Source organism: Drosophila ficusphila, unplaced genomic scaffold, assembly GCF_018152265.1.
Source record: "Drosophila ficusphila isolate 14025-0441.05 unplaced genomic scaffold, ASM1815226v1 contig_291, whole genome shotgun sequence".
NCBI classification, from domain to species: Eukaryota; Metazoa; Arthropoda; class Insecta; order Diptera; family Drosophilidae; genus Drosophila; species Drosophila ficusphila.
This window is the reverse complement of record NW_025064195.1, coordinates 1-119,628: the sequence shown is the minus strand read 5'-3', so window position 1 is coordinate 119,628 and position 119,628 is coordinate 1. Positions and strand designations below refer to the sequence as shown.

The following is a 119,628-nucleotide window of genomic DNA, read 5'->3' as shown; positions in this document are numbered from 1 at the left end:
TTAGTGGGAGTCGAGCTGAGACAATGGGAGCACAGCTCTTAGCCTTAAATGCCTAGAGCAGCTAGCTGCCTGCACTGCGAAAATAATTTTTAAATTAGCACGAAATCAGCAAAAGCTTAAGCCAGCCAAATAAATTCTAAACTTTTATAATATCTTTTAAAAAATTATAATTACGTTAAGTGTTTCTTTACCTTAGTAAAGTGAAGTGATATTTTTTATGAAAAATCAAAAGAGCTGCAGGCTTTCCAAAAATAATACAAAGTTAAATTAAGTAATGTTGGTTATGTATTACTTATAATTTGAGCTTCGCATAAAAAAGAGTAAAATAAAATAGATAATTAATCTTTAAAGAAAATATATCCACATTTTAGTCGTCCTAATCCGAATATTTTCTTAGAATGTAGAGCAAATCGGTCTGAGTGTTCGATGCTGGAAGCTCGTTAGTGGCAGCATCTGGCGTGGCCGAGATTATGATCAGCATTGTTCGCTTGTCGTGGACTCACATTAGTTGCAGCAGTTGCTCAAATCCTCCTCAGCTTCCCCATTCGGAAAACCCCTTTATGTTGGCCACGCACGTGACTTTTAATCACGCGCGCATAAAATTTCATGCGAAATCTTTGTCTTGGCCAAAAGGAGCAACTGCTTCCGAGTGTTTGGCTCATTACGGCGCCGGAGAAATAAAAGTGCGTGAAACCTAAGTGAAAAAGTGGCCGGGGCAAATGAAGGTCAGCCGCTGAAACTTTACGACTTTAGCGAAGTTTTTGGACCAGGGCCAGAACAGGACTCTATTCCTTTTGGCCAGTCAAAGGAACAACTTCCGCTTTAGCAGAGGTTAAAGTCAAGTGTGGGCCAGACAAGTTGGGTCGGGGTTGCCATAGTGTAGTCACTTCCAAACGCCTTCTGGATAGTGCACAGTAAGAAAATGTAAGTGATATGATTTAGCATATTATTAAAGTCAAATGGTGTTTTCGTCTTGGAATAAACAGTTTGATTTACATTAATTTCAAGAATGTCATATTCTTCAAATAATATTATAATAGATTCTAATAAAAATGAGTGTTGCATCAATAAAAAGATTTCTGAATCAGGGGCAGTTATTTTATAGGGTCAGATGATGGAAATCATTGTTTTTAATTGCATAATTCAGAACTCAAATAATAACATTCACATGCAAAACATATAACATACAAAACTTTTGAACAAAATTGCGCTTAATTGTTTGGTTTTGATTTGATGCTATTAAGGTAATTTAGAAATTAAAATAATTAAATTTATTTGTGAATGGTATATAAAAAATAGAAATAAATATTTTCGGTGTTCCAGACTTGACTCCGAGCCAATTACAATTCGTTTTTTAGCTGTCAGCTCCACTCAACTGCCCTTTGGCCACGCCCACTCGCTGTAAAAGGGGATCCCGCCCCCGTTTTGTCTGCGTTTTGTAATTACTTTTGTGCACGTGCCACAGTACATGGATCTGGATCTGCCTTTAAATTTATTTCTGCATTGCGACAAGTTCAGGGTCACAGTCGGTGAATCTCTGCCACTTTCAGGCATTTGGCTGAATTTAATGTTTAATTTTTGCATTTGTGCAATAAAAAGCGTAAATTAATAATGCATTTTCAGTTAATTAATTTGAAAAAACAATGCAATTTATAGTTGATTTAACTAAGGGAATCCACAGGGAGCGAAGCCATAAATTGTTCCGATTCTCTATGATGTGTCGACTGCTTGTTAATTTCTGGCAATAAAAAATATGACGGTCGTTCCATTAATTACGTCATTATTTGCGTATTGTCATTGGGCCCAGAAATATCTGGAACTGGAGAGTCCTCGCGAATCCCTGCGACCGGCCATCAATAAAATGGACGAGCGATAAAGGATTACAACTGACAGCGAAAATGGCCGCGAAACTGATTAATTTATGGAAAACGAGAAGACTTTCAGCTGCGATGAAAGGCGAGTGTGAAAACAGGATTTCCCACACTGGCCAACAAGTTTAAGGTCAAAGGCGAGCTGGGAGCAATTAATTTTAAAACAATTATAGGAGGATATCCATCAGACGAAGTTATTTCCTGCTGCTCGGTGTCACTTTTGAGCTTTGTAAAGATGCATCGTTATTTAATTTAATATGATTCGTAATTTGCAGCTATAAATTAATTGAATTAAGCCCATTTAATGAAAACTTGTTTGTGCACTAATTGCACACTGAGGAGAAGGGTAAAATCGAGCTGCTGTCTGCGATTGATTTGGCTTTGATTTGTGGGAAATTTAAAAGGAATGGGAGTATAAATGAATTGTTACCTTTTTAAACCAACAAATAACATTTAATTTCCCTACTGCTCGTATTTACTGAAAGAGAGATTTAATTTTCTACCCCTGGTACTAATTTCTTCTTAAATTAGTACAAATTGTAAAAACCTATCAAAAACTACAGTATTAAGTATCACACTTTATACAAAAATGAACCTGTCACTCACCGAAAAGAATTAATCCCTTGAAGTAAAACAAAAGCCCTTCCATTTATTTCAATCCCGGCCATTACGGAAGTTTCTATAAATAAGTTTCGTGGCCAACAGTTTGACCATTATTATCAGTATCTGACAAGGATTTCATGCTGCGAAGGCAGCAGGAAAAATAAATGTAATGTGCCGTAGTCCTTTTCATTACGATAATGAAATATTTCAAGAGCAGTTTATGGGGATTACTTGCTCAAATGTGCGGGGCGCATGCAAAAAGTGGATCCCGGAGTCCGGACAACCGTGAAAACACGGCTTCACGGTAAAACCCGCTGTGCAAACGGCGGGCTGGCGAAGGATATGCGGCGCAAAAGGACATGCGTGCAAATATAATCGGCGAGGAAAAAGCCGCAACTATAACACGAGCTGTAGACTCGAGCACGCCAAGGCAGGGGCATAATTATGGCATTATCACACACCCACATGCGAGTTTTCCCCACACGCCAGCCCGCCCACCCACGGAAAACTAACGATAATCAATTGAGAAATGTTTATAATGAAGTGGCGCGGCCAAAGGGTTTCTCCACCACAGCGCTAAGCTCTACACTGGGATAATCGATAATTTCTTAGGAAAAATAATTACAATAATTTTAAAATATTAAAAATAAAACATTTTAATGGTTATTTAATCAATTTACTCCTTTAGACAGATATCTACAACGCATAGAAAATACATAAACACATATCTAAAGGCCCAGTAATTAAATTTCCAAAATTGTAACATTTTGAATGATGTGTAAAATAGCTTTTCCTTTTAAAATTTAATTTGGGATGCATATAAAAATAAATATTTAATACAGAAGTGAGACTTACTTAGTCATGATATCTTAATTAAACAAAACACTGTAACAAAACAATGATATTGTAATTTGGAAGCGCCCATCAATGTGCGTAATATTATTATGGTATCGATTGTTTCAGTAGGTTCCCTACATTTACTTTAATTTTCTGTTTGGGCAGTGTAACCTCCGCGTTATTGTGAGTAGCCTGGTGGTAAGCACTTCATTTCCCCTAAAGCCCCCTTCTGGAGCCCCTCCCCTTTTTTGTTGCGAGGGGCGTGTCGGTCAAAAACGCCTAGCCAGCAATCTAGTGATAGCGTGCCTGCCCGCCAAACGCTCATTGACCAGCCCCTAAGCCACCTCCCCTATCCTCCCCCTCCCCCCTTCTCCCCTTTCCCCTACAAATGTGCTAAGTATACGTTGGCCAGAGAGATAAACTTGGCCAACACACACGCAAGGTCCGAAACCGCCGACCACAGCGGGTATTTGTGTGTGTGAGTGCGCCCCATTCATGACAACGTCCATCATAATTCATTGGGTATTGAGCTGGGTCCTTCGGATGGGAAATGAAGGGATGGCATGGAAGGGAGAGGGGGGTTCGAACCCCTAGCTGCATTGTAATGAAATTAGCATACACAAGACAAAGTTGCCAGTCGCGCATTCAGCGATAATTGAGTTTAGAATTAGGAATACAGTATCGGACACTGAGATAAAAACAGACAATTAATATATTAAAAAAGTTTTATAGCCCTTTTTTCTACTCCTGTTTATATCAACCTATCCTAACTCTTAGCGTAATATAAGAAACAATTAGAAACAAATTCTTGCTCTTTAAAAATTCCATCTTTAAAACACCTCCTAATAAGTAAAAATCCTTAATTGTTTTTAAAAGTTTCTCAGACTTCGGCAATAATGTGAGCATAATCTTAAACTTAAACTTTTTTTTTTTTTTTGATATAATATGCAAAAGTTTTATTTATAGTTTTTTTATAAGGTCATTTAAATCTTTCGTTCACTGCAAAGCAGTGATATTTAAAAAGGGCAGGGCATTGAAATGCAAATGCAGTCAGTCCGTCGGACTGAAGGACAAAAAGACCGACAGGAAACGGGCCGCAGCTTCGACGGCTCAGCTGGGTTAAATTCGCAGCGCGGGTTAACCCATGATGACACCGCCACCGAAACAAAGAGACGCCTCGGGTGAAGTGAGGTGATCCACCAGCAGGAGCTAGAAACCAGAAATGAGGAACCCGAACCAGAAGCCAGGAGCCGCACAATTGGCAACCTATTTTCCAAAGCCGCTGCCGCATCTAATTTATGCCAAGAGCAATCGCAACTGCAAATGCCGCCTTATAAACGAGGTGAACTTTTCGCTCTGCCCAGAAGTTCAGAGGGCAATAAACTGCGGCATTTGTTTATTGTTTAGTGGGTCTAACAAATGAGTTCATGGGAAGTTTCAGCCTGAATGGGCTTTAAATTAGTTATTCCATTTATTATTCCCTTGCACTGGATATTACAATTGCAGTCAGAAGTTTGCAACGCAGTGAAGGAGACACGTCAGACTCCATAAAGTATATATATTCTTGATCAGCATCACGATTTGAATCGAAATACGTCTGACCATCTGTCCGACTTTCGGTTTCCAAAAGTTGTGTAGTTGTTGCACGCAGATATAAGCCGGAACGGGCCGGATCGGCCGACTATATCGGAAAGTTCCCATATGATGTTGATAAGGTCGTTATTTTTCATCAGACAAGCAACATTTTTTAAGTATAGAGTTTTCTAATGACTATCGAATTTTGAATAAAATTTCATTAAAATCAGAGGACTACTTATATCAAATAGCTGTCATATGAAGAAAAAATTGAAAATTAATAGAAAAATCCTCATAGTTTCGAATTTGTTTGGCGTCTATGTTTTTTTTTTCAATCTTTTTTTTTCAAATTGTAACAATGCAATACTTTTCTATTTAAGTGGCAAAAGTAATTTATCTGCTAATTTTGTTTTCATTTTTTCCGAATATCAATCATTCCGTACCCATGTTACTTTTCTACACTCATATAAATTTCAAGCTTTAACTACCCAATCTTATTTACACGCTTTCTTTGCGCTTGAAGCATTATCTGATCTCTTTTCAATTGCGCTCTTTTCCCAAACTCCTCGACCTCTTTCCCGGCGAAAATCAACATTCAAAGCGTTTTGCCGACTGTTTTGGACAAAGCGTTTGTTAGAGCAATCCCTCCTCTTTTTCCCAAAAGGCTCCACCTCTCGGGAATACAAAACCCCCTGGCAAGTGTCACTTAAAGGCATATCGTTTGTTTTTTTTTTCCTTCCCGAGTTCTTTTTACCGAAACTGCAATTCGAGAAATGCAGCCAACTTTTTTCTGCCAGTACCAAAACACTTTTCTTTCTTTCATTTCGGTTCTTTTGGTCCCTCTCTCTGCGCTTTCAATTTGTGTGTACATAAATTTCGAAATGGACTTCTCGTGTTGGGGCCCCCGACAGCAACAGCAAAAAATGTTTAAAAAAAAAAAGAATTCCGAGGAAAAAAGCGAGAAAAATAAATAAAGAATGGAGTGGTTCGGCGGAGAAAGCCCGAAAGAAATGGCGTGCGGAAACAAGTGGCCATGACTGCAGTAACAACAACAATAATAACAACAACAATAACAACAACAAGAACAACAACAACGACAGCTGGAGATAGTGTTCCGCGAGGCAACTGCATAAATAACGCAACAAGGACCCTGGACAAACGCCAATCGAAAGTTGCGTTTTGGGTGGCTGAAAAATGTACGAGGCTTGCTTCGAAAATTCCCGCAACAAATTTCAAAGTGCATAAATTGTTTCAGCGAATTTGAATATATTCTAAAACTCTCCAGTTCCAACAATGTGGGCCAAATTCTTGGTACTAACTTCGTTTGTCTGCCTTAAAGGGCAAAGCTTTCCTTCTGATTGTGTGGCGATTTCCCTGGTCAATGGAGCGTGAAATTACAGAGGGGAGTGCCAATGGAAAGGGGCTGTACTTGTGTGAACATGTAAATGCTCACATAACCATACAAAACACGACACCGAACGAAAAATATTTGCCTTTGTTCGTCATATAATAAATATTACTACGCCGAATGTATAAAAAAAATATAAAAAAGAGAAAAAAAGAATATTTTCAAAAATAATATATCTTGTTTGTTACGTTGTGAAATGGTAGAATGTTTTAGGTAAAATATTTTCAAAATTATATATCGACTCAAAGCTTAATTCAACCATTATTTTAAACCAAATATCGATCTGTAGTTTTTTATCGACAATATATTTACAATTAATACAATTTGTTTCTTACTAAAACAATTGTTTACATTTTTTAACAAGTATTTTTTAACCTTTTTAAAAAGTTTACACAATTTACCTTTTACAATGTGTAGTTTGTTTGTTGTTGAGTGCACTAAAGTTCAAATGTTAAAACCTTCATACCACTTAAGACTTTGTCGCGTTCTGCTTGAGTGGCAAAGGGTCCGGTTCAGAATGAATAGTCGTATAAGTTCAGGAACAACTGAGACAACCGAAAGTCACACCAATTGCGATCGAGTGGGAAACCGGAAAGTGTCCATCGGGCGTGAAACGAGAGGTGAGGAAACTATGCAATCGAAATGCCATAAAACTAATAAAACCTAGAGAGCAATCATATCAAGCCGCGACCGACGTCGATTTCCACAGTTGAATTGATAATTGAAATTATTTGTGACGGAATGCGATAGCTCGTGGCATCCAAAATCAGGCCATAAAGGGTGAAATTGCTCGTTAGCCAACCACGTGACCGTTAAGTGGGTGCAGAATCTGACTCCCGATTCCCCGATTCTCGATTCCCGATTCGCCAATCCCAAATCCTGCAGCCGACATATGTATGCACATATGGCTGTGGGCTCCGGTGTCATCATTACCATGACTAGGATTACGATTACTGTCATCGCCCTGTCATCATCACAAACACACGCAGACTTAGCGAGCGTCTTTATGGCTTTTGGCGCTCAAATGATAAGGAAAGTTTTTGCTAAACATTTCCCGAACGGGACGGGGCTTATGTCCGTGCTGGAAACATATGGCATATTGCCAGGCGAAACATTTAATGGTCTGCAAAATGGCCGGGGCCAGGACATTAAAAGTTGCTTAACCTTCATTAGGCGCCTGATTCCGAGTCGGACTGACGGCGAGATGAAATTTAATATGTGTCAGGATCTGTCGGCGGGCTTAATACCCCATTTGTGCAGGACCACGCTGCATTTAAATGATATGCCAGAAAAAAAAAACGTACAAATCACCGCAAGTTGGCAAGCAAAAGAGGCTTTAACCAGCAAGGGGTGATGTTAAACATTATTAAAGAGGGGGTCGATGGGCACTAGGCAGGCAAACTCAATTTCAAGCTTGTTTCATGGAAGGACGACCACGCCCAGCCCCGCCCACCACAGGCGCTAATGCGGCGACATGGCATTATCCTTTTTCTTTCGCGACTTCTCTCCCGACTTTTCCGACCGCCGCTGCACTCTCCTCGGCTATTTTGATAATCAAATTTGCGCAAACAAGCGAGTGGCGTGAATTTGCCAACGCCACCGGAACAAGGACGAAACAAGGACCAAGGATAATGATAATAACGGTTGCGCTTCGTGCACTTGTGCAATTACATTGGCAAAAGTTGAGGAACTTTTCCCAACCCGAAAAGCTTTAATTTCTTCTTCCGCTTGTTCCATGGGTTTTTATTTAAGAAATTGCAAGTAGAATTAGTTATAAAATTATCCGAAAAACATTTTTGTTCATTTTATCAAAAGTTAAAAAACAATTACCATTATTTTAAATTATTTGGCAATTTTTTACAAAGTTTTTTAGCTGTTTTTATAATGACAAGACATAAAAGCCATAGCACCGCTTAGAACCAGCATGTCTTTTTAATTTCATGGTCTTACATCAGCAAACCTATAAAGGGCTCTTATTCGTTCCGTGCCACAATGTGGGTTAAAAACCAGCATGCGACTCGTTTTCTATACCGCGCTCTTTGCGCTTTTAGCACTTCACCAAGTGGTACCAAGTTCCGCGGTTGAAGGTAACCTAGAGATGACTTAAGCCAATCAAACCTAGGTGAAGTAGCCATAGACAGTTAATGTAAATTCCCATTCTTCTTCATTCTTTTCAAGAGCAATCACAGGATCAATCGCTGTCATCTTTAAAATCAGAAAATCCACAAGCCCAATCCCAAGTTCAAGAACAGGGATCAGGTCAATCGCAAGCTCAATCGCAATCACAATTACAAGTAAGTCCTTTGGGGGAGTTCCAGAAGGGAAAAACTCCAAATTGATATTCGTCTTAATTTTATTTTAAAGCCACGGACATGTGGTAGTTGTCAAACAGATCGACTGGTATTTCTATCGCAAGATGACATCGTATCTGACTCCAAGCTGGATACGGTAAGTAAGACTTTCTCAAATGGAATTTCTTTGAAAGGCAGTGACAGCCCTTGTTTTTCTAGCCAGGATTGATTCAAAAGTACGGATATCCCGTAGAGACGCACTTCGCCATCACAGATGATGGCTACAAACTGGGCATACATAGAATTCCTAGGCCTGGAGCCACAGCAGTTTTATTGGTCCATGGCTTAATGTGCAGCTCGGCTTCATGGGTGCAGTTTGGACCTTCAAGTGGTCTGGCCTACATTCTGTATCGAAAGGGATTTGACGTCTGGATGCTCAATACCAGGGGTAATATTTACTCGGCGTTCCGCGACCATGTCCAAAAGAGCGAAAAGGAGTTCTGGGACTTTTCCTTCCACGAGGTCGGCAAGTTCGATATACCCGCTGCCATCGATTTGGTCGTGCTAAAGACCGGCCAGCCGAGTATCCAGGTTATTGGACACTCACAAGGATCCACCGCCTTCTTTGCGATGAGCAGTGAGAAACCAGAATATGCCCTCAAGGTGAAGTTGATGCAATGCCTGTCTCCAACGGTCTTACTGCGTAGGGCCATCAGTCCTGTTCTGAAGTTCATAAAATTTTTCAACGGCGGCTTGGGGGTAAGTAATATTAGGTAATAAAAATATAAAAACTTTAACTGGTATAAATGGTAATTTATTTTGCGACTTTTTAAATTATTTTAGTTTTACATTATTTTTATTTATTTTTATTTTACTAAAATAGTAAAATATTGAAACTATAATACACAATCAATATTTTTTATTTGTATAATTTATTTTCATTGGTACACAAAAATAGTTTAATTCATGATTAAAACATTAAAATTAATACGAAAAGTGTACATTCTAAGACGTCTTTAGAGCTGTAAATTACTTTAAATATTTCGAAAAAGTATAGCCAGTGGTAATATTTTTTATTTATTTTTTATTAATTTTTTTTAATTTATTTTTTTATTTCAATTTAGACGATGATAAGTATGTTGGGCGGGTACAAGGTCGCATTAGCCAACAAGCTCATTCCAATGTTCAAAAGTGTCATCTGCTCCCACTCCAGAATAACGAATCGCATTTGCGCCATCTTTGAATTTATGACCTGTGGCTTCAACTGGAGGGGCTTCAATGAGGTAAGCCATTGGTTACCCTTAAAATAATTTCAATCAATAAACGAATTTTTATTACTAACAGACACTCAGCCCGATTCTGGAAGGCCATGCCTCGCAAGGAGGCTCCGCCAAGCAGATCCTGCATTTGGCCCAGTTGGTCGGTCGAAAATCCTTCACTCGTTATGATTTCGGAGGTATCCTAAATCGCATGAGGTACAAAACGCTGGATCCCCCCAGCATACAACCTCTCGCAAGCAATCAGTAAAGTGGCCCTCCATTATGGAGCTAGTGATTGGCTATCATCCGATGAGGATGTAAAGAATCTTGAGGCGAGCCTCCCAAACGTCATCGAAAGCAGGAAAGTTGCCGCCGAGAGATTCTCCCACTTCGACTTCACAATCTCGAAGGACGCTCAGACCTTGGTCTATGATCGGGTTGTTGAAATCTGTGCGTCGAACCGCTAGATGTTGGAGAAGACATTATTATTGTTAGCTGTAAAACCGCTTTTAAGTTTGGGCACCCAATGTATTTCATAACTCAGAATTTAATAAAAACAATAAAACAAACCATGATTTGTGTTTATATTTTTAAAGCAGGTATTTCGGTAAGAAAAAAAACGTAAATTTTGGGAAACCAATTTCCTAAAAAACAATTTCCCCCGTATTAAAATTTGAGAGAGCCAACTAGAAGCCGACGAACTTTGTCAAAATACAGACGAAACAAAACATTCATGCTGATACTAGATTCTTGGTGAATAAGACAAACGTAACAATTCAAAATGTCAAATAGTCGGTAGTAAGAATTTTATATTATGGTCCATTATAATTATTGCATAATACTTTAAGAGGTTCATGCATATCATTAGTAGACCTTTTAAACTAAGAGGCCACCAGGCACTAGGTAATTATATTAGGCACTGAAAAAGGGAGTCGACCCTGAAACTCAGCGTTTTATTTCCACGTGAGTGAGTATCGTAGAATTCCTTTGAACACCTTTTCATAAATTACAGAGCGGCCTGGCTTTATTAACATTGAAAGTTATATGGTCTGAAAACTTGAGTTTTCGGTCCAGAAGGATGCCAAGGTCAAAAACTTGATGAATTATTTTCAACACCTGACCACCAAGAGTATATGTGGCGTACTGTGGTTTGAATCGAAATAATATCATGACATAACCTAGTGCTATTTAAGTCCAACAAGCTTTCACAACACAATGTTTGAAAAACGTTTAGATCTAATTGTAAGTCTGATTTGCCAGAAAGAGAATAATGGACAACTTTATATTGGCAAAGCGTAAAACCGTCATTTTAAAAAAACTTATATATGAATTAAGCCTTTTTTTTCAGGGATTTTCGAAGCCTCCTTTTACTGATCGTGACCTTTTTTGCACTTTTGCTTAGTGATGCAACATTGGCATGATAATCAACTTAACTGCTGTTGAAACCCCAATTCAAGCATGGTTTTTTTAATTTCAAGGTATTTTATCTTGGAACATATAAAAAGGGGCCCGTTCGATTTGACTTCTAATATAAGTTGTCATAAAAATGACGATCGCATTTAAAACCGCGCTCGGTGCTTTTCTTTTACTTGGACTAGTGGTATCCAGCTTGGGTCAAGTATGGAATGAAGTCCCAACGATTGAGCAGTTTCAGTCACAGTCAAATCAGGTAATAATCCGAGTGCAACTCAGTTAAAAGTGAGCTAAGTCCTCAATAAAATGTTATATTTTAATACCAGAACTATGGAAAAGGAGACCAAAATCCGGAAAGCTCTGCCCTATCGCAATATCAATCGCAGAGAAATGTGAAGTTTGTGCCAACTCTCCAACCGAGACCCCTGCAGTTACAGCCCGTAAATTTTAAAAAGGAGCTACCTTTTTTGCCTTACGATGTTATCCGGGCACCAGTACTGGACATTAATCCACGCCCGTTGCTTGTGCAACCAGACTCGCAATTGATTTTAAAATATCAAATCGACTCTGCAAATCAGTTGAGGAAATCAATTCAGTCCGAGTTAAATTCACTTAGGGATCAGAACAGGATCCAACAATCCATTATAAATCAGTTAAAGTCACAGGAACCCGTTCCAATGGGAAAATCAATTCAGTCCGAGTTAAAATCACTCAGGGAACAGAACAAAATCCAACAAGCCATTATAAATCAGTTAAAGCCACAGGAACCCATTCCAATTTTTTTCAGCTCCCAGCCAAAACCAAAACCAATCAATTACCTACTTCCATCGCTACCCGGGACAGCACAGCCTCGAACACCTCAGAATTCCCGGTACCCAGTCCCCCCAATACATCCTGATTATATCGGTTATTTTGGTGTAGACAGAAATAGAGAAATAGATACTGCTCTTTTGGAAAAGCAGTTGAAACTTATGAGGACCCTTCGACAACTTACCCAAAAACGTATTGCTTTTAACGAAAAGAAAATGTCTTTAACGCCTTCAGAAAGAATCTCACAAAAACCGAGTGGACGAACGCAATCAAAGTCCCAATTAAACTCTCAGTTACTAGGATCACTGTATCAAACACAGGATCAATTAAACTCACAATCCAACTCTCAATCTCAATCCCAGTTTAACTCAGGAGCATCTGATATCAATTCCCAGTCACAGACTCAATCAAACATTCAATCACCCGTCTTTCTGTTACCGGCTCAATCAAATGTCCAATCGCAGTCACAATTGAACTCTCAGTTATTAGGTTTAAACTCTCAATCACAGGATCAATCAAACTTACAATCGTCTGGCTCACTGCCTTACTCTCAATTTCAATCCCAGTTAAACTCAGGAGCATCTGATATCAATTCGCAGTCACAGACTCAATCAAACATTCAATCACCCTACTTTCTGTTACCGGCTCCATCAAATGTCCAATCGCAGTCACAATTAAACTCTCAGTTATTAGGATTAAACTCCCAATCACAGGGTCAATCAAACTTACAATCGTCTGGCTCACTGCCTTACTCTCAATTTCAATCCCAGTTAAACTCAGGAGCATCTGATATCAATTCGCAGTCACAGACTCAATCAAACATTCAATCACCCTACTTTTTGTTACCGGCTCCATCAAATGTCCAATCGCAGTCACAATTGAACTCTCAGTTATTAGGATTAAACTCCCAATCACAGGATCAATCAAACTTACAATCGTCTGGCTCACTGCCTTACTCTCAATTTCAATCCCAGTTAAACTCAGGAGCATCTGATATCAATTCGCAGTCACAGACTCAATCAAACATTCAATCACCCTACTTTCTGTTACCGGCTCCATCAAATGTCCAATCGCAGTCACAATTAAACTCTCAGTTATTAGGATTAAACTCCCAATCACAGGATCAATCAAACTTACAATCGTCTGGCTCACTGCCTTACTCTCAATTTCAATCTCAGTTAAACTCAGGAGCATCTGATATCAATCAGCAGTCACAGACTCAATTAAACAATCCATCAGATTTATTTTGGATACCGGCTCGATCAAATGTCCAATCGCAGTCACAATTGAACTCTCAGTTATTAGGATTAAACTCCCAATCACAGGGTCAATCAAACTTACAATCGTCTGGCTCACTGCCTTACTCTCAATTTCAATCCCAGTTAAACTCAGGAGCATCTGATATCAATCAGCAGTCACAGACTCAATTAAACAATCCATCAGATTTATTTTGGATACCGGCTCGATCAAATGTCCAATCGCAGTCACAATTGAACTCTCAGTTATTAGGATTAAACTCCCAATCACAGGATCAATCAAACTTGCAATCGTCTGGATCACTGTCTAACTCTCAATTTCAATCCCAGTTAAACTCAGGAGCATCTGATATCAATTCCCAGTCACAGATTCAATCAAACATTCAATCACCCTACCTTCCTCAACTATCACCTTCACAAATAATATTGTTACCCCGAGAATCATTGCTGTCCCTGGCTCAATCAAACATTCAATTGCTATCAGAATTGAATTCTCAGTTATTAGGATCAAAGTCTCAATCACAGGTTCAATCAAACTTACAATCGTCTGGATCACTGCCTTACTCTCAATTTCAATCCCAGTTAAACTCAGGAGCATCTGATATCAATTCCCAGTCACAGACTCAATCAAACAATCAATCACCCGACTTTCTGTTACCGGCTCAATCAAATGTCCAATCGCAGTCACAATTGAACTCTCAGTTATTAGGATTAAACTCCCAATCACAGGTTCAATCAAACTTACAATCGTCTGGGTCTAACTTTCAATCTCAATCACAGTTGAACTCAGGAGCTGATATTAATTCCCAGACTCAGTCTCAGTCAAACTTTTAATCACTTAACCTGCCGTTCCCGGCTCAGCAAATAGCAAATCGCAGTTGCAATCAATCTCACACCCTCGATCACAGTTTCAATCAAGTTCCCCACATATACACAAAAAAAGGGGCTAAAACTGAATTTTTATTGATTGGCTAAAAAAAAAAATTGTTTTCTAAATTTGTTTGTATTTTGTGTTGTAATGTTTTTATAAAAGCTTAAAAAAAAATTTTTTAATATACTTTTCCTGTATTTAGTTGCTTTAAAAAATGATTTCAAAGTTTGTATGATTTCGAAACTTGTTTTTCAATAAATAAACATTATTGATCTTCATAATAACGATTTTTTTACTGGTTCACCTAAGGACAGACTTAAAGCACTTAACTGTGTTATAAAATTGCTTGCCGATTTTTTTTTTTTTAATTACAGCTGATTATATAATGACAAGCGATAAAAGCCATAGCACAGCTTATTACCATGTCTTTTTAATTTCACGGTCTTATATCAGCCATCCTATAAAAGGGTCTTGTTCGATCCGTCCTGCAAAGTGGATATAAAACCAGCATGCGACTCGCTTTCTACACAGCGCTCCTTGTGCTCTTAGCACTTTACCAAGTGGTACCAAGTTCTGCGCTTTTAGGTAACTTTGAGGTTCTAGGCTCCAGCTATCGAACCAAAGGGCCAGATAATGGGATTTTATTTTTTCTCTAGCGCTACTTAAACCAGTGACATTTCTAACGGAGGGCGACATCATATCTGACGCCAAGCTAAATACGGTAAGTAAAACTTATTATATATATCTACTAAGGTATTTGGTACAGTTTGGTTCAAATTCAACTAACAAAACTGTTGGTATTACAGAATCTGTAGAGTACACCTTCAATTCGGTTTCTCACTGTGACCCCGAAAATTTCATTAAAGTTTTAATTTCTTTGGAAGGCGTATCAGTGACAGTCCTTGTATTAAATCTATATCCCACTGTTTTTCTAGCCAGGATTGATCGAAAAGTACGGATATCCCGCAGAAACGCACTACGCCTTCACAGAGGATGGGTACAGGCTATGCATACATAGAATTCCTAGGCCTGGAGCCACAGCAGTTTTATTGGTCCATGGTTTAATGTGCAGCTCAGCTTCATGGGTGCAGTTTGGACCTTCAAGTGGTCTGGCCTACATTCTGTATCGAAAGGGATTTGACGTCTGGATGCTCAACACCAGGGGTAATATTTACTCGACGTTCCGCAACAATGTCCAAAAGAGCGAAAAGGACTTCTGGGACTTCTCCTTCCACGAGGTCGGCAAGTACGATATACCCGCTGCCATAGATTTGGTCGTGCTAAAGACCGGCCAGCCGAGTATCCAGGTTATTGGACACTCCCAAGGATCCACCGCCTTCTTTGCAATGAGCAGTGAGAGACCGGAATATGCCCTCAAGGTGAAGTTGATGCAATGCCTGTCTCCAACGGTCTTACTGCGTAGGGCCATCAGTCCTGTTCTGAAGTTCATAAGATTTTTCAAGGGCGGATTTGGGGTAAGTAATAGTAGGTAAGGGAAAATTAAAAAAATTTAACTAAATAATGGTAGTTTATTTCGACATTTTTAAAATTATTTTAAATACGGGAAAATAACTTATAGCAACCATTAAAAAAAAATTAAAATTAAAATAGTGAAAATATTGAAACGATAATAATGTTTGTGTAATTGTGTAATTTTTTAATTCACGGTAAAAATATTAAAGTATTTGCGTATCTTCGTAAATAATATGCAACGTGTTCATTCTTCGTAGTTTTCAGAGCATTACATTATTTAATATACTTCGAAATAGTATAGCCAGGGAACAGCATAAAGTTATGAAAAAGTATATGTTCTTTATTATTCAATTTTTATATAATTTGTTCTTCTTATTTCATTAAAGATGATGATAAATCTGTTGGGCGGGTACAAGATCGCTGTAACCAACAAGCTTATTGGAATGTTCAAAAATCTCATCTGCTCCCACTCAATAACGAGTCGCATTTGCGCCACCTTTGAATTTGTGACCTGCGGCTTCAACTGGAGGAGCTTCAATGAGGTAAAACATTGATATCCCTACAACTTAATTTCAATGTATAAACGAATTTGTATTACTAATAGACACTCACCCCGATTCTGGAAGGACACGCCTCGCAAGGAGGCTCCGCCAGGCAGGTGCTCCATTTAGCCCAGTTGGTCGGCCAAGATTCTTTCATTCGTTATGATTATGGAGGTCTCCTGAATCGCATCAGGTACCAAAGCCCGCAGCCACCAGCTTACAACCTCTCGCAGGCAATCAGCAAAGTGGCCCTTCATCATGGAGGTGGCGATTGGCTGGGATCCGATGAGGATGTAAAGAATCTTGAGGCGAGCCTCCCGAACGTCATCGAAAGCAGGAAAGTTGCCGCCGAAGGATTCTCCCACTTCGACTTCACAATCTCGCAGGACGCTCAGACCTTGGTCTATGATCGGGTGGTTGAAATCTGTGACTCGAACCGCTAGATGTTGGAGAACACATTATTAATTTTAGCTGTGTAACAGCTTTGGAGTTTGGGAATCCAATTTATTTAATAACTCTGAATTAAATAAAACAAGTTTCACCATGATCTGTGTTTAAAATGTATTATTATATATATGTAGGCATAAAAAAAAAAAACTTGTGTAGGGGAAAAACGTTAATTTTGGGAAACTAATGCTGAAACAGAATTTCTTCTTATTTAAAATACTAAATAAACTAAGGTGTTCTTTTTGACCTAAAATGAGTCAAGCTGTTGCCAACTAAGATTAGGTTAGTTAACATATTTTTTAATGTTAAGCTTTGCTGAAGAAAGTTTTGGAATAAAAAGAATACTTACTCAATGAAATCCCTTTAATTTATTTTTAAAATATTTTATTTCTTTATTCTATTAAAGAAGTTTTTGTTACTCTAAACACATAGTTCTCAAATGTTTGTCCATCCCAACTTTGCAATCTAAATCGTCTATGTTTTGGGATAATGGGCATTTTTTTAATGGCTAATTTATAAATTGACACTTTCAAAAACTTATACAAGGAGTAAAACCTATTTCAAGGAGTTTTAAGCCTTTTTTTCCTGATCGTAACCTTTTTTTACAGTTTTGCTAAGTGATGCAACATAGGCATGACAATTAACTTAACTGCTGTTGAAACCCCAATTCAAGCATGGAGTTTTGAATTTCAAGGTACTTTATCTCCGAACCTATAAAAAAGGGGCCCGTTCGATTTGCCTTCTAAAGTAAGCTTTCATCAAAATGACGATCGCATTTAAAACCGCGATCGGTGCTTTTCTTTACTTGGACTAGTGGTATCCAGCTTAAGTCAAGAATGGAATGAAGTGGCATCGAATGAGCAGTTACAGTCACAGTCAAATCAGGTAATAATCCGAGTGCAACCCAGTTAAAATTGAGCTAAGTCCTCAATGCAATGTTATATTTCAAAACCAGAACTATGGAAATGAAGACCAAAATCCGGAAAGCTCTGCCCAATCACAATTTCAATCGCAAAGAAATGTGAAGTTCCTACCAGTAATTGTAAATAAGGAGCTGCCTGTTTGGCCTTACGATGTTATCCGGAAACCAGAATTGATCTTAAATGAACCACAATTACCGAATATCGCCGACAGTTATCCTCGACCTTTGCTTCTGCTACCAGACCCTAGATTGGTCGTAAGATTTCAAATCAGTACTGTAAATCAATTGAGAAAATCAATTCTGTCCGAGCTAAATTCACTTAGGGAACAGAACAGGCTCCAAAAAGTCATTATAAATATGTTAAAACCGCAGGAACCCATTCCAATAATAGGTTTTATTAGTTCCCAGCCAAAACCACCAAGCCAGTACACCATTTTTCAATCTCAAACACCTCAGAATACGAATTCGACTGTGAAACCCACTCTTACGAAGCCAGTCCCACGCATTTTACCACTTACACTATCTGATTATCATTTGGAAATGGACAGAAACAGGGAAATTTATATTGCTCTATTGGAAAAGAAGTTGGAACTTCTGAATAATCTTCGAAAATACGCCCAAAAGCCTATTGCTTTTAACACAAAGAAAATATATTATCCGTTACAACCGAACTCACAGTCACAGTCTCAATTACAAGCCAAGTTAAGCACACAGTCGACATTACCACTTACCAATTCAGATACACTTCAGTCATCTGGGTCTTCGTCGCAACCAAACTCAAAGTCGGTAGACTCACTGACCCCGTTAGAATGGAAAGCATTGTTAAAATCTTTGACTTCCAAATCACTATCTAACTTCATAAAAGATCAGTCCAATCTCCAGTCCCAGGCACAGTCACAATCCCAGACTCAATCAAACTCACAATTACCTCAAACTAATTCGCAATCGCAGGTGCTTTCAAACATTCCACTTCCTATCCAATTCCCTTCACAAAGTATCTTATTACCAGAATTAAACTTACAATCATTGGAGCCAACCAATCTGCGGCCACCTTCAAATTTAAAAACTCCTATCTTTACCTTCCCAACGACTTCAGAAACTAACATAAAACAGCCGACAGAACAATCGCAATCGCAGCTACAATCAAACTCTCAGTTATTAGAATCAGAGTCTCAACCAGTGATTCAATCAAATTCACAACCGACTGGCTCACCGTTTAGCTCCCAACCTCAATATCAATTAAACTCAGGACCATTTGATATCAATTCCCAGTCACAGACACAATCAAACATTCAATCAACCAACCTGCCGATCCAACCTCAATCAAATGACCAATCGCTGTTACAATTGAACTCTCAATTGTTAGGATCTAAGTACCAATCACAGGATCAACCAAACTTACAACCGACTGGGTCACCGTTTAGCTCACAACCTCAATATCAATTAAACTCAGGAGCATCTGATATCAATTCCCAGTCACAGACTCAATCAAACATTCAATCACCCGACTTGCCGTTACCGGCTCAATTGAACTCTCAACTATTAGGATCAAAGTCTCAACCAGAGGAAAGACCAAATTCACAACCGACTGGCTCCCCGTTTAGCTCACAACCTCAAAATCAATTAAACTCAAGACCATTTGATATCAATTCCCAGTCACAGACTCAATCAAACATTCAATCACCCAACCTGCCGATCCAACCTCAATCAAATGACCAATCGCTGTTACAATTGAACTCGCAATTATTAGGATCTAAGTCTCAATCACAGGATCAACCAAACTTACAACCGAGTGGGTCACCGTTTAGCTCTCAACCCCAATATCAATTAAACTCAGGACCATCTGATATCAATTCCCAGTCACAGACTCAATCAAACACTCAATCACCCAACCTGCCGATCCAACCTCAATCAAATGACCAATCGCTGTTACAATTGAACTCTCAATTATTAGCATCAAAGTTTCAATTACAGGATCAACCAAACTTCCAACCAACTGGGTCACCGTTTAGCACTCAGCCTCAATATCAATTAAACTCAGTAGCATCTGATATCAATTCCCAGTCACAGACTCAATCAAACATTCAATCACCCAACCTGCCGATCCAACCTCAATCAAATGACCAATCGCTGTTACAATTGAACTCTCAATTATTCGGATCTAAGTCTCAATCACAGGATCAACCAAACTTACAACCGAGTGGGTCACCGTTTAGCTCTCAACCCCAATATCAATTAAACTCAGGACTATCTGATATCAATTCCCAGTCACAGACTCAATCAAACACTCAATCACCCAACCTGCCGATCCAACCTCAATCAAATGACCAATCGCTGTTACAATTGAACTCTCAATTATTAGGATCTAAGTCTCAATCACAGGATCAACCAAACTTACAACCGAGTGGGTCACCGTTTAGCTCTCAACCCAAATATCAATTAAACTCAGGACCATCTGATATCAATTCCCAGTCACAGACTCAATCAAACACTCAATCACCCAACCTGCCGATCCAACCTCAATCAAATGACCAATCGCTGTTACAATTGAACTCTCAATTATTAGCATCAAAGTCTCAATTACAGGATCAACCAAACTTCCAACCAACTGGGTCACCGTTTAGCACTCAGCCTCAATATCAATTAAACTCAGTAGCATCTGATATCAATTCCCAGTCACAGACTCAATCAAACATTCAATCACCCAACCTGCCGATCCAACCTCAATCAAATGACCAATCGCTGTTACAATTGAACTCTCAATTATTAGGATCTAAGTCTCAATCACAGGATCAACCAAACTTACAACCGACTGGGTCACCGTTTAGCTCCCAACCTCAATATCAATTAAACTCAGGACCATCTGATATCAATTCCCAGTCACAGACTCAATCAAACACTCAATCACCCAACCTGCCGATCCAACCTCAAACAAATGACCAATCGCTGTTACAATTGAACTCTCAATTATTCGGATCTAAGTCTCAATCACAGGATCAACCAAACTTACAACCGAGTGGGTCACCGTTTAGCTCTCAACCCCAATATCAATTAAACTCAGGACTATCTGATATCAATTCCCAGTCACAGACTCAATCAAACATTCAATCACCCAACCTGCCGATCCAACCTCAATCAAATGACCAATCGCTGTTACAATTGAACTCTCAATTATTAGGATCTAAGTACCAATCACAGGATCAACCAAACTTACAACCGACTGGGTCACCGTTTAGCTCACAACCTCAATATCAATTAAACTCAGGACCATCTGATATCAATTCCCAGTCACAGACTCAATCATACACTCAATCACCCAACCTGCCGATCCAACCTCAATCAAATGACCAATCGCTGTTACAATTGAACTCTCAATTATTCGGATCTAAGTCTCAATCACAGGATCAACCAAACTTACAACCGAGTGGGTCACCGTTTAGCTCTCAACCCCAATATCAATTAAACTCAGGAGCATCTGATATCAATTCCCAGTCACAGACTCAATCAAACACTCAATCACCCAACCTGCCGATCCAACCTCAATCAAATGACCAATCGCTGTTACAATTGAACTCTCAATTATTAGGATCTAAGTACCAATCACAGGATCAACCAAACTTACAACCGACTGGGTCACCGTTTAGCTCACAACCTCAATATCAATTAAACTCAGGACCATCTGATATCAATTCCCAGTCACAGACTCAATCAAACACTCAATCACCCAACCTGCCGATCCAACCTCAATCAAATGACCAATCGCTGTTACAATTGAACTCTCAATTATTCGGATCTAAGTCTCAATCACAGGATCAACCAAACTTACAACCGAGTGGGTCACCGTTTAGCTCTCAACCCCAATATCAATTAAACTCAGGACTATCTGATATCAATTCCCAGTCACAGACTCAATCAAACATTCAATCACCCAACCTGCCGATCCAACCTCAATCAAATGACCAATCGCTGTTACAATTGAACTCTCAATTATTAGCATCAAAGTCTCAATTACAGGATCAACCAAACTTCCAACCAACTGGGTCACCGTTTAGCACTCAGCCTCAATATCAATTAAACTCAGTAGCATCTGATATCAATTCCCAGTCACAGACTCAGTCAAACGTTCAATCACCCAACCTGCCGATCCAACCTCAATCAAATGTCCAATCGCAGTCCCAATTGAACTCTGAATTATTAGGATCAAGGCCTCAATTACAGGATCCATCAAACTTTCAATCGTCTGGGCCACCGTCTAGCTCTCAATCTCAATTCCAGTTAAGCTCAGGAGCATCTAAAGCTTTGCAATCGCAGACTCAGTCAAACGTTCAATCACCCAATCTGCCGTTACCGGCTCAATCAAATGTCCAATCGCAGTCCCAATTGAACTCTGAGTTATTAGGATCAAGGCCTCAATTCCAGGATCAATCAAACTTACAATCGTCTGGGTCACCGTCTAGCTCTCAATCTCAATTCCAGTTAAGCTCAGGAGCATCTAAAACTTCGCAATCACAGACTCAGTCAAACGTTCAATCACCCAATCTGCCGTTACCGGCTCAATCAAATGTCCAATCGCAGTCCCAATTGAACTCTGAGTTATTAGGATCAATCCCTCAATTACAGGATCAATCAAACTTACAATCGTCTGGGTCACCGTCTAGCTCTCCATCTCAATTCCAGATAAGCTCAGCAGCATCTACAACCTCGCAATCACAGACTCAGTCAAACGTTCAATCACCCAATCTGCCGTTACCGGCTCAATCAAATGTCCAATCGCAATCCCAATTGAACTCTGAGTTATCAGGATCAAGGCCTCAATTACAGGATCAATCAAACTTACAATCGTCTGGGTCACCGTCTAGCTCTCAATCTCAATTCCAGTTAAGCTCAGGAGCATCTAAAACTTCGCAATCACAGACTCAGTCAAACGTTCAATCACCCAATCTGCCGTTACCGGCTCAATCAAATGTCCAATCGCAGTCCCAATTGAACTCTGAGTTATTAGGATCAATCCCTCAACTACAGGATCAATCAAACTTGCAATCGTCTGGGTCACCGTCTAGCTCTCCATCTCAATTGCCGTTAAAGTCAGCAGGATCTACAACTTCGCAATCACAGACTCAGTCAAACGTTCAATCACCCAATCTGCCGTTACCGGCTCAATCAAATGTCCAATCGCAGTCCCAATTGAACTCTGAGTTATTAGGATCAATCCCTCAATTACAGGATCAATCAAACTTACAATCGTCTGGGTCACCGTCTAGCTCTCCATCTCAATCCCAGATAAGCTCAGCAGCATCTACAACTTCGCAATCACTGACTCAGTCAAACGTTCAATCACCCAATCTGCCGTTACCGGCTCAATCAAATGTCCAATCGCAATCCCAATTGAACTCTGAGTTATCAGGATCAAGGCCTCAATTACAGGATCAATCAAACTTACAATCGTCTGGGTCACCGTCTAGCTCTCAATCTCAATTCCAGTTAAGCTCAGGAGCATCTAAAACTTCGCAATCACAGACTCAGTCAAACGTTCAATCACCCAATCTGCCGTTACCGGCTCAATCAAATGTCCAATCGCAGTCCCAATTGAACTCTGAGTTATTAGGATCAATCCCTCAATTACAGGATCAATCAAACTTACAATCGTCTGGGTCACCGTCTAGCGCTCAATCTCAATCCCAACATGACACAGGAGCATCTGAAATCAATTCCCAGTCACAGACTCAATCAAACATTCAATCACCTGTCCTGCCCTCCCCTGCTCAGTCAAACGTTCAATCACCCGAACTACCGTTACCGGCTCAATCAAATGTCCAATCGCAGTCCCAATTGAACTCTGAGTTATTAGGATCAAGCCCTCAATTACAGGATCAATCAAACTTACAATCGTCTGGGTCACCGTCTAGCTCTCAATCTCAATTCCAGTTAAGCTCAGGAGCATCTAAAACTTCGCAATCACAGACTCAGTCAAACGTTCAATCACCCAATCTGCCGTTACCGGCTCAATCAAATGTCCAATCGCAGTCCCAATTGAACTCTGAGTTATTAGGATCAATCCCTCAACTACAGGATCAATCAAACTTGCAATCGTCTGGGTCACCGTCTAGCTCTCCATCTCAATTGCCGTTAAAGTCAGCAGGATCTACAACTTCGCAATCACAGACTCAGTCAAACGTTCAATCACCCAATCTGCCGTTACCGGCTCAATCAAATGTCCAATCGCAGTCCCAATTGAACTCTGAGTTATTAGGATCAAGCCCTCAATTACAGGATCAATCAAACTTACAACCGACTGGGTCACCGTTAAGCTCTCAACCTCAACATCAATTAAACTCAGTAGCATCTGATATCAATTCCCAGCCACAGACTCAGTCAAACGTTCAATCACCCAATCTTCCGTTACCGGCTCAATCAAATGTCCAATCGCAGTCCCAATTGAACTCTGAGTTATTAGGATCAATCCCTCAACTACAGGATCAATCAAACTTGCAATCGTCTGGGTCACCGTCTAGCTCTCCATCTCAATTGCCGTTAAAGTCAGCAGCATCTACAACTTCGCAATCACAGACTCAGTCAAACGTTCAATCACCCAATCTGCCGTTACCGGCTCAATCAAATGTCCAATCGCAGTCCCAATTGAACTCTGAGTTATTAGGATCAATCCCTCAACTACAGGATCAATCAAACTTGCAATCGTCTGGGTCACCGTCTACCTTTCCATCTCAATTGCCGTTAAAGTCAGCAGCATCTACAACTTCGCAATCACAGACTCAGTCAAACGTTCAATCACCCAATCTGCCGTTACCGGCTCAATCAAATGTCCAATCGCAGTCCCAATTGAACTCTGAGTTATTAGGATCAAGCCCTCAATTGCAGGATCAATCAAACTTACAATCATCTGAGTTACCGTCTAGCTCTCCATCTGAGTTCCCGTTAAACTCAGCAGCATCTACAACTTCGCAATCACGGACTCATTCAAACGTTCAATCACCCAATCTGCCGTTACCGGCTCAATCAAATGTCCAATCGCAATCCCAATTGAACTCTGAGTTATCAGGATCAAGCCCTCAATTACAGGATCAATCAAACTTGCAATCGTCTGGATCACCGTCTAGCTCTCAATCTCAATTCCAGTTAAGCTCAGGAGCATCACAGACTCAGTCAAACGTTCAATCACCGAATCTGCCGTTACCGGCTCAATCAAATGTCCAATCGCAGTCCCAATTGAACTCTGAGTTATTAGGATCAATCCCTCAATTACAGGATCAATCAAACTTACAATCGTCTGGGTCACCGTCTAGCGCTCAATCTCAATCGCAGCTTGACACAGGAGCATCTGAAATCAATTCTCAGTCACAGACTCAATCAAACATTCAATCACCTGTCCTGCCCTTCCCTGCTCAGTCAAACGTTCAATCACCCGAACTACCGTTACCGGCTCAATCAAATGTCCAATCGCAGTCACAATTGAACTCGCAGTTATTAGGATTAAACTCCCAATCACAGAATCAATCAAATTTAGAACCGTCTGGGACACCGTCTAGCTTTCAATCTCAATTTCAATCGCATTTAAATTCAGGAGCATCTAAAACATCACAGACACAAACTCAGTTAAACGTTCAATCACCCAATCTGGCTCAAACAAATGCCCAATTGCAGTCACAGGTTAATTCTCATTTATTAGGACCCATATCTCAATCACAGATCCAATCAAACTCACAATTGTCTGAGGCACCGTCTAGCTCTCAATCTCAATCCGAGTTAAGCTCAGGAGCATCTAAAACTTCGCAATCACAGATTCTGTCAAACATTCCATCACCCGAACTGCCGTTCCCGGCTCAATCAAATGTCCAATCGCAGTCACAAGTGAACTCCAAGTTATTAGGACTACAGTCGCAATCACAGAATCAATCAAATTTAGAATCGTCTGGGTCACCTTCTAGCTCTCAATCTCATTCCCAGTTAAACTCGGATGCATCTAAAACCAATTTGCATTCCCAGGCTCAGTCAATCGTTCCATCTCCCGAACTGCCGTTACCGGCTCAATCAAATGTCCAATCGCAGTCCCAATTGAACTCTCAGTTATTAGGACCGAAATTCCAATCACAGAATCAATCAAACTCACAATTGTCTGAGGCACCGTCTAGCTCTCAATCTCCATCCCAGTTAAGCTCAGGAGCATCTAAAACTTCACAATCACAGACTCAGTCAAACGTTCAATTACACAATCTGCCGTTACCGGCTCAATCAAATGTCCAATCGCAATCCCAATTGAACTCTGAGTTATCAGGATCAAGGCCTCAATTACAGGATCAATCAAACTTACAATCGTCTGGGTCACCGTCTAGCTCTCAATCTCAATTCCAGTTAAGCTCAGGAGCATCTAAAACTTCGCAATCACAGACTCAGTCAAACATTCAATCACCCAATATGCCGTTACCGGCTCAATCAAACGTCCAATCACAGTCACAATTTAGTTCTCAGTTATTAGGACCAAAATCTCAACCACAGGATACATCAAACTCACATTTGGCTGGGCCAGCGACTAGCTTTCAATCTCAATCCCAACATGACACAGGAGAATCTGGCAACAATTCGCAGTATCAGACTCAATCAAACACTCAATCACATGACACTGCTCAATCAAACATCCAATCGCAGTCACAATTGAACTCTCAGTTATTAGGAACAAAATCTCAATCACAGGATCCATCAAACTCACATTTGGCTGGGTCACCGTCTAGCTCTCAATCTCAATCCCAGTTAAGCTCAGGGGCATCTGATATCAATTCGCAGTCACAGACTCAATTAAAAATTCAATCACCCGACCTGCCGTTCTCGGCTCAATCAAATATCCAAACACAGTCACAATTGAACTCTAAGTTATTAGACTTGCGATTCCAAGCGCAGTCCCAATCAAACCCTCAATCGATCGCAAAGGAACCAGTGGCTGCAATTAGTCTTCAACCACAACCTGGAAAACAAAACAGTCCATTGTTAGAATTACCGTATAACTCGAATCAATCACAAACAGTAGATTTAAAGCCTGCCAAAAACAAAGTGGCTCTCTACAGTCCATCGAATCCACCACTATTCTTCTCGCAGGCCGACATTTTAGATGACTCAAAGCTAAAAACGGTTCGTTGAAATATAATATTTTATCCACAACCTAAGTATTTAGATGACGTTATCAAACTTAAATGATAGATTGACCTTGTTGAAAAATACGGTTATCCATCGGAGACATACTCGTTGAACTCAGAAGATGGCTATATTCTCAGCTTGCATCGGATTCCGCGTCCAGGAGCTCGACCCATTTTGCTGGTTCATGGTTTGATGTCCAGCTCGGCTTCGTGGGTGGAAATGGGCCCTCAGAATGGACTAGCCTACATCCTTTACCGAAACGGTTTCGATGTGTGGATGCTGAACGCCAGAGGCACCATATACTCCCGCGGGCACACTGGTCCTAAGTTGAAGCCACGAAAGTACTGGGACTTTTCGTTCCACGAGATCGGAAAGTTTGATGTACCCGCAGCCATTGATTTCGTCCTGAACCGCACTAACAAGCCGAAGATCCTATACATTGGACACTCCCAGGGTTCCACCGCCTTCTTTGTGATGTGCAGCGAAAGGCCAGGATATGCCGACAAAGTGGAACTCATGCAGGCTCTTTCACCAATGGTTTATCTCAAGGAAAACCGCAGTCCGGTCCTGAAGTTCCTTGGCATGTTTAAGGGAAAATTCGCGGTGAGTTAAGTTCATTTTTTTTTTTTTAAGTTTACCATACAAAAAATGTACTCCGAAATCTCTGGAGATTTTTTTTTGTGCATTTATATACTCTATGTATATATTTTTTGTTTTGCTATACACTTTTTCGGTTCATCTTTGCAGATGTTAATTAACTTACTTGGCGGATACGAGATTTCCTCAAAGAGCAAGCTAATCCATCAGTTCCATCAACACATTTGTTCCACTTCGGAAGTAGCGAGTGAAATCTGCGGCATCTTTGACTTTGTGCTCTGTGGATTCGACTGGCACGGCTTTAATAGGGTAAGTCCAAAATCAATCACTTAGTAATTGTATTATTTTCGAGTAAAATACCTCTTAGACCCTCACCCCAATTGTGGCTGCCCACGCTTCTCAAGGAGCCTCTGCGAAGCAAGTCTACCACTACGCCCAACTTCAACATGAAAATGGTTTCCACTATTACGACCATGGAGAAGCTCTGAATCGGGTTCGCTACCAATCCCCCGTACCACCGGCCTACAATCTGTCACGTGTGACATCAAAAGTGGTGATACACTACGGAGGAGGCGACTGGTTGGGAGCCGACTCAGATGTGCTCCTCCTGCAAGAGCGCCTTCCTAATCTTGTCGAGAGCCGAAAGGTGAAGTACGACGGCTTCTCCCACTTTGATTTCATGCTCTCGTCGAATGTCCGTTCGCTGCTCTACGATCACGTCGTAGCGCTCTTGCCAGTCATTAATAATTGACATTATTGAAGAACTAAGGGATTGACTTCTAGCATATTTTGCGGTTAATGTTCCAGTAAACGAATTAGCAAATACACAAAGCAACAATAGTCTTTGCAACTAAATGTAACATTAAACGTGAAAAAATAAACGAAATTAAATAAAGATTATATACTTTCTTTGCAAATATTTATTAAGAGTTCAAAAACTGGTAGTTTGCAACGGTATTTGCACAATATTTTTTAATTGTGTTAATTACGTAGCTTTTTATTTTTTTTTTCATAACAAATCTTTTCAAACAAATTAATTGTATAATCATTTAAGCCGTTTTAAAGAATGCAGACCTTTACATAATGATGGTCTCTCTGGGGTCCTGGCCACAAATTTACTGGCTGCACTGAGGCCCTGGGCCCTTTCCATCAACATCACTCACCGAACGAAGAGAAATCAATGCTTACGAGCAGCGCCAAAAATTTGCATATCCCTGGCCGCAGGCGTTTCCATAAATTTCGCATCCTGAACGCATATTTACACGCCGCGGGGCCAAGTTTTCAAATTAAGTTTGCAATCGAAATGAGGCGCGAGGAAGCCGGGACCAAGGCCTTAAATTGCTCACGTGTGTGACACATTTCTTTCGGCGGAGTCACGACAATGCCGGAAAAGCGGAAGCGGAAACGCGAAATGTGAAAAATGCGCAGAGCAAACAAAAGATGGCCGAGGGTGGTGGTGCGAAATCCAGGGCGGTGGAACGTGTCGCTTAACAGCTCCACGTACACACGCCGCGAGGCACAGGCCACCCACAAAATCAGCTCCACCACTGGCGCCTTAGCTATTTTCTATCTAGTTTTGTCTATTTTTAAAAGTAGAGAGGTTCACAGTTAAAATGTAAAAGAAAAACTTATAATCTAACTATAGTAAATTTATTGTTTATTTATTTAATGTTCAAAATTGTTTTGTTTTATTTTGTTGTTCAAAATTAAATATCATTTAAGCTCTAATAAAAAAGTAAAAAATAAAATTTATTCAAAAATGAAATTGTTGAAAACTTAATATTATATTATATAATATATTGTTCTCTTTAAAAAGGTTTAAATAATCAAACAATATTTTTTATATTTCCAGGTAAAATTCCTTTAAAATGGAACCCAAAAAAATATGCATCATCAGCGAATTACTTGCCAATTGAACTTATTAAACAAGTTTTAATCCCAAGACTGTTAAAATCTTAATTTTAGCTATTTGAGGTAGTTTCTAGTTGGCAGCACTACTTTCCATATGATAGGCCCTACTGGGAGGGGAATTTCCCACTGTAAGCCCCAGAAGGCCCGGCGTACGTGTGTTATTTAATGCTTATCTTTATCCTTTTCCCATTAGTGTTATTGATGTTGGCAGTGGGGATCGTTGTCAGCCTGCCCCGGAAACTTCCCCACAGGTGCGACGTCCTTTCCTCCCCGATAAACTTGCCCTCCGGTTAAGCGCTGACAATTGATGCCAAGGATACTCCAGCCAAATCACGCGCTTAACATTATTTTAATGTCCCCAGGCAGTCACATATGTATATTCGAGTCGGCATATTTTCCCTCTTTGTTTCACATGCTGCGACTTTTCCGGGAATGTTTAAAGCCCGGCCAACTCATTTTCCCGGAATTTGCGTGTGCGTAAAGAGGACCCTTGGGGACAACCGTCCTCTTCGCATTGAACAGGGTCGCGTCCTTGAAGGATTTAGGCTTGAATTTAATGGAAATTCTGCTTAAATAAATCACGAGATGTCTTTAGGAAATATATGTATGAGGAGTTGTGTATTTTAGGCCTTTGCGAAATTAAACTATAAATTGTAATATCAAACATAAAAGGTTACAAGTTAATTAGAGCAGGAGTTCTATATTTTAAACCTTAAAAAAGTAAAAATCAACATTTAAATATTACTTTATAAAGTTATACAAAAACAACCATTAACATATAAATTATAATTTAACAGTACAATTTCCCCACACTTCCTGCCAGTTTTCTAAGAAACCCCACTTTGAACGCTTTCCAAACACTGTCAATTTGCCAATACTAATGGAAAAATGCACCACTGCGAAACGATAACAATCTCGGCTGGCTTTGACATTTCATCTATATCTCAGACAAGGCCGGACAGAAATTGTGTTTTGTTATGTAGCTTTCGACTGGTGGAGAAACCGTTCACACATTTTAAACACCGATTCCCATCAAATTTAAATGTCTTGCCAACATTTCGTATTAAAATAGTAGCACAAAAACTAAGAAGCGGTCGAGGAATTTGGCGCGACGACCCCAAGTGTATTGAAACCCCTTCTGATTTCAACGACCATCCAGAGTTCTCTATTTTCTATGTAAAGCGACTGGCGAAGGAGTCTTTAAAAAAAAAAAGAGAAAAAAAACCAACCAGCAAAGAAACGCATCGAACGGAGCAACGAAGTCGGACCAGATGTGCTAGCTAAAGGACGTGGTCCACCGATTCCCAGACGAGTCCAAAATAAACGCATAAGAGATCCCCGAAAGCATTGGTAATTATCCGGTTTCCAGGACATGTGGTCCCGCCGATACGAAATGAGGCAGCAACTGCCTGTGCCGCTGGTCCACGAGCAGATTGCGATGCAGTGCGCCAAGAATATTGTGAGGAAGGTCGCCGCCCTGCCGCAACCCCAACCCCGTTGCCCCTCGGGCCACCTGCCCGTGCTCGTCGAGCTGCGCCGCATGGACGATCCCACGGTGTACTACTACCAGGTGAATGTGCCGCCAACCGGCTGGCCTCCGAAGGACGATTCCCAGGACGAGGAACAGCCCCAGCAGTGGGTGCTCCCCGGAACTCTGGAGTCACTGGGACTGCGTCTTCCGCAACCGGAGAGGCCACCGTGTCCCATGCACGGACGTCCCATCCTGGAGGCTTTCCCGGGAAGTTCCCTCGAACCCTGGACACCTGCTCCGCCATCTCCCTTGATCATGACCCAGTGCTCGATGCACCACATATTTGGCCAGAATCCCCAGCGCCACGGACTGGATGTGGCCTCCCTCACAGATCCAGTAATGACAACTGAACCTCCGGATGCCGTGAGGGGTCACTTCGTGGCCTCGCTCTACCAGCAGACTGTCAGTCCCCTCAACTACTCGGATATTTGGGTGGAGGAAACACCACCAAGGAGCCAGGAGAGCGCTCCTCCACGAGCCCAGCCTTGCCATACCGAAAGCAATGAGTTTGCGGCCAATAAGAAACCACAAGCCGTAAATGGAGTGAAGGCCTTGCCGAAACCTCCAGCAGAGAAAAAGGGCAGAAAGGCGGAACTTTGCCTGGACAGCAACAATGAGTACGTTCCCAGGGAGCAGCTGCATCGTCCCAAAATCAATTACCGCTCGAACGGAGTACCAAATGGGGTGAGGAGGGAGCAGCACTACAGCGTGCAACATCCAAGCCGAAAACCAGCAAGTCAGCAATGCCAACAAAGCCAACAAAGCCAGCAAAGCCAGGTTGTGTCCCCGCACAAAGGACTCAACGGCTACAAGGATCTTCCCGGCTACGGATACGTCAGCAAGGAGAGCGGAAAGCCCAAGAACGGCTACAAGCCAAGCGACCAGAAGATGGCCTACTCCGATCAGGACAAGGTCCGCAGGCAAATGCAGGGACAGAGAGCGGTTCCAGTTCAGATCCAAGGACGAGTGGCCATGATCGAGCCACGAGTGCGCCAGGAGGCGTCCATCGAACAGCAGGTGAAATCGTCCTTGCCGAACTTCACAGGTGAGAAGAGGCCTTCCACTCATTAAATTCTGAAAGGTAGACCAATCGATTTTACTGCTTTAGCCGGAGTTTATTACAAATTTGTTCATTTGTATAATTTATAAATAAAAGAGGCTTGTACCTAAAAAAATTTTATAAAATAGACCGACTTTAAATTAATTCACTATTTTCGATGTATTATTAAATGGTTAAGATCCGCCTGAATTATGCATTTCTTCGAACTGAAACAGGATAAAATATGTGTTTTAGTATTATCGGTAATATTATGAATGAACATATTTTTGAAAGCCTTTAGAAACAGTTCTTTTATTAAATTCTAGAATATTAAATAAGTAAATATTTAAAGCAAAACTACTTTAAGCTGTATTTTTTTATAAAACATTCTGTGTTGTTGATCTAAACAAGCATGACCATAATTAGATAAATTAGTTCCTATTATATGTAATTTAAATGACAAATAAAAGTGAAAACTTTTAAACCACGAAAAAAGTGAAAACTTTTAGATGGGAGAATTAGTTTGCTCTTCAACAATATATAACCGCAACTAACTATTCAATCACTAAAATTAATTATATACATTTTTTTAAACCACAATTACTACCTTCAGATTGCCTTTATACTCAACATTAGTAACCATGCATATTTTAATTAATCCACAACCTCCTCCCCTCAGATTTAACGGAATCCACGGCTGCCTCATCGCCGATTCCCAAGGAGCTGCGGGCGCTCTTCCGCGGCAACTACTGCGCATTGTGCCACACGGTGATCCGCTCGAAGCAGAGTGCCCTGGACCACTACGCCTCGCGTGCCCACGACCGCAGGATCAGCTCCTGGCTGATTCGCCAGTGCCTCAGCGGCAGTTCGGGCACCCAGAAGAGGAATGGCGACGTGGAGGCGGAGGAGGCACTGCGCTACCTGCGCACCGCCCGTCCGGAGGACTTCTACTGCGAACTGTGTGACCTCAAGTTGACCTCGCTGATGCACGCCCGGCAGCACTTCTTCGGGCGGAGGCACCGCCAGGTGGCCAGCCAGGCGGCGCGTCCGAACGGCGAGGGCTACTTCGATGCGGAGGGCAAGTGGGTGCGCACCAATGCCAAGCTGCTCATGTGCGAGCTGTGCGACGTGAGCATCACCTCCGAGTCCCAGATGGCCATGCACATGGCCGGGGCACTCCACCGCCGGCGGGTGCACTCCGTCCATGCCACCAGATCCGCTGGCGCCTCCAGCGTGGCCATGGGCCTGGCCAGCTTCGATGGCTCGTTGGCCCCACTGCGTCCGCTGGCCCTTCAGATCCTGCAGGCACGCCAGGAGGCACGGGCCGTGAACGATCCGAGTGCCGCCTTCTTCTGCGAGACGTGCAACATCACCATGAACCACCACAAGTCGGTGAAGCAGCACGAGCAGGGCAAGATGCACCGCCGCAAGATGCACAGGCTGCCCGGCCAGCAGTTCCACCACCAGTGACCTTGACCTTGGGGGACAACGCGGTGCGTGGTGGTGCACCCCAGTGCAATGGATGCCGAAAGATGGAACCCGAAGTCCGCACCCCACCGGCGGAACACGTTGCTGCAATTTGCAATTTATTTTTGAAATATCCTACCTTTTTTTTGTATTTTTTTTATAAGTGTAATAAATATAGCCCAAAAACTCCCAGCGGGTTTTTCTTAAAGGATTAAATGTGCTGCCTATTATTTATATATTATAATTCAATTAATAATAACTCATTACTAATGAGAATAAATAATAATGAATAAATCATAGCATACGAAATCATAAATATTTTAAAAAATTTCACTTGGCAAATATAAGTTTAAACAACTTATTCTTTATTTTCTCTGTTCAAATTTTAATTATATTTAAACCATTTTTGAAATTTACATCGTACAGGTGTATAAAAGATGAACCTTGGCATTAATATAAATTGGTAGAGCAATACTTCCCAGGGGGAAAATCCATAGTAATCTGCAACCAGACTTTAAGTATAAGCTCCATTTGCTGCATACTTGCGGGCTGCCGGGGAAATACTTCTGCAACATGTTGCTGCAACCAACGCAAGTTGTCTGCCCGTGGAAATGGGAAATCAGAGCTTGGAGCGGGAGGAACTATCAACACTTCCGGGCTTAATTAATGATGCGATCCTCATTCCAGCTCCGCCGGGCAGAAATGTGTGGAATCTTGCTTTTAATTGCCAGCCTGCTTATGCAGAGGCACGCTCCTCCTGTTGGCGGTTTTCGGGTTCTGCCAGACGGAAGTGGCATAAAATCCGATGGGGCAGAACCCACTGCTGCCACGGCTGCCACTGGCTGCAGACAATGGGTGGCCATAAAAAGGAGTTATCGCTCGACAAATATCGGAGAGAGTGTCGCCCGACCGCAGTGTCAGTCAGCGGAGTCTAGACAAAACATGGCGCTAAATAAATAAATAGCAGCGCCAACTGAACTGAACAAAAAAAAAAAAACAGAAAATCCCACTCATTGACAACCACAAAAACGGAAAAGAGACTTCGTCCCAAAATTTATGACCAATTTTTGTTGGGCTGTAACTTTGTTTGGGTTTCAAGTTTGCCGGCGTGCAAGGTCAATATCAGCGAGGGGGCGTGTGAACTTGGGGGCGTGGTCAAGGCCCAACACATCCTGGAACCAGACTACTCGTACATGGATATCTACTGTATTTATACCATTTTGGCGTCTGGTTTCGCTGGCAAACGGCGAACGGCGGACGGCAGAAGCTTCAAACATGTTTTCGCATAAATTAAACTTCTTATCTGGCTGTAAAACATTTGGCGTTGTTGCATTTTACCCGATTGCAGTCCGGAAATGTGCATATAAGCAGCAACAATAAACACTGAATAAACAGAAGCAGCGCCATCCAAAAAAAAAAACACAAATAGACCCAGAAGAAGGCAAATGGCGCTGAATATAAATAAATAAATATGGCCGGGAAATGGACATTTTTATCGATGATTCAGTTAATGATATAACCCTTGTCGGAATCTACCATCCATTTGCGGCTCAATGACAGCCTGACATTAAATTCGTGTGGGAAATTGATTGCAGAGGAGCTGCGACTGAAAAATGAATTTTTAAGTGTTTCTATAATATAACATTAAATAAAGATGTTGATATTTTTTTATTGTCATAATAAACAAGCAATTATAGAAAGCACTTTTGTAATTTACGTACTGTAATATTTTATTTCTTTTGAAGGAATAGAAGGAAGTATTAAAATAAAACAAAGGCTTTAAATTTTTTCATAGCATTCATATGTTTTATGAACAACACTTGAAATCATGGATTAAATAGATTTATTTGGGTTCTCTTTCTATTGAAAAGGAATTCCAAGCAGAAAGCAAGGATACTGTATTTATAATTTAAAGATGGGAAAAATATTACATTTTACAATTTTAAGCTACAAAACTAAGTTATATTAATTTTGATGTAATTAGATATCAAGCTGTTTAAATGATATTTTTGTTAGCGAAGCCTCTGCCCATTTGCAACATTATTATTAGCTGCACTGCACCCCCTTTAAAATTTCGTTGGGTTTGTGTACAACTGTGTAAACAAATTAATTATGCAACTTTGTGGCGAGCATTATTTCCCTACAATTGCTCTCGCTCAATAAAGTATCCTTTCAACATATTTCAGCATAAACATTCGCATTTCCACGTACCCTGCCCCTTGGGCCTTCTGCAAAATGGTCGCTCGAATCGCTGAGGCGTAAGGAAATTTATGCGTGGCAAAACCAAACCCAAACCGAAACCAAAACACATTCTCCAGGGCAAACTCTCAACTCTGGCGACTAATTTGCATTCGCATAGCCCACAGATAAAGCTACATCTACGGCGCAAAGATACAAATACACAGGTTCGGATACAAATGCAGCTTGCATCTGTGCAATTAACATAATTTCGGCAAAAACGCTCACTTGCACAAAATACACAGGTAGTTTCAAATAGTTAAAGTCTGAAAAACACACAAAAACATCTTAAAGTATTCAATAATATAAGCTAGTACTTAAGATATTTAATCATGTTCATTTATTTTCAAAAATTTTGATTTGCATTTCGTATAAAAATATTATATATGAGATGCAAAAGTCTTTTTACGATTTGCCAGCTTAAAATGTTTGGCTATACGTTTTGCGATCGTTTTCTTGTCAAAGCCTAATAAACATTTTTTTTATTTTTTGGCTTTGGATGGCTGTCTTTATGCCACTTATTACGGGTCTGTCCAAGTTGTGTCAAAACTAGACTCAGATTTCCCAAAGGGTGTGTTGGGGATCAGCGCAAAAGGTTTAAAGCGTGTGAAGTGCTTATTGTTTTGCTGTCTCTGCGGAATTATATAAAACGCTTTTAATGTTTTTAATTGTTACGTGTTTTGCGCACTTTGTGTGTCACAAAAAGTGAGTGTGCGATGAAGGGGGCGAACCGCCATAAACAGTTCATAAAACCAGAACCTGCTTGGGGAATTATGACATCTAATTAGCAGAGCTTTAATTTGAATTTTAGCCAAATTTGAATCGAAAAAGTAGGTATATTACAGACATAAATTTCGATAAGCAGCAAGTGCGTTTTGTAATAGAAATAAAAACAGCTATCGGATGCAAAACTAGTTTACAAGATATTTAGAGGCTAAAAACTCGGGTTGTATATTTTCAAATATTCCAAAAAGCAACCAGTATTTTAAGCTTACTTCGTTTTGAATAATTTAGTAATACTTATAGTACACCATTACTAATTTTCCCCACCTTGTCTCACAATTTCGCCTATCATATCATAACAATGCCATCTTTCTGCCTCGTCATCTGTAACAAGTGGTAACAAATTGAACAAGACGTTGATTAGAATTCGCATTTAGCGAGAGAAAATCTCCTGGGATCCAATCCACAGCCTCAGCAATTTTTCGGGATGGGATATGTGTCAATCGAACGATCGAGACAGTAGCAAAAAAAAATAAAAATCAAAAACACTCGCAGCAGGGGCAACCAGAAACCGGCTGGCTGTGAATTTGTTTTTGTTTTGGCATTTTTGCTGGCAAATATTGCAAGAAATGTAAACAGGAACAGACCCTGTTGCCTGGTACCATGACACATTTACCAACATTTTCGTTGTTGTTTCTGGCGGATGACAAATCTGGCAAGGCATTCGGGCCCACCTGTTGTTGTTGCTATTACTGTGCCACGGAAAAGCAAACAAACAGCACCGCTGGGGCTCTGCCTCGTGCCTCATGCCTCATGTCTCATGTCTCGTTGCTGCCTGAATTTCGCCGTCAAAGCCAAAATAAAATAAAAGTTGCCTCTAAAACGGCAAACTTTTTAATTTGGCAACAAGAAGTGGAGATGCTCTGCTGCAAAACGTTGGCAAATATTGCAGAAATGCACAATTAACTAAATTACTGACTACTTAAAGTTCCTATCAAATATTATTTTATTCAATCTTTCAAATTACTTACTAATTACAAAGCTTAAAAAAAATTCTTTTATTTTTAATTTGGGATTTTCAAACCAGCAAACAACTTTATTGAAATAAAATTAAATAACACTTAACTGTTGTTGTGGTTTTTTTTTTTTAATAAATAGATATTACACAGATTTTTGGGAAAACTTCTAATAAACATTGTAGCTAAGAGCAGAGTCTGAATTAATTGTATTCCCAATTTTATTGAATTCAAATATTTGGCCAAAAACTTGGGTAAATTATTCAGCTTTTCGCCTGCAAAGAGTACACTTAAAACGACTTTCGATGCCGCCATTAGCTGAGTTTTCTCGCTTTGGAAAATTGTGTGCGAGAAGAGGGAAAGAGACGGAGCAACTCGGCCGATCGGCTGGAAGGTTATATAATAACAGGCCAGTCGATGGAGAGAAGCGACCCGAGTGGGTTGCCACTGCATCTGCGACTGCAAAATAGTTAGTGCAATCAACCCGAAATTGGAATGCCAGGCAATTGGAATTCGTTACCAAATATTGATGACAGTAATAGTCGGAGACGACGAGGGTTCCCCCTTGGTTTCTGAGTGCCAGAAATCGCTTTACATAATCGCCAGTCAGTCGGTCAGTCAGTCAGTCACGGAGCAGTCACCTGTTTATCGGCCGCAGGAGAAGAGACCAGACCGCTAATGAAATGCCCCAAAACTACCATGTTACGCAGACCCCAAGTTGGGTGATAGAAAACGCCCCACCAAGTCGGACTTTCTGCCGCCGGCGAACTGATTGTAGTTATTTGGCTCGGGATTGCTGTTTTCTTGACTCGAACGTGGGTGTGCGACAGGCGCCACAATTAAGTGGCGGTTTGCATACCCACAAGGCGGATCCTTTTGTAGAGTGGGAGGCTGGGTGAATTCCCCATGGAAGTTAGTCTGGATTCCAAACATTGATTTTGGTCAAAAATATGCAGTTAAGTGGGCCTTGCAAAACGAGAAAATGGTTCAAAGCCACAATTCGGCTCACAAAATAGGTTAGCCTTTAAAATGTTTTTCCCTTCAAATACTGTTTAGTTTTTAAGAACTAAATCTTTAAGACTAAGTATAATGGTATTATGGATTTATGTTTACCTTTTAAGAAATATTTTACACTAGCTAATTCTCATCACTGGTAATATGTTCATGAAAGGCCTCCAAAATATATTGATTATCTATACGAGTTACATTTTATAAAATCGGTATTTTTTTTTTATCCCCTTAATAAAGTTATGAAGAATGTGGCACCTGAACAAAGGTAAAGGAACTGAAAACAATAGCTAATTTAATTTTGAAACGTGCTCCTATAATTGCTACTTAGGATTCTCTCGTGTTGTTTTTATATCACCACTGAACTTTTTTCTTTCTAGCACTAAGTTGTTTATTAAAATTAATTTTTGTATGAAGAAATTTATCGCCCGGTAGCTCCTATAATGGCTACTTAGGATTCTCTCGTGTTGGTTTTATATCACCATTGAACTTTTTCTTTCTAGCACTAAGTTGCGTATTAAAATTAATTTGTTTATGAAGGAATTAATCACCTCGTGTTTTGACGCCTTAGAACAAAAGGTTTGTTAGCTCAGGGCCAGCGAATCTCAGGCGTTCGTTCCCCCGGGCTAGAAGTTCGGAACAATTGGGAGCGAATTAAGGGCCATTAAAGTGTAAGCACTATAATTAAACCCAACCCGGAGCGATGTCAACTGCGCTAATTGGGCACTTCTGACACCATGGAAATGCGAGCGAGTGTAAGATGATATGGAAATGAGATGCTTGGCCGGAAAGTGTGTCAACCATCAGGCAAACACCGCATAAACCGCAAATACACTCCTGCCAAGGCCGAAATCAAGAAGCTGAGGACAACAGAGAAATTGACGACCGACGAGCGGCAAAAAGCCTGGACCCTTCAACCTTCCTCTTTTCCCCTCTGCGCTGAATAATAATTTTCAGTGTCACGCTGCGTTGCGGGATAAGAGCAAAGCAAAAAATAAATAAAAATTACAAAAATTCGACTGCAGTGGCCAAACAATTTACAAAAAAAAATAAACAACATAACTTGCGCCTTGCGACCTTGAGATTGGCGGCATTAACCCATTACGGAACAATGGGTAATTTTCCAGGGCACAGCAATTAGTGTTGAGCATGGAAAGCGCTTCATTAAAGTTTTCTGTCTGGAAAAGATTTATTACGAAAATTAAAGATGACCTTAGGAGTAAAGAAACACATTCTGTCTTTATTACTACCAGCAAAGTTATTTACATTTTAATAATGTATGCTTTACCTCTAAGTCTTGTTTCATTTTATTTATTTTTAAGAAACCAAAGACAATGGGTTATCCTGCAACACCTCGCTTTAGTATTGCCTTGTTTGCTGGAATAATTTGCCCGAAAATCCAACGCACAAAATGTTGTAAGAATCTCGGCAAAGCCAAATACAAAAAAACACCAGGTAATTGCAGTCGTTACAATCGGAGAGAGATAATAACGAAAATCACCGCAAAACAGCAACAATCAACGAAGCCGGACGGCAGAAAAAAAAAGAAGTTGATGGCCCTGCTCCTGCCCCACAATTGATTGCATGTGGCACGTGTTCATGACATTCCTCCAAGTCCAACTCCGATGGCCATGCGATTCTGTTGCACACTTAAAGGCATTGCAGTGCAATTGCTCGCCTTGAAATTGCAGATCATATATGATCATTCCAAATTGTTGAGCAACTCAGTTCAATTTTTATTACGAACTGCGAATGTCTGGTCTTGAACTTTAAAGAAATCTTAGCTGCAACCTAATATATTAAAAAAACTGTTTAAATATCTACCCGGCACTATACATTTTATTTAACGAAGATGCAAGCAAATGTATAATTACATTCAAAAATAAAAAACATTTTTTTAACATATTCTTCGAGGGCATTTCATATAGCAAAGCTTCCCTGACTTTTTGCACTTTTATTTTACCAGCTTTTGATGGCTGCTGGGATGTGGTAAGAATGCATGTAAAAATGGTTATTGAATTTATGATTAATGCCCGGGCTTTTGCAGTTGTCATTGAAGGCCCGACAAATTGGTTGGCCAAGGCCGACCGGTGCGGCAAGAAATCCGAGATAAACGGGAAGAGATCGTTGCAAAATCTGGTGGGAACAGAAACCAAAAACCCGAAGCTGAAACTCAAGTTGAAACCAAAGACAAGGCCCAGTGACAACGGCAACGCGGGAATGATCCCCAACGAGACGGCAAAGTATAAACAAAACAAATGCTGGGCAATCACAACAAATAGCGCAATGATATGGTCCCGATGATATATACCACAGTATGTCTGCTCCCGTAGTGCCGCCTTCAGCCAGGCGCGGCACAAAGAAAAATCGTGTGTAATTCAGCCTGCATTTTAATTTGGCCAAATGCAGACGTAACCCGATGCCAGGCCAAATATTTCGACAGCCGTGCGGCTCTTGGGATGGGGGCTTCAATTGCAATTACCTTGGCGGCAGCCACACACGCAACCGAGTCAGTGAGAAGCTCGGGACGTGCCAAACAGTCCAACGCCTAACGGGCAGACGGCCAAACGGATCGAACCCAGAGACAAACCACGTCCAACCGACAAACTTTTGCCGCCGCAGGAAAGCGAATCGAAACGAAACGAAAGACTTAGGCAAAAAACTTGATCGGCACGCGCCAAACTTCGAGTGGCTGTGTTGCATTGGGGGCGTCGAACAAGTCCAACCGATCAGCTGACTAATCTGGGGAAGTTGAGCTAGGTCGGTTAGGTCGACACTGGAAAAAAACTGTTCAAAATGGAAATCATCTTAGGTACCTCAAAATATTCAACTAAAAAAATTATTACATTTAAATTTACGTTATAAAAAATGTGATTAATGATAATAAATTAGATTACTTTAAAAAAATTTTAACAAATATTTTATTTGTATGTTTTTTTGCCCAATATATTTAACGTTACTTTAATTTTTGAAAATATTAAGAACACCTTTACTGTTTATGAACATTTAAGGGGTTTTATTTAAACAATTATAAGACAACTTGTACATATTTATTACAATACAAAAATTTCAGATAAATTGCTCGGGATAAAACATAAAACAAACAACTATTTTCAAGCCAGAGCCAATTTTTTTTTTTTTTGAGAAAAAAAGTTTCTTATATGTAAACTATATTTCTAAATTTTTTTTAATATCTACAGTGCACCTTAAATACAAACACAACACGAGTGTCATATAAATTACACTTAGGCCTTAAGCGCAAAAAATAAAACAAATCGAGAGCAGCTTTAGCCCGCTTTGAATCCGCACTTGAGCTGATTATATCTAACCTTCCACAAGCACGCGATCCACAACTGCCGGCTCGAACAAGTTGGCCCGCAGATCGTGGCTGCAAATCGAGCCTAGCTCAGCTGAAAACTCACTACCAATCTGCCAGTCGAGCGACGAATCCCAAGCCAGACGGTTGCCATCACAGCTCTTGTTTCCACCCGCGAAGATCCGAAGATCGAGTTACCCGGAATCCCGTGCCGATCGCCGTGCTTCCGTGGGAACTGCTCGTAGTTTCCACCACCAAGTTGACTCAAAAGGACACCAGAGAGACACTCGGAGTGCCGAGGCGCCACACGTAACTGACGAGTGTGACGAAAGCGGGAGAAATAAAAAAAAAAAGATAGTGGCGACGTAACCGTTACGCTTAAGTGCAAGCAACTGTTGCATTTGCCAATTTGCCCCATTTTGTGTGTCCGACTGAGCGTGAGTCAGTCGGCGAGTGACTGAGTGAGTGTCTGGCCGCCAGAGTGAGTGTCTGGAGTGAGTGTCGCCGTGAGTGCGCAGTGAGTGTCGCCCGGTTGGCTGTCTTTTCGTGTGAGTGCTCCGGTTGTTTGGCCTTCCGATGCGGCCCACCGTCGAGGTCAAGGGTCGCCTGCTGCTGACCCTGCTGCTGCACTGCCTCGTGGCCTTGGAGGTCTGTGGGCGGGCCGGCGCCTTCACCCTCCTCTCCCCCTTCAGCTACACCTCGCTGAGCTTCAAGAACCTCTTGAATTCGGTGCTGCTCTCCAGCAACGCAAACCTCGCCGGCGGCGGAAGGAACCTCAAGTCGGATGTCCTCGAGGATGCCTCCCTCATCACGGTGAGTCTCGTCGAAAAAGAAGAATCTATAATATTCTTAGATTTTATTAAAGGTGAAAAACCTTCCCTATAGTAAAGCATTAAGAAATCTATATAATTAAAACATCTCAGATTGTGGGAAGAGTCATTTAAACATTGAACCGAATCGTGTTAGAGTTCAGTTTAATTTTGATCGTTTTTGTCGACAAAAGTTTACTAACCTTTTTTAATTTGCACCTCGAGTGAGCATTTAATTGTGGCTTTCTGAATATTTGATTACCTTAATCTAAAGACCTAAATTAAAACTTTTGTTTCTTACTATGGCAAAGTGCAGTGTGTAATTATTTATACTGTTTACTTACGAAAAACGAAAGTAATACTTGTCTTGAGTTCAGTTTTGCAATTAATAAACAGATGGATTTATTTCTAGAGTCGAAACTAATTAAAAGGTTTACCAGTCTTCATTACAATATTGTGAAGTAACACGAAATGTAAAGTATTTCTGCTGAGGAAATCAAGCTTTGCATTCAAGTAAATGATAAATTAAAATTGCTTGTGCCATCGATTATTATTTTACTGCCATTATTGCCATTACACATTAGGCATTTTAAAAAAACATAAGTAATTGTTCGAAAATCCTGATAATTTATTGATATCATTAACAAAATGGGTTATAAATGTAGATACTGAAGGTGATGAATTTAACTTCCAAGGGCCAAAATCTGTATTTCTTAGCAGTTTGTTTGTAAAAAGTGTAATCAAAACAAGTAAATTATTACTCGGCAGGTAAACCGTAAATACGAATGCCCTTTGTTGACTTTAAGACCTATACCTTCAGTTCTCTTTTTTTATGAAAGCCGTTTCGATATACCAACTTATCTAGGTAAAGTCGGTCAATACTCCACGCCTGAATTCCCCCCTCGCATTGACATTGGTTTTCCACGGCGATATTTGTTTTGTTTCCTTAGCTTTTCTTTCGGGCGTTATTTCGTTCTATTCTGGTATTTACTTTGCTCGAACATTTTTGTGTGTCATATAAATTTACACTTATCACTCCCCGCCGCCGAAAGAAAGTTTTCGTTCTCGGGGTTCGTTGACTCTGAGAACTACTACCAATTTCATTTAAGCCGTCTGGTGGCACTTGGTAATGGTCACCTGCCGTGATCAAGTGCAGTTGCCAGTGCACTTTCCACCGACTTCCCTTTGTTTTTCCCCTTTTTCCGAGAGAAAGGGGGAGCCGCCGTAACTTGTGTGGATTTCGTAGCCTTTTTATGGCGTTAATCATGTTAACTCAACGGCGGGTACGTAACAGATGGATTTATTTCTAGAGTCGAGGCTAATTAAAAGGTTTACGAGTCTGCAGTGCCGAAGTGTGAAGTAACACTAAAGTAAGTGGCAGAATATTTGTAACCATGTTAAAACTGCATAGGGGAATTACGATTCCACACATTGGTGAAATCAAAGCAGGTTTGCCTTTTATTTGTTTATAATTTTCAAGTCCACTTACAACAAAACAAAAGCCGGCTTGGCCTTCCGTTCAATACGAAGCGAGCATTTTATGGCAGTCACAGAAATCAAAGCTCGTTAAATAAGTTCGGTTTTTGGTTTTCGGTTTTTTAAGAATTGATAGTGCGAACTGACCTTGAGCTCATTTACATCGCTCACGTGCCCAGCAATTAGATCAGCATTTTCATTGGGCGTTCACATAATTGTTGTGGTTTGCCGCAGGTTTTCCGTGGGCTTCCAAATACGAGCCACAAACTCAAGGCCAGGAAATTTGCATTTCATATGGCAACATGTCCGAGAAACACCAGATTTTGTCAGCCAAATATCAGAGATCACACCAAACTGAAGATTACCCAATCGGTTTTAGGGTGGGGTCAACAAACAGACAGGCGAAAATGAACAGAGCCAATAAACCAAAGCGAACTCGAAGGAAAAGAGTTATTAACAAGTGTTCAAGTGTGCATTTGCCCAAGATAACGTAACTTTTTTTTTATGCGATTTACGTGATTCGAGCTGTTGTTGCGCAGACCCAGAAACTAATATAAAGGGAGACATGTGCCATATATATATACGAGTGAGTATATATAGCATATTGTCAACCCAAGTGCCGCCGCACTTTTCAAGTGGATCTTATGCAAAGTCATGGCTGGGCTTTCGAATGCGTGTCTGCAATGTAACTAAGTTCGTCTTTCTGCACGTTGCCAAATTGCATAATCGGGGGTTGGAAGATCGCCAGATATACATATATACACAGTTTTATATATACATCTCTTCGGGGGACACCTTTCTGCGCAGACAGTAACAAATTGAAATTGTCAACGCTACACAATCATCAACGGGCAATTAGGCTAACCTGTCCACGTCCGCAGCGCTTGACTGACTTTGAGATATGGGTTAGCAGTCTGCCCGCCTTCCGCCCACCACCCACTACCCCCTCCCACCCCCTCTTCGCCACCTCCCCACCACTCCACCGAAATGTCAACGAAGAAAGCCCAAGGCTTTGCCTCCCAATAATAAGGAAATAGTTTCGGCATTTGGCTCGGCTCTGGATATTTTTCGCTTTGTTTTGCATAAAATTGTCTCGTTTTTGCTTTAATTTGAATTTAAAGATTTCCGCATTGTCTTTTGTTTTGGGCCCAACATGCCAAGGATTGGCACATCGATGTCGTTTGGACTGATTACGACTAGGTGTTGCAATGACTTACAAAACAAATTGCACAGACGAAAAGTTAAAAGCCACTTAAATTACTTGAAGCACTCTAAATGTTTTCTTTCCCACCAAATAGAGCAATTCCCTTTAATAGGTTAGAAAATACATAAATAAATATTTAAAATGTTTAACGAAATAACTAAAATTAAAATGTGTACTAAGACTGGAATGTCTTAGATGATGATTTAAAATAAATAGATTTCCAAATCATCAATAACTAAACCATTGATGACTAATTTTTGGTTTGTAAGCAACCCAAAGTTTTTCTTTTTTTCTTTTAAAATAAGATTAATTAAAATAAAATAATGACTTATATAAATATATCAAATATGACATTTAATAAATTAAGAACCGTTTAATATAACATTAATCATTAAATCGACATCAATCGATTGTGAACTCTTTGTTTCTTTTCATTACCGTTTAATGCTATTCTAACAGCCCTAATCGATCAAAGTAATTTGCATAATTTTGAAGACGATGCTCCACTTTATCAGTCATCGCGAGAGCAGAGTTCAAATGTGATTAACCTCTAAGATTTCGATGTCATTAAAACGATGTCAGTCGGCGGAATAAAGTCGGCAAGGCGGCACAGAAAATGCAGCCGAAGACCTGAAGCCAAACGAGAGGAGGAAAAACTGGTTGGGGTCGGCGGCGTTGACATCGAGACGCTTCGAACGGCGGTCATTATAATGACTGTGATAAAAGCCGAAGTCAATATCAAGGTCAGTTACAAATGAGCGATGGCCGCAGAGTGGAATATAGACACGGAGCCCATCCATCCGACCATCCATCCGTCCATCCATCCACGAGTGGCTTGTTTTACTGGTCGGGTCTTCTCCCAAGCAAATCCACTGACAATCGCAGCTCAAGTTCGAGCGGCAAAAGTGTTTCATGCAAATTAATCAAAGGCACGCCACAAAGCCCCCAAAAAGAGTCCCCCAAACGTTGACACTATAAATTTGCATTGAGTTTGTCGAGGAAAAATACAAAGCAGACGAAAATATGGAAGCTCATGCACACCCAAAGGCCCATGCAATACCAAATGTACAGTAAATATAGCCTAATGATAATCAGATATAAAAATTGAGTGCTGAAAATATAAATATAGTTAAAACAAGAAAATCGATTTTAAAGCTTTAGCATTTTAAATACAAAAAAATATAAAACATATATATAAATAAATATAAAAATATATTCTTTGATTACTGTAATCCAGTTTTCACTGTACTATCAAGCTCACACAATATTGCCAATTAGCATGGACACAAACCGGAGGCAGGCAAACACAAAAATTAGTGGGTCATGATGAGCATTATGTTAATCGCAACTCAAGACAATTTTGTAGGTGCTAATGAATTTTTTGCGGCTTTAAACCGAACAAACGAAATGTTCAGTTAGCAAAACAGTAAAAATATGGAAAAAGAAACCGAAAAGGTAAAAGAGAAATAGCCACAATTCATCTTGTTGTATTGGCCCAGGTCGAAATTAGTGTAGTTCAACATTTACTTTTTCAGTGGGTCTCCCTCGAACTCTTATTTATTTAATTATAGTTTTTCCAACATTTGCGCACATTGTTTGCCCTGCCCATTTGTTTGATTTATTTACTGTGCCTTTTAAATTGACGTTAAATCAAACATTTACATGTTTGTGCAATCCCATTGTACTTTTGTCTTTTTGTTCATAGCCGGTTCCCAGTTTATTGGTTGCGAGTGAATAAAATTATAAAATATGAATGATTGAATGTTTGTTTTATAACAAAAACCTTTAACAATGAGTTATTGCTGATAAAAAAAGCGAATTTCGGTAGGCATTTTATATTCGACAAATAATAATATTTTGCCAGTGATTATTTTAATCACTAGTATTTGTAGGTACAATTTATTTTATAAGTTGCAGCATATTGCGTCTCTACCTAATGCTATTTTTCCTTGTCAAAGATAAATATTGCTAAAACTTTTATTACTGATCGTTTGTCGTGTGAATTTCAAAACTTTTCGAGATTGGCCAACTCCGATGGGCGGGAAAATCCAGCTGCCGGCCACACTTTGTTGCATTTTGAGAGGCTTTTCAACGCCTTTTCGGCTCTTCGCAAATATTGGCCGGCTGTTTCGCAAAATGTGTGTCAAGCCGAGAAAAACAAAAACTTCACCGGGTAGCATCGCCAGCAGCTGTTGCAATTGTTTTCGGGGCTTGGCCAAGCCGCTTTCTGCGGCTTCTTTGCGCCTCGTTCGCACGTTCATTCATTCTTTTTCGGCAAACCGAAACAAAGAAGTTACGTAAGACCAAAAGGCAAGGAAATTAACAAAAAAAAAACCAAAAAAACCGCAAAAAACTAAATAAATATAAGGCAAATTTATGCTCGAGTATTTGGCAAAATCGGACGAAAACAAAACATGCAGAAACGGAGCAGGAAAAAAGATTTCGCTGACTTACTTTGCGTACCACTTCCTCGTGTTGTCCAACCAGCCGGCAAGTCAGTTGGCCAATTGCAGTGTTTATACTATTTTCTGGCCAACAACAGCAGGGGCGATTCGCTGCCAAGGTTAATTAAAATGCCAGTCGGCTTCGCAGAGAGTCTCTTTCTGTACTTCTCTCACTCGTTTTTTTTTCGCCCGGCTTGTTTGTTTGCCTGGAAATTTGGGTAATCGCGTGTTTATAACTTAATTTCAACAATTGTGTTATAAGTTTTTCTTTTTTTCGGCCACCCACTACCCGAGCGGCTTACATAATCGCCCAGACTTATCAAACGTATCACGAATGTTTGAAAAACCTATAAATTCGCTAGGCAGCAGGAAGAAAAGTATGCTGTCATACGGTGCGTATGCGTGATACGTGACTGGGTTCAACTATTTGCGTTGTACTTATTCAGAGGGCCGCGTGGACTTTGCGTCACCAATAAAGCGTCTCCAATGATGAACACTTTTTATAGTTTGCTCGATACTTTTGTTTTCAGCGGTGTCAATAAAGAAATTCTATAAGGAATCGTACTTGCCAGCCAATACAGTTTATAGTTGGCAAAATGCGAGCAGGAATGCTTGGCTGTAAATTACTTCGCCAAGTCTTTTAGCCTTTTTTGAGATGGCATAACCCAGTTATTCAGTGCCAATCCAGCCACAAGCAATTAACTCAGCCACAGCAGCTTGGATCTGGTAACTTTATTAACTTGTTGATGCCGCAAATTAAAATTCATTATTGCAAAACGACTGTGGTTAGGGCCAGACGAATCCCTTCTTGGGGATGATGACTCTGCCGATGGCACCGACTCCTCCGCACCTGCTCCTCCATTTGAACTATGCAAATTAAAATGCAAAGGGGATGAAGCAGAGAGCGGCGGGCAGGTGGAAAAAACATGGACCAGGGCAACTCAATTTCACACTGCCATGATTTGCACTTCTAACACCTTTCTCTTCCTCTGTCAAATTTTTTTCCGGTTTTTTGTCGGCGTTCGTACAGCCGAAATTAATACGCAAATATGGATATCCGTCGGAGACGCACACGGTGGTCACGAAGGACGGGTATATCCTGGAAATGCACAGGATACCCAAGAAGGGAGCTCAGCCCGTTCTGCTGATGCACGGCATCCTGGATACCTCGGCCACCTGGGTGCTCATGGGTCCAAAATCCGGATTGGGTAAGTTCTAATACAACTTAAGATCTAATAAACAAATAATTTAATTTTTTGAAAATACATTAAATACTACGATTTCTGAGCAATCTACACTATTTTTAATTTTTAAAATAAATAACAATTGAGTTTTAGATTAATATTTTGTAATTGGCTTAAAATGCATTTTCCTTTTAAATTCAAAAAAAAATATTTAAATTCACAAAAAAGCATTTGAGTTGTAGAATTGCAGAATTGAATTAAGTTTTAATAATTAATGTTTTCTATTTTAATAATATAACCTTGAAGGCTATTAATATTTTCAGACAAGAAGCTTATAATGTCCAGCAGTACTTTCGTTGATTTGTATAAACTTTTATAATATTTGCCAAAGAAATGTTTGATAAAAATTATGTATTAATAACAATTTATTTTTTAACCAGGCTACATGCTATCCGATCTGGGCTACGATGTTTGGATGGGCAACTCCCGTGGCAATCGCTACTCCAAGAACCACACCAGCTTAAACAGCGACTACCAGGAGTTCTGGGACTTCACCTTCCACGAGATGGGCAAATACGATCTGCCGGCCAACATCGACTATATCCTCAGTAAAACGGGATACGAGCAGGTGCACTACATCGGCCACTCCCAGGGAACGGCCATATTTTGGGTTTTGTGCTCCGAACAGCCCTCGTACACTCAGAAAATAACCTCGATGCACGCCCTGGCCCCAATTGCCTATATCCACGACATGAAGAGTCCCCTGTTCCGCACTCTGGTGCTCTTCCTCGACTTCCTCACGGTGGGTGGCAGATGGCAGATTGGGTTTGGATTTGCAGGAGCTGCTGCTGCGGCTGGCTCATTTTCCATTTTGCATTCCGTGTTTGTTGCATGCCCCTCTGATTCCATTTTTGTTGCAGGCCGCCACACGAATGCTGCGCATCACGGAATTCATGCCCAACACCAAATTCCTAGTCGACCACAGCCAGGTTGTGTGCCACGACAACGCCATGACGCAGGACGTCTGCTCGAATATCCTGTTTTTGGTCGCCGGCTACAACTCCGAACAGCTGAACAAAGTAAGCCAGGCACTGCGCCGAAAAGGGGATTGAATTTTATTTGAATTTTAATACTTTTATAAACCATTTAGAGGTTTCACTTTAAGAAGTTGAGGTAAGAAGTCACATAAGAAATTTAGATACGATTAGAATAATTCAGTAAGAAAACCTTTGCCATGGAGTGCCTATGTTAGGAGTTAACTTAAGTTTAATTGAGTTCAAATATAAAATATTTAAAACAGTAAGATTGTCATTCATTTGTAGTCCAGACAAAATTGGATTACAATTCTGTATAATATAGTTTTAGTTTCTATAGTTTGTTTTCTTCAAAAAGAGTAGGTATATTGATCTTTTTTTTGGAAATTCAGTAAAACATATCCTGTTTTGCCTTGTGTATTAGGACTAGCGTTGAGAACCGTGAATGGAATTGCATTTCGGGTGTGTTTTGGCCACGATTTCGCGTGACTTGCCTGGCAGGCTGAGAGTCATCGATTTGTGTGTCCCGCCGATTGTCTTCATTAAGTTGGCACTTAATTAACCCGCCTCAATTCGATTGTCGGTCTGGATAGTTTGCATTTCAGTTTATGCCTCAACCTGTCGAAGCGGAATGTCCTTAATTGCCGACGACCGTTTACCAGTTCACAAGCTGTACAGACCAAATTCAACCTTCCTTTTGGAAACTTTATTTACCCCAATCTCTGTTCCAATTCAAATAGTCGCATGCAATAATTCGGGGACTGCAATTATCGATGGGTTAAACGCAATTAAACCCTATCTTAATCCCCCAGCGGCCACGATGTTTGCATTAAATATGCTCAACGCCCTGGCAAAACTTCGCCCGATAATCGACCGCAAGCTAAACACCCGCAGATTCAAAATTATGGCCCACAAAGTGCGGTCGGCTTAAATTACTTGAACAACATGCAAGTGTTGGTTGATTTGGGGACGAGGGGGGAATGTGGATGACCTGACCTGGTATCTGGCATTGAAAGGGTGTCATTATCTATTATGTCAGCGGGCCACGGAGAGTGGGCGGAATCTTCGTGTTGTCCTCGTCGGCGTTGTTGAAATTGGCATAATTAACTGGCAACGGCCGGGATGCCAAAGCACCGACAACGGGCGACAATGCATGCAAATTAGGCGCGATTCCCTGACCCAACATGAACCCAACTACAGGACCCTGGGATAAGTCTTCCACCCCTTCCCTTACCGAGAATATATAGGACGCTAATGCCATGCTGGGCACTCGAAACATGGGACGAGCGTTGTTACATTGTTCAAGAACAGGTGTAGAATGCAGAATGCGCAGCCATGCACTGGGAAAAACACTGGGAAATACAATTGAAATCGGAAAAAAACTCCCATTCAGAAACTTACTGAAATTCAAAATATAATATGTAGCTCCGTTTATTTTACATGCTCCATAATATATTTATTTAAACATCAAATTAGTGAGCTATTAAAGAAAGTTCGACATTTTGCAATTTGTAAAACATTTCTTTTGAATAAAAAAGTCCAACAAATGACAACTGTTGCACTTCAAAAACTTACAAAATAAAACAAAAATATATTAAATATTATTTATATTATAATATTATATTATTTTAATAATTTAATTTTAACAACTTTTGTTAAAACAATCTTTATTGGATTTGAATTTTATCTAACCTGAATTGTTTTTTTAGCAGGCTTTATCTTTATCTTAGCTCTAGTTAAAATAACCATTCAGCTGCAGTGAAAGTCACTTTTATTTTATTTTTTTTACACCACCACACTCTTAGTTCATCACAATTATTAAGTTTTTAATACTTGTCCTTTCTCCACCGTAAACGCTTTTTTACACACCACTTATCTCGTGTATTTACCAATACAAAATGTATATTAAAATTAGCTTTTCTCCCCTTTCAGACAATGCTTCCCGTGATGCTGAGCCACACGCCGTCGGGAGCATCGATTAAGCAGCTGGAGCACTTTGGCCAGCTGATGAAGTCGGGCCACTTCCGGAAGTTCGACCGCGGCTACTTGCGCAACCAGCTGGAGTACAACCGGATGACTCCGCCGGACTACGACCTGTCCCGGGTGAAGGTTCCGGTGGCGCTCTACTACTCGGTGAACGATTTGCTGGTCTCCACCACCGGCGTGGATCGCTTGGCGAGGGAGCTGCCCAATGTGATCGACAAGTACTTGGTGCCGATGGAGCGATTCAACCACCTGGACTTCCTGTGGGCCATCGATGTGAAGCCCTTGGTGTACAACCGACTGGTTCGCAATGTGCGGAGGGTGGAGAACCACAGGGCCAAGCTGACGGCCAATTTGGCCAATTTCCTGGCCATGCAGCTGCAGCGCCAGCAAATCCGGCAACAAATGCAGCAGCAGATGATGGAGAGTTTGCCGGCCAATGTGCACCTGCCGCACGGATTGGGAATGGAGTTGATTGCCAGGGCGACAACCTTGGCTCCTGCCACACCTTCCTTCCCACCAACCACAGCCACGCCTTCGACGATAACGGCGGACGAGGATGCAGTTGAGGACGAGATCCTGACCACCACCGCCACCAGCACAACGGAAATTCCCGCGTGACTTTGACGCCGAATGGCCAAGCTCTTTTCGTTCCAATTTCATATGACTGTGATGACATTTTTAACAATTTACCGATCGCAGCATCGCCAGGTCCTTCGGCCGAAGGACCCCAGGTGCAATCACTCAGGCGCAATCCATTCCCATGCATCCAACAATCATCATCCCACAGAAAGCCCAAATTCCGATGCGGCCACCTCTTCAACCAGAATCGTTAGATCCGTCTTCTGTGCTACTCCTAATACTTTAATTTATGTGTACAAATTTATGAGTAGTTTTATATGTACGTTTATGTTTAATAAAAGAGATATTTTAAGAAAATCTGGTGTTCTACTATCTGTGGGTTCTTGAATTGTAATTCTCGTCTTTAAATGATTTTTTGAGCAGGGGAGCAGAATTTTAAATCGAAGTTAATTGAAGACAAAAACTCAGGTTTGAAATAATAATTTCTATAGAATAGGGAAACACCTAGAACAAATAAACAAATTTGCAATAATTTATTTATTTATTTAGCAGTAAATAAATGTACGATTAATTACATGAAGATTACATTTTACTTGATTATGTGGCATGCAAAGGTATGCAACGATATTTTGGTTAAAATTTCTATCTGCGCCCAGTTGCACACTTAAAATATAAATGAATATCAACACGGTCTTAAACCAAGAAAATAAAAAAAGAGTTTTAAATTTTGTAATAACAGACTGAAGTATGAACTGTTTATAAAGCCAAGCAAATGGATCTTCCGGTGGAAAAGTCACTGTGGCTTAATTCTACCTCTGTGAGTTGAATTGGCCGAAGGTAGAGAAATATTTCAAGAAGAGCGGCAGACAGGCAGCAAACAGCACCGACGCTTAATTGCGACTTAAAACGCAACTCATTTCGACAGCCAGGGCGCAAAACTTTATCCTGGCCGCAGCGGGAATCGAAACCACAGGACACCCACCCGAACTACACTTTAAAAATATTTGTAAGTAAATCTGCCAAAAATAAAAAATTCGATTTGGAAAGCTATTTTATTACTGACTTAAAAAAAGCTATATTGATTCATAAGAAATTAATAATAATATGATTTAATTAAATATAATAAGCTAGACCAAGGCAATCTGTTATGTCTAATAAAAATGTGATTTCTTGTCTATTACTTTCTTTCTTTAATTGAATAAATATTTGTGTATATTTTTCATTTCCCCATATTTAATTAAACATTTCTTTCGGGCTTTTAAAAGGTCCTACATAAGTTATTAACTGCTTACACTTATCATAACTTGCTCATATACACAAAGACATTAAAAAGCCGATACATACTAGATTATTTGTAGTATATATTTAGTTAATGTATATATATTAAATATTTTTTAGTGTAGGCTCAAGACCAGGAATCGGAGTGGGAAAGCCGAAGAGCCTGCGAACCGCAGTTGTGCACTTGCAGCGACAACTTAAAGCCGCATGCCCAATGAATTGCCTTCATTTGTCGTCGTTTGGCGACTGGAAACTGGCAACTGGCAACCTGCAACCTGCAGCCGGCGACACAAGAAGCGAATGGCGAGAAGAAAACGCAGGCTGTGACTGTAGGCAAACTTACCGCGCGCACTGTTGCTGAATAAACAACCAAACACAAACACAGTGGGTGACACTCGGCGGCGGAGGGGATTAAGACGGCGGATTGGGACCCGCATAAAAGTCACAATTTTCAGGTGATATTACCTCTGGGCTGACTGCCTTTCGAAGGGAAATGAAAAATGCTGTTCCTGGCAGTGCGGTTGCCTTCTTGTCAACTTAAGTTGAATTGCTTCCGCTGCTTATTCAAAATTGAGCGAACAAATGGAAGCCGTTTATTTTTGCGGGTGACTGTTAAAATCAAAAAATATTTATAATACCTAAAGATTAGAAAATAAAAACAAGGGAGAACTATATTGTTCTGCATGGTTAATTAAAAAAACTATATTTGTGGCAGTCTAATGTGTGCCCGCTAAATTTAAACGTAATATGTTAATTGAAACTGAGTATGTTGCATGCAGAAATATAAGCGTTTTTTTAATCAGAGTCACTGGCTGCGTATGCTCCAATAAGACTTCATTTTTAAGGCAGAGAATCCTCGTTTGTTTATCCTTGCTGTTGATACCGAAGAAAAAATCCCCTCGCAGCAGGCGAAACAAACATGCAACCGCAGTTGCAAGCACACAACTGACACAAATTCAACTTTAATTAAAGTTTAGCAGGAGGATGCGCCAAGAGAAAGAGACAAAACGAGCGGATGAAAAGAGACAGACAGATGGAGGTGCTCTTTTCCCGCTAAGCTATGGGATCCCACATGTTTACACATCGCTTTTAACTAACTTTGACAGGCTTTCCTTCTGCCATTGTACACTGAAAACAATCCTTACTTACTTAAAAAATAATATCAATCATTTTGATGTTTTATAATATACAAATAATTTTAAATTAGGTGTCATAACAGGGTCAACAATTCTTACACAATTTAGGAAATACAAACCTAAATAATATAAAACCTAATTCACAACTATGTTATTCAGCTTTATGACATCTTAAATAAACAACTTCAAATGCAAGAAATATTTCTTTAAACGAATTCGATGATTTTTAGGAAACTGAATATAAAAACATATAACTTATTTTTTTTGCACTGTTCATTCTTTCTAGTTATCTGGCTCTTTTCTATCCATCAGCTGTCATTTTTTGCCACTGCTCCTGGTTGCACACTGTTTTTGCTCTTCATTTGCCTTTATAGTATGAACAAGTGATTTGTTAGTGCCCCGCCCACATTCCCCCGTCGTTCCCCACCGCCTTTCTCTCCAGCAACTCCCAGTTTCTTTTCCTCGTGTAAACAAGACATTAAGTACAACAAAATAATTAAAGTCAATTAGTGGCTCTTGCCTGTGCAACTAGCTTTTGTCTATCCACTTCCCCTTCCCTTCCCTGCAGATCCCTCACTTTCCACTAAGCCTTGGTGAGTTGGCTTTTGCCTCGGTTGTTGTTGATTTAGTTTTGGCTTATAATGATATTGTAGGGATCCTTCAGGGGCTGTCATTAGCGTCATGGATGCACACACACACATGGGCACATCAAAACAACCACAAACTCATACTCGAACCATCATAATTTATTAACTAAACTTGTATTTGGGATGAGCCTTGCTCCTTTGAATGAGAACAAAGACCTTTCAGTGCCAGAAAAGCTTAGTTTGAGTTAATATTAAGGAGTTATGGTTAGAGCCAATTATTCAAATATTAATATACAAAAGGTTAAACTGATATCACCTACTAAGAGATTTTGAACACAAATCATTGCATGTTGTCATCCGATTATAATAACTTTTCAAAACCTATGGAATACTTTTTTTGCTAAAATAATGCAGCATAGGTTTTGTGAAATTCCTTTAAACAACGTTAATACGTAAATTAATTTCAAGAACAGTGCCACAAAGGTGGAAATTATAACTGCATATAAAGGGTTTATACAAAAAAAAACACACACAGTTCTTTTTTCACTGTCCACAAAGGAAACAAAAATTAAGTAAAGCTTAATCTGAGATAATATTTCGTTCTGATTCGATAATTAAAATTACAGCAAGACAAAAAAATCCGCAGGCTTTTTATTCATCAATTCATATAATTTTTTTTGTAATACAATTACAACTCTCGTTTCGATTTCCCCGTCTCTATTGTTTCGCTTTGCGAACAATGGCGAAATGAGCCCTCGTCCGCAATTGGAATTAAAAAAATAAACAGAGTTGCAGAGTTTCAAGTTCCTTGGAATGAAGAGCCACTCAAAGGGAATCGGAGCCCCACAAGTGACTTTTATGCCGGTGAATAAAGTTTTCGAGAGCTTATCGATTTCAAAGTAATGAGTTACAAATTAAGGCTGGCATTTTCCATGCACATAATGACAGCTCCATCCCAAATTGATTGATTTTACGTCGGCATCAGAGGGAATTTGCATTTCCATTCGAAGTAATTTAGAAATAAACATTAGCGTCAGGAGCCAATGAAGCGGTCGTAATCGTTAAGCAATAAAGTGCCACGCCCTCCGGACAAATTGCCACTGGCGACACTTCAAAGTCGATGGGGAAAATTACATTTGTACGGAACCGAATTTGCATGCGAAATGTTTTCCTAATGATTTTCCGAAGCATTAAAACTGGAGCGAAGCTCCCTTTTTGATCAAGCTGAAAGCTTATTTCACTTGGTATTTAAATTACATTTCTGCTCGCTCCCAACTTTGATTTTAGTCGGCCGGCACTTTAATAATAATAATGATTTCAAGTCATTTCCCGGCTGCCTGCTAATGACTTCTTCATCGACGGCCTCACTGAGCCCACGGGGCGTATGATTAATACTTTGTTTACACTCAAAGTAGCCGCCGCCGAGGAAAATTGAATTCTCGATTCATCACCTTCCCCTCAGTTGGGTAAAATTTTGCATAAATATTTCAGCAAAGTACTGAGCACCAGTCAACCAGCCAGCCAGCCAGGCAGCTTCATCATCATTTTAACAAACTAATTTGCTTGCCAAAAAGTCTTTTTTCGAGAGCAATTTATAAGTCATATTTACGTTGGCCGCCTGCCAAGTGGCCTTTGTGTCCGGTATTTTGAAGGCAGTGAAGGCAGGAGCTCAATTTAAGTGAGTGCCAGCAGCCTCCTTCGTTCTGGCCCTAATGATGTTATTGAAGTTGGCTAAAGGTGTTTGTGTGCGAAGTCCGGTGACTGACAGGACTTAAAGTCGCGCCAAAAAGCAATCATTAGATAAATCATATTGGCCTGGAAACGCCTCCCACCAAAGTAAGCGGCATTTCTATGCTTTCTCAACTCACTTTCGCTGAACTAGGCAGAAACCTAAAATTACAGTCAAGCTACAATAGAAAGCGGGTACACTATTACCTTTAGGTTAAATGCAAAATTAAATACAATTAAATAAGAGGTGGTAGACTAACTAAAATATATATTTGAAATGATAAATGTAACAATTTTGCTATTAATTTAAAAGAAACTTTTACCACCTGCTTAATGAAGTGAATATTTATAATTGACTTTAAATATTATGGTTAAGAATTTAGAGTAAATATTTTTTAGACATAAGATTACTTTATATATAAACAATGATAACTTTTTTCTTGTTCGCTTTGAAGTTACAAAACATTCGGTTTAGGGAATCCCCACTGTAGTTCAATAGTGGCCAGTTTATTGTTATCGCCCTTGGTAGTTGACAGTTGTAGTTGTTAGTGCCTTTATCGCCCTCGGTGGTGGCAAGATGTTAAGATTCTCGGCCACGTCCAGAAGACATTTTCTGTCGAGTTGACATAAAACTTGTCCTTATGGTCAAGCATATTTATGTTGTTGCCCAAGTTTGCCGCAAACGAGAGTTTTGCGGTCGCTTTTCTGGTTCGATAAGAACTAATTATCAAAGTTCCTCTTTGCGATGGCTTACACAATTTGTCTCCGCAGAATCAATTTGCGAGGCCAAAACTGTTTGGGGGAATTTATGCGTTTAGTAGAAAATGACCGGAAAGATAAGAGGAAAGTGAGGAAGTACATTAAAATTTCAAATGAAATTGGCCAGAAAAAAACAACATTGAGTATAATGGCTGCTCTGGAATTCCGCTGAAAGCTGACTCACATTCAAGTGTATCACAATGCGAATCATTTAAACCCACTTGACAAAATCCCCAGACATTCCTTAGTATGCTTTTATGGAAAATGTCAAACACTTGGCACACAAAAAGGCTAAAGTTGAAATGTTTGATATATACAATGTATTGTTAAAAATTATACGAGTATATGTTTGCAAATTAAAAACATTGTATTGAATCCATTAACGTCAATTAATTGCTTGCCTATTTCAATTAAGTAATTCTGATTTATCGGATTTATTGGAATAATTAATATTAAATTTTTGTGATATTATAAGACATAAAAACTTTTTTAAGCACACCGGAAATAGATCAGGGGATTAATTTTGCTATTGGCATAAAATTATTAAACTGGAACTTAAACTGGAACTGTGTTTAGTAGAACCACTTATAAACATGAGTTTCGTAACTAATCGGTTGCTCTCATAATCTCACATATTATGTTTGTCAACGTTTATTGACTTAGCTCTCTGACTTATAAAAGAGAAGTTTAATATATTCAATAAAAGCGCACACAGCCCAACAAGAATTCAGTGCTTATTAATCATAAATACTAAGGAAAAAGTCGTCAATACCAGCTATTCATTATGTAAACAGAACATATTTTTATTGTTTGGAATTCGAGGGAAATGGGATCTGTGCAGAAAAATTTCCCCCGACCATAAGGGAAATACCTGTCTCAGTTTACCAATTTAATTTCTAGAAAATCAGAAACACCACGATTTACCTGAAAACTTCCTAAACTTATTGTGTTTCCACTCAGTTACGGCAATTATTCAAGCGGCAATTAGAGACTGTTTCAGGCCAAGACAATGGTAATGTCTCGAATTGGTTCTGATCGAATTAGTAAAATATCAATAAAAAGATACGAGAGCGTATCGGAGCAGAGCGTTGAATAACCGCGAATTATGAGAGGCCATCGAGTTGTTGTAACCAACTAATTGCCATACCAGAAAGCCGGTTTGCGACTCCGGGCCAAACTGAAAAGCAAAATCAATATCAGAGGTGATCGGAGGTGCAGGTGAGTGCGTTGAAAGTGAAATTGAACTGGAGTCGGGGAAGTGCCATTTAAGAGATGTTTTTGGGCCAAGTGCGCGCCGGCCCACCTGTACTTCAGGTCCATCAAAAAGGCCGAACCCGAGGAGCAGTTGGCCGCGCAGTTGGGCCACCAGAAACCCGGCCGAAACCCAAGCCCAAAACCCCAAGCCGGGAACAGTTTTCAAACGGCTTTAAAAGCCCGAGTTGGAGCTGCAAACGGTTTAGTTCCTCGCCGCAAACAAAACTAGTCACAACATCGTGGAGCGGAAGCCAGTCAGCAGCCCCGCCGAGTGAACCAGTTAAAAGCCAGAGAAATAGTCTGAGGTGCAGAGACACAGCAAAAAACAATCACTTTTACCTTGATAAAAAATAAATATTAAAATTGCAATCCGAAGTTTAATGAAGTTGAGCGTAAATTAAATGAAAACAAAAAAGGCAGCTAAGATCGTTATACCATTTAAAAATTAAAAGAAATTAATATGTGAAATCTGTCAAACATTTTAACAAAATTTTCAAATGCTCTAAAGTTATACATCATTACCTAAATTAAATGAAGACTCTAGCAATATCAAATAGTTTTGAAATTAAAGTGTAATATCTAAAAATGTGATGCAAAATATGAGAATGTCGCGAGAAGCAAAAAAATAATTAATTATGTTGCTAAGTTGTCAGTAACATTTGTCTTTTGACCCTCTAAACTTAAGTGAAGTTCCTCATTTGCATTTTACCAGAAACATTCATTCAGTAATTTGAAGCTTTTGAGTTTCTTTATTTTAGCTTCACCCCAGGAATTCATTAAGTACATTTTGGTTTTGAACCTTTGAACTTTTACTTGAATTCCTTATTTTAAATGATCGTTAAAACATACTTTTTTTCTCTGCAGAAAAATAGAGAGAGAGAGCGAGTTACCCAGAAAGCTTTTTGGAGACAGGAGTAAGCAAGTTTTTCTGAGCCAAGTGAACGCAGCTTTCGGCGAGGCGAAACCACACTCGATTGATTCATTGCCACCGAGCCACTGAACCGCCTCGCATTCCGCGAATACCAAAAAAAAAAAAGTCCGCCGAAAATGTTGCGAACCTTTGCCATTCTGTTGCTGATCGCGTTAACCGTTAATGCGCGAGCTGCACCACAGCGCACCACCGTTGCGCCGGAAATCGAAACCACTGAGGATGCACCCGAGGAGTCCACCTACATGTCCGTGGAAGAAGGAACCGTCACGGTGGACGTCGATTCGGATGTGATACTGACCACCAGTCCCGAGGGCGAAGCTTTCACGGAGGGAAGTCCGATGGCCATCACGGAGGAACCACTTCCAGATTCGGTGGTGCAGCAACTGGAGATGGAAAGGGAGCAGGAGGAGCGGTTGAAAAATCCCGAAAAGCCGGAATCTGACACGGATTTAGAATCGGATAACGAGGAGCCAAGGGAAACAACCACTGAGCAGCCAAAGCCAGAGAACTCAACCACCAAGCGCAGTTTCAAGTTTGGAGAAACCACACTGCCACCGAGTTTCATCACAACCACCCTCGCTCCCAGAATCTTCAGCACCACTAAACCACAAGAGGACACAACAACTCCTTCTTCTGAGACCGAAGAAACCACTGAAACTCCGGAGGCGAAGACCCTGAGGAACTTTTTCGAGCGGAGACCTGTGCCAGTGGGAGATTTCGATTTGGACATGGCCGAGAACCGAATGGAAACCACCACGAATGCATCTCCGCAGGAGCCTTTCGATTTGTCCATGATTATGACCACCGATGCCGCTTTGGTGGAGGAGGATCCATTGGCCAGAAGTGAATCCGATCAGGCAGGGTCTGCTGAAACCACTGTGGTGCCAATATACCAATCAGTTAACAACGCAGCTTTCATGGTGAAAGAACCACAGCCTGAAATAAATACTGAGGTGCCGAAAATAGTTGAAGAAGTTGCCACCACTGAACCTGCGATACAAGAATCTACAGGTGAGTTCTAAATAATACTTCATTTATTATGTAAAAATTTATAAATTAATTAAACAGGAATACAATGCTTTAAGCCAGCATTAAATTAAATTATAGATTAAAATATTAGGTTGTTTGGTATTGACAAATTAAATATATCAAATCTTTAAATCTTCCATAATTAAGTATACTTTCAATATACTTTAATCAATGATCATAATTTTTGAAGTATAGCTTTTTACATGATCAAGTTTACGCAAATCAAATAGTAATCATTGTTAGCTTCTTTAATTTTTTGGAACCCCAATGCAAGACAATTTCCAAAATGTTAAACAATACCATTCAATTTACACTCGAACAGGAATGGAAAGAAAACAAATAATAAGACAGGCTTAATTTACCTGGCCATTAACTTGGTAAATGCATGTCTAAACGCATTATCATTATCTTTCCAAAGATTACTTAACAATATAAATCTTTTTCCCACAGAAGGCCCACTGGTTTCATCCACCTCTGCACCCGAAACCACCACAGAGGCTCAGGAGACCACAACTCCAGTTCCTAGCACCACCGCCTCCACAACTGCAACCACTCAGGCTGAGGAAACCACAACGGCAGCTCCGAGCACCACCACAACCACTGAGGCTGAGGAAACCACAACTCCAGCTCCTAGCACCACCACAACCACTGAGGCAACCACTGAAGCTGTCTTACTGACCACCAAAGTGGAAGCATTGCTAAATGCTCAGCCAGAAACCACCACAAGTGCTCCGGAGACCACAACCACCACATCAACAAGTACTAGTAGTACCACTAGTACCACTAGCACCACTTCCACCACCAGCGCTCCAACCACCACCACCACCACCACAACCACAGTGCGTCCCATTCAAACGCGTGCTCCACGGGTGGAGCGAATTTTCAACTCGGACGGAGTGGAGGTGCTCTACGGCTACTCGTCGGTGGTGCGAACGAACAGCTCGTGAGCGGTGCCACGGGTGGCCTGCACCACCAAGAATGCGACCTTGTCAAGGTCGAACAACTTGCCATAATGCGGAGACGGGGAGACATTGAGCGATCGGTGATCGGCTTGTTTTAGGCAATTTTCAATTCTAAACGAGTTTTACAAAAGACAATATTTAAATTTTTAAACAACGGTCCCCACAGTGTGATAAACCAAAAAACATAACGCTGCGTATGAAGATATCGGAGATACGGATACGAAACCACAAAGACATGAAACAAAACAAATAATATAATATTGTGCAAAATTGTGTACGGTGTGCCAAACGACAAAAATGCGGAGAAATGCTGGCGATAAGCGATTTTATAAATTATAAATAAAACATGAACACCCATCTCTCGTTTCTCATTTGCTTTCGGTGATTGCACAAAGCGTTTGTAGGTCTTTAAAACATTGTTGATCCAAAAAATCGCTCTTCAAATGTGACATAATATTGCATCAACAAAGTGAGATCGGAAAGGTAAGCAAAGAAATACCCTTATAACGTAGTGAATGAGATCAGTTCTTGGGATGACGAAATTATGTGAATCAAAGTAAAGATTAAGAAACTTTAAATATTTATACAATTTTTTGATGAAATAAAATAGTAAGTGAATATTAAAACCTTATATAGACCGTGGTAAAAAGGGTATTTCCTAGACTTCTTGCAAGCCAAGACCATTGAATATGATTCATTTTGTGGATCGTTAAAGCAGCGCACCCAAGAAATCAAGCAAAACCACAGACATTCAGCAGCCCACAAACTGATCGCTGCCCACCTGCGTTCGAAAAAAAAAATGAAGAAAAAAAAACCGGCAAGAGTTGTCGTCATACATTTTTCGGCTTTTATGTTCCGGCATGGACGCAGACACTCCGACGGACGGACACGTGGACCGACCAGCCAGGCTGACTTGTTTGGGTTTGGTTATGGGTTTTGATTTTTGATTTTTGGCCAGGTCCAGTGGCTCGGGTCGCCTGGCAGATTATTCATTCATCGATCGGCATCCGCAAAACGATTAAAAAAAAGGGGCACAGGGCTCTTTTGGAGTTTTGCAATTGGTATCACGTTCGATTCGGTTTACTCTCGGTGGAATTTGAAAGCATTCGGCTATAAAACAAACACCAACTGCTAATTTCCATTTGAACTTGAGCGGCAGGCGCTAAACTGCATGTTGAATGTGAATCGAATGAATGCGGATTGAAGGTTTTGGCGATACGGGTTTTTCTCTTTTGGCTGGTCTGCTTCACTCTATTTACTTAACCAGCTGACTAACAGTGCTCTAGGCCATGGGATGTACACTACCAACTAGTTAGTCATATTTGGAAAGAATGCGGGAAACGCCCTCGATTTAATTTAAAGTGTCTAGGAGTTGAAATGGGGAAAATTTTGACTCAGGCTTAAAGCTATAAAAGTCATAGATAATTAGTTGTTATTAAAAAATGATTTTATTTTCGGTATTTTTCGTTGTCGATCATCAATTAAAATATCACTTCCTCCATTCTGGGTAATTAAGGTTTTCAAACCATTTACAGCGTGAAATTATTCAACATTTCTTAATGGCAAGAAAAAGTTTATAACCGCGTCCTTTTCTTACAAAGCTAGCATACCAGCTTTAACAACAGCCGGTTTATTTTCAAAAGCTTGTTTTAAAGATTTATAACAATTTTTGTTCCAGCCCAAAACTATGCCTTTTTTTAACACAAATAATATTTTCAATTTTTAAATGACTCATGATTTAACAAAGGTGGGTACACATTATCTGAATATATATATTATTCAAATTATATTTATATTTTAACTAAAATGTGTAGCCTTTACAATTTCGAATAATTATTCGAATTAATTCAAAGCAATTAAAATGATCGGGGATATCCCCTTTCAATTCCAAAAATATTGAAGTCTGCCGTTATATCAAAAATAAGAATTTTATTTGTTTTTTGAATTTGCATAAGAAACAAAATTAAACAAACCTAAAAACAGACTTCTGTTGAAACAAGTTCCGAATGCAAATATTTGAAATTGAAGTAAGTGACAAGTATTAAAAACAATTAAAAATACAATCAGCATTTGGTAATAGCGATTGACATAAATAAAAACAGGAACTGGTTCAATTACCGATTCCGATTAACTCGGGATGTCTGTATAAAAGCCTCCCACTTTCTATCAGATGGCACAACAGACACCCACGATGAAGTTCCTTGCAATTTGCGCTCTATTGATCCTTGCCCTCGTGGCAGTCCAGGCCAATCCACACAGAGGTTATGGCGGATTTGGAGGTGGTGGCTACGGACCCGGCTTCGGAGGACCTGGCGGCTATCCCGGCTTTGGTGGCGGTGGGGGCTTCGGAGGAGCTTCCGCAAGAGCTGACGCCAGTGCGAGCTCAAATGCTGGAGGATACGGAAGTCCATACGGAGGATTTTACTAATAGGAAGTAACATTTCTCCTGCTGATTTTGAGACCTACTGCAAACCCTACTCATTGCCCTTCAATAAAAAATTTGAAATATGAAAACTGCTTTGTTATTACTTTGTCAGAAGTTTAAAACGTATATTATCTTACTCTTGTAAGGTCAAATTCTGTTGGAAGAATGGAGTCCAAATTGGAATAGTTTCCTTATATACTCGTATACCTGAAAAACGGATGTAATCATAACAAGTCAATCATTGTTTAAGCCTTGCGAAATGCTTCAAATGCTTTTTTGTGTGTTTTATGGCTATTTAGCATCTTAATTATGGTTAAGTTACTTAAATAAGTAATATAAAAATAAAAAAATAAAAAATTAACCCTAAACAGCGAAATCAAACCTGAATTTTTATGACGAATTCTCTTGTTTTTGTTAATTTTAATAAAATAACTTGAAATCGGAAGCTTTCTGGTATAATTATTAAAATAATAATGATTTAAATCATTACTCTTCTTTTATGATTTTAAACAGTTAAAGATCGTGTCTTTTATACAGACTCAGCTACTTATGTAGATACACAAACAAAAATTAGGTTGAGTATATGTTATGCAAATTTCAATTTTAATTAAATCTTGTATTAGTAAAAAAAAGATACAAGTGAATCACGAGGACTCTGCCCAGAGTGACATTATAAAATTGTGAAATTGGACAAAAGTACCTTTTTGCCAAACAGCTTAGGAGCGAATTTAACGATGGAGCTTTCTAGACTGCCTGGAAATATGCTTTACTTGACAAAATACTAAGACTTCTCAAAGCCAACCTGTTCTTAATTACCGATGGTATAGTATACTCGCATTAAATAATATCAAGCGTCGTGCGTTTTTAATATATGTCTAATTTATGTGCTAAACGGAACCCCCTATAAATATATACGTATAATATCTTGTTCCCGTTGTATTGTGATTTTTAATGAATTCGAGTCTGAGCCACCTGTTGTGGATGCTGCTATAAAAGAGGCCGTCACTCGGCCAGAATACATAACAATCGCTCACGATGAAGTTCCTGGCAATCTGCATTTTCCTGATCTTCGCCCTGGTGGCCGTGCAGGCAAATCCCGGTGGCCACCACGGTGGTGGTCGTAGTGGCTACGGTCCTGGTGGTGGTGGTGGCTTCGGTCCTGGTGGTGGTGGTGCCTACGGTCCTGGTGGTGGTGGTGGTGGTGCCTCCGCCACTGCAAATGCCAACGCCCAGGCCGACAGCCGTGGAGGCGGACCTTCATCCGCAGTTGCAAACGCAAACGCCGTCGCCACCTCGCAGTATTAGACGGCCATCAAAAGGATTGGATCCTGGAAGGAATCCCAGCCACACACGAGGATAGGATCCCGGAAGGAATAACAACTGGACTCTCGAAACCGCCTTGAAAAGTGGGCACGTCTACCGACAGGCCTCCCAACTCAAAGCGAATCAATAAATGCTCAATATTCGGAAATCAAAACTGTTGTTTACTATTTCTCTAAAAACAAGTTTATCTTGTGCAGTTCTGCATAATTTAAAAATTGCAATGACGTCAAATAACTTATCGGAGGCCTCCTAAAAACTGGCTAGATATTGAAACAGAAACTGTAACTAAAAATTAAAAAACTGAAGATTTTTTTTCACAAATAACTACTGTGGTAGTTTTTTCAGTGCCCGCCAAAAAACTGGCTACAAGTAAACTTAAAGGCAAATCAAAAATCTTGAAATGCTAATAACTTTTTTGGAACTCACAACAGTTTTTTTTTGTTTTTCTAGTTCATAATCAAATTTATTTTATCAAGTCATGCCTAATTAAAAAATTTTATGACGTCAATGAAATATTCTTAGGGCTCCTAAAAGCTAGCTACATTTTTAAAAACCAGGAAAATGAAATGTTAAAAAAGTTAAAAAAAAATGCAATTGGCTTAATAAGTTTTTTTAATGCTCAAGAATTAAATTCTTAACTGAGCAGCTTATGTTTAGAAGAAACTTTTAATAACTGATATTACTGATTTATATATAAAAAGACAAAAACCTTCAAATATATTTTCCAAGTTGCCAAACGCTTTACATTTCGCAAACTTGTGTTTTGGTCCTCATTGGTCTATAAGAAAGTTTGTAGATGCTATGACGTCAAACCACAAATGTTAATCTCCAACACCACAATGAAATAGTTAGGCAATCATAAACTCCACTGTTTATGTTTTTGTTAACTCCTGGATAGCCAAAAACCGGTTTCCCATGGCTTTGATTTGATCAATTTATTAGCATAATTCAAAGTTTGCTAACTAAAATGCAGCCCACACAATTAAATCAAACAATAAGTGTTCTCTTGTTTTTTGCCAACTTTTTAGAAAGTTTTCTCATTGCATAAAATTTGTATAAAAAAATTTATAACTTTTCGGGTTAATCATAATTATAATTCCACATCTGGCTAAACCTCAACGGTAGCCACGGAACCAGTTTTTTTTTTTAATTTATGGCATTAGTTCGCAAGAACTATTTGCATAATTAGGATTTCGCTAAACAAAACACAAGCATGTGTATTAAGACAACAATAAATTCTTAACAATGTCTGTTCTTTTGTTGACAAAAAGTAGAACAAACAGGACCGTTTTAAAAATTTCTAATTTAAAAAGCAAACCGCTATATTTTACAACAAATGAATTGCAGTACACTTTTTTAATGTTTGATGCTAAGAATAAAGTTATAATTGAATAAGGTTTTTTATAGAAATCATCATTATCAGCAGAACACAGAACAAATCGATATTAAGAAGCGACAAATATCTAGTTGAGCGGTTCTTTTTCTTATGAGAATAATAAAATACTCCTCTTACTTGACAAGCAAGTGGGTTTGGCTGATCACAATCAACTGACTTTGGTTAAATACTTTTTGTGCTTCCCAAATTAATGACAAGTAAAACAAAGACAAAGACTTGTTTTTTATAGCATCGGAAAATTTTTAATCATTATTTTTTGGTTTAACGATAAGTCTAACAAACCTGTTCTCAAAGCGATGCAAAGGCGTTTGATAGGTTAGTACAAATTTAATAAAATTAAAGACAAATTTAATGTTTTGTTAAGATACTTCTTTTTTTCAATAAACATAAATTTCACTTCCTCAAAAACAAAAGAAAAATAAATTTTGATAAGTACTTAACAACTAAACAGTGCCAAAATTCGGAGGTTTGCATTGTTACTAAATAACAGGTCTCCTTTAAAATAGATATTTTTTCCAATTGTTCAATTTTCGTAATTAATCCAGATCGTAATTAAAATTAGAAATGTAACCGTCAAAAAAATTTTTTCTCTTATCAATGTTAAAAAGCTATCAAGGTGTTCTATTATTAACAATAAAGCCCTTATTTTTTCTTCGCTCATATTCTTTTCGGGTTTTTGGTCTCGTCCTTTTGTCGAATAAAAAATCTAAAATATCTGTTTTTTTTTTTAATTTTTATTTTTTATAAATATTAAAAAACTAATCAGTGGAGAAATTCGGATCGTATTCGCAACTGCTTATTTGCCGACGGCGCTGGCAACGGCATTTGCGTTGGCATTGGCAGATCCGCCGCGGCTGCTGGCGTTGGCGTTAGCGTTGGCATTGGCGTTACCGCCTCCGAATCCTGGACCGAATCCGTTGCCCTCGGCGTTGGCATTGGCGTTGGCATTAGCGTTAGCATTTCCGCCGAATCCTCCGAATCCGTTGCCCTCGGCGTTGGCGTTGGCATTAGCATCGGCATTGGCATTACCGCCACCGCCGAAGCCTCCTGGTCCTCCGAAACCGCCCTGTCCTCCGAAACCGCCATTTCCTCCGAAACCGCCCGGTCCTCCTGGTCCGCCGAAACCGCCAGGTCCTCCGAAACCGCCTGGTCGCTTGTTTCCAAAGCCACCTTCACGTTGGCCTTCGAATCCGCCTCCAAAACCGCCTTGTCCACCGAAACCGCCTTCACCACCGAAACCGCCTGGACCACCGAAACCTGGTCGACCACCGAATCCACCCTGACCTTCGGATTCGGCGTTGGCGTTAGCATTCGCGTTGGCATTGCCGCCACCGAATTGGGGAGCGGCGGCGGAAACGGCCAGGATGACGGCAAGAACCACGAAGACCTTCATGACGATCTGATCTGCTTGATCGGAGTGACTGAGCAAACTTAATGGCCAGTGCCGCAGGGCCCGGCTTTTATACCGGCCAGACGGACGGCAGACGGCACACAAAAAAAAAAAATAAAAAACCGAGCTAGCCACTCAGGAAAAAATTAGCATGCAAACAATAGTCACCGCCGAAAAATAATATCGCAGATGGGGGGATTTCTAGGCGGGACAGACGGCGCCAGAAAGAGTCGGTTTGAGCCAAGATTAAATGCAATGGTCTAAGGAAAGTTCGCAAATCTTTAAACCAACACGAGCCGCGTTCGTGGTGGTTTCCATATGAAACCGGTTTACCGCTATCAATATTTAAACGATTATTAATATTTGTGTTTATATTTCATTAGCCTTTATTTTTCATCTTTATTTTCGGCACTGTCACCGCGTCGCTTTTCGGAAGGGAAACGATGCGGGGGCAGTTAATTATCACAGAGTTTGACTGAATACTTCACCATTTACTATCAGCACTATATATGTTTGTTGTCAAAAAAAAATAAAGCCAAGGTAGAACGAGTATTGAGCATTGAGCAAGCGCTGTTCCGAGATTCTAAACCAACTAAAACGTTGGCAAAAGTTGTTAAGCTGTTTACTGAAAAAAGTCTTATCATTAAAAATTATCAAAGGTATGATTGCAGCTATACATAAAGTATGTTTTTCTTATGAATTAATGTAAAAAATATATATACAACACAACTTTTTTAAGGACATGCTGAATAATCGGTATTTATATCAGTACGACTTGATCCGTTTTTTCTAATAGTTCAAATATTATAATATTCCCTAGTATTAAAACAAAACCCGTAAACCGGCATCATTCGTGTGTTGCCCCTAGTCTTTTAAAAGTGGAACACCTTGCTTTAATTAACACTGTTCTGGCTGCTTCCTTGTTCTACCAGGAATCAAAATTTATTCCATTTAATAAATAATAATATTATAGACAGTTTGCTCATATGTGTTTTGCTGTAATTTACCGGTGACCGCACGAGCCCCTATAAAATTTGCATAATTTTTAGCGACAGATTAAAGTTTGTTTTCAACACAGTTTTAATTTGAAATTCAAATTAATTGGGCTGCCGGACTGGCAAAATAGAAATGTTAATGTAAACTGCGGACGTGAGATCTATCGAGTTGAATCGATAAAATCAGACAGGGTTGTCATCAAAACGAATAGGTCGACAAAAGCTACTTGCTATACAATTTGAGGCATTTTAAAATTTTCTGCATATGTAGTTTTAAAACTAAATTATAATTAACAGTAATATTAAGAATAATAATAAATTAATATACGATTAAACAAAATAATCAAACAACCGATAAAGAAATCAACAATCAACCGACCGAAACCAAAAATAGTAATCATTATTCAATCGACCATAACCATAAATGAAATATAAACTGCTGTATATAATTTTGTGCTGACGTTATAACGATTGCGCCGCTCGAACATAAAAGTACAGCAAGTTCATGAAAGAGTAAAGTTTTGCTTTTCAATTTGATTTATCTCAAGGGAGGCGAAAATAATATATACTGTAGTATATGTAACATTTATTGGCAGCAACTAGCCAATCACTTAATGAGTTTCAAAATATTAATTTGGATCGAAAAGTTTAGACCAAGCTAATTTCAGCAAAAGTCTGCGACCAAAAAGCCTCTGCGGCTAATTTATTTATTGTTTCCTTCCCAGTTAACTTATGGTTTCAGGATTTAATAAGGGTTTAAAAGATAAATCAAACACAGATAAAGATATTTTTCTTTAAATTTAATAATGTTTTATTCACAGTCATTTCTTAAGGCTTAATCTCAGGTAGTTTTTGGCTTGGTCTAGCCGCGGAATCCGCCGCCACCCGCCGAAGCGGAAGAGGAAGAAGAGGCGCTGGCAGAGCCGCCACCACCTCGTCCACCGCCACCACCAGCAGACGCCGAGGAGGAGGACGACGCGGAAGCAGTTCCGCCACCGCCGCCGCCGCCTCCGAAACCGCCGCCAGGACGTCCTCCGAAGCCGCCGCCTCCGAATCCAGGACCGCCTCCGAATCCAGGACGACCTCCGAATCCGCCGCCGCCGAATCCTGGGCCACCTCCAAAGCCACCACCGCCGAATCCGGGGCCACCGCCGAATCCTGGGCCACCTCTGTATCCGCCACCGCCGAATCCAGGGCCACCTCCAAAGCCGCCACCTCCGAATCCAGGACCGCCTCCGAATCCAGGACGACCTCCGAATCCGCCGCCTCCGAAGCCTTGGGCATTCGCGTTGGCATTCGCATTGGCGTTGGCGTTGCCGCCACCAAATTGGGGCAGGGCCGATGCCACAGCCACCAGAACGGAGAGCGCGACGAATAGTTTCATTTTTCCCTTTCCTCGAGTTGTTGCCGCTTCGAGAGTGGTCCACACACTTGGCCAATGCAACGCCGGTCGCCGGCTTTTATTCAGTTCCGCGCCAGGGAGGCGATCCGCTGATCTCCCGGTGATCCACCCGCAAGCGTACTCTCCGCACTAATCCGACGCCAGTAGAAAAACAAACCAACAAAAACAATTTAGAAAAAGACAGAGCGAATTATCAATATTTATAGCTCGGCTCATTAGCAGGTTCGGTGCGTCCGACCGGCGGACCCTACGCAAAGTAGACCCGGCCTGTCGATCGCCGCTGCAACCGGTTAATCCCAGAGTCGAGAGCAGAGCACCTCGGACGTGCCCCCTTCTCCAGCCGTCCATTAGATCGACAGCATAACGATGGATTTCGTGCCAGTGATGTCATATATCACAGTAGTTTCGGATCGGAAAGTGTAGGGAGGCAGGTAGCAGACACATATTTCCTCAGGCTAAACTACACTTCAGGTAGATTTATGAAAAAGTACTTAGGGAAAGCCCACATCTGCTGTGTAATGTGCTGATACCTCGAAGATTTCTAACAAAAATCTTTACAATATTTCACAATAATAATCAATCTTCAGTCGACTCATTATGGGTAATAAGCAACTATCTTTTATATATAAAAAAATATTGGTTTCAGTTTTTATTAATTTTTTATATAAGTTATGAATTGTATTAATCAAACCTTTTGTATTAATAAAAAAAATATATGTTTCAGTTTTTATATTTTTTTTATAAGTTAAGAATTGTATTAATCAAACTTTTTAACTAAAGTTTGGTTTTTTTCAATTCCAAAAGCGATTTAATTTTGCAAAGAAACCAAAAAAATAATAATAAAACTTTAAATTACACTAGAACTAGTTCATTTTAACCATCTCTAGGAAGCTTATACTTAATTCTCTTTATTGTATCAAAAGCAGATGACTGATTTTACTGTCCAGTATAATTTATGAAATTTTTTGCTTACCTTTTACCCATCTGTTCAGCTTTTAAACGCTTTTGTTTTTTTGCGAAGCACAGCTTTTTATTTGTTTGTTTACTTAAGCTTCCATAAAAGCCGAATATAATTGATAATGTTATAAAACGTGTATTTGGTCAAATCTGAAATGTTAATTATTCTAATTAATACAAGAGACATGATAAAGAAAACACAATCCCGAAAATTTGAAATTCAAATGAATCGATTTTTTTAATTGTGTTTGTTCAGTTTTTGGGAAGCAATGAAAAAATAGCAATAATCCAAAGAGTGGATCGTTTTGAGGGGAGTCCCAATTGAAAGTGAGCCAAGTGATCTTTTGAGTTTCAGTAGGGCATATAAATATGTAACAGGGCACTTAAAAGTCTCCTACATCCGAAAACCCGCATCAGCCAAGCTAAATTTATCAGAAAGTTTGACACATGTATGCGCAACTATTTTTATTATATTTGCTGACTTATATGCATAAATTAACGGCAATTTTATGCAGATTATCCTCTTTCGGAAGCGTACATAAAAAGTTTTAAGAATAATATCAAAATTGAGGGTTCCTGATTCTGTAAGAATTCTACAGTTCAGTAAATTGTGACTGCCAAAGTTGAAGCCAATTATACAGATTTTTAAGTAAACAATTACTAAGTTGCATTTGAGTGTGAATGGTATTTTTAAACATATATTAAAACAAAGCTTAAATTGTGGGAATATGCCGAGTCGTATTGTTTTTAATATCCCAAGAAAAAGAATATTACAAATTTAAAGCAGAACGAAAGGTTCTTACGGTAATGCTTTAATAATGCGTCTTGTATTAAAATGTTTTTGTTTGAAGCTAAATACAATTTTAAATTTTTTTAATAACAACATAAATGAAAAGATTTTTCATATATAATTTATTGTTCTAAAGAAAAATATTACAAAAAAATTTCTCACACTTTACACATCAACAAAGTCTTTGTGCAAAAAGAACTAGTAAAAATAAAAAAAGCTACCACAAAAATGATGCTGCAAATATTTTTTAAACTACTTTTCATTCACTTATTTTCTGGCAATAACGTAATAATTATTCAAAATAGAGTTTTCCATTTTCGGGCAATAAAATACGCTGTATTAGGATTTAGATTTTTTGTATTTCAGACTTTCTTCAATCGTTTATATCACTTTATAATAACTTAACGTATCTTAACTTATGGCTTCTCATCTCAGTTAACCGAAGAAGCCACCGCCGGCGGCCGAGGCGGATGAAGAGGCGGATGAGGAGGCGGCTCCACCACCTCCTCCTGCTGCAGATGCGCTCGATGAGGCGGAGGCTGAGGCAGCACCACCGCCACCGCCGCCACCACCAAAACCACCACGTCCACCGCCGAAGTGGCGACGGCGGCCGCCAAATCCTCCACCGAATCCACCGTAGGGATTACCGCCAAATCCGCCGTAGGGTCCTCCTCCATAACCACCATAGCCGGGACCAAATCCGCCACCACCAAATCCGGGTCCGCCGTATCCGCCGCCAAATCCGGGTCCTCCGAATCCGGGGCCTCCAAATCCGCCACCTCCGAATCCGGGTCCGTATCCGAATTGCGGCAAAGCCGAGACGACTGCCACCAACAGAACAAGAACAATCAGGGTCTTCATTTCGCAATTTGTTCCTTGGGTTTAATGGATTTAATATGTGCGATCACTAGGTTGCCTTTACTGGAACTGACGGACTTTCGGCCGATTCGCTAAAGTATTTATACAGCCTGCATTGTTCCAAAAGTCGTCACATACCGGCGAGTCAAATTTGAGGCGAGATGGCTGTGATAAATGCTTTCGGCAGCTTGGCCGATCACCTACCGGTTTTCTTTTTATTGTATTCCATTTGCTCTCAGATCTAATTACACTAGCTTACAAAAATTTTTGTAATAAGCGACTTTAAATTTAACTGGTTTAATTAGTAGAATAAGTGTCTTTTTTCTCCATTTATTTTTAACTAAATTTAAACGTTAAATGAAAGAATTGTTTATGATACATGTTAGTTAGCAGTTCTTCCCCACAAAAACCGTAAATAATTTTTTTAACGAATCAAGTGACTTAAGAAATGTTACCAATTAGTCACTTCTTTTCTAGAAAATATTAGAAATGTTATAAAAAAAGAAAGGAAATGGTTAATTTTCTTAAAATTATTAATAACAATAAAATAGAAATAAAAGGTTCAGTGGCTTATTCGACCATACTCTTTGTTAACAAATGCATAAATACTTTGCCGCATAGTGCTGGTGGTCAAGTCTGTGATGCTTTTTGCCGGGTGGTTCCCCATACACGCTCCGAAGTATGAAAAGGCATAATTATCGACCCACGCCCATTAGGTGACCCATGTGTTAGAGTTCGAGAAACGACGCCCAACGTGTTTACAGACTCAGTTTAAACTCGGCTCTTCCTGATCTGCGTAATTTCCCACCGAAAATGATGAGTACTCTCCGCAGGTTGATTTTTTCTAATGCCGATCATCTGACAAGTTCATCTTGAAGAGTTTATTCCCCTCTATCTTGTTTTGTTCGTCAGAAAGCGGTTTCGATGGCGATGTTTTTTAAAACGCTGCTCAAGTGGAGTGGGCCAGTTGGAGGTGGTGAGATCACTGACAGATAGCCGATGAGTATTGGACATTTCTCTGGGTTTCGCGGTCATTCTGCACAAAAGATGGATCAGAAAGTAATTTCGTTTCGATCGCACAACACATAGGTTTTCTGACTTGGTAGTGATTGATCGACAAATAATATTACCGGGAATTACTAATGTTAATAGAAAAGAAAAGTGCAAAAGTAGTTAATTCAAGTACTTCAATTAATTAAAAATGTTCTTTAAAATTGTTTGTGTTTTAAAAAAAATGAATCCTAAATATCTGAAAGTACCAGTAAATTTTCCAATCCTAAATCAATAAAAACATCTCATTATCTTTATGTGTAAAAATAGTGCATCATCAATATTTTATATTCAGTGAAAGTAAATTTAAGAGTTTAAAAAATAAACAAAGCTTACTACAATTACTACAATTGGAAATAATAGCTATATGTCTCAACTTATTTTTACTTACTGACGACCAGCAATTGTGATCAGTTTCACCCAAGCAAATAAATCCGGCACTTACACTTGCAATGAGTAAAAAATAGTCCCGGAGTGAAATCTCCCATTCATGGCTACTTTAAGCTTTACGATCTCTTAGCAAAACGATATGTTTACACCGATCATTAGGGAGAAAAAATCACACATTTTAATGAGACAGCACACGATAGCAATCGCAAAATCCCCATATCTCGGGCTCTTCGAGATCTGAGTCTTAACAGTCCATAACAATAAAGCCTCCCATGCGCAGCGAACAAGATTTCGGGGGCTGTTAATTAACAAAACAACAAACACAAATATCGCATCTATATAGAATTAGAATACAGGTGGGCAAAACCTGTTTTAGTGTCGTCACAGCAAACTTTGAGTTCCAGAGATGATCGGAGGCTTGGGTGACGATTAGCGACTCATATTTCGAAGGGGTTTTCCAGGTCAGAAGTTGTGATAATAGAATTAGCAAAGTATTCAGAATTCGGTGATTTTTGGAGGCCGATTAAGTCAGCGGTTAATCCTGAAACACAGAAGCCTATTTGTACTTTGAACCCACATTAATTAAAGTCATTAGTTTGCCGGCGATTTGAATTTTGTTTTCGCTGTTTTTCTTATGCAAAAAGTCGGCAACATAATCGCCTAATTAAACCGGTCGGTCCCTGGATCGTTTATTTATTTATATTTTTCCTTTTTTGCCACACTTGCGGTGAGGCTTTTTGAACATTTATATAAGCCCGAGCTTTGGGCGTTATGTGATTTTTCTCCAAGCGACTTCTTTGTATTGCCTGATTGATGGTATAAAAATGGCGCAGTAGATGAATAGTTTTAAAAAATCTAAATAATTAGCTGTCTAAGCTGGCAATTCAGGTGAACACTTTCCAAAACCAATATACCGCGAATAAATAACCCGAGAACTTTAATAATAAACTGCCAGGGCAAATATTAGTTTATTAAAATCAATCAAACTGAAATAATTTGAGCCCAGGAAAAATGAATATTATCACATTAGCCAGAGGGCTGCAACGTTCGCCATGACAACATGAAATATTATTAAAATGCCAACTAATGAACGTCATGTTAATTATGTAAACACACAAGCGCCCGCAATCAGGGCTCTGTAATATTTTCGCATTTTAGCCCGGCGTTTATTGTTATTGCCATTTTCCATAGTTTTTCCACTTGGCTCTGCAAATTGAATTACCCGCGCCCAGGCAGTACAAACTTTTCAATTATCCCGCCAGCGGGCTAATGAACAAAGCGATCCGGCCGGGAAACCATTCGGTTATGGATATGGGCTGGCCACCACAGACTAGAGTTCGATATGCAATCTGAATTATTTAATTTTAATTAAATGCCGGCCGGCAGAGCCGAAATATATTGCCTACATTCGGGCGCTGGAGTTGTGGGAGATCGGATTTGAAATCGGGAATGGAATGCGGCATACTTTGAGGCACCACCTGAGATGAGGCAGAGTGGAAGGCTGAACACTCGTATATTTGCATCGGCGGCACATTGATAAACATTTCGCATTTATTTTATTGCCCGACATAAATTTGCAGCAAACAAAGGACAAAGGACCCGGCCATATTGTCAGTGCTACAAAGGCCAACAACTGTTGCAGCAGCGACTCTGTGGCAAACCGCCAACAGACTGTTGGCCCAACTTCCGCTCTTCCGCTTATATGTTGCAAAACTGCACCACAGGGGTTCATCGTCCTTGTGCAAATTGCTCTCGCAGTTTATTGCTGGGTCCAGACTCCGGACTACAAACTCCAGACTTGGAACTCCGGACTCCAGATGCTGCTCCTCCGGCAATAAAAGTGCACTTTCAGCCCGAGTCTGAAGCCAAAGGCAAAGGCGAAGCAAAGAAGCTTGCTTAAGATTTCAATTTGCTGCCATTGTGTGCAACAATTTGCAATAGTAAAACTTTACTTAATGATAAATGTTTGTGGGGGACACATAAAATCCGAGAAGAGCGCAGTCTGTCTTGGCCATTTAGGAGATTTATGTGTCCATGAGCGGCATCAATGTCTTCGGTTGCCGGCTAATACAACTCTCTGCCACGGTCCCCTCTAATAGGCCATTAATTTTGTCGAAAACTTTGCATGTCAGATTTCCCAACCGCCAAAAGGGAGCAAGTTTTCCCCCACCTTATCCTAATGGCCAACCACTGCTTCGCGGGCAAATGTCTTCCATCAAGGACATCACGTAACTTTCACACTTTTCACCGGGTTTCACGTTAAGAAAAAATTTCACAAGACCTTTAGTAGTTTGAATTAGGGGAAGTCGGTTTTCGTATAAATAATAGAATACAAAATCTAAATTTATACAAGCTAAGGTACGCACAAGATCATAAATACATTAATATATTTTTGTTAAATTAAATTTGTTCAACTAATTGATTTGGTTTTTTTTTATATAAAGTTCATATGAATACCAGAAGGTTTGATAGAAATCAAAATATTGCCTTTTTTGAACTTGAAAAATAAATTCTATAATTATTTTGCAAAGGTATAATTCATTTTAAATTTCCAAATTTACACAAGGAAAAAAGGGAAAAATTGATTTTCTTTATATTAAAACACTCCCCAACTAACTTTCCACCAACTTAATTAAATAAACGAAGTATTATTTAAAGTTTTTAAAATTAGTTTAAGGTCAAACCAAAACTAATCGTTTTATTGAAATCGAGGGTAATACTTTCAAGCGATTTAGGGAATTACAGGGTCACTTGGCTTGGGTGACTGCGACTAGCCGTGGTATCCTCCACCAGCTCCCGCGGATGCACTGGCCGAAGCAGAGGCGCTCGCACTACCTCCTCCGTATCCGCCACCTCCACCACCGCCAGGTCCGCCTCCGTAGCCACCTCCGGGCTTTCCTCCGAAGCCACCGCCTCCGGGTCCGCCTCCGTAGCCGCCACCTCCTCCTCCGCCGCCACCGCCGCCGCCTCCGTATCCGCCGGAACCGCCTTTGTATCCGCCACCTCCTCCGTGCTTGTGACCATGTCCGCTCAGACCGCCTCCAAAGTGGCCACCACCGGGTCCTCCGCCGGGGCCAAAGCCGCCTCCTCCGAAACCGGGTCCACCGCCTCCGTGTCCTCCACCTCCGTGTCCTCCTCCACCGATTCCACCTCCACCGATTCCACCTCCGCCGATTCCACCTCCGCCAATTCCGCCTCCTCCAATTCCACTTCCTCCGTGGCCTCCTCCTCCAATTCCTCCACCTCCGATTCCGCCTCCTGGTCCAAAGCTTCCGCCTCCGTAGCCGCCACCTGGCTTTCCAAATCCGCCACCAGAAGCACCGGCCGATGAGGACGCAGAGCTTCCTGCTCCACCGATACCTCCTCCCGAACCGAATCCAGGGCCGCCACCAATTAGGCCACCTCCGCCGGAATGACCGCCTCCACCTCCTGAATGACCGCCTCCTCCACCTCCTGAATGACCGCCTCCTCCGCCGATTCCTCCTCCGAATCCAGGACCTCCACCGATTCCGTTGCCTTCACCACCATGACCGCCTCCACCGCCGAATCCGGGTCCTCCACCACCACCGCCGGCATGAGCATCACCACCAGCGTGGGCACCACCACCGCCTCCGCCGGAATGACCGCCTCCACCGCCAATTAGTCCGCCAGATCCAAAGCCAGGACCTCCTCCGACGTCACCGAATCCAGGACCTCCACCACCACCGCCGGCGTGGGCACCTCCACCGGAAATAACTCCTCCGCCAGAGTGACCGCCTCCACCGAAGGGACCTCCTCCAATTGATCCGCCGGAAAGTCCGCCGGCAGAAGCGCCACCGTGTCCACCAGATCCACCGAGACCGCCGGATCCGAATCCGCCGCCCAGTTTACCGCCTCCATCGCCGCCGGCAGCCGCTCCTGCTGAAGCGGATGCAGAGGAACCGGCGTATCCTCCGCCTCCACCGCCGCCGTAACCACCTCCTCCGCCTCCGTAACCGCCGGCGGAGGCGAACGCCACACAAACACTCAAGACCACAAACAGACGCATCGGAACCTTTGCCTGCAGCTCACTAACTGTGCTCCCCACCCAGATGCCGGCTTTTATAAGAGATTCCGATTGGCAAAAAGCACAAATAATAGCAAAATACTTGCGAAAAATTTCGCAGAGCGCGAGTAAAAAAGAACAGCAATCCGAGTCACGTTCCGAGTGCTGGGATCCTAGGGTCACAAACAGGCAAAAACTCAAAATAAACTAGCCAGCAAAATATATAATTTAAAAAAAAAAATATGTATTATCATAAAAAAAGTGCGAAAAACTGAAATCAGATTCAAGTTTTGTGAATATAAAAACTCAAATAGAAAAGCAGTCTTTAATTTTTTACTTTTAAGATAAGAGATAGGTAATTAAATATTTTTTTTTATATATTTTTTATCACATTTATAATGTACTTTCTTAACCCTATTTTATTAATTATTATTAGCCTAATAACTTATTGGTTATTAAATTTAAATACAACAATTTATTTCATTTGTAAATCATTATTGGACATGACCTTCTGAAAGAGTATTGTTTATACAAAGTATAGGTAATTTGTGCTGCACAGTGTAATTATCTCCCGTAGAGAACAACACCGAGCTTCAATACATTTTAATATTCTTGATTGTCTACTGCTGGAAATTACCTTATACCCTTAGGAAGAACCGAATGTTTGCGAAGGCGTATTCAAACCCGCTGGAGATTCATGATAGCGATCAGCAGGAATGATCGATGAATTAACTTAATGATGGCAGGTCCGATTTCTATTGTTAATTGCAAAATAGCCAGAAAATGTATTCCAAATAAAAGAATAAATATCGCTTGTACTGTAATTAGCATGAGGTAGAGTGTATAAGCCTCGTCACTATTCGAATTAATATTAGTATACTCTTATGTAAACAAATTTAATCATCACTTGATCGGAAATAGCTGCACTGTCCCTCGACTCGCCCAAGATTAGATTGATTTTAATTTAAATCATATTCGGAGGCGTTTGATGGTTACGACAATGACCCTTGGGGTCTACGTCACTCTGGTTTGATAGAGTAAAACACAATCGTAACAAAAAGTGATGCATTATATAAAATTACTAGACACTTTTAATAAGCAAGGTAAATATTATTTTGCTTAGATTGTAGTGGATATAGATGCAATCAATAATATTCGAATACATGTAGTATTTTATAGCAGTAGTAAACTACGGCAAACGTTTCATGGTTTAGTTACTTTTAATTTGAACTTTGAATTTGCATTTCTACTAGCATTTACTAATAGCGCGCTAAACTACGAAATTAAAAGACTTTTAATTAAGTCGATATAAGCACGTGTTGTTTAGCAAATTACTCAAGCATTTCCGTTTTTCGTATAAAACTAAACGCTTACTGCATTTTACTGAGGTGCTTTATTTATTCTTGATGAGGCAAAAATAATTCATAAGCTAGTTTCAATAAAACTTCTTATACAGTATACAGCGAACATGATTGTATTTATAAAGTGCTGTTTCTCTGGATTGCTTTAGTAATAAATTCCCGCGAATGGGTTGCTGTATTTGGCAATTTGGACACCGCCTAATCCAACTGCAACATTTCCAGCCAATCCACCCTTATTTCCTTCAAGTCTCAGACCATTTCTATCCAGAACGAGACTTCCCCTTTTTTGACTTCCAAGGACTCCACCGGCATTTCCTTCAAGCCTCAGACCATTTGGACCCAGAGAGATACTTCCCCTTGGAGTTCTTCCAGGGATTCCGCCGACATTTCCTTCAAGCTTCAGACCATTTGAACCCAGAGAGATACTTCCCCTTACTTCCAGAGATTACACCGGGACTTCCTTGATACCTCAGACCATTCCCATTCAGAGGACTTACTACGTTTGATGAACCAAAGTAAAGAGGATTTCCATTGATGAAGCGAGTTTCCGGGAGAGTCCTAGGTTGTATCAATGTACGGAGGGCACCATGAGCCGCAGATGCAACCTTGCTCTTTAATGCCCATAATCCAGCGATTGGGGACTTTTGTGGACGTGCTCCAACTATCAGTCCACCAGATCCATAAGAAACGGATCCGAGAGGAACTACGGGAATCGAACTAGGGGAAGCTCCAATAATTATCTTTGAAGACTTTGCTAAAGCATCCGATACTCCAGGCCATCCTTTTCCGAAGGCGGAGTCAATTTCAAAACCAACTGACGCACCAGTTCCAGTGTATCCTGCACCGTAGATTGGAGCTCCAGAAGGTTGGAAAAAGCCTGGCTGTAGCCCAGAAGTCCCAATTGTCTGACTTGATGATGATTCCGATTTCGATGATTCCGATTTCGATGAACTCGAACTCGATGAACTCGATGAACTCGAAGATTCAGATTGGGAGCTTGAACCTAAGGAGCCTGCACCAGTTCCAGTGGATCCTAATCCGAAGATGGAAGCTCCAGAAGCTTGGTTAGATCCTGACTGTGGCCCAGACGTCCCTAATATTTCAGAAACAGAACTTTGACTGGATTGACTTGACTGATTGGATGATTCGTTTTTCGATGAACTCGAACTCGATGAACTCGAAGTATCAGATTGGGAGCTTGAACCTGAAGGACCAATACTCAGTTGACCGGCAGATCCTGATCCCAAACCAGTAGCTCCTGACGCTCCATCATTCAATTGACCAGAGACTGCATCAGATGACGTTCCTCCTGAGGATCCAATATTTGCATTATCATTTGTTATCTTTGCAGAATCAGCCTGTTCCGAACCACTTTGCAGTGTTCCAATTGAAGAAGATCCAATATTTGCCTGGTTGGCTGGTCCACTGCTCAAATCTCCATCGTCAATCGAAGCTGAGAGGGAACTAGAGCCCGAACTTCCTGCAGAGCCAAGACGAAGATCACCAGTGTTAGCACCGTATGATATGTTAAAGTTCATGTTACTGGAACCACCAACGTCACCACTGGCAAGCAGAGAACCAGCAGTTGATCCTCCATTAGCAGCTCGAACGCCATCAGTTGATGCATAGGAATTGGCACCTGAAACTCCTGAGGCTTCGATGCTTAAGTGTCCAGAGTTTGAGGTGGAACCACTGTCGCCAAATTGCAGAGAAGAGGAATCTTTATAAGTATTAGCACTGATACCTGAATAACCAGCTCCCAAGGAAACAGGTCCTGCAGGCATTGGAAGTCCAACAATACGAGTTCCAGTTCCAGATACACCAAGGACACCAGCACCACCTCCAATAGGCGCAGATTGCGGATTGGAACCTGAAACTCCAGAGGATCCGACTTTCAAGTATGGGAGATAGGAAGAAGAAGCTTTATTGGCATCGCTACCGTAATAGACATTTTCAGTTCCTAGGGATACTATTCTGGACTCCGTGTTTCCATAGGGGAGCCTTTGCCCTATTAGACCCTCATCTTGATACGCTGCTCCAGCTCCTGGAGATACTATTCCGGACACCGTGTTTCCATAGGGCCCTATTAGACCATCTGCATGATACGCTGCTGCAGCTCCTGGAGATTTGATAGAATGAATAGCTTTTACTGCAGTTCCTACGGCTCCTAAGACTCCATTTGCAGCCTGAGCTCCATAAGAGGTAGCAGTTCCTAACGACTTAACAACGTTAAGTCCAGATCCTGCAGCTCCTATAAGTCCATTTACAACTTGAGCCTTATTGGAACCACGAGTATCTCCTGCAGTATGATAAGCATTCACTGCAGTTCCTAGGACTCCTAAAACTCCATCCGCAGCCTGAGCTCCTTGATACGTAGCAGATCCTGCGGAATGAACAGCCTTGAGTCCAGATCCTGCAGCATTTAAAAGTCCAGTAACAGCTTGAGCTTTATGATTAGCAGCCTCATATCCTGTAGAATGAAGAGCATTCACTGCAGATCCTAGGGCTCCTATAACTCCTTTGGCCGCCTGAGCTCCATAAGAAGTAGCAGAGCCTGCATTTTTAACCACATTAAGTCCAGATCCTGCCGCTCCCACAAGCCCGCTTCCACTTTGAGATCCTGCAGCTCCTAGAAGTCCATTGACAGCTTTAGCTTTATAAGAAGTAGCTGATCCTGCCAGGTCTACAACATCTGCCATAGTTTCTGCAACTTTCAGAAACTTATTGGTAGCCCTTTGCACAAACGATCCAGGGGATCCAGCATTTTGAGCTATAATGTTAACTCCTGCCGTTCCCACTCCAAATCCAGACACGTAGGACACGTAGCAGGCAAAAAGAACTAAGTACACTCCAGTGGGCACCATGGTTTCAAAGTCAATAAGTGCATTCCAAGAAAACTACTGGCTTTTATAGTACCTGAAATGCGATTAAACGCTACGACCTAATTGGATTAACGGATTAGCTTCGCTAAGTATAGAAATCCATATCTAAATTGCTAGGAAAGGGTGACGATAAGTACATGCAAATGTTTCTTAATAAAATTTTGTAAGCATAACTTGGAAATCAAACCTTACGAAATATTAAACGAAATATGGAAAAACTATAACTAAAATAAGCATGATATATACTATAGAAGTAACTCTTAAGATACACAAATTTGGTGATAATTTCGGAAAAAATGTATAGATACCGATTAAAATGAAAGCTCACTAGCTGATAGAAAATTCACTTGTACCCTTAACCTCCTACGACTAGTTTCCTAAAAGAAACGTTCAATTTACTTAACACCATTAACTATTAATGTACTTTATTGAAAGAGTATTTTGATCAAACATTTAGTTGTTCATATTTTGTGTCTGTATACCAGATACCAACAATTAGTTTACCTAATCAAAGCAAGATGAGATTAGCATCGGTTTAACAGATGTTATACCGACCATTACTAAATTATACTTACTATACTATTATTACCATTACATAACCTTCACATTCTTGTAAAAATAAAAATTAAACTTTTAAAAATGCTGTAAATGTGTTGTAACCAAAAAAAAAAAAAAGAAAAGAATTTCCTTCCCCTAATGATTTATAGGCCAGTTGTTTGCGAATTCAACTGATAATGCATATTGCTACGTAGTTTTGGCTTATGATTGATAAGTTTGAAGAGCTAACTATATTTATATTCCACTCTTAATATGCTCAAGAGGAATCGACCAGGATGCCACTCTGTTGTCGCCAAGTTAGACACAGTTTTTCACTTAACTTGGCTGCTGGTGTTGCAGGAAAAGCGCAGCTGAGCCGAGCTGAGCTACACAGAAATGCAAATGGCGAGACAATGTGGGCTGAAAACCCAAGAAAGCCAACTCAAGGGGGGCAAGAAATGCGGGAGAAACAACAGCTTCTTGGCCTCGGTGTCAGCTGGTGGCCCACTGACTTGCGACTGGGGAAAATGGAAAATTGTGCTCGCAGGAAATCTGCTTACAAATGCATGTATCTTCGCCCGCCAGCTGGCTGATGTTGATGCAAAATCTGTTTCGGCTTTTGTGGGGCGAAAGAAACACTTGACTTCCGCTTCCGCCGAAGCCGCCCATGCATACTTGAAAATGCGAAATGCTATGCAAATACGGGCATCCTTTCCATATTTAAAACCAAGTACAACGGAGTGCAAATAAATAAATAAGTATTGAATTTGGGACAACGTGGTGCTTTGCCAGCTGGACTATTTTTAATGCGAATTTAAAACGGGTACCGTGACCTCATTTAATCTGTGTTTTTCTCCAAACGGAGTTTGTGTATAAATAAAATTGTGGTTAAAATTTTTATTATTTTAGTTACTATAATTATTTGTTGAATAAATACTTATTGAAAATAAATACACAAATAAACTTTGTTAGCTACTTAAATTCCAATCGATCTGCCACGAACTCCTCTTCTGGATCGAATAGCCTCTTTTGGTGAATCCTCAGGCAGTTTTCCGAGATCCTGCAGCATGCGTCGGTAGAGCATTTTCCGCACATCGATGGCCCAGAGGAAATCCATGTGGTTGAACTCCTTCTGGGGCACCAAGTACCTCGCACTCACGTTGCCCAAGTCATCGCACATGGACTCCACATCGTGGGGATGACAGAGTAGATCGTTCGTGGAGTAATAAACAAAAGTGGGCACTGTCACCTGACTCAGATTGTATCGTGGTGGCAGGTGATCCCTGTACAGCTGCATGTTCTTGTTTGAACTGTAGCTATATGGTGCAAATCTGCCTGTTTTAATGATCTGGATAAAGTGTTTAACTTGCTTAGCAGCCACTCCTGCTGGATAATGACCCAGGATCACAGGGAACATTTTCTGCAATGTATCTTAAATATTTATTTGATCTTTATAAAAGTTATATATTACGTTACCCTGTTAAATTCGTTCCAGTTGCGACCCACAATTCCAAAAACTGCCTCGATGCATAGGCGTTCTGTTTCCTCAGTCATGCGGCACAGAAATCGGAACTCCCCATTAAACATCTCCCTTATGGAGCTCCCAACCAGACTCTGAAAATATTTTAAAGTAAAATCAGATTAGTTAAGGTACTATTGATATATTATTAAGCTTACATAATATGAACATTTAAAACAACATATAAAATAAACTAAGATCCTTGAAAATCGTAACAAGCCGCCAATTTATCTTTAAAGTAAATAAGCTAATTAATTGCATAAACTTTGAAGATCGCATGACATCTCGAAATCTTCCGAGAATTTTGAGGAATATTCTTACCTTAAAATAAATGAAACAATGTTTAAGATACAAACGAAGTTAAAAACATTAACAATGTTATTTAACGATTAATCACTATCACCATAATTAATCACCATACACAGAGGAGCATTGCTGTTCAATTTGTTACCCCAACTTTTACATACTATCTCTTATTATTTATTCATATTTGCACTACTCACATTGAAGTACAGGCTGATGGCCCTGATGTAGGGATGGTCCTCGGTCTCCTTGGCGTAGACGGCGGGGGCCAGGGCCTGCATGGAGAGCACCTTGGCGTTGTAGCTGGGCCGCATGGAGCACATGACGAAGAAGGAGGTGCATCCCTGCGAGTGGCCGGCATAGTGCAGCTTGGGGAAGCCGGTGGCCTTCAGCACGTGATCAATCATCGCGGGCAGGTCGTACACGCCGATCTCGTGCCAGCTGAAGTCCCAGAACTTCTTCTCGTCCGGGTCGAGGGTGGTGTGGTTCCTCGAGTAGCGATTGCCCCGCGCGTTCCCCAGCCAAACATCGTAGTTGTGGTCGGCCAGCAAGTAGGCTGCAAAGTGCCAGTCGCTCGTAATCACTTGGCCATTAATCACCGCCGATGCGGAGGACACTTACCGAGGCTTACGTTCGGACCCATCACCACAAATCCCGCCGAGCTGTCCACCAGTCCGTGCTGCAGCAGGAAGGGCGGGGCGCCCTCCCTGCGGATGCGGTGCATCGTGAGGATGTACCCGTCCTCGGTGGTCACGTGGTGCACCTCCGCCTCGTAGCCGTACTTCGAGATTAATTTGTCCTGCAGACGAGATGTGTGAAAGGACATGACAATGACCAACAGCAGGGAAATAATCTACAGATTGATTTGTCTTTATTTCAACTTAATGAAGGAGAAACCAAACTTTACAGAGAAAAATATCCTTAAGAAATCTTGAAAATTTAAAATCCTTTGGTTTATGAAGTAATGCAAAATAGAACTTCACTCATAATACATAAAGGCTAAACAACATCCAAGCTATGTCGATTTTTCTATTAAGTTAGTTTAAATATAAAATATTTTGTAAAAATCATGCCCGTGGGATAAAAAAAAACTTAATCATTTTTTGCCAGTATTTATATGTATATAGATTTTTCGATCTTTCCTATGGCAGCTATATGATAGAGTTATACAGAAGATCCAGTATTCTGAGATTTACTGGCAGACTGACCACCAGTTGTTAAGAGGGGTTTCATCCTAACAAAAACGATCAAAGTCAATAGCACCGGAAATGCGATTAAACGCTACGTCATAATTGGATTAACGGTTTAGCTTCGCTAAGTATAGAAATCCATATCTAAATTGCTAGGAAAGGGCGATGATAAGTAGATGCAGATCTTTCTTAACAACATTTTTAACGGATGCAAGAAAATCAATCCTTAGAAATATTAAACGAAATGTGGAAAATCTACAAATAAAAAAAGCACAATAAATAATATAGAAGTAAAACTTTTGATACACAAATTTTGTTACAAAATTTCATTTATATATTCTTAAGAAGAAGGAACAAACAAGTTCCTTAAACATTCATCTTTTTTTGCACCAGAGATTGTCTTTGTTCGGTTCGGGGATTAACCCTAGTCTAAAAATACAGCATGTGCTGCGAACATGTTTTAAAATTAAGGTCAATTAATTGTTTTTTATGAAATTTAATTCGAAATTCAGGAGTCATTAGAAATCAAAAAATATGATTGTCTGATGAAAAACAACGATGTTATAATTTTTTCCGTTAATATTCGTTAATTCTACGTAGATTTTTCGATATTTCCTATGGCAGCTATATGGAAAAGTTGTCCGATTCTTAATTTTTTTCCATTCAAGGCTAGGTAAAAATCACGATGCTCTAAAAAATCATGACCGATTTTTCTGTTTTTGATTAAAATGTGTCACACAAAACTCCTTGAAATTGTTTTCAGTTATGAAACTTAGTTCCTACCACGCTGAGTGTGGAGTCCTGCTTGATGTTCTTCCGCTGCAGTCGCTCCTCCAGCGTTTCGTCCTCGACACTCTCCTCCTCCTCTTCCTCCTCCTCGTCCTCTTCGTCCTCCTCCCCTCCAATCAGTTGTCCTTGGGTCCTGCAGATGAACACACACAGACCCAGAAGAAGGATCAGCCGCATCCTCAGGTTGTGCCTCATATTGACTCAGCCACGAGTTTTAACGAAAGTGAAACCGACGGAAGCGAACTCTCTCTGCGGAATTCAAACTCAACCTCAACGCAACGCGACGCGAACTCAACTGAAAACCAATTCGAAAACCAAAAGCCCGGCTACAAAAACCACATCGACGAACTTCTGCAGAGGCCCTGCAGCAACTACAAAAAAAAAACATAAATAATAAAAAAGAATGCCGAAATACGAAAAACTTTCGATCAGACAACAACATTGCGCACTGTGACGTGTTAGCTTCTTTTGTTTACATTTCGATTGCGTCTTACGTTTTCGGCCAGTTAATTAAATATGGGTACGAAAGGGGGTTTCGAGGGGAAAGATTTCTTTCGGATGCGTAGGGCATAGTAATCGAAACCAGAAACTTATCAAGTGCAGCAGAGTACAGTGAGGCATCGTATAACACATTTAATCAGTTGTCAAATTCAACTGTGTTCGATGAAGCCACAAATTATCTTATCACACAAAAAAATCCACATAAATGCGGCACACTTTTGTGTGATTTCACATGGCACAAAAAGAAAAAAACAACAAATGGTTTGTATTTAACAAAATTCAAATGAATAATTAAATTTGCTGGCTGACTGCCACAAAAGTTTTATTTACGACATGAATGACTTTTCACTGGAACCAAATAAAATAATTTAAATTTCGAAAGTTTGCTTAAAATTATTTACAAATAGCTCAAACACTCGATAACTGAGTCATTAAAATTACAATATTTATTAAGTGCACGCCACCCACAGTTGTAAATTCAGTCCAAGCAATTCCATTAAGGTAATTATCATTATTTCTCCTCTTTCGCTGGCTTAATCACCCAAACCTTTTCGACCAAAAGCAGCACAAAAGACACTGGAAACAGACACTTTTTTTGTTTGGCCATCAAAAGAAAGTAAAAGTGTCGACCAGTTGTGGCGGCTGCCTTTTTGAATTATACATCTATATGTATATTTTTTTTATGGTCTGGCTACCGCATTACATAATTGGCATTTTGGACGGCTGCCAAGGCAAATAAAGCATTTCGCCGGGCAATTATTTTTTGTCATTTCTATTATAATGGGCTTCAATGAACGCCTTTGATGACACCTTTTATTTGGCGGTCATTCAATTACGTACGGCAATCGGCCCTCGAGAAACTGTTCCATTTGCTCAATTAATTTGTCGTTGACCAGACTTTTGACTTCGCCGGAGACAATGAAATCCAAATGGTTGAATTTCGGGGAGTTTATTCTCCTCACACTCTTCACGGACTTTAGCATTCTGGCATATATTCCATGGACTCCGTTTGGCGTGGCAACAGCATCTGTTTCCCCAAAATACAGAATAATGGGCACCGTAATCTGGCTCAAATTATAACCAAAGGCCTCCACGCCGTGATAGATTTGCATATTCTCCAGTGGTCCATAGTCGTAGGAAATAAAGTCACCCGATTTCCATATCTGCTGCAGGTGTTTTATCTCTTTTGCCGAACCGCCTTGCAGTAAATGTTCATAATTAAATGCTTCCAGTAGCTGCAAAATATATATTAAATTTTTTGTTGATAAATATTTATTTAATATTTAAATAAATTAGTAACCTTTTTATTGCTGTGGGCACTGCCAACAAACTGTTTGGTGTAATATTCGCAAAGATCTTGTTTGCTCTGGCATATTTTTCGCAAGTAGCCCGGAGGAAATACTTCAAATTTGCTTATCTTCTGGCGTTTCTGAAAAAAAAATTTATTTAATATTATATATTCTACTTTATAAGAGTAAATAATAATTATAAATTTTGATCCCAATACATACAAAATTGTATGCGCTTATTCATCTATCTTAAACCTTTATGTTCTTAATTCCATAGAAATGTGAAGGCCTTCACAACCAATAAAAATCCAAGCTTATTCAAATCATTGTAATTGCATTACTTTTTATAGAACTTTTCCACTGGAATAGGATCCACTCAGCTGATTAGCCTTACTTTCCCAGATTCAAGATCCACTAAAACATACATATTTAAAATCGTCTCAGGGGGGTTATCACCGAGTAAATTCACTTCTCAAAATAATCTTAATGTCTCTCTAGCTCTCAATAGTTTCCTATCGCTGCGGCGATGTCACGCGGTGTCAGGATTTTATCAGTTGCACAGCAAGAAAACCAAATAAAATTATAAAAAAATTTAATTATAACATTATTGGTATAACTAATGTTGGAATAATAACATTTTAACCTATTCAAAATAGAAAATTGATTATTTACAATAGTTTATGACCATGTATATGAAACTATAATCAAATTTAATTTTCAAAATAAATTCTATTTTTTTCTTTATGACCCTATTGTTTTGTTTTTTTTTTTTTGTGTACCATCCTAGGACCGATATTCAATGTGGTTTCCATCCGGGCTTCAGTCACCGCGAGATGTTCAGACTGAGCAATCGACTATCCAAGGCCCTCGGCGGTCTGCGCCACGCCTCCTCCGCCTCCGAGGGTCAGCGCACCGCCCTCTACGATTTCCACGTGCAAAAGGGCGGGAAAATTGTGAATTTCGGTGGATACGCTCTCCCAGTTCAATATTCTGACCAAAGCATCATCGCCTCGCATCTTTACACCCGGAAAGTGGGTTCCATTTTCGATGTTTCTCACATGTTGCAAACCCGAGTTTTTGGCAAGGATGCGGCTGCCTGTCTGGAATCTGTTTGCACTGCCGATATCCTGGGAACTCCGGATGGAAGTGGAACCCTTACTGTTTTTACCAATGAATCAGGTGGTATTTTGGATGATCTTATCGTGAACAAAGTCAGCGAAAAGGAGCTCTATGTGGTTTCCAATGCGGCAATGAAGGAACAAGATATGGGAATCATGAGCGCTGCTGTGGTAAGTCGTGGGTTCAAGTAATTATGATTTAATATTAATAAATTTTTTTTTCAAGAATAACTTCAAGTCAAATGGCAAGGATGTAACCATTGAATTCCTCACTCCCACTGATCAATCTTTGGTGGCAGTTCAGGGTCCCCAAGTTTCACTCGAACTATCCAAACTATTGCCTAAGGATGCTTCCCTTGATCAACTCTACTTCATGAGATCCTTTGTCACCTCAGTGGCTGGTATACCTAATATTAGGATCACCAGATGTGGTTACACCGGCGAGGATGGTGTGGAGATATCCGTGGAATCCAGTCAGGTGCAGAATCTCACCGAATCTCTTCTTCAAAGTGGCAACCTTAAACTTGCTGGCTTGGGAGCCAGGGATTCCCTGAGATTGGAGGCGGGTCTTTGTCTCTATGGCAGTGATATTGACTCCAAAACCACTCCCGTTGAAGCAGCACTCTCTTGGTTGGTTTCCAAAAGGCGCCGAACCACTAAGGATTTCCCAGGAGCTGAAGTAATTCTCCGCCAACTCAAGGAAGGAGTAAGCCGCAGGCGAGTGGGCTTCCAAATGGTGGGAACAAAGCCACCACCAGCTCGTTCCGGAGTGGCCATCTTTAGCCAGGGTCAACAAGTGGGTCAGGTTACCAGTGGTTGCCCCAGTCCAAGTACTGGACGAAACATTGCCATGGGATATGTTTCTGAAAGCCTGAAGTCTCCTGGCACAAAGGTGGAATTCAAGGTTCGAGACAAATTGTACGAGGCAGAGGTCTCTAAAATGCCTTTTGTTAAAGCCAACTACTACAGCCAGCCAAAGAAATAAACTAATCAAACTCACGAAATACCCATATTAAAGAGTTTTTAATTTTAGTGGTTACACCTTGAAAGGGAGAAGAAAATTGATTTGTAGTTCTGAATATAAAAAGGTATAAAATGGTATATAAATGTTGGTGTACTAAAAAGATTATACTAAAAGAAATAACAAAAATGCTGGACCTTTCTTTTGTTTTTAACTATTTTTCCATTAGTAATACAAGCGCCATTTTTCCCCCAGTGCAAATATTCCGATAATTACCTTGACAAACTTCATGAGGCGGCGCACCTGGTTGGAATCGAAGCGCACCTGGCGATGCAGTCGAGCCAGGGGCGCCAGTCCCTGAATGAGTTGAATGCGCTGGTTGAATCGCGGATGCACCGAGCAGAGGACCAGGAACGCATTGAAGGCCTAAGAGCAGTGTTTAGGGGGATTTGGCCACCTGACCACCGCTCCGCTCACCTGCGAGTGTCCAATTAGCAGCACCTGGCGTGGAACTTGCTCCTCATACTCATGCTCCCCTTGAGCCTCCTCCTCTACTTGACCCTCCTCCTCTGCTTTTCCTCCTTCCTTTGCGGGATCCCCCTGCTCGCCGGATGTGACCCGCGCCATGTGGTCAATTATGGCCGGCAAATCGTAGGCTCCATGTTCGTGGAAGCTGAAGCTCCAAAACTCGGCCATCACGTCGGTTAAGTCCGTGTGCTGTCGTCCGTAGGGTGACACTCCGCGCAGATTCGCCAGCCAAACATCATACTTCCGATTGAATAATTGAAAGGCTGAACAGGGAGAAAAATAGAGTAAAGTCAGTATAAATGGATATAAAATAAAAATAAATCGATGTAACTTCTTACTAAACACATAGTGTTAATGCTCAAGAACAAAAACAACAGCTTACATTTTAATAAGACCAAATGCTATCTTTTGTTACCAAATATTTTTAACTTTAAAATTGCATGGCTCTTTGTTAAGTAGATTTTTTCAAATCTTTTTTGACAATATCTCAAAGCATTTTTTTAACTTTTATTGCAATATCTAACAAAATGTATTCTTTTAAGTGCATGCCCGTAGGTGCCCATTCACTTACCCAAACTCTTCTCTGGTCCCAGGCAGACCCATCCCAGCGAGGAGCCCAGTAGCCCGTGGACCAGGAGCACGGGCTTAGCTCCCAGACGTGGCAAACGTTGCACCTGCAGCTGATATCCATCCGCCGTGGTAACATTGTGTGCCTCATAGCTGACATTCTGGGCCTCCAGCCAGTCCACCTTGGAATGGAGTATAGATTCCACAAGGAGAAATTCAGTGACTCTCATATTTTAATTTAATAAATTATATTAATTGTAACTATATTTATTGGGCACTTAAGGAAATGTAAATGAGTTGGTAATAAGAAATACCATCAAAATAAGTTGAACAGAAATTATCATCATTATCATATTTTCATATAGGTATGTGAAAGCATAATTATTATTATATTTGAATCTTCTTTTGAAGTATATTTTTTTTAATGGTAATCTTTTATATTTAAAATACCTTGAAATTCAAGTGTAGTTACGTGAAAAGGAGTGTAGCTGCTATTAGCCAAACACATACCGTGGTCCATTTATATCGCGATTCCGGCGGAGAGGAGCTAGCATTTTTGCCAATTGCACACACGATGAGCATTACCTTGATGGCGATGATCCAGCCAAACTCACTCATTTCACCCCTTCAACTAAGCCAGAAGTTGGGGTCAGCATGACGTGGATGCACTAATTGCCCACTTCCCCTGATTATCTTTCCACTTGACCAAACCCTCAAAAGCAAATTAATGGTAAAAGTTGAGTGCAAATAAGAATTTGCGGTTGATAAGCCTAGTAATTTAAAAATGATTTATATACTAGATGCCATATTTAAGTTCGCTCCATCATTTAACTCTACAATTTCTTAATTAAAAGGAACATTTAAACTGAAAATTACGAAAATATTCCGCACTTGTTATTACTTTATTTATCATATTATTTTAAAATCTTTTGTATTAAATTGTTGCCCTAAGTTACACCTTTAGCAATGCATTCAAAAATAAATATAAATTTGCTTTTCATTCTCGTCGCTTATATTCTGGGAAAATGCAATGCAATTCGCAATTAAATAAAGCTTAACGAAAAGCTTAAATAAAACAGATTGAATTACGCCGGCACACCCGCATTCACACACATTCGCATCCTCGTTGGAGTCCGTTTGGAAACGCTCACAATTAATTGCAGCCCCTGGTCTTATCACTCAGTAATATTCATACTCGCCGAGGGGGAAAAGTCTGGGAAAAATGAAAATGCGAAAACCAGGAGTAACAGCCAGAGAGACTCGGCAATCCAGTTGCAATTGCAACTCAGGAACAGAATGCCCCGCTCCCCTGTTCACATTTATTTACTTATCGCTGGAAGATAACAATTGACTACGCGGACAACAGAAAAAATCCCAGCGAACTTTATTAAAATTACGCTCGGGAAAAAAGGAACGGGTTGTGGAACACCGACTGAACAAAAGGCCAAAGAAACCGATGTGAGCCAAGAGCAAGCGCCAAATTAAATGGGATACAAAAAAGTGAGGGGAGAATACAACCACAAGGCTGAGGGGACGGTGGCTTTTCGGATAAGGTGTGGGCCACGAATGCGACTGGCAACAAAGGACATGCACTGGCCATTGGTCCTGCGTCCTGCGTCCTGAAATGCCCGGGAATGAAGGCAGTGGCATCTGTGTGCAGTCAACAGGATGCAAAGTGCAGTCGATTAACGGAAGCGCAAAAGGGTGCGAGGTCCTCAGGCCAACCTTCCGCCCCCTTTTTTTTTTGGTGCAGAAGGGGCGTGTCATGTCGGCACTGGCATATGTATGCATGCATTTTTATTAAATTTAATAAAGCTGCAATTAAACAATTTACTCGCGCTGCATTTGTCACGCCCACGCGGCAGTCAAAGTGAAACCGAGGGAGTTGAAATTAATTTGGCTGCGGTTACAACATCCAACGATGCGTCGCCGTGCGATGGAATTTTGTTTTTTTTCGGAGTAAAACGTTTTAAATTTGCATTCTGCGAATTTATGAAATGGCTAGCAGACTTTGGGTAAAAGGGAAGAAGGTAGTAGGATTTATGATGTAGCTCCTGATCGCAAAAGTTAATTTATACAAACCATCTATTGCGGAATAACATTATAATGATATTTATTAAATTACTAAAAAATTAAAAAATTTACGTTTAGATAGTTGTGAATTTTTTGCTATTAAACCAATGATTTTTTATATTTCCATGTAAATTTAAACTTTGCTTAAAGCTTATCATTTGTGTGCGAGTTAATGCCAACCAAATTTTTTTTCCTGAATAAACATTAGAAATAAAATGGAATCAAATGTAATAAGATTACTCAATATAAAATACTTGTTACCTTTGAACATTACAAAGGAAAGCTTAAAACAATTCATATATCACTTTATTTTTATTTCATAAGTCCTACAGATTTTCCATTGAATATGTGATAACATATCGGAAACAAACACAACTGTGACTGGCTCCCCATAAAATCATTTTTTAAATTTCCGAATTTTCATGCATGTGTGGAATCCATCATCGCTCCGCATTTCCACCTATAAAACTCTGCACAAATTACACGTATTTATCTGCTCTAATGACGCTTTTTACGCCTCGTAAAACATGAGCCATAAACAGGGCGAATGGAGCGAACTCGGCACACATCAATTGACATTTTTGGCACTCGGCACAAAGGTGAATCGAACCGGGCCAGCAACAATGGGCCAAAAACGAGTGCGATTGCGATTCTAAGCGCTTGATAGAAAAATCATTACGTCGAGTAAATAACATTGTGAGGTAAACAAGTTTGCGGCAAGGCAAGAAAGGAGCAGACAGACAAACGGAACGTGAAAAATGAAAATAGTAATGAAAATGGTGGCAAACAAAAGTCAATCACTTGCCGTTGTTGTCGAAGGAAATTGTCGAAAATATTTGGGAAAAGGAATCGAACCAAAAGACACTTTGTATTATTAAACGACAGATAGACAAATCAAAATGCGCCGAGGGTGACAATGGTGACGGCTGGCTTTCCCCGGAGTTTTCACTCCCGTTTCCGCTGAACTTTTCCGGCAGGTGGAAATTCTCGCACAGACACAACCGCACCCGTGAAATCAATGTAATTGACGAACTCACTGGCTGGGTAAGTGAGTGAATGAATCGTGTCGTTTATTGTGGCAACAGCTTTTCCAGCGGAGCTCGCCTTCGATTTCCCTTTTCCGCGGATTTTCCCTTTGTTTGTCTTTCAACTCAATTGCATGGCAACTTTCGGTGGGTCGCCTCCTTTTCTTTATTTTTTTTTTTTTGCTTTTCCGCCTACCAGAGTCGCTTCTTTATTTTTATTATTCCCTATGCCTGAATCTGAATTGCTTTTGAAATGTTTGCGTGCCATTTGTGTTGACAGTAAAAGCCGCTTAATGATTTCATTTTGGTTATAAATAGGATTTTTTGCCTGGATATGCAAATGGGAAAAGACTTGGGGTAGGTTATGTAAAAATAAGTAAGTATGTAGTTAGAAAAAATGGATGAATAATAAGAAAATGATTTATTGCTAAATTCTTAAGCTTAAGAATTTTATTTAATTTTGTTTCAGGTGAAACTTTGCAAAAATCTTTGAATTGTAAACCGTTGGCTTTATTTTATCCTCCTCTTTAGAATTCTTAATTTTAGCATAGCTGAGCGTTAAAATTCCCTTGCAGTTCACAAATTTTGCAGAGTTCAAGCCTCTATTACCTTTTAAGTGAGCAGCTTTTTTGCCACCAAGTATCCGTCGAATTATGTGCGCCTTTTAAATAAACAAAACGTGAGTTTTCGAGCGGAATTAAAGCAAGTTTTGAAGGCAAATTTCCACCTTGGCTGGTCCGAGCCAAGAAAGATTCCATTGGCCCGGCGAAGCAACAAGGGCAAAGTTTTCACATTTTTGTTTAACATTTTCCAAATGCCTTTTTATTTTTATTTTTTTTTTCCTACACTTTTATGCATAATGGAATTAGTTAAATTTCTCTTTGCAGCGAAACTTTCGCTGAACTTGCGCCAAAAAGTTTGCTTCCTGTTTTCCCCCTTTTCTGGAATGTTATGCGTTTCTGATGACGTTGTAGAAAACGTTTCCGTTTTGCCTGCAATGAAAACTTTTTAACTTAGAACAACATTGGCCCCGGCACTCGCTCGAATTTTAATTAAAATATTTATGAATTTGTCTTTCACCAGCGGCCAAATTGACAAGAAAGGCAGTCGAAAAAAACGCGGCTGAAATATCTTGATTTTGAGGGCCAAAAGAAATGAGGCAGCTGCCGGAGATAAATGCCAAGTGTCAATTGTAGCTCAAAGTCGCTCATGTGGATGGCTTTCTAATTAAGCCAGCCGAACTGAAAGCCTCACGCAAGTAAGAACAAAAGCAGTCAAGTCGAGTAATAACAATTTTTAATTAAAGGCAGTTTCTAGATTTATTGTGCTGATGCATTGAAAAACGTGAGCTCGAATAAACTTTTCTGTATGAAGTCATTTCAGCTGAAAACTTCCAAGTTTAATTGGTCTATTAAACTGGCTACGTCACTTAAAAAATCAAGCCCTCAGTTACAAATGTGCAAATAACATCTTTGGAAAACCCCCCATTAGCTATTAAAATCCAGACAATTGTGAGTTCATATTTCACACAAACTCACCGATACCCGCAATTATTTATTTGCATATTTATCACCAAGCGTCTAATAAATAATTATTACGACCTTTTATTTCGCTTTTTCGTGTTCATTACCGTCGTTCTCACTCAATCCGGGTTGTCTAACCAGAAAAAGTCAGGTTACCCAGCAAATCGATCTTCTATTTGTTTGAAGCAATGTTTTTTTCTGGGTATTAATTCCGAGTAAACAACAAGTTGTTAAGTCAGAATGAAATGTGATGCATTTCGGCAAAATATATCTAACTTAATGTGTATATTAAAGCGCAATATATAATGTAAAAAAAATATTTTACAAATATTTATTCAAAATGTTTTAAAAAAAAAGGTAAACAAATGAGCAATCCTTTCGAGATTTCATTACCACTAGTTCAACAACTGTTGAACGTTAAAGCACCTCGTTTCGTGGGGCCAACATATTGAACATATTCCACAACAATTTGCATTTCTTTATGGCCCTCTGAAGTATTTTTCAGCCAAACTCCCCCACTCGCGTTACGCAGAGCAAACAGCTTCCAACTAGTGCTCGACTGCCTGCTTTATGTCTTTCCATTATTGATGACTTAATTCCAGTTGATTTATTGAGGCCACAAACAGCCGGTCAGCGAGCTCAGTGAGCCATGTTTTGCGATGGCCAGGACCAGGAGTCAGGACCTCGCCAGGATGCCATTTGCTATGCACACGTACGTAACGCAAATGGAACCACTCGATGGAAGGGGCTGACCCACCAAAACCCAACCAAGCCCACCAGACCCACCAGACCGAGCAGACCAAGCAGACCAAACAGCTGTGCTGGTCCAGAACGTGTTTAATAAATAAGCCCAGTTAATATGGCGCAAAAAGTTGCGGGGCCAAAGCAATGTAAGCAGAACCCATATATTCCACAATTTAATCACCTTAACAGAGGAAAAAATTATTTGCAACGAGGGAGTAACAATATTTCTTACACAAAAAGTTACCATGAAGAAATATACCAAGTCAGCTTACACCAAACAGGACTTTATTATTATTATTATTGGAGGGTATACAGATTTAAAAGTTTCGAAATATTATTTCAAGGCATATAAATCGAACTCAATTTCATTGAGCAACTGTTATTGTTAAAAAATGCAGTTTTATTAATCAAATATTCACTTTTCAGATATAAATAGTTACATTTTCTTCATTTCAATATTATTTTTTTGGTCTTAAGATATTTTTAGTTTATTTTTCAGTGTGCATTTAGCAAAGGCACTTGGCATTGTCTGAGGAGTATTTATTTTCGAGTTACCTATCTGGGCGCACCGACCTCGTTGAATTGGCAACAGTTAATGATGTTAACTGGAGGAACTGTGAATGGCCAGTGGCAGCCGTGCATTCAGCCGTTCTTCCATTGATCACCGGCATCGAAAGGATGAAAAACGAGCTCTGTTCAGATGGAGATACTGCCACAAAAGTTCAAACAGGAGCGGCGGCAGCAGGAGGTGTAATCGAAACGAACACAAACTCGATTGGTGCACGGTAATTAAAATTTAATCATTGGACATTAGTATTCACATACACATCGGGGGTTGCCGTGGGCGACTGGGCGGGGCAGTGGGCGTGGTTGATAACCCTGCAGAGGGAAAGGGGGAGTGCAGCTTAGCCAAATGGACAAGTTTGAAGGGCGGTGGCCAGTCAAATGAGTTCGTTTTGAGGTCCTTTCGCCCAGCAATCTATGCATTCACTCCAAGCTGCATACTTTCAGGCATCCAAATGGACAATCCCCACCTGCGAATCCGCGTGTGTGGATAAATGTTTGATTTAGGGGTCTGGGTAACTCGTTTGTTTGTTTGTTTGTCAGTTTGTTCGTTTGGTTGCCAAGGTATTTAAGTCGACGCTGCTTTTAGCTGCGTTTCGCTTCGGGCTTTTAATAGATTTCTGCTAATGACATGCAATTAATTTTGTGGTTTTCCAACCAGAATCATAAACTGCGCAGAAAAGATATTAGCATGCATGAGTGGAGTTGTTTCGAAAGTGGCTAAAGTCAATGGTTTTGAAATACATTAAAAAGTTTGATTTTTAATTTTTGGATTTCTAGAAAATGCATAATTTTCTGCTTTAATTCAGGAAAGGAACTTTCTATTTATACATGATATTAACAAAACGGTAGTTGATTAACATATTTGCTGCATCTGTTTTTCAATTGTAAGCTAAATTTGGTATGCTTTTTTGTTAAAATAATAAAATAATGTATAAATGATCTATACCTGTAATATTACAACAATATTGTTTGGGTAACTATTTTTCATCCATTTTAACCCATACGTTTTTGATAGAAATAAATGTAAATGCAACCATAGATTTTTAATGATTTAACTTTATTTTTATAAGTTCATTTTGAGTATACCTAATATTTAATATATCCCTTTATTAACCCATATTGCACTTTAAACGCTTTTAGTTCCCTGTTTAGCAACTCACAAACTTAATTTTACAAAATTCCCACCAATCACTCTTATCAAGGAAATGCATTTTCTGCGGATTAGGAGCAGTTGGAAGGAGGGAGCGTCGACCCTTTGGCACATCTGCCATTCATTTCGAACTTTTATCTAACAACAAAGCTCACACATGGAATACACAATGCTTTGACCCTTCTGCAGAAGGGCAGCCCCAAATGCGAGTGGCCAAAAGGGCGAAAGGGAAGGAGGGTGGAAAAGGGGGGTTTCGGCCAGCAAATGGCCAGCGATGGCAATTAACTTTATAACATTTGCATGGCCCATGTGCATTGTCCTCTCCTTGTTGTTGCGGGTAATGCACGCCAGTTGATTAATTGGAAATTGCGGTTAATGGATGGTCAGATCGGAATCGCAATCGACAATGGAGATGAAAAAGTCGCCCCGGAGTCTAGACTTTTAATTAGACCTGGCAACTGAGCCTAGAAGTGTCCTCTACTCGGAGCACATGCAAAAAGTTTGCTGGGAAAAAACTTTGTCACTTGCCATTGAATATTTTTTCTCTGGAGCCAGCCAAAAAGTTGACAGATGTGCAGCGGAAAATTAACAAGTTCCCTGCTGGAAGCATATTTCTTTTTTTGAATAAACTTTGCCCTCGTAAAATCGAGTTAAGAAGTCTTCGAAAGTATGCAATGCTTAAAATGTGCTAAAAACTATGTTCAGGGAAGAGTTTTTTTTTTTTTTAAGCAGCTGTTCTCCAACTAAACTTAAAAAGCCGTAGACTCCGCCTGCAGTTTTGCATTGCGGCATTTTTATCCCCTTCTGGAAAACCCGTATTTCCTGCTCAGATCGCTCAACAGCCTAGAAACAGAGTTTGTTCGAAATGAAGTTTCGTCGGTGAGGAGTACTTCCAGTTGTTTGCACAGCAGACGCATATTTTTCCCAATGTTGTGGCGACTTGCACAGGAAGTCAGAAAACACTTTTTTATAATTGGTCTGTTTGTGATGTAGAAAAAGCCTATTAGATATAATGTTTATTGTAAATTTTTTTATACTTGTTTGGCTCGCAGTTACATTAACTTTTGAAACAAAGTTCTGACAAAATGTATTAATGTATGTGATTTGTCTATCTTAAATCCATCAAAGCAAATAATTTAATAATATATTCTTTTTTTATGTATTTATTTTCAACTTGGTAAATAGACATTTCGTTATTTCATTGTTTTCGAATATCATGCTAAAAACTTTATAATACTTCTCCTAATACCTCTCCCATTTTAAAGCCAGTCATCACCTCCTCTCGCTCTTAATCTGTCCATCAAAATTCACCTCATGTGCGGAGCCTGCGCTCAGCTGCGATTGCCTTCGACCCAATTATCAGTTGAGATTTGAACGGCAGGCAATCGAATAAATATTTTATAAAACCCATAAGAACCCATTGGTATCGGAGCATCTGGAATGTGTTCATGGTCAGAGCAACCGGCAATTGACCCCAATAAATTCGACCCGTGCAACAAGACCACAGAGCAAAGTTCACATGGGCGGCGACCTTTTTGCAGCCTTAAAACGCCTGTTGATTTATGCAAAAGGGGATTAGCAGGGGCATCTGAATGGGGGATAAGTACAACCCAACCGCAGACATAACATTTCGAGTTGTTGCCGAGCAGGAAGAGCCTCTCGTAATTTCTGCCAGTCGTTGGCACTTTTAAGCTCGAATATTTTTGAGCCGGCATAAAATAAGACAAATGAGCTAATTTCGCTGGCGGAAAGGATAACAGGATCGGGCCATCGCCTTGGCCATAATAAATCGCACACAAATGTGATATTTATATGCATTTTTTTATACAGACATAAGCTCAAGCAAACTCGCCGTAGTATAAATGGAGGAGCTCCCCTGGCATTTGCCATAAATCTATTGCCGCATTATTACTCATACGCACTGTAGACGCTGTCTACCCTAATATATCAAGGCATTACCATGGCTGCTCTTTTATTTTTCCCCATCGGCATGGTGTGCCCTTTCATTCGAATAAATATACATTTATCTCAGACATTGGCAGGGGAAAAGGTTAAGCCATTCGCATAACCAACCTTAAAAGAGCTTCGGATTTAAGAGAAGATGCTGAACAGCATACAGCATGCATATTTTTGGCACTAATTGCTCTCCTTGATGGCTAATCCAAAAGAAGACCGCAATTTGTACTGCACTTGTTCAGCTCAGTAGTTACCAGTTTAAAGTTTAACTATAAACCGAGTGGGGAATCCCACTCGAAGTCCCTTTTCTGGGTGCCGTGTAGCGTGACTTGGGATTTATGAACTCCATTTCGCATGTTCGCCATTGTAAAGATTAATTGCCACAGCTCCGAACCGCTTCCCACTGCGGCTTGTTGTTATCATTCAGCAGCAGGCCATGTCGGTAGTCGGTGGTCCGAGCTTTTTGTTGGCCAACTGACATTGTGGAGCAGCCAGTGAAGAGCTGCAGAGAAATAGAGCGATAGCAGCGACATCGACAAGCGGGCGAGTCACGAGTTACGAGTGTGTGCCAAACTTAAAGTCCGAACCAGCTCTGCAAACCCATTGCATTCCCAAGGGCCATTGTCGAACGGGACAGCTTTGATTGAGAAAAGTCTTGTGGAAGAATGGCACTGTGGAACCTGTCTGTTAATCCAAAACTGACTGGTCGATGTCGATAAATATTTGTATTCATATTTACCCTGAAAGTCCTAAACAATAGAACTAAAACAATATTACATTCAGAATAAAGGGCTTTTTACTTTTTCGCTTAAATGTTTTATTAAAAATCCCAATCTGTTTTTATTTACCAACTCTTTGTTTTAGTTAATTTATAGGTATAATATTAGTTAAAACATGTTAATGTCAAAACAGATTATTATTTATTTTGCATTCTAAAAACGTATTAAAATATAAATACACATACACCAAAAGTTCATTTCAAGACTCGACCAATACAAAAGCTCGTAAAGTAAATAACTTAAGCCTTGTTTAACTTAATCCTTTGCTATATTTTCTGCATATTTTTAAATACATATTTATATTTAAACTAGCAGTAAAAACCACAAAAAAACATTTTATAAATTGCACCTTATTCTTTTTGCACTTAAATGCATAAATTGAATCCCTCTTCATGATGATTTAATCACCCAACTTTTCAGCTCCCAGGCTCTAGGAGTTTCCGGCATCGTTGGTAATATACTTTCGATGCGCATTATACCCAATTAAATGCACCATAATCCTTGGCCATTGCAGCCGGCTTTCCGTCATAAAAGTTCAACTCCTTTCATTATTCTACTTAAACTTTGATGGGGCTTTTGCTCTTTGTATGGTCTGCTGATGTTGTTCCCAGGCTTTACTGTATTTTAATTGGCTTTTTATATATATGAACCATGAGCTGAGTTGCCTACTCGAGATTGGCACAATAAATGTTCTTCTCCTTCCAATTGCTTGCGAGTTTCTAGGGCTGTAGGTAAACCAGAATACTTTTTTATATTTCATAAACACTTTAAATTAAAAGCTAATAATAACAACTGACAGTCCCTGGTTAAAGTTGAAGAAAACATACACAAAATAAAAATTAACTTTGACTCCAAATATTAAACTTTTTTTAAACTAGTTTTAGCAAAGTTCAAAAACCCGAGAGCAAAAAACCATAAACAATACGAGTAAGCCGATAAAAAATGTGTTGTCGTTATGGCCAGAAGAGGTAAACCCGCAACAGGTCATAAGTCATACTTTTTCCAGAATTTATGGAGTTTATCGAGGAGTTCGCAAATTGGCAAAAGTTAGAAAACAGAAAAACTAGCAAGCGGAACAAGCTCATTAAAAAGTCCTGTTTTTCTTAGCTCAAACTTAAGAGTTGATTTTGAGGAAGGCATTCGGAGTAAAAAGAAAAGTTAGCTGAAGCCGGGAAAAAATAGTTTCATTGCAGGGCAAATAAATGTCATTCGGGTGAGAAGCGAAATGAAACTCCGAGTCACGTTAACAAATACAAATCTAAATTGTCCCCAAGAAACACGAAACTCATTTAGGGGAATTACAATTACAATTGCAGTGGCAGGCGACTAACACCTGTGTCAACATTTGCTGTCCGGCGATCTTCTTCCCTGGAGATTGGCGTGCCCCCAGAAAGGACAATCAATCATCCAGACTGATTCCCATCTAAGTCCATGCCAAATGCTATGCCCCAAGGGGTCCCAAACTCACCTGACTTTTCTGGCGAAGAGCCAACAATTAATAAATTGAGTTTGATTAAATAAGAGTCGACGCCTCCCTCGCAGCCAAAGTAGAAAAGTCTGGCTTTTTACCCGGCGAATGCAAATCATTTTAATGCGATTAATTAATATGAGGCAAGGCAGAACTTTTGCAGCTTCCTCAAAGAAAAGCGAAAAGCACACAAGTCGGAAATCATATTTGCCCCCGCCCTATTCTGCTAATGGGGCAAAGTGAGCACACACACTTTGCGAGAGGCTGGCAAATTGAGTGCTAATTAAATTAAAAACGGTGCAAAAATAGTTTCGCAAAAGTCAGTTCGTGTTTCTTTGAGAGGCGGTATCCTTCTTTCTACTCCTTCCTTCGGATTTTGGTTTGTTCTCCTTGTCGTGTAAATGAGCTCCAACTTGCTGTGCAAATAACGCGTGTAGTTAAGTTTCCAAACTGAGTACAAGGGAAACTGCCAGGCTGTAGCTATATGCAGAAGCACGTATACTCGTAAATGCACTTGGGGAAATACTGAAAGCTCGCAGTTGCATGGGTTTATTTTATTCAATTTACTTTTACTTTTGGAAAATAAAATATTTAAATTGTGTTGTTAAAAAAAGAAATGAGATAGTTCATTTTAAATGACGTTTTATGAACACTATAATGTTGTCGTTAAGTAATTACTCCTTTGTTGAGTAATTACTTAAAAGTACTTATTAAAATTCTCAATTTTTTCCAATCTCAAAAGCAATTGAAAGCAAAATTAGCAATTAAGAAAAATAAAAAGAAGAACAAATAGATTTAATTATATAATTTAACTTTTTGATTCATTTAATTAAATTCCAAACATTTTTTTTATTTAATATTCATTAATCAACATTTTCTTGCAGTGCAACTAAAGCCATTCAAATCCTTAGCCAAGGAAAAACAATTTCGAATTAAGTATGCGCATATGTTTGTGCAAATGGCAAGCAACTTAAAAAAGCAAAAAGAAGAAAAAAACACAGGACAAGCCGGAGCAAACCCCAAAAACAAGCTGAGGCAGCAGGCCCTGTCCCAAAACCCTTTTCCCCCTTCCTCACCACTTTCTTTTCCCCAGAAGCCAACCGCAAGGACCACGGAGGCGGAGTGATTGCAAACAGGATGAAAATGCAGCCAGCAAGACGAAAGCCAACAAACTGAAACGCTTGAGTCGAGTGAGATGCGAAGGACGAGCGGCGAAGGGCAGCCGGAAACGGAAGTGCAAGGAGCTGCAGGGAGCAAGAAGAAGAGACGCTAGGGCGCAGCAAGAAGAAGCAGCTGCCGCTCAGCCAAGGAGCGAAGCTAATGCAGCTGAGCTTCAAGACAAGATCCTGCACCGACAGAAAGTGTTTAATCCAAGTATAATTTGCTTAAACTTAAAAGACAAATTAGCAACAATTATTTGTTTAATTAATTATTTAAAAGATATTAGCGTGATAGCTTCAACCTTTTCAAATCGAAATATACTAAAGAAAAAGTTCTTCGATAACTTGACATCGATAGGTTTTCTTTTTTAATATAATAAATAGTGCTTAAAAATAATTTTAAAAATAATCTAAAATATTCTTTATGTGTGGTAACGTTTCTGGTTTTGTTTTTGCCTCAAGCATACTCCAGATGCAAAGTAAATGCAAAACCACAGCAAATTATGTTGAGGGGGTCGGATTCTGTTGGGTGATGTCTACTGGCGCGATAAGTAGGAAGGACGAAGGACGAAATACGATGGACGAGGAGCCAGGGAACTTGGGACCTCCGGCGGAGCCGCTCAAGTGATTTTCCTTGAGTGGAGTGGAGCCTTGAGCAGGTGTCTGTTTAACCATTATGTTTAGTTGCAGGCAATTTGTTCTTTGCCGTGTTGCCAGGGTAAACTATTTTTTTATCCGCTTCACCTTAAAATTGTGCCAAAGCACCTTTGGGCAAAAGAACACTGTGCTACTAGGATTTGGGTTCTGTTCTCAGTTGATTTGCAAAAATATATGGCTTTAAAAGTTGTTAACTGGATGGTATCATTCAATTTTTATAAGTTCTCAAAAAAGTTTTGGATTGAACAACAGTGTTGCAAAATTTTAAATGAATTTTCCCGCTTGCCTTGCAACTCTGCCGGCGAGTGGTTTTTGAACACTAGACTACTTGGAGCTGTCAGAAAGAAAAGGTTAACTTACCGAATCACCGTCTCCACTCGTCATTCAATATAATCCATTTCTCTAATTCTCGATAAAATTTAATGAGAAACTAAGTGTTCAGAAGTTTAGGAAGTCATTTGAATTTAAGTAAAACGAATTTATAATGTCGCATACCATCCTGTTTGTTCAACAGGGCTTTCTTCCCGAGACCCGAACTTATTGCGACTTCGAGAGCGTCGACGAATGTATGGAGGGCGTTTGCAAGATCTACGAGGAGCACCTGAAGCGTCAAGATCCCTATAACGCTATGATAACCTACGACATCTGCCAGCTGTTCGATTTTATCGACACCCTGAGCGACATTTGCTGCATTGTGTATCAAAACAGAACCAGGACATATGTGCCCCATAACAAGGAATGGATCAAGGAGCAGATTTATGCGCTTCTACGACAGGCATCATTCAATTCAAACGCTTAAAGGAATCACAGCCAAATAACCAGATAATAAACTAGGTAGTGCTAAAATGAAGTGCTAAAAAACACCAAGGAAGCTGATTAAAAATATATCACATAAATACCTAAACACCATATCACTAGATGTTGGCTTTTGAATAAATATAAAAGACATATCCTTCGTTTTCAGTATAAAAATACAAATAATACTTAATATTTCTCATAATATATCCCTTTAAACACAATGTTACTTTATTTTTTTGTTCAACAAAAACTTTTACGATGTTGAACAGTGTTTCCCTTATTTTCGAGAGCATTTTCCAAAGTGCATTGCCGGTGGAGATTAAGTTGCAGGCGGCTAAGAGAACTTTATTAAAACTGCACAAACAGAACAGGACTGAGAGCCATTCCTCACAGTTCATCGTGGAGGAGCGTGTACCGGTGCTTCGAGGGCCCCAGATCCTTGAAAACGGACCGAGATGGCTGGGAATCCGGCATATCCTTCATCTTGAGTTTCTTGAACAGGACCTGGCTGCGAAAATCCTTCAGAAACTTTTTGAGCCTGCCATTTATGTGGATATTGGAGAACCCGGGAAATTCATATACGAACTTCAGTGAATCAATGACCACAAGGGGAAGATCTCTTGTGCTCTTTCCCATTTTACGTAGGGAATTCCCGAACTTAACTGCATTGACTGTCGCAAAATTGAAATGACCCCGCATCTCGGACAGCTCAGTTTCCACAATCGACTTGAAGTCGTGGATGGTTAAATGGTCATCTGGCATGTGGAAAAGCAGCAGCAAAGGAAGCCCTTGTTCGATGAGCTCCTCCACGTTTTCGAAGTCCATTCTCTGAATTAACGGCACACATTTCCGCAGGATCCAGGATTCCAGCTCGGAGGTTTCAAAGATGTTTCCTGTGAAGTTTTCATCCCTACCATAAGTGTGCTCTAAATCAGGGCGAAAGAAAATATGAGGCAATTCTGAGTTTTCCTCATTAACTTCCCCCATTCGCAGATAAAAATCGCAATCGTTTTTAAACTGGTCCGCTAAACTCTGAATGGATTCATAACCCGGTTGATTGATCCCTTCGAAATAGGCTATAATGGATCTCCTCTTGGGATCGATTGTTTCCAGCTCTTCAGAATTTTTGAACTCAACTATCGGTGATTTAAATTGAGACTTTACGAACCGAACCAGAGCTTCAGTGGTTCTCGGACCCCTAAACTCTTGCCGAAGAAGTTGGCCTCGGTAGAAAAGTCGCAAAGTGGGAAACTTCTGAATATCAAAGCGATCGACGAGGAGAGCTTGCTGATTACAATCCACACGGCCAAACAGGAATTTTCCCGGCTCTGGAAACTGCATTTTCAGTTGCGTTGCAGCCAGCTCGAAAATGGGTGCCAGGCGAATACTGAAGGGACACCATTTCGCATAAAAGTTGAGGAAAACCACTTCGTTTGAGTGCAGGCTGCTATTGAGGTTCGCCTCACCGATCTGGGTCACATCGAGGATGTGAAAGGGTCCTGCAGCTGGAGTGTTCCCAATGAGGACTGCATCAGCAACAAAATGGCAACAGCAGGTAATATGGTTTCTGGTAAGCAACAAGCAGCCATATTGTGATATTATTCAAAAAAATCTCGCTGTTACAATTTGTACTTTTGAATCAATGCCGATTGAGACTTCGAAATCTATGTTTGCTTAGATTGTACTTATAAAAAAAAAAAGTATGAACTTATATAACACATTATAATAATGGAGTCTATCGAATTTATTAAAAAGAAATTTGTACATCTAAATATAAGAAGGATTAAAACGTTATTTAAAGTTTAACAAAAGCTAATGCTACTTCTTGAATTCCAATTTTTTTAATACTTAGGTACTTAGTTAACATGAAGATTATTTAATTATTTAGTATTGGTAAGAACCATTATATAATGATTTATCCGTTGCAAGTTGCAACAAAAGTTTGCAGACTAAAATATTTAAATTCCTTTCTTTGGCGAACCAAATAACTTAAAACATTTTTGACATTCCAATCGCCCAACTGCAGGCGAATAACTCGGAAAGTTTAAGGCACAATGCCAACAGCTTTTCAGTCATTAGGGGGTTAAGTGTCGCCATATCGAGCTGGGAAAATGTCTAACGAAAATAAACAAGCCTTGGCTCACTCTTCGGTAATCGTTTGGAGCGCTTGGGTGCAAAAGGGCTAAGCAAATATTTGCAGCGGCAACTTCGCAAATGAGCTTCGGCCCAAAAGACAGAGGGCGATGAGGAGTTGTCGTTGCGATGTCGCCGGGATTTCAAAAGGACCTCAACTCTGGCGGAAACGGAAACAACAACTTTCCCGCTCTCCAGGAGCAGGATGGATGGATGTAGATGTGGATGTGGATGTGGATGTGCGAGTGGAAGGCTGTGGAAGGACTCCTGTCGTGCCTGCCATTTAATGACATTTTTGCGCCCATTTTAGCTTCCGGCCCCGTTGTCTGCTGCCTGTCGATTTCAGCAATAATTTACTTAAGAAAAGTCTAAATATGTTTTTACAACATCCCAGTATCCACATCTTGTGGCCCCGGCAATTGTTTATTGCGTTTATCTGTCCGTCTGGAGGCGATAAAATGTTGTGAAAACCCAGCGACAATATCCAATAAATCGTTGTCCTTCCACAAGGATGCTATCCTGACCTTCACAACTCCGTTCAATTTCTGCTGCCTACCCCTCGGTTTGTTTGTATTTGGCTCGCTTTGTCTGCTTTTTTCAAAGGGTTTAATTGTCCTTTTTGTTCGCCTTTTGTTGACATAGGTGGCCAGGAGATGAGGCTGTGCGGAATAAAGGTCCTTCCCATATGCTTTGCCGTATTATGAATGGCTCCGGTATTCATTGTATTTTTGGGGGTTAGGCCGACAAAAGTGTTAATTAACTTGTATAAATCAGTGGCCAATATACTTGTAGAAAGGCAAGAAGGTCGTAAATTCAAGTTGAGTTAGATTGAAATGGGATCGGGAGGGTTTATCCGGGTTCTAATTGGGATGAAAGGGTGAAATGCTATAAGCTTGTTAAGTTCAAGTTGGATAAGTTAAAGTAGGAAATGTTTGTTAATCTTTAAGTATTTTCTGCAGATGGAAATTTATTTAATTTCATTTATACATCATACTTCTTTCATTCTCTGTTTATATACATACATTTTCAATAAAACCCGCCAATCTTAATTTCCGGCTTCCCTCGCCACCTTTTCTTCTCTAACCAACCGCTCAGTCACTTCCATAAACCATTCCTGGATAGCCAATAAATCCGCAAACTGTAAATCTCAATAATGCGAGCCGGAGCCATTAAAAGTCAATGGAAGCTGAGCGGAAAAAGAGCTTGTCAAAGCATCCGCATAATTCAGCCGAGACATTTCACGCCATCTCCGCGGCATTTGCACCACCCAAAAAGGCACCCAAAGCACCACCTTAACCACCCAAAACCACCTACACCACCCCCTGTGAAACCGCTGAACTGAAGCTGAGCTCATAATTCTCGCGTTCCCTGACATCAGATTGAATTTTCGCAATGAACGCGACTTTCTGCTCATGATAAATGCATTTTGGCGCCAAAACGATTTGTTGCGCGTACTTTGGCGCATTGCGAATGCGGAAATTTATGAGATTTTGTAATGCAATTCATAAGCTACGCGCTGCACTTTTCCAAAAGTTGCAATTTATCGTCGGGCCAAGTGGCCGGCATAAACAAACGGATTGCCAATCCAATGCATTCGATATTGCAGCCCAAGAACTGTTTTATATGTTAATCCAAACGTTATTCGCAATAAAATGCAAATGGGCACTTTTGTGGCAAACAGGAAAAGCATTGTCCTAAAAAAGTTGATATTTTTATATTTACTTTACTTAACATTTTATATGACTTTATTTAGCAATCTGGAGTGAAGTGGGGAATGGTTTTAAATGGGTTTCAGTTCATTTTAACATAGATTCGTGTGAAGAAGTTTTTTGTTAATATTTTATATTTGTATAAATTGAAGTACACAAGCTTTTTAAAGTATTACTTATTTATTTACATACAGGCTCATTTTCTTTTTTCGAAAATGCATATTTATTACTCAGTATCTGAATGAAATGAAATTCTTTCAATGCAGATACTTATGAGTTTGTGCTCATATGCAGAACCCATCATTTTAGCCCGCTTTCAGCACCCTTTCGACCCGACTCTCTCCCGAATGCAAAGTGTACTGTGACAAGTTTAATTATTGCCGCACTCCACCCAGCAGCCCGCCGTACTTGGGGTTTTGTTTGCCCAGTCATTTAGCCAGTCCGCCATTCAGTCATTCAGTCAGTCTGCCAATGTTGACAGCATCGCCGTCGCTTAACGCCTCACTTGGCAGCTGGGAATACTGGGAATCTGCGGGGAGTCGGAGACGGAGATGGAGATGGAGTATTAAAACAATTTTGTTAATTAAGTAGGAAAAATTGTTAGTTTATTTACTCGTCAACTTTGCCAGTGCCAAACACCTCACACACACACTCTCCTTCGCCCATTCCCAATGGATGTTTTTGCCGTAGCAGCTAAGTTTCACAGTTTGCTCAAAAATTCTCAAGTGCACAATTAATTAGTAAAGTTGGGCCAAAGGCAAAAGCAAAAGCCGAAGCAAAAACAAAGCACCACGCAATTTTCCACTCTTTCTTCGTATTCCCGGAATTTATGGCCCATTTTGATTAGAGTCGCTGAAAAGCATCTTAAGTTTGCCCAAGTTCTAAAACTATCTGTAAGTAGGCAAAGCTTCCTTGATTATTTTCCAAGGAGTTCGCCGAGTGTAGGCAAGAAATTGAAAATTTATTGCGACTTGCATAAGTAATCAGCCAATTCAGTGGAATTCTATTCCTGATTTCGCCTTGTGGGGTAAGCTTTTTCAATTGCTTTAGAGTAAATTAAATTGAAATGGGAATTAGCTCATGAGAGAAATAGCAATAAGTGAAAATTGTTCCTAGTATTAAGCCAGCTTATTTGTTTTATTATTGAAAAGTTAAGGAGCAATGTAAACTTATTAACTCCAAATAATAACATCTTTTTTTAAAAATAATTTATCTACAAATTTTTCGGACTGCAGAAGCAAAGGAAAACTGACCCAAATTATTAGAACCTGCGAGCCAAATGTTGAAGTTTTTTAGATATCTATATAATCTTATACATTTATTATTTTATAAATTCCATCTCCTTTTTTTTAAAACTTAAAATTCACAAAAATCTTCATAATCGAATAGATATATTTTATCACCAAATAAAAACATAATTTTTCAAATTAAATGTCTCGGGGTCTTTATCTAAAAATTGCACAGAAAGCTTGCTGAGTTTCTGGAGTTAGCTTGAGCTTTCTGTTAACTACATCTGCTAACATTTAGTGGATAACTCTACCAAATACTGCTTGCTCGGTATCCTCAAATAATAATATTATATACAAAAATATTATAATATTATATTTTTGAAATTCAAATTAAATAGCGACCTACTGAAACTCAGAAAATGTTGTTCTTATTATTTTTTCAAGTTATAAAAAAGTTTTATGCCACTGTTTTTCCGCGATTGCCTTCGTGTGTCTGAGAATAAATATAATATATAAATCACAACTGGATTTTGATAAAAAAAAAACAAGAGTTATTAAAAATATCTTATTATAAGTATATCTTATACCAGTATGTTTTAATAAAAGCCTGGAATGGACTAAGAAATGTTTTTTTTTAGCAAAAATTTAAAAAACCAACACAACAATTTTCGGTATGATGCTGATAGAAAGCCAATGACTTGATATCCTAATTTTTGCCAAATTATTTTGCCTACCAAGTAATTTACGGAAGTTACCGGCCGTCGTTATGCCCCATAACTTACCAAGTTTTATGAGAAATTTATACTACTTTATCGAAAGAGAAATACCAATGGTCACGGTCAATTAATTAAACAATGTATGTAATTTGCAAAAGAAAGGGAAAACATTATCTAATTTGTAAACAGAGTGATTGCCACCCAAAACGGTACTGTGAAAATTTATAACTTAATTTATAATTGCAATATATTAGGTTGGCGTTAAAACTTGGCCAATTAGCAAGATTACAATCATAATTGGACTCATAATGAAAAGGGTCGATTCCAGCTCCAAAGACAATTGCAAAGTGATAATATCTAGTGTGAATAAAAACTAGTTCCTATCTCTACGATCCGGGAAAATGTTATGCAATGGGCATAGTTATTCTTCGTCAAACACAACCGAGTGAATGAACAATTCAAAACATGGCATCAAATGAACAAGTAGGCAGTAACAACAGATTGGCTGAGACCTGCAACCATGAAAAACAAATGAAAACTCCCATAAAAAAGGGAGCAATGGGAGCACCGAATAATTGACACTCTTTTAAATATCCTACAGAAGTTAAAGTGTTTTTATGTGAGTTATTATCATAATATTTCAAAAAATATTCCAATATTATATTTTTATTTCAAAAAATAAATTGTTGCACCACCAACTAAAATAAGCAAATGCAAACTAGTTAATTTTTATTTTATAACCATTGCAATTAGAGTAAGCAACTGCAACATGAATGGAGTGAAAAACTTTGGTTTTTCTTCACTCTGCACTGCGGTTACGTTTTCGTTTTCATCTGCGTGATATTTTCCTTTCCTTTGAATGGCTTTACTATATCAAAACTCCATGAAAAACGTTTTTGTACCTCTAGTTGACTTTAGCCCCGTTTTGCGGTGTTGTAGGCCAACGAGCTCATTACTTTCAATTAGATGCATTAGCCGCAGACCCAACATTGTGTTTACTTTCGTTCGGAAAATCGCCGTCTGCCGGTAGAAAAAGCATTTGATGTCATTTTGGGCCTGGGCTCGTGTTTTCCTTAACTGAGATCTGTTTCCCTCTCGTAGACAGAATTAATTGCCACCGCTTTTGCTGCCAACTGTTTTTCTTTTAAGGTGTAGGAAAATCATTCGCGCTGACTTGTAAATTGGACCCAAAGGTTAAGTTCACTAGCCTGGGTTTTCTTACAGCTGCAGAATAAAATTGGGCCTAACTCTCACTCAATCTACTTGATTACTCAATGTTAAGACCACTCTTAGTAAGAAGTTGCCTTTGTAACAGTCGACCTATTAAATTTAAAACAGAAATGCAAACTGTTGCGTGATAGCAATTAACTTCACTAAGATCAATGCCATTAATTTTATTTCTTATTTCATGTTTTCCCGAATTTATTTGCCTGCTATCTTCGAGTAAGCTTTTTAAATTATTTTTATTCTTTATTGCCGTGAACAATGTTGAAGCCTGCAGGTGTCCAAATTTGGCAATCAATAAGCGTTTAAAACGTTTTAAACAATTGCAAAACCAATCATTAATTCAAAAAAATATTACATCCCACGAAATTTTGTTTTGATTAAAAGAGAAAGGAAAGGAAATGATTATTAAATTATAAATATATACATTTTTATAACTATTTAAGCTTGGGCAATTTATTTTTTGATTTTATTAAGCAAAATACCTCTAGATAAATATTTTGAAAAACAGATTGATCTTCTTTAATAAATCTTTTTGTGTTATGCATGATTGATAGAAGGTAATTAAAAACTTTTGTTCTAGGTTTGTAAGGCAATTTTTTTTTTTTTTAATTACAATTTTGTATGAAATTTTTCTCAGTGCACCTTACCATATGGAAACCGGGGTTTCAGCTTTGTTTACACGCAACTTCTGCGCACATGAGACCGAAATTTGAAAACAAGCGCCAGTTACTCCCCACAAAGCAATGTCACCCAAGCCGCAAATGAAGCCGTTCGTGAGTGTCAATTTTCGGCGATTTTCATTCGTTTTCCATTTTCATGTGCGGATGCAGCTTTTAAAAGCTCTCACATCCAGTGTTTGGCAGTAGGCGATGCGAATGGCGCATTCAATTAGCCGCCTTCCATTTAATCTGATGTCGGCAGCTCTCCTCCGTGGTTCGAATTTGAATGCAGAGTTCACTTGGCCAAAATGCTGACTGCTGTTATCGTACTTTTGTTATCACTACTTTCTCTGGATCCACTGACGGACGCTTGTAAGATCGTCTTCTCGATAAGGATTGTGTTTTATGTGCTTAACTGGTTACATTGTTACAGCGAAGTTCCATAGAGATGCGCTGCAATTCTTGTTTCGCAATGGAAACTTCGATTTGAATCCACTTAACTGTCACATTTTGTTGTGGGAAACGTGCCCGAAGAAATATATTCAGTACCAGCTGTTTACGAGGTGAGTAAATTGAAAAGTGCCAATAAATGTGAAAATAGAGAAAATTGAAACTGTATTGCTAAGAAGGTTTATTTTTCGTTGAAGGAATCAAATGTGATTATATGTGATTTCAGCTTTGGTGGTTATTATTATTATTATTAGGGGGGGAAAAGGTTACCTCGACCCAACTGGATCTATTGTACCCCCTATCTGAGCTTAGAGCTCACCCATCAACCCGGCTCCTTCGATAAGGTTAAGGAGCTTTATCGGGTCGATGCTTCCAGAGGTCCCAAGTGTAAGGAACCTGGACCCGAGGGTTCTGCTCCTCAGGCTACTTAGTGCTGGGCAATCTGATATTATGTGTATTGAGGTTTCGTCCTCGTTATCACAGAATCTGCATGTTTTCCTGTTTGTAATCCCTATATTAAATAGGTGTCTCCTTAGTTTACAGTGTCCGGTTAGTAAGCCGGTAACTATCCTAAGTGATCTCTTCCCTAGTAGTATAAGTTTCTTAAACCTCTTCATGTCATAATTGACGATGAGGGTTTTGGCTTGTCTTTGGCCTGTGGTGTCTACCCAGCAGGCTTGCCTCATATGTACCTCTTCTGTTCTTAGGTAATCTTTGACTGTGTGTCTGCCTATGCCACAGTAAGGCTCGGGTCCTATAAGGGGTCTTTCCGCCCCTGGTTTTGCTAGCCTGTCGGCTAGTTCATTCCCGGATATGTCTTTGTGTCCTGGAATCCATCTTAATGACAGCCTGTTGTTGCTGCCCAGAAGGTTCAGCTTTGTCCTTACTTCTCGTACCAGCTTCGAAGTGATTCTATTGCTGCATAGTGCAGTAATTGCCGCTCGACTGTCCGAGAGGATCGCAATGTCCTTGTTTGTGTACCCACGCTTCATATTGAGCTCTGCACACCGTCCTATGGCGCAAACTTCAGCTTGGAATATGCTGGTGTATTGGCCTAACGATTCATGGTATTTAATTCGTGGTCCTACTACTCCAAGGCCAGTGCCTTGGTGTGTTAAAGACCCGTCCGTATACCATGCTATAGTGTGACTCGCCATGGAGTGTACTTCCTTCATGGTGGTCCAATCTTTCTTGTTGCTCAGATGAGCAGAGAAATTCTTTTCAAAGATGAATTCTACTGTCATTTCGTCCCTGGGGTGTGAGCTCAGGGGAAGTTCGACTAGTAGTTTTGCTGCATCCCTAGAACTAAGGATGCGGTCACTGCCATTCCCACAAGAAGTGATTCTTAGTAGGGTGGCCTTTCGCTGTAACTCTACTACGCAGTGTAGCGGTGTGAGTTCCATGAGAACTTCCAGTGCCGCAGTGGGGCAGGTTCTCATTGCTCCTGTCATACATATGCATGCCAGTCTTTGCAGCCTTTGGAGCTGTTTCTGTGCGGTAACGAGCCTTGCTCGTTTACCCCAGGCTACTGACCCATATGTGAGTATTGGCCTCACAATTATAAGGTATAACCATCTGATAATTTGGGGTGAGGTCCCCCAAGATTTCCCTGCAATTTTCCGACAGGTGAAGAGAGCCCTGAGGCACTTATCCACTGTCTTTTGCATATGGGTTGCAAACGTTAGCCTTCTGCCGAAGGTAACTCCGAGGTACTTAACTTCCCGGCTTATTGCTACGGGAGTACCTAGTAGTATGATTTGTCTCATCTTCTTCAGTTTGTACTTCTTTGTAAAAGGAACAATGACTGTTTTTGCGGGGTTGAGGTTAAGCCCAACTTCCCTGCACCAGTCGAGCGTTATCTTGAGTCCGAGTTGGACAATATCGCAAAGCGTTTCTTCAAATTTCCCTTTGGCTACTATTACTATGTCATCGGCATAGCCCTGACATTGTATTCCTCTGTCGGCGAGTTTCTTTAGTAGTTCATCTACTAGTAGGCTCCACAGTAAAGGAGACAAGACTCCACCTTGCGGGCATCCTCTGCTTGTGGCAACGGTCATTGTGCTGTTACCAATGGTCGCCATTGCCTGTCTGGAGCTTAACAAGGCTCCAATCCACCTTCTTGTTGTCGCGTCTATATTCCTTCTGGCGAGGGCCGCTAAGACAGCATCATGCGACGCATTGTCAAAGGCTCCCTCTATATCCAAAAAGGCGCAGATTGCAACTTCTTTGTTGTCTACTGCTCCTTCAAGGGTGTGACAAAGTTGGTACAGTGCAGTGTCTGTTGAACGACCTGCCCTGTATGCGTGCTGCGTGGGTTGCAGCGGACAGTCCTTAAGAACTGTGCTCCTAATATGGTAGTCTACCAGCTTTTCCAACGTTTTAAGGCAAAACGAGGTTAAGCTGATAGGTCTGAAGGACTTTGGGTTGGTGATGTCTTTCTTCCCTGCTTTGGGGATGAAGACCACCCTAGCTCTACGCCACGCATTTGGGATGTGTCCAATTGCTAGGCTGCTTAGCATCAGTCTCCTTAAGCGGGTTAGGAGTAAATCCAGTCCCTGCTGCAGGAATGATGGAGAGATACCATCCAGACCAGGTGACTTAAATGGCTGGAAGGTCCCAATTGCCCATTTAAGTCTCTCCGGAGAGACTAGAGACTTGGCAATTGCCCAGTCCTCAGCGCTTGGTCTGAAGTGTCTTGGAGTGGACGATGCCTCCATTGGGTTGAACGTGTCTTCCGCCAGGGGTGAGCTCCCGGGGAAGTGTGTTTTAAAGAGTAAAGCTAGTTTATCCCTGTCGTCGGAAGTGTAAGCGTTGTCACATTTCCTCAGGGCTAGGTTACTTTCTGGTGCAACTTTGGCCATAGCCTTGTGCAATCTTGCCCCTTCATGGGCTGTGCTGATTGCCTCACAGAAGTCTCTGTAGTTCTTCCGTTTGGCCTTCCTGATCTCTTTGTTGTAGAGCGTCAGGCTGTGTCTATATTTTCTCCAGTTATCCTCGCTCGTTTTTGCTCTGTTGAAGAGCCGGCGGGTGGAGATTCTGAGCCGTTCCAGGTTGTCGTTCCACCATGGGGCGTCTCTATCTGCTTTCCGTCTGCCAAGAGGGCAACTGTCCTCAAAAGCATTGGTTATCTTCTTGCAGAGGTTATCCACTGCCTGATCTAATTCTAAGGAATGTCTGGGTATACCTGACGGTTCGTTAGAGAGATCGAGCTCAAGAGAGGACTTGAACCGATCCCAGTTTGTCTTCTTGGGATTCCTTTTGGGGGGCGTCCCTAGCGGTGTTGAAGTCTAATTCAAATCTAATGATTCGGTGATCCGACATTGATTCCTCTGGCGACACATGCCAGTTCTTAATAAGTGGTCCTAGAGACCTGCTCATCAGGGTTAAGTCTAGGACCTCTTCTCTTCTCTAGTAATGAATGTCGGTGTGGACCCGACATTACCGATTTCTAGGTTACTATTTACTATAAATTCTATTAGCTGCTCACCTCTGTTGTTGACGTCGGTGCTTCCCCATATCACGTGATGTGCATTGGCGTCACACCCGATGATTAGGGGCATCTTCTTCCTCCTGCAGCATTCCACGAGCCCGATGATTTCCGGTGGTGGGCATGCTGCATCCCCAGCAAAATACGCCGATGCTATGGCGATCGCTGGTAGTCTTCCTGCGCCGCTCACAGTTACTGCGACACAGTCCCTGCTTAGGAACTCTGAAAAGATATTATAGTTGATATCTTTTCTTATTAATATGCATGCTCTGGGGTGTGCACCCCGTTGGTCACATATTACCTTTGATTCCTTGGTGTACAGGCCTTTAATGCCCTGATTGCACCAAGGCTCCTGAATGAGAGCTAGCCCGAGATGTTGGTTGGTGAACAACCTGGCCAGGACGGCTGATGCCGCCTTGGCTCGGTGTAGGTTCACCTGGGCTAGCCTCGTGCTGCTGTGTGCAGCCATCATTGGAGCGGATGCTCCATCTTTGGTGAAGGGGGCGGGTGTTCCCCTTCACTACCATCCGTCAGAGTGACGTCGGCCTCCATATCGTCGTTACTGTCGGAGGGCGTAGGATGCTCCTTATCCTCATTCCTCTCAACTGTAACGGCGCTAGGGTCCTCCTCTGTGCCCATAGGCTCCTGTGGCTCGTCGAGGGATTCATCGACCTCCACTTTGCCATCTGGGGGACCAGAGGGCGCTCCTTCCGTTGCGGCCACCTTTGCTGCCTTTCTCAGCCCACTCACCGAGACGGTACCGAACCTAAAGTTGAGCTGATGCCCTCTAGCTACGATCTCGTCTCGGGTGAGCTGGTCGATCCCGATGACAAGGAGTGCTCCGCCTCCATCGTTCCTCCGGGAGACCACTCTCCAGGCGTCCGTCTCCAGCCTGTTCTGGCGCCCGAGCAACATGAGGAGTTCCTCATTCTCTCTTTCCGCGCTTCTGGGGCAGAAGACCGTGACGTTATATGCCGCGGGGATATCTTCTCCCACCTTGGTTTCTAGGGGCACGCCCTTCCACGTCCTGAGCAAGGGCACAACGGCCCTCAGCCAGTCCGCTGAGTCCTGATCCAGGCAGTCGATTATGAGGTATCCTACCCTGAAGTGGATGCCCCCTAAATGCAACTGCCGTGTCCCATGCCGACGTGATTATGTCGTCCATGATGGCCTCCTCCAACTCGGACAGTTCATCGTGGCTCAAGTGCACCTGTGGGAACTCCGCAGGTAGCACCGCCACTCTGACCCTCTTGGCAGCCTCCGCATAGGAGGTGTGTGTGCCAGTAAGAGGGGCTGTGGAGCTGGAGGGTGGCTGCTTCATCCGTGCTGCCGCCGCCTTTGAGGTGCAAGGCTCCTCAAGCTTTGGGCAGGAGGGAGTTGCCTTGACCTCATTGGTGCCCTCTGACTTCGACCTTTTTGGGGTGTCTGTCGGAGGGGGTGAGGGTGCTGTTACCCCGCTTGCTGGCAGGTGCACTACTTGGGGCCGCTGGTCGTGGCTCCTTTGCCTTCCTCAATGCCTCGTCAGGTGACATGCCCTGCTTGAGGTATCTGAGGTACCATTTCGCTTTGGACCCCGGCAGGCCTCTCCTGTTGGGGTCGTCTATGCCTCCAGGTTGTCCTCTGGC

General features: G+C 40.3%; 18 protein-coding genes across 18 annotated transcripts; 11 read left to right on the top strand and 7 right to left on the bottom strand.

The window, feature by feature from the left end:
- Positions 1-8,278: 8,278 nt before the first annotated feature.
- LOC108100095 (lipase 3-like) lies at positions 8,279-10,416 on the top strand. Its single transcript, XM_017203840.2, is given in 7 exon segments — positions 8,279-8,381; positions 8,473-8,588; positions 8,659-8,742; positions 8,805-9,344; positions 9,710-9,868; positions 9,930-10,073; positions 10,075-10,416. Coding segments are annotated over 7 exon segments (1,356 nt in total). The 5' UTR covers positions 8,279-8,305; the 3' UTR covers positions 10,312-10,416.
- Positions 10,417-11,390: 974 nt separating this feature from the next.
- Positions 11,391-14,475, top strand: LOC108099998 (accessory gland protein Acp36DE-like). The gene is made up of 3 exons (XM_043207854.1): positions 11,391-11,513; positions 11,584-13,393; positions 14,054-14,475. The coding sequence occupies exons 1-3, from the start codon at positions 11,391-11,393 to the stop codon at positions 14,155-14,157; spliced, it is 2,037 nt and encodes a 678-aa protein (XP_043063789.1). The 3' UTR covers positions 14,158-14,475.
- Positions 14,476-14,662: 187 nt separating this feature from the next.
- On the top strand, positions 14,663-16,756 carry LOC108100065 (lipase 1-like). Its single transcript, XM_017203800.1, has 5 exons — positions 14,663-14,779; positions 14,851-14,915; positions 15,130-15,669; positions 16,054-16,209; positions 16,272-16,756. The coding sequence occupies exons 1-5, from the start codon at positions 14,704-14,706 to the stop codon at positions 16,650-16,652; spliced, it is 1,218 nt and encodes a 405-aa protein (XP_017059289.1). The 5' UTR covers positions 14,663-14,703; the 3' UTR covers positions 16,653-16,756.
- Positions 16,757-17,759: 1,003 nt separating this feature from the next.
- LOC108099999 (mucin-16-like) lies at positions 17,760-28,219 on the top strand. Its single transcript, XM_043207853.1, has 5 exons — positions 17,760-17,833; positions 19,213-26,716; positions 26,786-27,325; positions 27,470-27,628; positions 27,687-28,219. The coding sequence occupies exons 1-5, from the start codon at positions 17,760-17,762 to the stop codon at positions 28,068-28,070; spliced, it is 8,661 nt and encodes a 2,886-aa protein (XP_043063788.1). The 3' UTR covers positions 28,071-28,219.
- Positions 28,220-30,163: 1,944 nt separating this feature from the next.
- LOC108100111 lies at positions 30,164-33,443 on the top strand. The gene is made up of 2 exons (XM_017203860.2): positions 30,164-31,806; positions 32,480-33,443. The coding sequence occupies exons 1-2, from the start codon at positions 30,603-30,605 to the stop codon at positions 33,268-33,270; spliced, it is 1,995 nt and encodes a 664-aa protein (XP_017059349.1). The 5' UTR covers positions 30,164-30,602; the 3' UTR covers positions 33,271-33,443.
- Positions 33,444-41,693: 8,250 nt separating this feature from the next.
- On the top strand, positions 41,694-52,609 carry LOC108100112 (lipase 3). Its single transcript, XM_017203861.2, has 5 exons — positions 41,694-42,381; positions 48,532-48,709; positions 49,126-49,487; positions 49,606-49,764; positions 51,652-52,609. Exons 1-5 carry the CDS (start codon positions 42,145-42,147, stop codon positions 52,321-52,323), a joined length of 1,608 nt encoding a protein of 535 aa, XP_017059350.1. The 5' UTR covers positions 41,694-42,144; the 3' UTR covers positions 52,324-52,609.
- A 6,637-nt stretch (positions 52,610-59,246) lies between these two features.
- LOC108100118 (integumentary mucin C.1) lies at positions 59,247-62,305 on the top strand. The gene is made up of 3 exons (XM_017203867.2): positions 59,247-59,331; positions 59,891-60,968; positions 61,437-62,305. The coding sequence occupies exons 2-3, from the start codon at positions 60,074-60,076 to the stop codon at positions 61,931-61,933; spliced, it is 1,392 nt and encodes a 463-aa protein (XP_017059356.1). The 5' UTR covers positions 59,247-59,331; positions 59,891-60,073; the 3' UTR covers positions 61,934-62,305.
- Positions 62,306-63,787: 1,482 nt separating this feature from the next.
- Positions 63,788-64,439, top strand: LOC108100021 (keratin-associated protein 19-2-like). Its single transcript, XM_017203727.2, has one exon. It carries the CDS (start codon positions 64,119-64,121, stop codon positions 64,374-64,376), a length of 258 nt encoding a protein of 85 aa, XP_017059216.1. The 5' UTR covers positions 63,788-64,118; the 3' UTR covers positions 64,377-64,439.
- A 969-nt stretch (positions 64,440-65,408) lies between these two features.
- LOC108100019 (glycine-rich cell wall structural protein 2-like) lies at positions 65,409-65,844 on the top strand. The gene has a single exon (XM_017203725.1). It carries the CDS (start codon positions 65,409-65,411, stop codon positions 65,676-65,678), a length of 270 nt encoding a protein of 89 aa, XP_017059214.1. The 3' UTR covers positions 65,679-65,844.
- Positions 65,845-67,806: 1,962 nt separating this feature from the next.
- LOC108100010 (glycine-rich protein 5) lies at positions 67,807-68,509 on the bottom strand. The gene has a single exon (XM_017203716.1). The coding sequence runs from the start codon at positions 68,483-68,485 to the stop codon at positions 67,889-67,891; it is 597 nt and encodes a 198-aa protein (XP_017059205.1). The 5' UTR covers positions 68,486-68,509; the 3' UTR covers positions 67,807-67,888.
- Positions 68,510-70,262: 1,753 nt separating this feature from the next.
- On the bottom strand, positions 70,263-70,921 carry LOC108100012 (ctenidin-1). Its single transcript, XM_017203719.2, has one exon. It carries the CDS (start codon positions 70,859-70,861, stop codon positions 70,340-70,342), a length of 522 nt encoding a protein of 173 aa, XP_017059208.1. The 5' UTR covers positions 70,862-70,921; the 3' UTR covers positions 70,263-70,339.
- Positions 70,922-73,061: 2,140 nt separating this feature from the next.
- On the bottom strand, positions 73,062-73,487 carry LOC108100000 (glycine-rich cell wall structural protein 2). Its single transcript, XM_017203702.2, has one exon. The coding sequence runs from the start codon at positions 73,485-73,487 to the stop codon at positions 73,062-73,064; it is 426 nt and encodes a 141-aa protein (XP_017059191.2).
- Positions 73,488-77,575: 4,088 nt separating this feature from the next.
- Positions 77,576-78,987, bottom strand: LOC108100004 (glycine-rich cell wall structural protein). Its single transcript, XM_017203706.2, has one exon. It carries the CDS (start codon positions 78,949-78,951, stop codon positions 77,695-77,697), a length of 1,257 nt encoding a protein of 418 aa, XP_017059195.2. The 5' UTR covers positions 78,952-78,987; the 3' UTR covers positions 77,576-77,694.
- Positions 78,988-80,322: 1,335 nt separating this feature from the next.
- On the bottom strand, positions 80,323-83,181 carry LOC108100103 (uncharacterized PE-PGRS family protein PE_PGRS46). The gene has a single exon (XM_017203849.2). It carries the CDS (start codon positions 83,171-83,173, stop codon positions 80,702-80,704), a length of 2,472 nt encoding a protein of 823 aa, XP_017059338.2. The 5' UTR covers positions 83,174-83,181; the 3' UTR covers positions 80,323-80,701.
- A 1,430-nt stretch (positions 83,182-84,611) lies between these two features.
- On the bottom strand, positions 84,612-87,840 carry LOC108100006 (lipase 1). The gene is made up of 5 exons (XM_017203709.2): positions 87,524-87,840; positions 86,172-86,349; positions 85,751-86,106; positions 85,205-85,342; positions 84,612-85,148 (listed from the first exon to the last, which is right to left on the bottom strand). Exons 1-5 carry the CDS (start codon positions 87,722-87,724, stop codon positions 84,705-84,707), a joined length of 1,317 nt encoding a protein of 438 aa, XP_017059198.1. The 5' UTR covers positions 87,725-87,840; the 3' UTR covers positions 84,612-84,704.
- Positions 87,841-88,454: 614 nt separating this feature from the next.
- On the bottom strand, positions 88,455-93,111 carry LOC108100001 (lipase 1). The gene is made up of 6 exons (XM_017203703.2): positions 93,004-93,111; positions 92,498-92,675; positions 91,876-92,189; positions 91,675-91,824; positions 89,331-89,459; positions 88,455-89,265 (listed from the first exon to the last, which is right to left on the bottom strand). Exons 1-6 carry the CDS (start codon positions 93,109-93,111, stop codon positions 88,855-88,857), a joined length of 1,290 nt encoding a protein of 429 aa, XP_017059192.1. The 3' UTR covers positions 88,455-88,854.
- Positions 90,138-91,447, top strand: LOC108100110 (aminomethyltransferase, mitochondrial). Its single transcript, XM_017203858.2, has 2 exons — positions 90,138-90,608; positions 90,664-91,447. The coding sequence occupies exons 1-2, from the start codon at positions 90,153-90,155 to the stop codon at positions 91,420-91,422; spliced, it is 1,215 nt and encodes a 404-aa protein (XP_017059347.1). The 5' UTR covers positions 90,138-90,152; the 3' UTR covers positions 91,423-91,447.
- A 12,840-nt stretch (positions 93,112-105,951) lies between the features above and the next one.
- On the top strand, positions 105,952-106,543 carry LOC108100007 (protein enhancer of rudimentary-like). The gene has a single exon (XM_017203710.2). The coding sequence runs from the start codon at positions 106,080-106,082 to the stop codon at positions 106,392-106,394; it is 315 nt and encodes a 104-aa protein (XP_017059199.1). The 5' UTR covers positions 105,952-106,079; the 3' UTR covers positions 106,395-106,543.
- Positions 106,544-119,628: the final 13,085 nt, after the last annotated feature.

Excerpts from the sequence above, each read along its gene's own strand:
- LOC108100010 (XM_017203716.1), bottom strand. The coding sequence starts at position 68,485 with ATGAAGGTCTTCGTGGTTCTTGCCGTCATCCTGGCCGTTTCCGCCGCC.
- LOC108100111 (XM_017203860.2), top strand. The coding sequence starts at position 30,603 with ATGTGGTCCCGCCGATACGAAATGAGGCAGCAACTGCCTGTGCCGCTG. Across the intron at positions 31,807-32,479 it reads GTCCTTGCCGAACTTCACAG|ATTTAACGGAATCCACGGCT; the intron begins GTGAGAAGAGGC and ends TCCTCCCCTCAG.
- LOC108100006 (XM_017203709.2), bottom strand. The coding sequence starts at position 87,724 with ATGAGGCACAACCTGAGGATGCGGCTGATCCTTCTTCTGGGTCTGTGT. Across the intron at positions 86,350-87,523 it reads AGGACTCCACACTCAGCGTG|GACAAATTAATCTCGAAGTA; the intron begins GTAGGAACTAAG and ends TCTCGTCTGCAG. Across the intron at positions 85,343-85,750 it reads CCATCAGCCTGTACTTCAAT|AGTCTGGTTGGGAGCTCCAT; the intron begins GTGAGTAGTGCA and ends AAATATTTTCAG.
- LOC108100004 (XM_017203706.2), bottom strand. The coding sequence starts at position 78,951 with ATGCGTCTGTTTGTGGTCTTGAGTGTTTGTGTGGCGTTCGCCTCCGCC.
- LOC108100019 (XM_017203725.1), top strand. The coding sequence starts at position 65,409 with ATGAAGTTCCTGGCAATCTGCATTTTCCTGATCTTCGCCCTGGTGGCC.
- LOC108100012 (XM_017203719.2), bottom strand. The coding sequence starts at position 70,861 with ATGAAACTATTCGTCGCGCTCTCCGTTCTGGTGGCTGTGGCATCGGCC.
- LOC108100103 (XM_017203849.2), bottom strand. The coding sequence starts at position 83,173 with ATGGTGCCCACTGGAGTGTACTTAGTTCTTTTTGCCTGCTACGTGTCC.
- LOC108100110 (XM_017203858.2), top strand. The coding sequence starts at position 90,153 with ATGTTCAGACTGAGCAATCGACTATCCAAGGCCCTCGGCGGTCTGCGC. Across the intron at positions 90,609-90,663 it reads GAATCATGAGCGCTGCTGTG|AATAACTTCAAGTCAAATGG; the intron begins GTAAGTCGTGGG and ends TTTTTTTTCAAG.
- LOC108100000 (XM_017203702.2), bottom strand. The coding sequence starts at position 73,487 with ATGAAGACCCTGATTGTTCTTGTTCTGTTGGTGGCAGTCGTCTCGGCT.
- LOC108100021 (XM_017203727.2), top strand. The coding sequence starts at position 64,119 with ATGGCACAACAGACACCCACGATGAAGTTCCTTGCAATTTGCGCTCTA.
- LOC108100112 (XM_017203861.2), top strand. The coding sequence starts at position 42,145 with ATGCGGCCCACCGTCGAGGTCAAGGGTCGCCTGCTGCTGACCCTGCTG. Across the intron at positions 49,488-49,605 it reads TCTTCCTCGACTTCCTCACG|GCCGCCACACGAATGCTGCG; the intron begins GTGGGTGGCAGA and ends TTTTTGTTGCAG. Across the intron at positions 49,765-51,651 it reads ACTCCGAACAGCTGAACAAA|ACAATGCTTCCCGTGATGCT; the intron begins GTAAGCCAGGCA and ends CTCCCCTTTCAG.
- LOC108100065 (XM_017203800.1), top strand. The coding sequence starts at position 14,704 with ATGCGACTCGCTTTCTACACAGCGCTCCTTGTGCTCTTAGCACTTTAC. Across the intron at positions 14,916-15,129 it reads CTGACGCCAAGCTAAATACG|CCAGGATTGATCGAAAAGTA; the intron begins GTAAGTAAAACT and ends CTGTTTTTCTAG. Across the intron at positions 15,670-16,053 it reads TTTTCAAGGGCGGATTTGGG|ATGATGATAAATCTGTTGGG; the intron begins GTAAGTAATAGT and ends ATTTCATTAAAG.
- LOC108100118 (XM_017203867.2), top strand. The coding sequence starts at position 60,074 with ATGTTGCGAACCTTTGCCATTCTGTTGCTGATCGCGTTAACCGTTAAT. Across the intron at positions 60,969-61,436 it reads TGCGATACAAGAATCTACAG|AAGGCCCACTGGTTTCATCC; the intron begins GTGAGTTCTAAA and ends TTTTTCCCACAG.
- LOC108099999 (XM_043207853.1), top strand. The coding sequence starts at position 17,760 with ATGAACCACAATTACCGAATATCGCCGACAGTTATCCTCGACCTTTGC. Across the intron at positions 26,717-26,785 it reads ATGACTCAAAGCTAAAAACG|ATTGACCTTGTTGAAAAATA; the intron begins GTTCGTTGAAAT and ends CTTAAATGATAG. Across the intron at positions 27,629-27,686 it reads ACTGGCACGGCTTTAATAGG|ACCCTCACCCCAATTGTGGC; the intron begins GTAAGTCCAAAA and ends AATACCTCTTAG.
- LOC108100007 (XM_017203710.2), top strand. The coding sequence starts at position 106,080 with ATGTCGCATACCATCCTGTTTGTTCAACAGGGCTTTCTTCCCGAGACC.
- LOC108100001 (XM_017203703.2), bottom strand. The coding sequence starts at position 93,111 with ATGAGTGAGTTTGGCTGGATCATCGCCATCAAGGTAATGCTCATCGTG. Across the intron at positions 89,460-91,674 it reads GCCTCATGAAGTTTGTCAAG|AAACGCCAGAAGATAAGCAA; the intron begins GTAATTATCGGA and ends TTTTTTTTTCAG. Across the intron at positions 89,266-89,330 it reads GTGCCCACAGCAATAAAAAG|CTACTGGAAGCATTTAATTA; the intron begins GTTACTAATTTA and ends TATATTTTGCAG.
- LOC108099998 (XM_043207854.1), top strand. The coding sequence starts at position 11,391 with ATGACGATCGCATTTAAAACCGCGCTCGGTGCTTTTCTTTTACTTGGA. Across the intron at positions 11,514-11,583 it reads TTCAGTCACAGTCAAATCAG|AACTATGGAAAAGGAGACCA; the intron begins GTAATAATCCGA and ends TTTTAATACCAG. Across the intron at positions 13,394-14,053 it reads ATTAAACTCCCAATCACAGG|TTCAATCAAACTTACAATCG; the intron begins GTCAATCAAACT and ends CCCAATCACAGG.